Source organism: Macrobrachium nipponense, chromosome 6 (assembly GCF_015104395.2).
Source record: "Macrobrachium nipponense isolate FS-2020 chromosome 6, ASM1510439v2, whole genome shotgun sequence".
Taxonomy (NCBI): Eukaryota; Metazoa; Arthropoda; class Malacostraca; order Decapoda; family Palaemonidae; genus Macrobrachium; species Macrobrachium nipponense.
Window position 1 is genome coordinate 112,933,849 of NC_061108.1, and position 144,179 is coordinate 113,078,027.

Genomic DNA, 144,179 nt, shown 5'->3' on the forward strand with positions numbered 1-144,179 from the left:
TAAAATAAGTCAAACTTTACAGTATATATCAATCTCTTTTAAGAACTTTACAAGATTATTGACATCAACATCATCTCCTAAAATATAAGAAAGTTGTTTCCCTGAAAGACCGAATTTCCTGCGGGCAGCACCACACACTGGGCAACAAACCAGAATATGCTCAACTGTCAACAGGCAGCTACAGCGATCACAGACTGGAGCCTCACTTCCTTCAAGTATAAAGCTGTGTGTCAATCGGGAATGAATAGCCAATACGAAGTCTCGTTAAAACAATCTTGGTCCTCCTGTCTCTATGAAACGAAGACTGCTAAAAATTCAAATTAGGTCTGATTGCTTTCAGCTTCTTGTTTCTGGCAAGGAGGTTTGAGGACCATCGCTCCTGCCATTTATGGCGGATATAGCTTCGAATAGGAGACTTCATATCAATGTATGGAACTTCATGGATATCCAGAGATTTTTTATTACATACTCTTTTTGCTGCTCTATCGGCTTTTTCATTACCTTTGATCCCTACATGGGCAGGAACCCAGCAGAACGAAACAGCTTTGTGTTTGGAAGAAATTCGAAACAGCCACTCTTAAGCTTGGAGAATCAAAGGATGTGATGTATTGCAAATATTAAGACTCTCCAAAACACTTTTAGAATCCGAATATATAACAAATTTCTTCTTCTCGGTATGATGAACAATAGCTAATGCTCTATTAATGGCAGAAAGTTCTGCTGTATATACTGTAGCTGAATTTGGTAGTTTTGCAGCCTCACAAGAGTCTTCTGTAATTACGGCTAGCCCAACTCCCTCTCTTGACTTGGAACCGTCTGTATAAATCTTATACGTACCATCATGAGTTACATCATGTTCTAAGAATAAGCTCTTTGCCATTTTATCAGAAAGGTTCTTCTTGACCATAGTTTTGTTACAAACTTTTGCTTTAGGGATAAGCCATGGGGGGAATCTGGAGGCAACTAACTGAGAAACATTCTGATATTTTAGAGTATCATATCACTCTGATGTAGCCTTATCTGGAAGGGGACAGATGACCTTGGTTTAAATTTCCTGTTGTCAAGTTGGCGAATGACCTTATTGGAAGGATTTTCGGAACTGCTTTTTATGCGCATTATGTAGCGCAGACCCAGTTCCTCTCGTCGTAAGTCAAGTGGCAGTTGATGGGTATCTACATACCGACTCTCAACAAGAGATGTTCGGAATGCACCAGAGCAAATTCGTAATACCATGTTATGGACAATATTGAGGTCGTTAAGTTTGCTTTTACACGCTGAAGAATAAATCTGACACCCATAATCTAGCTTTGATCTACAAAGGGCATCATAAAGTCTTAATAAACATTTCTTGTCAGCTCCCCACTCATATCCAGAGACTACTTTCAAAAGATTAAAAGATGCTTTAATTTTACATTTAAGGTTATCAATATGTTTGGTCCAGGTGAGTTTTCAGTCAAAAGTCATTCCCAAAAATTTGACATCGGCAGCATATGGTAAAATAGATCCCTCGAGTTTTAAATTAGGTATAACCTCTTTACGCCTGCTCCTTGAAAAGCGGATAGCAACACTCTTAATGGCTGAAAATTTAAAACCATTTAGCCTGCCCCATTTGGAGACAGAATCAATAGCTTTCTGTATCGGCATGCAGATATAACATCGTAGGCAGTGCAATAAATGGCCAAATCATCCACAAACAATGAAGCTCGAACTGGGCTTGGAACTTCATCCAAGATGCTATTTATGGCGACAGCAAAGAGGGTCACACTGAAAACACTTCCTAGTGGAACACCTTCCTCTTGTTTAAAGGGGGACGACAGAAAGTTCCCTACTCTCACTTTTATTAATCTCTCGGATAGGAAGGAGTGAATGAACCGAATTAAGTTGCCCTTGATACCCATTTTCCGCCAAGTAGTGTCATAAGCTTTCTCTAAATCAAAGAAGACCCCTATTGTCTGACACTGATTGACAAAACCCAGCTGAATTTGGTTGGAGAGTCTCATAAGTGGGTCAAGGGTAGATCTATTTTTACGAAACCCAAATTGGAAAGGAGAGAGAAGCTTATTTGATTCTAAGTGCCATACCAAGCGATAATTTATAATATTTTTCCATTAACTTGCAAACACAGCTTGTTAGTGCTATAGGTCTATAACTTGAACTTTGTTGGGGATCTTGATCTGGTTTTTGAACGGGGATTATGATGAAAATTTTCCAGGATCTCGGCATAACTCCAGTCTCCCAAATCTTATTAATGATCTTAAGAAGGTAGCATTTGGCCTCTTCAGGTAGCTTCCTAAGCATTATATATAAAATAGTATCTTCACCAGGAGAAGTGTCATCTGTTGAAGAGAGTGCTTCATGTAGTTCTTGAAGAGAGAATCTTGCATTGTATGCCTCCCGGTTATCACCAGATAGATTCAGATTGACCTGACTGTTCCTGATTCTTTGGAATTCATTAGAATAGTTTTTTGGGCTAGAAACGTTGGAGAAATATTGACCCAATGATTCAGCTACATCTGAAGGTTATTTCCTACTCTCAAAGAGGGAGTTTTGGGTGGCACAAACTTCCCTGCAAGTTTTCGTACCTTTTTCCATACAAACATCGATAATGTTTTAGAGTTAATTCCATATATATAATAAATCCAAGAGTCTTTCTTGGCACGATGGAAGTATCGGCATTGTTTTGCCATGGCTCGCTGATATATTGTTTTAGAAGTGGAAGTGCCACTTGATTTGTATTTCTTGTAGCATCTTCTAGTAATTTTTCTTAAGGTGGCACACTTTTTGTCCCACCATGGAACTGTTGGTCTCCTTGGCTTTCCAGTAGTTTTTGGAATAGAGGCTTCTGCACTGGCTAATACAGTGTTTGTCCAATACTCATATGCTTCAATATGGTGGTTAAAGGATTCAAATGGTTTATCTAGATGGATATCCTTTTTATACTTCTCCCAATCAGCTTCCAATGGCTTCCATTTCTGTGGCATTTCTGTAGGGACATTTCTGGTAAACTCTAAAAGAATGGGATAGTGATCACTGCCATTTAAAAATTAATTTACTGACCAAATAAAATCTAAAGCTGTTGCAGAGGAACATATACTCAGATCAATAGCTGTGTAAGAATTAAAATATATATTATGGTAAGTCATAGTATCACCCACTGGAGGGGTGGACGTGAAGATCTCATAATTAAGTCCAGGATTGAACTTTTCTGGACCTAATTGAGTTTCCTGCAGGCAAATTACTCCAGGATTAGTTTCTCTTAGGAGGACCTTTAGATTTTCAGCACGAGAACAGTTCCATTGTAGGGTGTTGAATAAAGCCATTACAAATCCGATTTGGAAGCCTTTCTTTTTTCCTCTTGGGGTGGTCTGGAAATAGACGGTTTTTTATGACTAACCCTGTGATCTTTATTTCTCCTAGTTTTATTTTCTTTAGGAGGAGGGTGAACATCTACCGTTGTAATCTGTGCAACCTCTTTAACTTGGTGGTTGTGTTCCATTGAAATACTTGCTTCACTTGAGGAAAGCACACTATAGCTGTTAAATATCGAAGCATGCTTATTTGGAGTATAAGGGGGAGAGCCTGAAGGAGTCCTTCCTCTCTTGGGGTTCCTTAACTGTTTTGATTCCATTAGATCAGGCAGAGATTCTGCCTATGATAGATTTACTACTTTAAAAGTAGGAGATGGAAGAGATGATGGGAGAGCCTCTTCATCTGGAGGAGACTCTTTCTCAACCACAGGCAGCTTACCTGCTTTGTTGGTGTGTGCTCTTGCTTCCAGTGACTGTGCACCCAACCCAGATACCCGGGCCTCGCCTCTACCACAGGAGTTGATACACCTACTGCAGGAGAAGGTGCTCCCACAGGACCCCTTGTGGTAGTGGGTTTAGAGCTCTTGCATAGCTCTTTGATTGGCCCAATTGTTGTTTAGCATATCCTATGCTAATGTGTTCAGCATTAGCCTTATTTATTGCTGACAGTTCATCTTTGTATGCTTCACAGTTTTTATCATTAGCCTTATGGTTTAGCTGACAATTACAACAATTTGGTGTTTCAGAACAAATACTATGGTCAGGGGCAGAGCAATTTATGCAAACTTTTGCGTTCCTACATACTTTTGATGAATGACCAAACTTGAAACAGTTGAAAAATTGAATAGGTTTCAGGAGGGTCTTACTCGCACTCTTTCATTTTCAATGATTACATGGGATGGAATGTTAGGGTCTTCAAAGGTCAAAATTATCATATTAACAATGGGTGTCTTTTTTTACTTTCCACACTGTCAATGGGCTCATTTCAAGGATCTCACTTTCTGTGAACTCACATAAATCTTTGTCAAAAATGACATCTCGGCCATAACTAAAATTTAGGTGGTGTCTGATTTCTTTAATCATATCATGCCCAGAAGGATTCATTGCAGATAGCATTTGTGCTTGTGTTTTAGCATGTATTAGCACTGTACGTTTTCCAAATCTAGATATATCTCCACTATTTATTCCTCCCACCTTTTTCTGGAGATAACTGCAGAACTTATAATAATTGTAAGTTTCCTCCTTCGCTGTAGCAACTAGCCACATAGGAGGTTTGGGAGTTCAGGATGGATCCGAGGGGAGGTTTGTGGCCAAAAAAACCCTACGAATTTGATTATTTTGATCTCGAACCGTTTCTGAATTCTGTTACTTTTTGGAACAATAAGTTTCTCTAATAAATTTGGTTTGTATGGTGCTTTTACGTTGCATGGAACCAGTGGTTATTCAGCAACGGGACCAACGGCTTTACGTGACTTCCGAACCACGTCGAGAGTGAACTTCTATCACCAGAAATACACATCTCTCACTCCTCAATGGAATGGTCGAGAATCGAACCCGCGACCACGCCGCTGAGGCGCTTAAGACTAATAAAGGGCTCTGGGATTTGGCAAATTCTGTGTTAATTCTGATGTTGGGAAAACAAAATTTCCCCTTTTCATATTTGCACATCCTGTTCAATTCCTCTCTCTCTCTCATTTTCTTACATTCAACATAAAGCACTGCAAAAAAAAATTACTTACTAGCCATGGTTAATTCACAACCACCAAGTCATTCTCAAACCATTCAGATCGATAAATCAATTTGAATTGACATCATGACCAAAAAATAGTGAACCCACCGCTGTCAACAAGAGATATTTCATTTTGTCTGAGATTCACCCTCGTGAGTGATGCACTAACAACCATAATTAAACACATCACGGACTATGCTTCTATGCAACACACTCAACATTCGTTAGGTTCTCCCCGAGTCGCAAACCGAGTTTTAACCCCACGTGGATATCTGGATTAACACTTTCTCTAGTCAAGTGAGGTCAAAAGAAGAGGGGATATAATTAAGTGCTGAAAAGTGTTGTCCACTAGGCTGTCAAGTTAAAACCCTGGGGTTCTTAAAGGAGGACACGATTCTCCATTATGTTTAAAGAAAACATTTATGGCAGCCTTTACGATAAAAACCTTTTTTTCAGGGCTTTTAAAATTTAGTGAAGGGTAAAAAGCAGTGTATGTTACAAGACATATAAACCCTTTTCATCTAGATATATTTTAGCTTAAGGCTTTAGCTTTTCATTACTGCTTATCTTGGAGACGACCTGATGCAATTTTGGACACCAATTTCTTTGAAAATCTTACTATCTTCGGGTGATGGAGCTTTTACAAAACTTCATATTTAGCTCTAAAAAGGAAATTCCATCGAGAGTATAGTCTTTAAAAATAAGATTTATTTAGAAAATAACCCAGTTTTAACCTGAAAGCACAAAGATTTGATACTTTGATTATCACATTTTCTATGCTATAGCAAGTTTTTCTACGCTTTGTGGAAGAGAAGTAAAAAGCATAGTATAATATTCATTGATATGCCTTCCAAATTTACCGGAAGCCTATCCTATCATCAAGAAATTTACCACAGAAATGCAAGCTAACCTTGATTAACAGTTCAAACCTTCAACATTATCATTTTTTCATGATGACGAGGTCTTCCTGACAATTTGCCCTCCTGACTGGTTTCCCATTATTGTAACAAAACATTTTTCCTGCATTTGGCACCGCGTCGATGGTGTTTTCGAAACTGCTGTCGCGTCAACCAGCTATGAATTCCCAGGTCATTTCCTTCTTTTCCCCCGACACTGAACCCTCATTTCTTCACTCGTCTTTGATCATCGACCTCACGAAATCACCGAAGCTCTTGGCTCCCTCACCGTTGAGTTCCTCGTAACCCTCCATGGCTTGCTTGCACTTTGCAATCCAAGAGTTGATGTTGACGTAGTGTTCGACAACGAACCCGGCTGCCTGGTAGCTGGAGACGTTCGAAATCAAGACGAGATCGGCCACTGTCACGTGGTCTGTCCCGGCAGCAAATTTGACCCCCTTCAGGAAGCCATCTAACCACTCCAGAGCTTCGTGCAATTTGTCCACATGTTCTTGGCAAGGCTTTTTGGCCTTGCCCGACTTGATGGGTAGCTGTAAAAACAAAGATTCTTATACGGTCTGAAATTTCACAAGATCACCGGGGTTACTTTATCATTACTTGGATATTTCTTATCAATCATATCACATGAAAAATGGGAAGTTTCATATAAGTCAGTTTTCATATAAATCAAACAGTAAATAAGTGAATTTCTTGCTCGTTCATAATATCTGACTAAAGTGCCTCTATACAAAATAAATCTCAAAGTTATCGTCCTTGGATAAAAAATTTCTTCACAAAAAAGGAAGTACTATATAGTACAATGATGCACAATCAGCAAAATAACTAAAAAAAAACAACAAAATTAAGACATTGTTATTTGTGTACAGACTTTGATCGATCAATTTTTATTTGTCTCTTAGATGAACTTCAAGCTATAATAAGCAGCTCTCATTGAGGTTCGCGACCCCTGTCTTAAAAGCCAGGTCATTGTTAGGAATCATTAGGCTGACTGTTTCGGCCCAGGTTAGCCTGATTTTGAAAATGTCAGGATGCAATTTTAATCAACTTGTGATTTTCAGCTAATTTCCTCTGTTCATGGTTCACAGTGGCATCTTACAGATTTTATTCAAACTACACAACATTATCTGATCATTCATTTTTCCACTTCATAGCAAAAAATGAATCCTCAGTTTCGTTGAAAGTTTATATATTAATTCAGTCTTCAGTCAGTACATGGAAAACTATGGTGACCACTGAAGTGATATTATACATAGAGTGAATCGCTATTAAAATATCTACCGACTATACAGTTCAGTCTGAACCACCCAAGCCCGAATATAGGATGACGCAGAACGTAGGTCGTCTACCTACTTTGTGAAGCACCGAGCGTTACGGAAACTTGAGAATCGACCTGAATTGTCCGCTGCAAGACGCAGTGAACTTAACAAAAGCCTAATGAACAATGAATAAAATGTGAGTCTCTGATGGGGATTGACAAAACCCAGCCTGATTACAGTGAAGTCACAACCGTATCGTGTACTTACGAAAAGTTGTGCCCATCGATTGGCGAGAGTGCCAATGTCAAAATGCAGGATGGCGTCGACCTTCGCTCTGGCCTTGGGATCCTTCGGGTAGAGAGAGTCGTCTTTGCCATACTTGTTGACCAAGTAGGTGCAGATTACACGGCTATCGTAAAATGAAAAGTAAATTAGAGATTCCTTTTTGCAGATAAAAGATTAAAAAGGCACAGCGTCTGCTTTAATACTATAAGACCAGTACAAAGATGAATATTGGTGCAATACAAAATAATCTCTTATTTTGCAGATAATATAGTTAATTCTGATATACTAGTCCTTGAACAGTTGTTTCCCAATCAACGCGTCAAGGCGACTTGTGTCAGCCTTCATAGCTGGCAAGAGGTAATACTGAAAAACTCTAAATTCCCATTTTTTTTAACGAAAACCTGAAAGAATTCAGTGAGTTGTCTATGACCATACACAGTTAATGGAAATGGTCATCACTGAATTTATTTTATATGTGAAGAAATATAAGATTACATATACATAATAATAATAATAATAATTAAATAATAATAATAATAATAATAATTAAGAATAATAATAATAATAATAATAATAAGAAATATAATAATAATATAATAAATAATGAATAATAATAAAATAATAATAATAATTAACAATGTAATAAATTAATAATAATAAAATTAATAATAATAATAATACATCAAAAAGGTGTAAATAATGTTGTCACTTGTTGTTAATAAGTTCTGATGTCCTTAAAGTATTTACTACAGTATGAACTTTCCAAAAACGAGGCATAGGTAGGTCACCTTTCCCACAAAGTGAGGTCCCCATCGACCAGCGTGGGCACCGTGTGCTGAGGGTTGATGGCAACGAATTCTGGCTTGAGCTGTTCTTTATTGAACAGGTCGACCTTCTTCAGGTTGAGATCGACCCCAACTGCCCGGGCTGTAAGGAGGACCGACCGGCAGTAGGGGGAGACAGGGTGGTAGTAGAGATCGAGGGGCATCGTGGATTTCTTTTAAATCTGCGAACGAAAAATTGATGAATGCCAAACTGTTACTCGTAGATACACAAAACAATAGGTGAATGCCAAAATGTCCTCGTGGATAGACACGTAAATATAGTCATATATTTATATAGAATTTGGTACGGTACAAACATTTAAGCGTCAAAATAACTGCACATGGCATTTGGTAAAAAATCAAAAACAAAAAAAAAAAATGAAAATAATGAAAAAAACGAATCCGTGATTCATTGACAATTCCGCTGATTTGGAGTTGATTTACACTTTTGCAATGGGAGTGTGACCTAAAAATTCATGGTTTCCGCTCAAAATGTGACTATAAAGGATAATATTACGCACAAAAATCCTTCCACAAGGAATAGAACTGTTGTCAATTTCACTTAATTCTTCTTTGGCGTTTGATAAGCATAAATTAGTTATATGCCATTTTCACAGTTACTATTTAAAAATACATTATTCATTATTGTGAGGAATCCAGTGGCAATTCATTAAGGATACGCTTTTATTAAGAAAACTTCTGGGCCATTTAGAGCATTGTCAGACAACCTGCTTGCATACAAAAACTCTGGTAGCATGGTGATGACCTTGCGCCGAAATCCAGTCTGGAAGTAGATAAGATTACACTAGATTCTTAGTCAAGAAAAATGGGGTGGGTAGACTCGTTTTTCAAAGAACAATGCGCCATTTCAGGGGAGGATAGATACGATATAGCCGGACTTTCACTCAAAGTTGAATGTGGAATTATCTTGAAACAGTCATCTCTTATATTTTGCGAAACATGTCAGAAATACCAAGAGTGTATTTCCACTGTGGTAATTAATAACTAGCGCCTCAGCGGCATGGTTGGTATGGTATTAGCGTCCCACCTCGGTGGTCGCAGGTTTGATTCTCGGCCATTCCATTGATGAGAGAGAGATGTGTATATCTGGAGATAGAAGTTCACTCTCGACGTGGTTCGAAAGTCACGTAAAGCCGTTGGTCCCGTTGCTGAATAACCACTGGTTCCATGCAACGTAAAAGCACCATACAAACAAACAAACAAACAATAACTATCGTTTGGCACGAAAATCTCGAAGTCTAAGAAACCTTGGGTAGATCTTGCATGAAAATAGATAGTACACGCGCCAGATGTAATAGCATACTTAGTCTCAGAAAAGAGAGAGAGGGAGAGAGAGAAACTGACGAAATTTAAACCCTCGTATTGACACCAGGAGTAGTGTTCCTGGAACTAATAAACGGAAACCGATGAATTTGCTGTGAAATTCATTCAACGGCAAAAAAAAAAAAAAACTTGATCACTTGTGTCTGGCTTAAATATCAATATAATAGCAATGATTTATTGGAGCGTGGCAACTCGCGTATCGAAATCTCAATTATTTCCGGTCACGCGCCACGTCGTGCGTAGAGTTTACTGTCTACATCACTTCAGTTACCTTTTAAGATAAGTTATATTTTTCCATTCATATTTGATAATATGGCTCAACGTCGCAATGATACTAGATATTCCTGATACGCAAATCGTCTGCAGCTGATATTACTCTCTCTCTCTCTCTCTCTCTCTCTCTCTCTCTCTCTCTCTCTCTCTCTCTGTACGTATATGTATAATTACCAAATTTAAAGAAGAATGCAAACAGCACATTCCCTTAACTGGCAAACGGTACACCATCCGCGAGTGTAGCTACTCTCAGAACGAGCCAAGCCCAAAGCCTTGTAATTATAGGTTCCTTTCAAGATTATTTTCTGCCGTTTTCCGCGCAGACCCGGACCAACTTCACCAGACACAGGCCCTTCAAAATTCCCTCAAATCTTCTGATATTTCTTTCAGCTACCTCGTCCTAATTCAGCATGCACACTTTACCTCTTTTAGCAAGACTAAGTATCATGGTATATCATTTCAAATTTGGTCATTAAATAGGAATGCTGGTGAGGTATGTTTGAAATGGGAAAACTGATCACACGGCAATCTTGGGAGCGTTCTTACAGTAATTAGAGTCAACAAAGAGGAATGGTGATGATTCTCGTCGGAAATTTGGTAATGTGTACCGCAAGCACTTTAGGGACAGGAAGCAAAAATAACCGCAGGGTTGGCGGGGCGGAGAACGGGCAACGACCCGCATCTCAAACGACCGGAAAGATTGCACGTATGCCAAGCGTCCGTCGCTGTACGTAACAGCATTTGCATCACTGATTGCAAGGTGGATATTAAAATGCAAACAGTCACTGATGACTAGAAAAAGAAAAGCATTTAGGAATTTCTTATTCTCAAAACAGTCACGTTATAGGTTAGGTCTCAGGTCCTCGCGGTTCATAGGATATTTATCAGATCTTGAATGTGCTTAGGTCACATTAATACTCTCTCTCCATCTCAATGCTTCTTTATTTTCCTGTCATTAATTGAACCGATTTAATGTATATGATACATAAAAAAAAGCTCGCAAAATTAAATTGTGTACATCTGACGATGGCAAGGAAAAATTACCAACTCTAGACAAGCAAACAGTTTAGCGCCACGAAATCGCGGATACTGCTGAACGTGCGAGTCTTTACGTTGTCCGTTTGCTGCTGCGAATGTTAAGCAACATGACTTGGATCAGTCACCAAGCGGTGTCGATCAGAGTTCTAACTACGTGCGTTTCAGGTTTAGTGATAATGCTTAGTACACAGTGATTTTAGCCTGTACTTGAATTAATCATACTCACGTCCACAGAAATGAATACTGTACTGTACCTGTGTCGAAATACTGGAACTTATCCAGACCCACGGATGTGAATGCCTCTCTCTCTCTCTCTCTCTCTCTCTCTCTCTCTCTCTCTCTCTCTCTCTCTCTCTCTGTTTTTGCCTCTGAACCAAGTGTTCAAATCGATGGTAACACTAGTGTATAAACTAACCATAAAAAAACTTTCAATCTCAAACTTAGATTTATACTTGAATGGGGAGATGAGACTTCAAATTAAACTGCTGCATTTTAAACAGAACTTGATAAACATTTTTTAAAAACTAGAACCACCACCAAACGCTCGAATCATTAAGTCTTTCACCACCTTGAAATAAAATAAGGGCACATTAATGGCAATAACTATTATAAACCCTTTCGAGGTTCCTCTAAGTCGAAGTTCGGTTTTAGGCCTACACTGGAGGGATCTTGGTTTGGCGACTATACACTGTATTGGTCTTGGGTATTTGTAATTATTCATCTAGTTTCGGTTTTTTTAAAGACTGACAAACTTGTAAGATATGACAAACTTGTAAGATATTGTTATTTCGAAAATACACAAAACCAATTCTCAATGCAGTTCTTTAGTAAAAATACAAAAGTAAAACTTTCAGCTGGAGTTGGGAGCTGTAACTCCCATGACATGAAATGGAAAAAGGGTACAAGAATATACACAAAAGTGATTGGATCCAAAGTGGTCTAACTAAAAGAATAAGTTTTACAAGTCGTCTAACCATCCAAACTTGTATCCAAGTATGTAATCAAAACATCTGTTGGTGGAAATTTTACACACTGCGTCAACAGCAGCCCAGAATAAAAATGATTAACGTTAAAACGGACGTAAAATCAGAGCAGTTATTCCGACATTTTTTTTATACCCACGCCTTTTCGTTAACCCTACCCCGTTAATCCGTACTACTTTGGGAGACATTGGAAGCTGTATTTTAAATAACTTTTAATCATTTACCCCATAAACCACGAGAGGCAAAACGATTTAAGTACTTAGGCTGCTTATGAAATGAAAAAAACTTAAGCAACACTGATCGTATCTCCACAAAAAAAAAACAATGAAAAATTGCCGTTTAAAAAGATATAAATCATCTTCGTGAATAACATTTGGATTTAAGTTACTTATATAAAACTTACTATTGCAAGTAGCTACGACATTCATTTTGAAAATGTGAAAATGGAAACAGTATCTTAGAATAGCACTTTGTTCTGGAGTATTCCTGTGACACACACACACACACAAACATATATATATATATATTATATATATATATATATATATATCTATATATATATATATATATATATACATGCATTATGTGTATGTGAGGGTGTGTGCATGTGTAATTGTCAACAAAGTGGGAAGTGTCTCGTCTATTTTGCACAGGCTTAAAAAAACAAAAGAAACACGTTGTCTAACTACATGAAATTCAGCTATGTATTCCAAACAGAGATGAGACGGAGAAATATGGGCGTGGATACTTCCTGCGTTGGTAGATATGAAGCATGGAAGAGGACGACAACGCTGATAACCGGCATTTTAATGCCATATAGCTTTATTTAAATAGCTTTAAATTTCATCGTTTTACTTAATCTACTTTCACTTCTAATTTCGAAATTGGCTAATTTTCCCAGTTTCCGTTAAAAAGATATGTGCAAACAGTCTTTGTCTTGGTTTTAAAACGGAGCGATGTTACCCCAGCTTCTGTCATAACTTTCTTCTATGGTACTTAAGTGTCACATGATGTTTCCGGGCTGACCTTCACAGTTCATGAAAGGGAGCCATAACTACGGGTCTATTTAATTTACTTTACTCACACCAATTTACTAGATGGCATGCAACTCCCACACGCGTCCACCCACCAACCGGGGACGGAACGTCAACTTTAGCCAGACGCCCATGACATCACTACCCACAACACCACCACTACCCATGACAACACTTCCCAAAGCTACGAAACGACTTTCATCTGTTTTTTTCTTATAGCAGTTGACATGGCATTGCTTATAAACAGACATTACACGATGTAAAGCTAGTCCACGAAAATTAACAGATGTCGAGTTTTTTTCTCCGGAGCACCGAGAATAACTAATATCATACACAATCGTTTACACGTCAGTGCTTGCCAACACAATATCTACCGATAAATGTTACGTTTTTATGCAATAGTATGTTCGACATGGAAAAAAACAACACTAAAACTTCATGTGTTAAAAACAAAGGGCGGTGTTACCTTCTCGGATTCTCCCGGGGAACAACTGTCTGGTACGCCGCCTGAGTGTGAGGTGGCGTGGACCGGTTAGAATGTAATACTGAGCAAGCCGGGTGACTGAACGAAGAATTCTGGAATTTTTCTCGATTGCATGACTGCAAATACCGATTTTCTGAGTTAAGAAGAACTGTTCCTTATGAAAGTTAGATAAATGTGAATAGGTAGCATCATTCAATCGAATTATTCTCTATTTAAGATTATTATATTTATATACCCAGTTTCAGAAGTTCAAACAGTTGCAAGTTCTTTACATAGTTGCCAAACGCTTACGTCAAAACTATCGAAGTTTTCTTTGTTTTTAAGCCGTTTCCACATCGGTTAGGTTTTCTGACAACTGTCTTTTTAAAGAAAATCAAAATGGACCGTTATGTGTCATCTTTTGAAAATTATCTTCCAGTCCAGAATTACTGTAAATAAGAAATAAAATCACCACAATCTTGAGAAGCACATAGAGATAAGTGTAAGTTACCTTACAAACTACATTCAGAACTCCCTCTGGAGTTTAGAAAATTGTTTTGTCAGAACTTTAAGACACAGGCGAATGCTTTAAAATATATTTAATATAAGAGTACGGTATCCAGTAAGTACATAAGAATTCGGTTTCAGGATTTTGCGAGTAAACGGCATAGTACATGGAATATAATCACGTACTGTCATTAACCATGAACATGAAATATTTATAGCAATGTTTTTATCGTGCCCATTTCGCAGACTGCGTGAATTTCTAGGACAAATAAGAATTCTAGTCTAACCCCGTCGAGGATGGAAGAATCTGCTTTCGCATTGCTTGCTTGCCATCGATTCCATTTAACCTCTTAATGACCTTGAATCATGTCTGGTCTTTTTTTTTCTTTTACTGCCGCACCAAAGATGTCTAGTCCTTCAACCAGATCGAATATTTTGAGGGAGGAGGGGATGGATGGTTGTTTTCTGTTATATCGCTTTTTATATTAAAATAATGCACTACTGGTGGAATATGAAATAAATGAACCTTTTGGTTACTATATATATATATATATATATATATATATATATATATATATATGTATATATACATGTATATTTTATATATAATATATATATATATATATATATAATATATATATATATATATATACATACAACAGCATTTTTAAAAGCCTCCTGTATGTTGCCAAAGGGAATTTGAAATCCGTTAACATTATGGAGATACATTTACAAATAAAAATTATCATAGGTACTTTGATTAATGGAATATGAGTCTTATATCGCTATACAGCTTTATACCCCTCTCTTTATTTCATCTGTTTCTTTCTTTCTTTTTTTTTTGTATTACCAGTTGGCCTTCAACCAATTCAAGGATAAAAAGAGTTACTTGCCCACCACCCCGTCATTTGGTGGAACTTGGAATGTTGCCTCGTTCCTCAAAGACTGTCTTGTTTTCTTGTTTTTAAAATGGTACCAATTGTCAAGTACTCATTAGGTAACAGAGGCGATCTGTTTTGGTTGCAATATTCTGATGCTGCAGATCTAACTATCGGCCAAATACAGTCACTTCTAGGACTAGTTTATAAGTCTGCCTGTTTATATTCAAGTGAAACAATGGAGTATTTTTGTGTCCGAATTTAGAAACCTGCCCGTACCCAGAGTCTTTTCGTATTGGGGGCCGGGTTCCCAAAACTGGACCTTTTCTTCTTTAAGTGTCATTGCATATATAGGTATATACAAGATGAAATACTTGAAAATATGGACGTCCAGAAATTTGGGGATGACCTCCCGACGTCCCACCTCGGTACAGGTCTACCCTTGACCCCGATCTCTTCTTACGTTTATAAGGCTTTTATGAAAGTGCTTTTTTTGCTTCAAAGTGAGGTTACACGTCAGTTAACAAATACCCCGCGTAATTTCTTAAGTACTTAGGCAACAGATAACACTATTGTAGTACTTTAACAGACAGTTTTGAACGTCATGCACCCGCAAAATAAACAAATATTATAGTCATAATTATCAATGTTGCTATTTCCACTATCCCAGTTCATGACGTACCCACACATTTTTACGAGACACGTCTACTGTCTATTAACCTCCAGGCAAAATTTCAAATAGATTCTTCATGTGATAAAGGAAATGATGCGGCAAAACATTGACAAAGATATTAACAAACAAACAAATGAATATACGAATGAAACATGAGAAAATACCTTCTTAGATGTAAATGAGGCAAAATAAGAATTTCAACCAGTGACATAACAGTCGAAGGTAACATTAAAGAAAATACTGGGAAAGAGAGAGTTTTTGAGGAAAGGACTTGCTGTGAAATATGTAAGGCATGGTTCCACTACGGATGTTCAGGCATTAAGGGCAAATACACACCCATACTTCAGAGTGACAACATATTGTGCATTTGTAACAATTGCGAGAAGCTTGAACAAAACAACAGATAAAATGCGCATTAAAGATGAACTTGAAGAAATAAAAGCAAACATAGCAAGATAATAGCAAAGTTGATTCAGTATTCGGCTCAGAAGACTAGTGATGTAATGATCAACATTGATGAAATTGAAAACAGTGTTGATAAAGATGCAAAGACTATGACAAACATACACAACACTTATGGTGAGTCACTAAAGTGCTTCTGGTCAGAGACACAAACGAAGAGAGCACAGCAGCTAATGAAAGAGGCAAATTATGAGTAAAATAACGGCGCCAGTTGAACAGGTTAAAACGACAAGAGACGGACACTTATTTGTAAGTCTTCAAGACAGGAAAAAACGTAGAAAAGGCAAAGCTGGAGAATCGGGAAATCAACAATATAACAGTGAATGAAAAGGGTAAACTTTAAACCCAAAATAAAAGTAGTCTCTGTCCCGAAGGATGAGGATGACATTGTCGGTAACATTGTAATGAAAAATCCCTGAATAAGTCATTTCATTCATGAAGAGGACGACCTGAAAATTGTCAAGGAAATGAAAGCCAGAGATGACAAATAAAAGCACTATATCATCAAATACACACCACAGATACCGAAGGCTATCTATGATAGAGGTAACAAGTTGTGTACAATGTACAGCCGGTGCAGAGTAACGTATACGACTGTTACATCCCCTATCAATGCTATAAACGGGAGAGGAAATCAGTATGCCTGTTTGATTTTGTTATTTAAAATATACAGTACAGCAGAAAGCTTCCGATGACCTGCACGGTCCTCCTTGTCCAGATGTAACAAGGCAAATAACAGTTAAAGAAAATGCCAAATGGTCTAACAGTGAATTACGTGACGCTAAGAAAAAGAAAAGAAAAATGGACGCTTTATGGAAAAGATCGAAAGAATCAAGTGGTGAAAATTGGCCACAGTATAAAACAGCCAGAAATCAATACAAGGACTTGATTATAAAACCCAGAAAATGTTATTACAATAAAAAGTTTGGTGTAGAGAAAATACCCAAAATATCCATGAAAATTTAGCCGGAAGATTGGGACTCATGAAAGAAAAACCTCTACCTGATGTAACTAGTGACCACAAAAACCTAGCCGATAACTTTGGGAATTGCTAAAAAAAAAAAAAAAAAAAAAAAAAAAATCTGCCATAGTTTAGAAAGTGAGGTCCCTTCTGATCTCCCAGTGATTGAAATACGAAATAGCAAATTCAGTAAGTTTAAAGAACTGAACATTGATGACTTTGAAAAACGATGAAAGAAGTAAAACACCTACTGTGAAAATGACCCGTTTCCCATAAGTGATTTGAAAGAAGCAAAAAATTTTGATCAGTTGCGGGAGCTATATTTTGATATTGTCCAGATGAGTTTAGCTCAGGCATCCTTCCCAAGTAGTGAAAAGCTTGCTTGTATAAAGTCGGTCTACAAAGGAAAAGGTGATACTTAAAATCTAAGCTGCTATAGGCCAATATCGAACTTATCGTACTAAGAACTAACGTAGAAACACTTGAAACGGCTCAACATTATACCTGACGATCAGTCAGCTTACAGAAAAAAAAAAAAAAAAAAAAAAAAAAAAACACTCAACAGATAAACCGGCAGCCCGGACCATGGAGATACAACGATCGAGATACCGACTGTAACCCTTACTGGTATTTAGGAGTAGACTTGTAAACTGTGAAACTGACCGTCTGCCGAAAATATATGGGTGGCTTACTTAACAAGCACCAATAATTGCTTGTTAGATTTTGGGTCTAGATCAAATATATGAGATACCAGATGAAACTAATTTATGATATATCTGCAGACACCACTGATTACAGAATGACCAGTGACAGACATTTTGGAGGGTGGGTTTCACCCCTGACAGACGCACTGAAAAGGGGGGGGGGGGTGTTAATTGGATCTAGATCCAGCTTAGGAGATACCGAGTAAAATTTACACTACAATAGCACTGCACATCCTAGAATACTGTGGTGGTAATGACAGACATTTTGGTGGGTGGTGGTTACCCCCCTGACAGATCGCCCCCAAACAAACGAGTGGGGAGAGGGAGACGGGATCTGCATCCAACATTGGAGATACCAAGTAAAATTTGTACTACAATAGCACTGCACATCCTAGAGTACTGTGGTGGTAATGACAGACATTTTAGTGGGTAGTTACCCCCTGACAGACACCCCACAATGGGTGGGGGAAGGGGGAAGGGAAGGGGTTGACAGGATCTCCATCTAACATTGGAGATACCAAGTAAAATTTGTACTACAATAGCACTGCACATCTTAGAATGCTGTAATGGTAATACCAGACATTTTAGTGGGTGTTTACCCCCTCACAGACACCCCACAACGAATGGGGAGGGGGAGGGGGAGACAGGAACTGCAACCAACCTTGTATATACCAAGTAAAATTTGTACTACAGTAGCACTTCATATCCTAGAATGCTGTGATGGTAATAACAGACATTTTAGTGGGTGGTTTCCCCCTGACAGACACACCCTAACAGGTGGGCAGGGGGAAGGGCAAGCCCTGGGTAATTAATGTCTAGACTAGTATAGTAGGCTACTATTGACCCGTATTATACATTATCGTGATATATTTAATAAATATTTTTATCCTTTCTATATCCTTTGTATTTATTTAACACAAAAATTATTTATTTGTTTCATATAAAAAGTAACAGTCATCTGTAGGCCCATGATAATTCGGTCATATTATTATTTTATCAAGCAAGCAACTGAGTTCAATTATAGTACTCGCTTTAGCTTTGTTTACGAGATGAAAATTAATGTAGCAGTGGCCGGAGGACTGGCACTGTAAAGTAGCATGTAAGTTCATATCATTATTAGAGTTATTGCTGTAAAATGTCTATGTACATAACATTTGTTAAATAGAGTAATACGCACCCATTAAATAGATAGTAATACATATGTCATATATACGCTATAGTCAGGGTACAGATCATAATAATTGCCTATAGCCTACTCGGTTTGTTTTATCGAAGCAGGACTACCTTCTTTTGGTTTCAACTGACTTTCATACTAATAAAATCATGGATACATTTTTTATTATCAGTTTTATGAATAAATATTGTTACTATACTCGATTTTTTTCGGGTGGTGTAAAATTCGTCAGCTATAATACACCTGGCTGAGGAAGGACACAGAGGATCTCTGTTTTTTAAACAATCTCTTCACACACCAAGTTATTTCGAACATTTCCATTCTCTCAAGAAGATTATGAATAAATATAAGACCAAAGAAATAATCACCTTGCATTAATGTAAGAAAAATGAAAAATTAGTGCGATTGTGAATTTTTTCTATCGTTAATGTTTAATGAGTAAGTGTTTAGCGAATTGTTAGGGTTTAGCGAGTAAGCGTTTAGTGAATGTTTATGAGTAAGTGTATAATGAATGTTTAGGGTTTAGTGAATGTTTACTGAGTCTTTAGGGTTTAGTGAATGTTTTGTGAATGTTATCGAATGTTTATTATGTAAGTATTCAGTGAATGTTTTGTCTTTAGGGTTTTAGTGAATGTTAAGTGAGCGTTTAGTGAAAGTCTCGTGAATGGTAGTGTTTAGTGAATATTTCGTGTGTCAGTATACATGGAGTGTTAGGTTTGAGTTGAATATTTGCGAATGTTAAGTGAGTGAATATTTTGCGAATGTGAAGTGAACGTTTAGTGACTGTCTTGTTTAGCAAGTGTTTAGTGTGTAAGTGTTTATTGAGTTTTTAATGAGTGGATGTTCATTCACTGTTTAGTATAGGGTTTGGTAAGCATTTAGTATTTAATGAGTGCTTAGGGTTTAGTGAGTGTTTAGTGTTTAATTGATGTTTAGGATTAAGTGACTGTTTAGTGAATGTTTACCGAGTGTTTGGGGTATAATGAGTATTTAGTGAATTTAGCGTTTTAAGTGTTTAGTGACAATTTAGTGTATCGTGAGTGCCTAGTCAGAGTTGGGTATTCAGTGTTTTGAGTTATTGAGTGTGAGTGTATGTAAAGTGAGTGTGTGTGTGTGAGTGTATGTTAAGTGTGTGTGTGTGTATAGTAAATGTATGCAAGTGTGAGTGCTTACTGAGTAAGTGCATTGTGAGTGTTAGTGTTTAGTGATTGTATTACATTACTGTTTAGTTAGTGCTTCGCTACTGTATGCAAAGAAAGTCCTGTATTTACACAGGAACCATTTATGCTTGACACTGCTTAGATCCGAGAGCAGATGCTTAGGCCTTGACCACAATGGTTGGAGTGCTTAGACCTGTTTTCGTAAGGTAATTTTTCTCTGTGAAATTGGATCGAATAATAATATTAATAATAATAATAATAAAGATGAAAAAAGTAATAGTTATAAAATATAGTACTAAGAGCTGGACCGAGACCTTTCAATATGGCCTTCCGAAGTCACTCTCGGTAAGGAGATCGCTACTTCAGTGATTGACGCCCTATCCTTGTACACAGCTGACATATTTGCACATTCGGTTGTCCGATTTTTATAACTGTGTTGGAGACGCATTATAAATCATATTAGCAATGGTAAATATATTGAACAGCCGTGAGGATATAATATGATGTTAATGCCTGTCTACTGAATATAATGAGCAATTAAAGTAAAAATATCACTAGGGAGAAAATTAGTCGAATAATGGTCGTCAAAGTCAGCATCGATAGAATGTACTGAAACACATTACATAGGCTGCCTTTGGTGCGTGCCGGCGGGAAGTTAAGAGACAAACACATTCAGCTGTCTTTAAACATCAAACTGCGTAAGTATCATTTTTATACGAGTTTAAATTTTCTTCCCTGAATATAAATGGTAACTGATTCTTGGTAATAGCGTACAGATCAATATGAATGAGGCAGCCGAAAATAAGTGGACCACTAGATAATTGACATGATATTATAGGCCAACTTAATTTGGGAGTTATGAGCTCCAAGTTGCATGATCGTCAACTTCGGGAAGGGGAATAGAATGGGTGAACATTTTTTAATGTTTATAGTAAGCCTGCTTTTGAGATGAAGCTGCTGAGAAGAATACTTGGCATTAAATGGGATGATTATGTTTAGAAACGAAGACATCAGGGTGAGATTGAGGCAGGCCAGTCAGTACCAGGTTGAAGAGGGGAAGGCTGAAATGGTTTGGACATGTTGAGAGGATGGAAGATAGAGACCCCAGGAGAGCACTGAGAGCAGTACAAATAGGAAGAAAGACCGCTGGGTAGACCAAGAACGATGGGGATAGACATAATTGTCAGGGATCTTGAGGATGAAATCCAAAACTTAGAGGAAGCGAGGGAAATGGCTCGGGATAGAGACAGATTGGAGCGAAACTGTATCAGCCTTATGCCACTGGCCAGTGGCGGGAAAGATAAATCTAATCTAAATCTAATAGTAAGCCTATCCTGAACAATTCATTCACATTTCCGTTTCCAGTAATTATTTGTGTTGTGATACATCATCTCCTTGTGAATATCAATCGAACTCCCGCATCGATGAAAATTTCATTTCATCCACACGAACTCAGTAACTAGAGAACAATTAACAGTTATGGTAAGAAATTGGTCTACGAACCTCGACATGGCTGCAGTGCCTTAACTATAGGCAAGTAAAGAAAAATGACCAAAGACGCTATTAAAACGAGAATACTTATCTTGAGGAAATGAGAGTGGCACCATATGACTCGTTTAATTATTCAAAAATTGCTCAGCACACATACTGACCCCCTCCCATTCAGATAAGATACTACTTGTGTGAAGTATAACTCCACACCAAAGGATAGTGCTAACTATATATATATATATATATATATATATATATATATTATATATATATATATGTTTGTGTGTGTGAAACTATAGAAAGTAGACCAGGCCTAGTAAGTCTCATACATAGTTTTTTATATAGATGGGATGGAATTAATGAACTGAAATATTCCATATTTCAATAGGAATTTAAAAAAAACTCCGGCAGTAATTCTTATCCTGAAACATCACAATATTTCTTTAATTTTTTGCCTTTTAAATTTTTTATCAGGCTCACAATTTTCAGATAATTACCATATTTATTATGTTAATATTGCCCACGATAGATTTTGAATCATTTCAAGGTGTCCCATCTCTCCCTTCTAATAGTGGGTTATGTTTGTGAAGGGGTAACCACCCACTAAAATGTCTGTCATTACCACAGTACTCTAGGATTTGTAGTGCTATTGTAGTACAAATTTTATTTGGTATCTCCGATGTTGGATGCCGATCCTGTCTCCCCCTCTCTCTCCCCCTCCCCACTATTGTAGTGTAAATTTTACTTAGTATCTCCTAAGTTGGATCTATATCCAATTAACGCCCCTCCCCCCCCTTTTCAGTGCGTCTGTCAGGGGGAACCCACCCTCCAAAATGTCTGTCACTGGTCATTCTGTAATCAGTAGAGTCTGCAGATATATTATATATTAGTTTCATCTGGTATCCCATATATTTGATTTAGACCCAAAATCTAACAAGCAATTAGTGGTGCTTGTTAAGTAAGCCACCAATATATTTTCGGCAGACGGTCAGTTTCACAGTTTACAAGTCTACTCCTAAATACCAGTAGGGGTTACAGTCGGTATCTCGATCGTTGTATCTCCATGGTCCGGGCTGCCGGTCTAAGAGACTGCAGGAAGGTTACAGTAGTTATATCACCTGAAATCAGAAAAGAAAGGCTTAACAAGAGGAGTGCCCCAAAAGGCAGCGTCCTGGGTTCACTGCTATTTGGGATTTACACAGTTGAATTATCTAGAATTCTAAACAAGCACAAGTTTAGGTATATACTGTATGCTGGTGATACTCAGTTCTATTTTCCTGTCGAAACGGTAGAAGACCTCATAAGTAAAATTGTAGCAATAATGAAAGTTATACAAAAAATTAATGGCCGCGAAGAAATTGAAACTTACTGAACACAAAACTGATTGTATACTATTTGGATCTGACAGTGCACTACGACAATATGAACACTTCAAAAGAATAGCTATTGGTTCGTAATCAATAAACATTGTAGCAGCAGTGAGGAAGTTAGGAGTATTTATTGACATTAAATTATAGATGAAAAACTATGTATTACATATTGTAAAAAAACTGTAACTATCATATTAGAAACACTGCATTTATTAGAAAATATTTAAATGAAGATACTCTGAAAACAGCAATTTGTAATCAAATAGTACTTTCGAGGCTTGACTACTGCAACGTTATATATTACGGTCTCCCTAACTACCTACTAAGAAAATTGCAAACAGTACAAAATAGTCTCTAGGTTAATAAAAAGATTACGTTCCCGTGGCAGAATAACCCCAGCACTAATTGAGCTACATTGGCTCCCAGGAAAAGCAGGAATAGAATACAAAATACTTTTACAAACTTCTAAGCACTAAAATATGGTGAACTAACATATCTGAGAAACTGTTTAAGAATCCTTAGAACCTGAAATGAACAAAATACACACAGTTAGTGAGAAACAGAATGATGAAATATGCATACATGTGACGAAAGCTCTAAGCTATATACTGTAATGTAGAAATATGCCACTTGAAACTTACTTCCACACAGGAGGATAGGACAAAGTTAAAGTCCACAAAAATTTGAAAATAAACTTCAAATATACATCTTTGGCAGACTACCCTACGAAATGGAAAGGAAACAAAATAAAACTAAAAAAGCTGTTTGTGTATGTATTTATGTGCCATGAATGAAAGATATTTAAGAAAACTAAAATTGAAGCTTATTAATAAATGGGACCATCCAGAAGCTGCAAATATGGTTAGACAGGATAGCCTCTACGAATAAGCATGGATTCTGATGATGGTGACATCTTGGCTATAATGTTACAGGTTTCATAAAGTAATTTTCATCTTTTATACACATTTGAGTCCCGAATGATTGAATTTTATAAATTCAGCGAAGCTCTCTTCATCTTCAATTTTTATATTTTATATGTAGTACCTACTATATTGGCTGGCAAGTAATTTCAGTTCCGCCTCTCTCCATTAATCTTTTTTGTTCAGCAATTTGTAGTAATTCACAATTGCAAAAAAGATTATCCTTTCCTTTTTACCTATTGTTGAGTTATGGTTTGCCGGGGGTTGGGTGGTGTTGGTATTTGATTTCATTGTCGTTTTCCTCTTACTGCAGATCACAAACCATTGCAGAAGAGAAAGAAGAAGAACTGAACTTCGAGTGGGACGAAGTTGTTTTGGAAAATAAGCGACCGCCAAGAGCGTTTAGTCAACCGTAATCATGGCTGCTCGTGTTGCCGGTATTTTTGACGAAAATCTACGCAATTCAGTCAAATCATGCAAACTTTTGGTTGTCGGCGCCGGTGGTATTGGCTGTGAACTATTGAAGAACTTAGTTCTATCAGGATTTGAGGATATTGAGCTGGTAAGTGACAGAATTCGGCGAATGGACGCCTTTCCCGCCTTGTTTTGATTTTAACGTAACATTGAATTACTAAGGTAGTACTATAGTAGCTATTGTAAATAAACTTTAGCAGTATAAGTTGTTGTTGGTAGCCAAGACAAGGCTATCGTTGGCATCTGATAGGCAATGGTTTAGATCAGACGTGTATCAACATAGGCTTAGGCTACGTTTGTTGGGTAACACCTTAGGGTAAAAAACCGTAGGGTCCAGAGTGGACCATGTACGATCAACTTGGACAATCCCAAAAAAAAGTACATTATAACGCGTCCTGACATCGGATATGGGCATCAGTTGCGACTTGTTGTTGGTGAGAACGGAGCTAAAGACCTCTACTCTCCTTTCGAATTAAGCATTTTCTCCAAAGTTAGAAATTAAGGCCAAATTTTCAGATTTAAACAGAGGGTAGTGAAAACGGTGTCAAACGTAGTTCAAATCTCACCAAAACGTGTTCAAAAGTTTTACTCACAACTCGAAATATTTAGAAGATTGACGCCATCTCGATGTTTACGGAGTCGCTTGTATCAATAAACTAACCATTTCCTGTGATAGGGTAGATCATCACAGCAGGCCACGCAGGCCACCTACATCAATGCAAGCCACCCTCCGAAAAAGTACATTATAACGCGTCCTGACACCGAGATGGGCATCAGTCGCGACTTGTTGTTGGTGAGAAACGGAGCTAAAGACCTCTACTCTCCTTTCGAAGTAAGTATTTTCCCCAAAGTTAGAAATTAAGGCCAAATTTTAAGATTTAAACAGATTTAAAACAGAGGTACTGAAAAACGGTCTCAAACGTAGTGCAAATCTCACCAAAACGCGTTCAAACATTTTTACTTACAACTCGAGGTATTTAGAAGATTGACGCCATCTCGATGTTTACGGAGTAGCTTGTGTCAATAAACTAACCATTTCCTGTGATAAATCCGCACACCGACACTTGTACCCACAGACGCTGGAGCCACTTTTATCACAAACAATCGAAACACGATTTCTCATCAACAACAAGCCAGGCGTAAACAGCTGTTGGGGTAGAAGATGACGAGAAGCGTGCTCTTGGATAATTTTTAAATAAGTAGTAAAACATCAATATTTTACATATTTATGATGATTAATTTGAAAATATTCGTTATTGAAAAAGTAACTCGACTCTGACTCAAATTTAAGTAATTATTTTTCTGAATTTAGAACGTTCTTTTAAGTCCTGTATTATGACGTCACGACATATTGACTTTCGTACCTATTGTAAGTAATTGCTTTACTAAACTTTCTTGCAGAACAATTTACCAGTTATTCATGCAGATTATCAGCTCTTCATGTAATTGGTATAATCGTAATGCGCATATATATCTTTATTATTTACTTTTTGGATATATGAAGATGTTTTACTGCCGGATTATCGCCGTAGTGTGACGCAATCGTTTTCGGTCGATGCGCTTCTGTTTTCGCACCATAAGAAATTATGGGGCCGAATTTGCAATGACCAGAAAGTTGTTAAAAGAGGAAAGTTAGCATCGAGGGGCCCATGTTTTGATTGAGAAAAATACAAATTTATTCAATAGCTAGCTTGTAAAAAATACTTGATTGACAACTAAACAGCATACCTACTATGGGTTTCAGAGACAGAGCAAGCACGTTTTTGGGCAATACCTATTTCTGTAACGAACACTCGTATCAGAACGAGAATTTGCTATGGTGCATTACACCCAGTGCCGTAATTTATAAGGGTATCGGGAATCACTAATCTTAAAGAATAATGACACTTGTCCCTGTACCAAGAGACAAAAACTCCATTATGCAGAAATGGATACGAACCCGCAGATAAAGCTCCACCTACCCTCTTCACCCCCCCCCCCCTCCACCGCCACCCCTTTCCTTCTCATTCCTTTGCTTCCTTTCTCTCTCTCTCTCTCTCTCTCTCTCTCTCTCTCTCTCTCTCTCTCTGTTGCCATTTGGTATGTGTTGACCCTCCAAACAAACTGGGTATAAGATTACACACAAAACGTTGAAATTGGTGAAATTAGGCTATGTATTGGAAGTGTATATACATAAATGTTAAAGCAATTTTATCATTATTGCATTACTATGACAACTAGAATTCATGGAAACAGTTTATAATAATGAATCGGCGTATGTGTGAAGCCTCCACTAATGTGGCAACGATGATTTTGCCATTCTTAGCATGCAAACATTAAAGGTTACATTTATTTCTGGCATACGGTTATGTATTAAAGAAATTCAAAATACTAATATAGACTGAATTCAATGAAAAGTGCTAGCTAAAACAAAAAAGCAAAAAAAAAAAAAAAATTTATATAATCCATTTATCCCGTAGTCATTCCTCTATGGTTTTCGGCAGCCAGATGTACGAAAAGGTTAGAAACATTTGATTGTATCTACTTTAGAAATATCTGTAATTTTTCGGGGTAATTTGGTTGCAAAAAAGGGATAATATACTTGAATTAAATGAACCCCTTCGCCACCGGCCTGCTGCATTGCTGCAAATGCTTGCATACCGCATGAGACTCCCTGTCGACCGCGAGTATCAATCATTACTGGCTCCCTCTAAATTTTATGCTATTCATATTTTTCCTTTACATTCTTATGTGAAAACATTGTGTGTACGGATATCAATGAATATTTTTTACCCCATTGTCAAAAAATTACAAAAAATATAGTAAGAATATAGGAAAAAATAGGAATATTTAGTGGAAAAAGTAATTGCAGAAGTAGGAACTGTTATAGAGTAATAGAAATAGTAGTAAAGTAATAGAAATAAAGTAGCAGAAAAAGTAGTAAAATAGTAGCAGTGGTAATAGCAGTACTAGTTTTCTTACTGAAACAGTTATTCCTAGGTTTCATACAGAAACAGCGTATACATCAATGAATGTTTACGGCACTGGTAATAATAATAATAAAACAATAATAGTAATAATAATAATAATGATAATAAAAGCAACAGCATCTCGTGACCAATACGTATATACATATAGGGCAGTTTATTCGCCCCCATTATCATCAGCAAGCTATAAAAAACATATCTCATCACGAGTAACAGGCCTCCATAGAAGTCCTTTCACCTTACGCTTTCCTGTTGAATGAAAGTATAATACTCTGCCCGAGCATTCATCCATTCTCACAATTTGTCAATTACATCACCACAAAAAAGGAAAAAAAAAATGCATCACGTAAGCAGGTGAAATCTGGTGTGTAAGCAGGAATCCTATTACCACTCTCCGTGAATCAGGGGGGCTGAGTCTGGGCGCAAGTCACAAGATGGATCAGTTATGAACCGCCAGCCTTCATTGACAAGAGGTTCAATGTCTTCCAAACACTCTTTGTCACTGTCAACCTCTAAGAAATTATCACTATAATCATCTGATAGATTTGGCAGGTACTCAGACCCTGACTCTGAAACACTATCTGACATGATACTGAAGAAAAAGCATAAAATAACTGCAATCAAAAGGGAAAAAGGTTTAGAATTCAAATCTACATGGTTTACGGACAAAATCGTAATCATCCTTCCCAGATAATAGCCTGAGGCGCACTGGCATATGTTGGCCAGTACCCCTCCTAATATCCCATATGAAAATGACGTCATGACGTCTATCGGACGCTCATTGGTTAGAATGAATTGTGGGTGGAGCTTCAGCACCTCTCTCGTACACAATACTGTGTCGGGAAACCATCCAAGCTGAAGAAAACGCTTTGCTTTTCGAGGAGGGATAAAAGACGTACACGCGTACGTCCCGGTCTTTTATTACTGTACCGTAAAAGACGTACACGTGTACGTCCCAGTGCTGAGTGGGTTAAAATTTTTAAATAAAGTAAATTTGAGCTAAACGAGTAAAGTAAACAATTTGGGTAATAAAACTTTGCAGTTTCGTCGTCTGCTGTTCGTAACTGTGTTTGTGGCGTGCGCGCTTAGGAACCAGGAACAGCAACTTGTTTAAAGTGCAATGTGGAGTGAATTGAGACCAAAATGTGTATAATAACAATCAAATAAGCACTGTGGAGTTTCAGTTGTGATGGCAGTAAGGATAAAAACCACCGATTACAAGGTAAGAATGAATTCAGTTCAAACCATGACCCCGGGAATAAAAAGTTTCATACTTACAGGTAAGGAACCAAGATGTTTATCATCTACATAGATTTGTTTCCTAAAATCCTATTCTGTCTCTTCCCACCCTCCAAAGGTGGGATTCAGCTATAGTATATATATATCTGACAGGTAAGTTTCATGAACAAAATGTTATTGTTATAATACAATAAAGTTTGTTCATACTTACCTGGCAGATATATATATAGCCATATTCTCTGACGTCTGACAGAATTTCAAAACTCGCGGCACACGCAGTGGGCGGCCAGGTGGTAGTACCCATTCCCGCCGCTGGGAGGCGGATATCAGGAACCATTCCCATTTTCTATTCATATTTTTAATGCCACTGTCTCCTGAGGGGAGGTGGGTGGGCACTTCAATTATACAGTGGTCCCCCCGTATTCGCGGGGGATGCGTACCAGACCCCCCCGTGAATAGTTAGAATCCGCGAATGTTTGGAACCCCTATGAAAATGCTAAAAACAGCCTATTTTGTTAGTTAAAAGTCAAGAAAAACCCACTAAAAATTTTCATACTTGGTTTTTTTAATAGTTTTATCACAAAAAGTGCATTTTATGATGAAATTCATCAAAAAAACCAGGAATTTGTGGATATTTATCATAGAAAAATACCGCGAATGCGCGAATTTTCCGCGAATAATGCAGGGAAACGTTCCCCAGAGAAATCCGCGAATGTGTGAGTCCGCGAATCTGGAGAGCGCGAATACGGGGGGTCCACTGTATATATCTGCCAGGTAAGTATGAACAAACTTTATTGTATTATAACAATAACATTTTAGTTTCACCCGTTAAATATCAAGTGAAAAAGTGGCTCATTGGTCCGTGCAAGTGCCCACACAGCGATGCATTACCCTATACATAAATATTAGGGCAATTTTATCATTATTGCATTACTATGATATTTAGATAGCACACATTATAGTTTACATATGTTTCAGCCATACAATTATTAAAAAAAAAAAAAGTGAAAATAGTAATATAGACTTAAATAAATGAAAAGTGTAAGCAAAAAATACAAATCTTTTTTCATAAACAGTTCACTAAATTGTAATCTGCTGCTCGTGGATTCTGGCTGCCAGATATACAAGACTGAAAAATTATTCCCGCTATGGCTTTGCTGTAAACAAACTCTCACATATTTTAAGTGGAATTTGGAGTGAATTAAGAATAAAATGTCTATAATTAGGGTGAGTTGGGGTAATACCGTACCATTAGTGGGAAAATATTTGGCAAAAATCAGGTTTCAGCCAGATTGAGTAAAGTGTATTACTATGTCCAAATTAAACTTCAAGAAATGGGTCATCTATGGTATCCATGTGAATTGTTAAAAATAATGGCAAATACAGATTGTAGATTAAAAAAAAAAAAAATTTACTTCGTACAGAGTTTTCCCATGTTTGGGTAACACCGTACAGGGTAGAGGGGAACACCATATTAAGATTTTTTAACCTACCCATAATTGTATGCTAATGGTGTGAAGTGGTTTTAAATACCTAAGATTACTTTAAATGGATGTGTTAATGAAATGAAAGAAATCTAATACAAATTTACTTTTATTGTACACAAATAGATAATAAAATATATACGTACATACTTTCTACAGATTATTTACATCCTACCCTACTGCATATTGAAGAGTTCAGTGGAGGGGAGATCTTTATTAGGGTTGCCTGCCTCTGGGTGCAGCCTTTCACAATGGTTAGGATACCCTTACACTGAACAACCTTCACATTTTCAACATCTTCAACTGGTGGGAACGAGAAAGTGTCCTTGGGAAACAAAGACTTCATGTGGAGGAAGGACATCTCATATTTCCCTTCCTTAATGTTCCAGCCTGGAAAAAAAAAAAAAGTGAAAATAGTAGCCTATTGACCTAAAAATTTATAAAGAAAAGTATTTTTGGGGGAGAAATAGACTAACAATAGCCTAAATATAATTTACTTTAGTTCAATATGCTCTATGAAAAATGGAAATTCTCTTTTATCTTAGGCTGGCTATTTGAAGTCCTTCACCTTTGATTCCTTTACTGCAAAGGGATAAGGCCCATCTGCTTCCATGTCCTCCTGCTCACTGGAATATTCAGAGGAATCATCCAGCATGAGTGGCACTGCTGGGTCATCCTCCTCATCACTGTCTAGGAGTTTAGGGACAGCCCGCCTTTTCAGTTTGCCTTTCTTCCCTTTTCCCATCATCTTCTTTTCCTTTGCCGCCTTCTCTTTATCCTTGGTTTGCAGATTAGAGATGACTTATTCATTCTCGGTGAGAATGCAGGTACGGAACCTTTTTCATAAGGACGAGGAGGAGCCATAGGGTAAGGCCGGACACTTTCTGGGGTGACCTCAGAGATGTTGCCACTGCTGGAAGAGGTTGAAGGTCTTGGGGTGCTGCAGGAAGGATCACTAGTTTTGGGGATTGAGCTGGCATTGCAGGTGCACTGCCTCTGCTTGGGTGGTGGAGTTGGAGATACCTCCAAGTCCTGGGCCAAAGTTGGTAGCTCCTCTCCAACAGTGGAAGGATTCTGAGAAACTTCTACCGCAAAGTTCTGTGTGGTGGCTTCTCTGATTCCTGTGCCCCTGCAACGCCTCATCAGCTGTTTCATACTGGTGCGCACATATTTCCTTGGCATGATGGACGAGTGTTGGTGAATTCTGGAAGAGAGTAAATTCCATTAGGGTTTGCCAAATAATTGAAAAGTTAGGAAAAAATTAAAAAATAAATGTGGGGGTAACACCTTTCATCCATCTGGTGTTCCCCCAAACTATTTTTTTTTATATAAAATAAAATTAGGCTATCTCATATAATCAATTTCAAACACCATGCAAATGTCTGTTGGTTGTTGCACATTTACATGGCATATCAACAATGGTAGAGCATAAAAATACTGATAAAAATAACCCAGAACTTTACCCTTCCAAAACACACACTTTTACTTGTTTATCATTCACTGTTTCACGTGCGGCTTATCCTTATCTTATTTCAATTGTACAATCACTTTTCAACTTGTTATTCCAAGTATTTCAGTTTCACTGGCACTTGAAAAATTTGGCTGTATGGTTTTTTCCCATGCCATGCTTGATTTTCTTGATGCCACTTCATGGCAAAAATTTTAAAAGGCTGATCTTTATTTCCCTCAAGTAAGCCTAAATGTGACTATTTTCAGCATTAAATCTACTATCAAATGAATCACTCCATATTTGTGGTCATGGCACACTATACACTATATTAGAACCCCGAAAAATTACAATGAACATGCAAACATTTGATTTTCTTACCTGGTAAACAGAGATGCGGCCGGATTGGCGAAAGCAAATGGCGGAGTTGTTGTTGATGCTCTTCTTCCTCAAATGGAATGGCGTCACAATACAGCCGATAGTTTTTTGTCAGGAGCACGTGTACGTTGTTTCCCCATGAACGGTACCACCCCACCTCGCCCTACAATCAAATAAGCACTATGGAGTTTCAGTTGTGATGGCAGTAAGGATTAATCCACTAATTACAAGGTAAAAATGCATTTCAGTTCAAAACATGACCCTGGGAATAAGATGTCTCATACTTTCACTAGTATAGGCAACAAAATGTTGTTTTATTGAGCTGATTACAACTACAATCTTGAGTAGTAATATCAGTAAGCATTACATATATATATATATATATATGCAAATATTGTTCAAATGAGCACTGGGAAGGACGTGGTCCCGATTGCAGAACCGAATTGCACTCATAACCATCACATCCCATATCGTATTTAAAAACTGCTTTGAACACATATTTTATGAAGATTTTATATGCTTATTTTATTTCATGTGGGGGTTTCATACATCTTATTTCGTTGACGAAACTTCAATCTTTTGAATGGTATGCTTAAATATTGAATTGTATGTTGTTTCACCAATTAAATATTGAGTGAAAAAGTAGTCTTTTTTTCCAATCAGTGGTCGCACAGAGGTGTTTTACCGTACTTCTACTACGCTATTACGATGCCGAATGCTACCGTGCATGCGTCTTGTTATAGGGAAGCTTTTGTTTCAGACACCGACTTTTAAGTGAGCAAAATGGTGGGGGAATTTTGTTGGGGGGGGACATGTATTTAACCAAACATGTTGGTTGCTATATTAACCTCCTACATTGCGATAGGACCGAACAAAAAATTGGGGGGGATTCATACATTAAATAACATTCATTCCCTTTTTGCATTTGCTTTATAATTGTGTTGTATTATTTCAAGCTTTCATTGTATTTGTTTGATATGTGCATTGACATGTTCTTGCTTCATAATTTTTCCCTATATATCTTGCAATATTACCTTACAGTTGAGGGCAGGCCCCTGAAAAATGCCGAAGGGGTGGGACTAGTACCCGGTTTTAGGACGTTTCGTTACCTTTGTGCCAGTGATGTGAAATTGGAGGTTGCCTGGGGCTATTTCATACAAGATTTCTACATGACTTGTACACAAGTCACTCCCTTCTCTTTCCATTATTCACATATGTCTAATTTCATTTTATCATATTAGAATGCATTGCTCACCCATAACAATTTCTGTTAAAATTGTACTGTACTAGTTTTATATAATATTTATATATTCATATTATATTTCATTTTTTTTATTTACAAACATTTCAATTTGCACAAGTCACTCCTTTCTCTTTCTATTACGTATTCTTGTTTGTCTATTTTTGTTAATTTTAGAGCACATTGGTCACCCATAACAATTTCCTTGTTAAAATTTTACGGAATAATGTATTAGAACATGTACATTCATATTTCAATTTATGCATTTACAAACATTTCTGTTTTGGTAAATTATCGTCTTTATTTCCTGGCGGTCTCTGTCCTAGGTTAGGTGTGTTAGGATTAGTAAGGATTAGTATATTAACCTTTATTTTACTTTTCCTTTAAGGGCGCTCCGCCCCTGTTCAGGTAACGGGTTCTACTAGGTTAGGTTTGGTTTGTTAGGTTAGTTTGCTAACCTATATGTTAGTGTTCCTTTAGGGGGGGGTCCAGGTGGCCAGATAACATGTTGTACTAGGTTAGGTTAGGTTCCCCCCAGCCAGGTAACATGTACTAGGTTAGGTTAGGTTAACATGCTTACTTATATGTTAGTCGTCCTTTAAGGGGGGTGGAACCCTCCTGGTCAGGTAACACGTTCTGTTAGGTTAGGTTGGTTAGGCTAGTATGCTAACCTATACGTTAGTCTTCCTTTAAGGGGGGGGTCTGCCCCCTGGTCAGGTAGCATGTTCTATAAGTTGGTTAGCTTAGTATGCTAACCTATACAGTGGTATCTCGAGATATGAAATTAATCCGTTCTGAGGCGGCCTTCGTATTATGAGTTTTTCGTATCTTGGAACACATTTTACATGTAAAAGGGCTACTCCGTTCCAAGCCCTCCAAAAACACCCCAGTAAATTATATTTCCAGGCCTAAAACATGTTCTAGGGTTACAACGCCGATCCGACGGAAGAAATATGACTCCAAAAAGGCAAAATACTGTACATACTTGAGTAATATTCAACTGCATGTAATGTTCAACCCCATTTTTACTGCATATATTACGACTTTAGCATATGTCCCTCAGCAATATATTTTATATCCAATTCACAATTTTTTTTATTAAATGTATTGCATGTACTCATTTCAAATAATTATTAAGTAACCATTAACTATAATAAACAAACTAAAAAAAGCTTCCAAACGTCTGTTTACATCCAGCACTTACGAGTATCGAATGATCGACAAGCAATCACTTTACACAGTACTAAGCCATAAATTTTCATTATCTCTCTTCAACTACTGAAACTACCAAACAGTATAATAACCATTCATTTCTATTCTTTATTCTATCTTTACCTAATGTTTGTTTTTATTAAATGTATTGCATGAAAAAGTTTTTCAATTTACAGCATCCTTTTACCAATAGAATACTTAAAGCACAAGGGGTAGATGCTGACCAATAGGAGAGCAGGACCTTATGGGGTGACTAGCATCAGGAACCAATGGGAGAGCGGGAGGATGGTGGCGAGTTTACTCAGTTGGCGGCGTGGGAGTTTTAAAATTGTTCTCTGTGGTCCGGGCGAATCTCGGGACTTTACAGCAACAACCTTTTGTATCTTGAAAACTTTTTGTATGTAGAGCTGTAAAATTTTTCGCATTGGCTTTCGTATCTCAAGTTTTTCGTAAGTAGAGGCTTTCGTATCTCGAGGTACTACTGTACGTTAGTCTTCTTTAAAGGGCGTCGCCCCCTGCCAGGTAACACATTGTTCTAGGTTAGGTTACTATGCTAACGTTATGTTACTCTTCCTTTAAGGGGCTTCACCCACGGCCAGGTGAGACATACTACTAGGTTAGTTGGTTAGGTTACTATGCTAACCTTGTGTTAACTGACTTAAGGTTGTATAATAAACTTTATTTTATGGTTCCTTTTTATTTTCAAAAGCAGGTCCAATATGAAAATACTATCATTTTCAGAAATAGACAGTGATGATGAGGATAATGAATTTTCTTGAATCTTGACAACATTTCATTCCTTATTCCCTGCGATAACCTCTGACTTATAACTATTTCATCATATATACTTAAATAGTATGTCTCAATTTGTGTAATATATATAATATTTCTGGGCTCAGCCGTGTCGCTCCGTGAAATACGTTCCTTTAGCGCTATTTCTAATCCCTTTTTTATGACTACCCAACATTACTTGTAAAGTTCACATTACCCCCTCAACTGGCCTCTCTGATTTCCCATATTGTCCATCCATTACAAGACCTTGTTCATAGTTTTTTTTTTTTTACTCAGTATTGCATTTTTTTTTTTTTTTTTTTTTTCTTAAAAAACAGCGTCGTTTCCGCATACTTGTTAAATCATTCCCCTCAATAACGTCATTCACCCCCCACAATTCTTCCGACCAATCAGAGACCTCATCACCCTTGCACTGCAAATACCCTAATTGCGTCTTGATATTACTTAGCAAGAAGTACTTGAAGTGTTAGCACCCGTTGCTCCACATTCTCAAAATAATTGTATTTTCACATTGTATAATACCTCTATTAACTTACATTTCCATTTATGGTATTTCAAATTTTTTGTCTTATTCTATCGTTACGGGTTGTTGATTGAGAACATTGTGTGTTTCCAACATTCCATCCCCCTTCCTGTCCAAGGCAATGAAGACTCGTGAGTTCACTTTGTGATTTACAGTCATTGTTCAAACCTTATTGTTGGTGATTACAGAGTTTTATATTTTTATTTTGGTGAGCTTCATGCTCATTCATCAGTTGTGGCAATGAAGGGAGAAGATTTGGTAGTTTCTTATTTGCCAGAATTTAGGCCAAAAATGGAGACTGAATCCAGATCTTTTCCAAGGGAATATGTTATTCATTCATTAGCTGCATTTGTTGGTGGTCAGGAGCCAGGCAGGTATTTATGTCCAGTCAGGGCATTGAGGTACTACTTGGATAGGGTTAAATCAGGAGAGCAGAGACCTAGATCTCTATTTGTATCTTTAAATAACAATTCACGACCACTTACCAAGAATGGGATGTCCTTTTTGCTGAGAGACCAAGAATGGGATGTCCTTTTTGCTGAGAGACCAAGAATGGGATGTCCTTTTTGCTGAGAGAGGTAATATCAGAGGCTCGGTCAAATATGTAGGCAGAATGTGCTTTCTTCTTCTAGGGATTAAGGTCCACATAGTGTCTGGGGCTATTCTACTTCTATGTCATTTTGGCCAAATGCTTCAATGCCGTTGGTTTTAAATGCTGGTACATGGAGATCGAATAGTGTTTTTGCTAGGCATTACTTAAGGGATGTATGATATAATTATGATTCTGTAAAAACTTGGTCCCATTGTTGCTGCTGGCAGTGTGATAACCTAATCATTCACTCTTCCTGTTCCTTCTATCTAGAATAAGAGAGGTATGTATGATCAGGTGAGTTTGGCTCTCATGTAAGATTAGAGACATGAAGGCTATGTGAATCAGTCTCATCATACAACTTGTATGCTGGTGTAGAATGAGTAAGAAGCTGCATGATCGAGATGTCAGTGAATGGAGGTCTGATACTTGCCAGTACCTGACTGAGAGGTGAGAGGTTGTATGTCTGTGTTTGGAAGTCTGATACTTGCCAGTTCTCATGACATATCAGTCATTACCACTTACTTTAACTCAAAGACGCGGGGATTGAGCTTGCAGTCTGTGAGGTAAAGCATGAGAGGGTGGTGGTCTGACTGCGGGTAGAACTTAATAAGCAACCTTTGGCAGACGGACTGACATAATCACTAAAACTGACAAGCTGCATTTCTGAGAAATTGCAAGCCTGCATTGTCAGTTTTGGTAAGTCACTTTCAGGATACATTTGAATTTTTAGGTTATACAACAAAGCCTGTTTGAGTGCCAATAATTGCATCCTACCATCCAATTTTCAGTGCTGGGAATCATGCAAATATTAGTTCTGCAGGTTAGTAGGAAACAAATTAATTTTCAATTTAAAATTAATTTTTTAATACTTACCTGCAGAACTAGTAATAGACACCCTCCCCCCTCCCCACTTTTCTTAATAGACCAGTTGATGCACTTGCTTAAAGAAGGAAGCAGTATTTCTGGTTGACAACTCTTATTTAGTGAAAGAACATAACAGTTTCATGATTAAACAGTCTCCTTATGATGTATTGAAAATGCCGTATCTGACATATTCAAGGATTTGAAAATGGGGAATGCTATGATTCATTAAATAAGAAAACTGTTTGACAAAACATTTATCATTGATTATTACTATTGTTGTCATTTCTAAAAATATGGCAGAGTCATTAACCCTCTTACGCCGACAGGACGTATTTTACGTCGACATTTTTTGTCTCCCGTGTGCCGACTGGACGTATTTTATGTAAACTTACAAAAGTTTTTTTTAAAATTTGCGGAAAAATACTTATAGGCATACCAGCCTAAAACTTTTGAATCACGCGCCTTGGGGGATGCTGGGAGTTCACGGATCAAGGTGTTGTTTTGTTTACTATCGTTACACAGGCGCGCAAGCGCGAATTTCTTTCTTGCCACACTAAAAAGTATCTGTGACACATCTCGGAAATTATTTCGTCACTTTGACATAATTTTTGTACCATTGTAAATTAGCCGTTACATGAAGTATTATATATGAAAATGTGCACATTTTTATGTAGAATACAACAATAAAATACTCATGATTGTAGCTTTTATCAGTTTTGAGATATTTTTATATAAATAATGATAATTGCCAAAATTTCAACCTTCGGTCAACTTTGACTCTACCGAAATGGTCGAAAAACGCAATTGTAATCTAAAACGCTTACATTCTAGTAATATTCAATCATTTACCTTAATTTTTCAACTAATTGGAAGTCTCTAGCACAATATTTCGATTTATGGTGAATTTATGAAAAAACTTTTTCCTTACGTCCGCGCGGTAACTCTTCCGAAAAAAGTCATACATGCGATTGTGGTAATGTTTGCACCATTTTAAAATTAGCCGTTATATAAAGTTTTATATATGGAAATGTGCGCAATTTCATGCACAATACAACTAAAAATAACCCATGGTTGTAGCTTTTATCAGTTTTGAGATATTTTCATATAAATAACGATAATTGCCAAAATTTCAACCTTCGGTCAACTTTGACTCTACCGAAGTTGTCGAAAAACGCAATTGTAAGCTAAAAACGCTTATATTCTAGTAATATTCAAGCATTTGCCTTCATTTTGCAACAAATTGGAAGTCTCTAGCACAATATTTCGATTTATGGTGAATTTATGAAAAAAATAACATTTTCTTTACGTCCGCGTGGTAACTCTTCCGAAAAAATCATACGTGCGATTGTGGTTATGTTTGCACCATTTTAAATTAGCTGTTACATAAAGTTTTATATATGAAAATGTGCGCAATTTCATGTAAACACCGCAAAAAATAATTGAAGGTTGTAGCTTTTCTCATTTTTGAAATATTTGCATATAAATCACGATAAATAGAAAAAAACCACGTTCGGTCAACTTTGACTACCGAAATGGTCGAAAAACGCAATTGTAAGCTAAAACTCTTACAGTCTAGTAATATTCAGTCATTTATCTTCATCTTGAAACAAATTTGAAGTCTAGCAAAATATTTAGATTTATGGTGAATTTAAAAAAAAATCTTTCCTTCCCTCCGCGTGCGGATTCTCCGCCACAAATCTCCGAAATACGTACGTCACATTCTCGGAATATTTGCTCCGTTTCATATTAGGGATTTCATAGAGTTTTATATATGAAAATGTGCGCAATTTCATGTAGAATAAAACGAAAAATATTTGAAGGTTGTAGCTTTTCTTATTTCTGAAATAATTGCATATAAAAAAAATATATAAAAAAATTTGACATTCGGTCAACTTTTAACTCGTCAGATATGGTCGAAAACTGCAATTGTAAGCTAATACTCTTACAGTATAGTAATATTCAATCATTTGTCTTCATTTTGAAAGAAATTGGAAGTCTCTAGGACAATATTTAGATTTATGGTGAATTTTTGAAAAATATATTTGTTTATGTCCGCGCGCTACGAATTCATGCATTATTTTGTGATAATATTTTCTCTGTTGCTTTTATCGTTTTACAATGTGTTATATACCAAAATGATCGCAATTTAGTGTACATTACAAGGAAAAAAAAGTAACTTGTTACCTTTAACCGTTTTGCGCACAGCGCGATTTGAATACAATTATATATGAAATTTCGTTTTTGCGCTATCATATATCGCATTATTTATATATGATAATGATAATTTTTTTCATTTCTGATGGTTGCATACTAAACTTCAGGCAATGACAAAAAAGAGAGCCAAAAATGAACTCTTAATCTTGAAAACTAAGCGCGCTGTGATTTAAAAAAAAATATATTTTTTCCGCTTCTGCGCTCACTCTGAAACCCCTCCGGCACACGGGAGACAATTTTTTATTTACCGCTTCGGCGTAAGAGGGTTAAGTAAGGAAAATGTTTGACAAAACATTTGTTGTTGACTTTTCATATTGTCATTACTGAAAAGATGGACAAACTTAACAACTTGAAAAGTTGTCAATAAATATGTTGTTACTATATGTAAACATACAACATAAATACTGTATCCCATAAATATCTCTGTAACTATAACTGCAATTGATATCAAAGAAGAAAAATGTTGAAATTAGGCCTAATGTGGTAGTACCCAAAACTATAACAAAAATGTAGGTAATTATGGGTTGCATGTAAACTAATACCCTATGGCTAGGCTTTGGTTATATTGGTAATCGGTCAAGATTATTGTAATGTGGTTCCCAGGTGGTTGGAAAAATGTATGTGTAATTAGTGTATAACTTATTTAAATAAGAAATTTATTTTCATTTTAACCTCAACTACCATAGATAAGGCATATTAAAAGTATGTTTTTATTTATGGAATAAAGGAAATTACAATTTATTTATTTATTATTTTTTTTACCTATTTTGAATATGTTATTGTTAACCTCTGGTATAAAAGTATGAAAACAGCTGTGCAAAGAACATCACTTGGTCATCCAGTCAAGGATGTAGGCCCTAGTCATTCCAGTTTATCTTTAGTGGATACTCTTGTCATTAACAGCTCATCAACTGGTCAGGTGTTTTGTTGGTATTGCTTTATAAGTAATAAAGTAGACTACATTTAAAACATTCAAGATATCCTATGCTATCAGTAATTCTGTGTAATTTCTATACTAAATTAAAATTTACTCCACATACCATTTGGAGGTAATCCACTAAATGTCTTGTTATCTGAAAAGTATACTAGCAAAAACCCATCACAGTGATGTAGCTTAGATGTAATATGGTAAGTTGAGGAGTTACTTATTAAAGAAATATATTTTATTCATAAATTATCATTTAATTTGTTCTTGTTTCCATCTCCACAGATTGATTTAGATACCATTGATGTCAGCAATCTGAATCGACAGTTCTTGTTCCAAAAACAACATGTTGGGCGCAGCAAATCTGAGGTAGCACGAGAATCTGCTTTACGTTTCAACCCCCAGGCCAACATAGTTGCATATCATGACTCAATAACGAAGTAAGCAGCAAAATGTTATACACATACAGTGGTGCTCAAATCTCGTGCGACATGATTCTTTTTGTATCTTCCAGATTCTCAGACTCAACGTGATGTTGCCAAATAGTTTTATACTTTTTTCTCTAATGTCATACATGTCAAAAAGTTTGTGAATTCACAGTTAGCCCCATTTTCCTTATGGTTATATGATTCCTTTTATGCATTGGTATAATTCGTAATTTGTGTGATTTGAACTGATTTTCCCTGTTCACGCTGCTAAGTTTAAGGTGTGGTGTGATAAGGTTAGCTGTGCCATCAATGAAAGCACACTTTACATGCTCCTCAGACTGGTCAACATAACTACGTCTGCTGCATATTGACAGTAGACCTAATTAACCTCAACAGTCATAACAACATTTTCAACGTAGGCATATGAATTAAAAAGTTTTCTTTGAATGTTGAAGCTTTTGGCTGTGTTCAAGCTGCCTGTATGCTGCAAAATGTTTTATAGGCCTAAAAAAATAATCTCAGCCTTCTGAGATATAATCTGTTTTTAATTAATTTATTTGTAGAGATTATCTGTTTTTTGATGAATACAATAGGAATAGGAATTACAACCAGTTTCTTTGAATGTTGAAGTTTTAGGCTGCGTTTAAGCTGCCTATATGCAAAATGATTTATAAGCCTAAAAGAATAATCTAAGCCTTATGAGATGTAATGTTACTAATGTATTTATTTGTAGAGATTAGGCTACCTGTTCTTAGAGGAGTAAAAGATGATGATTTTGATTATATGGAGAAGGTGACTATTAATCGAAAAGTCCTTCTCCTCGCTTTTGGTGTATAATTGATACTTTCATAAAGTAACTTGAAGAACAAGAATGTGTAGATAACCTCATTTGCTTTCTGGCCAGAAATTGTTAATAGAGAGATGTGACTGTTAATTGTAAAGTAAAAATAATCTAACACCTAGGCCTAGGAACAATATCTTGGCTTTGACAAAATATATTGCATAGGCAGATATTGGCTCGTATGCCATTATTTTTTAAATATTTAAGAATTATAATAATTAATTATGTATGAAAATCCAAATATTCCTCTAACACATATAGTGTTTTCAAGATAATTTCATTGTCGCTACTCAGTTTAGACCTACTTATGTTACACCGGGTGGTTGTTGTTGCACCGACACTAATGATACGTCACACATGCTCCCCTCACACATTGATATCGGTGGGTGTATTCTACTGTTGTATATACATAATTACATTTTTTCAGCATTGAGGTGTAAAAGCAATCAAATAGGTCTATTTCAAATTTTATGTTGGCTTTGGAAGCATTATAACTGTTATGACAATTTTTTTTCCTTTTTTTTTTATTTAACATTTGAACTGTTGCTTGATGACGACTTCATTTTGGTCAAATGCTTCAGCGATGTGTGAACGAAAGTTTTGAAAATGTTTCGAAAGAGTTTTTTCTGAAATTTGCTACACGTGACATTTTCTTACAGTTTTGACATATATGACAGATTTCACTCTTATGAAACATATTATGTCTATATTGTATGCAATAATCGCATTTCCACATTGAAATAATAGATAAATATGGAGCATGCTGGGTTGCCAGTTAGCGAATTTTGAACGAAATCCTATGGAGTATGTCGCATGAGATTTGAGCATCACTGTACATACATACACAGTCCCCGGTTATCGGCAAGGGTTCCGTTCTCAGTGAGGTGCTGATAACCGAAAACCGCTATTAACCAAAACTTGGCAAGTTATGGTGTTTATGGCACCAAGTTTGGTTGAATGGCATCTCTGTTAGGTATGTTATGGTGCCATAACATAGAAACGGATCGCCATTAACCGAGACCTTCTATAACCGGCGATTGCCTATATCTATCATTACTATCATTATTCCTCGGTACAGGCAGTCCCCGGGTTACGATGGGGGGTCAGTTCTTGAGATGGGTCGCAAGCCGGAACATCGTCACAAATCCTAAGAAAACCTTACTTTAATGCTTAGGGTGCATTGAAAACTATGTAAACTGCATTCTTATTGCATTTTTCATAAAAAAAAAACTTCAAATATTGATTATTTTGCATTTTTGGTGTCATATTTTATCTGCCAGATCAGTGTTGTAGACATCATAACCCTGGAACATGCGTCATAACCTTGGAAATAATTTCTGATGAATATAATTGAAAAGCGCCTTAACCTCGGAATATCGTAAGCCGAACCCGTCATAACCCGGGGGACTGCCTGTATTTGGTATCTAGTTTAGTGGGCATCTGTGCTCGGTTTCATTTTGTGAAAATATTTGCAACTGAACAATGTTTCTTTTAAAGATACTTGATAGATTTGCATATGTACAATTCTGTATAATAATTACAGTTTAATAGGGAGGCTGCTGCTTTATTTAAGGTATGAGATGTTGCTATTGACATGTTCAGGTTGCACAGGTCTTCTATGAATAGACTTGTGTTTAACACTTAATGGATATATATTGTCATATGAGTAACAATAACAGGTTCTGAATGGTGGACGGATTACCTCTGTTATATGGTGGGATGTCTTAATGATACACCCAATAAAATAGCCCATGTTTCTGTTTCAATTGTGCTTGTATGTTGTAAAACAAATGGTAGTTTTTGTTTAGTGGGTGAAGGGTCCCTTAATTGCCTCCACGCCCCCATTTTCCAATCGGTGAATAATGATTAAAGCTGGGATAAAATAGTTTTCAAGATGTTTCAAGAGTAGCATGCATTTTTTAGAAATCTGATGAAGGCAAGAGTTTTGTATATAGCATACTGTACTGTATTTATATAGTATGCTAAGGTGGCAAGTACATTTTTATCTATACTTCACATTTTCTCTTTCCAGGCCTACTTATGGTGTCCCCTTTTACCAGAAGTTCACTCTGGTGATGAATGCTCTTGATAACAGAGCAGCAAGAAACCATGTTAATCGTATGTGCCTTGCTGCTGATGTCCCTTTAGTGGAAAGTGGAACAGCTGGATATCTTGGTCAGGTTACGGTATGTTAGTTGCTTTACTATGGTTTTTGTAAACAGGTCAGTGCAGTTGTTGAAAATGATACTTCTCTAGAAATGAAAGGCATAAATAGGGATTTGTAGGTGGTAGTTGTGCTTGTTACTAGAGTAGAAATAGTTACTCAGACGTTTTTTAGCTTTGTACTTAGGAATTGGAATTTTTTTTGCTTTCAAAATGTTTGACCTTCATGCCTTGGCATTCATATAGATTACAAATTCATCAGAGTATTTGATGCAATTTTACATGTATAAATAAGTGCCTACCTAATTGTAATGAGTTAGCTGTTGTAAAGATTGGTGTACATGTTTGTGGCATTCAGTTGTTATTGATTCTCTCACTGTCAGTGTGCTCTTCATTTCTTTTTTATTTTATTCGTTGCTCTTACTGTCATTTACAAAGTTTATGAAAGGCACCTCAGTAGAGTGATCGGTATGGTGTTGGTGTGCCACCTCGGTAGCCGTGAGTTCGATTCTCAGGCATTTCACTGATGGGTGAGAGATTATATTTCTGGTAATAAATGTTCACTCTCGACGTGGTTCAGAAGTCATGTAAATCTGTTAGTCCCATTGCTGAATAACCCCTAGCTCTATGCAATGTAAAAACTCTAAACAAACACACAAACCAAGTTTATGAAGGTCATCACTACTGAGGAAATATATCAGCTGCATTCCCTATATGTATATGGAGGATGGAGTCCGTGTAACTCAATATAATTTTAGTTGGCAGTGAAAGAAAAGCCTTGGAAATAGGTTCCTTGAAAAACTTCTCAAAACCTTTGGCTTTGTTAACTTTGTCAAATAGCTAACTTCTAAAGAAGCACTGTCAAGGAAATTTTAATATTTTCCCATTAAAAGCTGATCTTTCAGAATATCTCTGATGGAATTTATAGTTTTCATACAATCCACTTACCTGTCAGATATATACATAGCTAAGACCTCCGTCGTCCCCGACAGAAATTCAAATTTCGCGCCACTCGCTACAGGTAGGTCAGGTGATCTACCTGCCTGCCCTGGGCGGCAGGACTAGGAACCATCCCCGTTTTCTATCATATTTTCTCTGTCGCCGGTGGTATCAACATTGTTGCTATTACCTCCTGACTTAGATTCATATTTCATCCTTTGATCATCGTTTCTCGGCTTTTTGGTGACGTATCTGGATCGTGTTTTGGCATTCGCTACTGTGGACTGTTTTTGGAATAACTCTTTTGGATTTTTCTCAGTATGTCTGATTCCAATGTGAGTGTGAGAATGTGTGTGAATGTAGGCTGCAGGGTGAGGATACCGAAAGCTTCGGTTGATCCTCACACTGTATGCCGTAAATGTAGGGGGTTTCAGTGTTCTGCTAATAATACTTGTAAGGAATGCGAGGGATTAAATGCAGAAGAGTGGAAGACTTTGACTTCTTATTTGAAGAAGTTAGAGAGGGATAGGGTTAGACGTCTGAAAGGTGTGAGTTCAAGGCCTATTGAGCCTTTCACGGATAATTCTAATCCTACTGATGTAGATTCTCCCTATGTATCTCATTACTCAGAGTGCTCTTTCGGATTCGGCCTCGGAAATCGCCAATCTGAAAGCTACAATTAGAGACATGAAGTCCAAGATGGCTGACTTCCAAGGTAGGCTAGTGAAAGTGAGCATTACAGTGAAGTGAGTTCTCCCAGTGTTGTGGAGGGGGCGTTTGATCGTCCCTGCGACGCTCCCAGGCATAGACCTCTTCCAAGCTCCCATGCCCAGAGGAGAAGGAAAGTCGAAAGCCTTAAGGAGGTCGTGGGGAATCCCCAACGGTCAGACGTCCCTTCAGCTAGCTCTGCTTCGTGGCAGGCGGCTCAAGGGCGCTATAGAAAAGCGTCCTTCGTGAGTGTTTTCGTCCTCGTCCTCTCCCTCTCCCTCACCTAAACGAGGGTGGAAGGAGTCGAACTTGTCGAGACCGCTGAAGCGTCATATGAAAGAACCTGAAATAGATTCTAGCCCAGAGCGCTTCTCAGATGACGCTCCTTCTTCTGTTAAGAAAGCGAAGGTGCGTCAGCGTCACCTGACGAGTACGCAGAAGTACCCTTTCCTTCTTCTCCCCGAGTGATGACGAAAGGCGTCATGCAGTGGACGTGGGAGAAGCGTCAAGGAGGATAATTATGGCAGTTCAAGAGCAACTGTCCTCTCTAGTGGGAGTTTTAGCGCCTCGTCGGAAGGACGTGACGCTTCCAATTAAGAAGTCTCGTCCTCTCTCACCTGCTCAACGAGAAGCGTCATGCAGACGTGAAGCTGCTAAACGTCTTACAGAAGCTTCGAGTTCGAGAACGAGAACGGTGGCTTACGAAAGTTTCGTAACGCCAGAGAGACGTAAGACGTCTTTTAGACGTGAAGCGTCATTGAAATCGGATCATAGACGTGACGCTCCGACCAATATTGTTGAACGCCAAGTAGGACGCCTTTGGAGAGCGGAGCGTCTTCCAGGCGCGAAGCGTCATCAAGACGTCAGCAGACAAGTAAGCGAGAGACGTCAGCCAGGACGCTTGGCGAACGGGAAGCGTCATACAAGCGGGAAGCGTCTTCTAATTTTCAAGAGAAGCCTGAGCTTGTGGCGCCTTCCAAGACTATTAAAGCGGGAAAGAGGAAAGATTATCATTCCCTTAGCCCCTCTCCTATTAGGAGTTTTGTCTCCTCCAGAAGAGGAACGTACGGAAAGGAGAGCAGAGACTCGTGTAGATCCCGAGTTGGAAGAAAACTCGGATGATGAATATCAGGGAAGAGAAGGACTGTCTAACTATAAGGTTTTGACTACCTTGCTTCTTGAGGAGTATGGAGACGAGTTGACTCCTGCCGCTCCTCCTTCTCCGCGCTCTCTCTTTTCAAGTGCTAAGACGAAGAAGCCTTCGTCTTTTCTCAAAATGAAGCCCACCATTTCGATGAAGAGGGCCTTACAATCCTTAGACTCATGGATGAAGTCTAAGAAAGACTTAGTGAGAACAGTTCCTTCTGCATGCCTCCAGCAAGATTAGCTGGTTGAAAAAAGAGGCATTTGGTATCAGACGGGAGAGAATATGGGTATTTGTCTCCCTTTTCTACATCGGAAGCAGATTTTTCGACCTTAGTTGACGCTTCACGTCGACAAGGTCTCAATTCGGCACGAATTACGTGGGGAATTTCTGAACTGGACCATCTCCTCAAGGGACTCTCATGTATTGGAAGTCTTCAACTTCTTAGATTGGTCCCTTGGGGTGATGTCCAAGAAAGCCCATGATTCGGAAGGAATCGAACCTGAAGCCCTGTTATGCATATTGTCTTGTATTGACAAAGCGGTACAGGATGGCTCTTTTGAAATCTCATCATTATTTGGAGCAGGTCTTCTAAAGAAGAGGACTGTATATGGGGCCTTCTTAACCAAGGCAGTCTCACACGCTCAGAGGGCAGCTCTACTGTATTCGCCTCTATCTGACTTTTTGTCCCTTCTCAGTTAGTGAAGGACATTGCGCATTCTTTAACTGAGAAGGCGACTCAGGATCTTCTGACGCAGTCAGCAAGAAAGAAGAAACCTGTTTCTGCATCGGACAAGAAAGGACCTAGTACATCTGTTCAGCCCTTTCGAGGTGGTCCGACCTCCAGACCTCCCGCAAGAAGGAAGGCTCCGGAGAAGAGAGGTAGGTCTGCCTTTCGTCCCTTTAAAAAGGGAAAATGAAGATTCTCTCCTCCAAGCACCAGTAGGTGCCAGGCTCCTGGGATTTGTGGAAGCCTGGACACTGATAAACGCAGACGCGTCTTCATTGGCTATCATAAGGAAGGGATATCGTAAATCCCTTTCCTGAACACTCCTCCCCTAACGTCAATACCAAGGGACTATCAGCCAAGTACAAGGATCCTGTGCTGAGGGATACTCTTCGATCGATGGTGGAACAAATGTGGGACAAGAGAGCGATAGAACTAGTACTGGATCAAAACTCCCCGGGGTTTTACAATCGCCTTTTTCTGGTTGCGAAAGCCTCGGGAGGCTGGAGACCAGTACTGGACGTCAGCTCTCTGAACAAATTTGTTTCAGAAGGAGAAGTTCTCCATGGAGACTTCTGCTTCAGTCCTAGCGTCATTACGACAAGGAGATTGGATGGTGTCTCTAGATCTCCAGGACGCCTACTTTCACGTCCCGATCCACCCTTCATCGAAGAAGTACCTCCGTTTCATGACGGGGGGAAGGATCTTTCAGTTCAGAGCCTTGTGTTTCGGCCTGTCCACAGCTCCTCAGGTCTTCACAAGCCTGATGAAGAATGTGGCGAGGTTTCTTCACCTCAAAGGAGTAAATATCTCTCTGTATCTGGACGACTGGCTCATCAGGGCCAGATCAGAGAGACAGTGCTTGGAGGACCTAAAGTTAACGCTAGATTTGATCAAAGCGTTGGGTATTGCCTCCGTGAACCTCGAGAAGTCTCAGCTGATCCCCAGACAGGACCTAGTCTATCTGGGGATTCGGATGGATTCTCGGGGTTTTCGAGTATTTCCTTCCGCAAGAGAGAATCGCAAAAGGTTTGCGGATAGTCTCTCTCTTCTTAGGGAAGGAACATACGTCGGCGAGGGAATGGTTGAGCCTTCTAGGGACCCTTTCCTCGCTAGAACAGTTCTTCCCACTAGGAAGACTGCATTTACGTCGCTTCAATTCTTCCTCAAGAAGTCTTGGAGCTGGAAAACCGGACAGCTTTCGGACGTTTTTCCCATTCCAGTGGAGATAAAATCACACCTGGAGTGGTGGTTGCCCCCTCTGCAAGAGAACAAAGGGATCTCTCTAAAAACACAGAACCCAGACCTAGTGTTGTACTCCGACGCATCGGAGAAAGGTTGGGGAGCGACATTAGGCTCAGAAGAGGTGTCAGGCACCTGGGAACCAGCACAGGTGACTTGGCACATAAACTGCAAAGAGCTCTTCGCCGTGCATCTGGCTTTGAAGAGTCTAGAACCTCTGGTGTCGAACAAAGTAGTGCAAGTAAACGTGGACAACACCACCGCACTTGCCTACATTCGAAAACAGGGGGGGACTCACTCCTCGTTCCTTTACGAACTGACGAGAGACCTATTGCTTTGGACGTCCCACAGGAACATCTCCCTGCTGACAAGGTTCGTACAGGGAGTAAAGAATGTGAGGGCGGACAGACTCAGCAGGAGGAACCAGGTCCTTCATACAGAGTGGACCCTACACGAGGAAGTGTGTCTCGATCTCTGGTCTCTGTGGGGGACTCCTCATGTGGATCTCTTCGCAACATTCATTTCCAAAAGGCTGCCAGTCTTTTGCTCGGTCGTGGAAGATCCAAGAGCACTTATGGTAGAACGCCTTCCTGCTAAATTGGTCTCGAGTAGACGTATATGCTTTTCCCCCATTCAAAATCCTGGGATTAGTAATGAAAAAGTTTGTGGCGTCAAAGGAGACGAGGATGACGTTAATAGCCCCCTTTTGGCCTGCCCAGGATTGGTTCACGGAGGTGGTGGTAGAGTGGATCGTAGACTTCCAAGATCCCTACCAAGAAGGACAGATCTTCTCAGACAACCACACTTCAAGAGGTACCATCAAAACCTCCCCGCTCTCGCTCTGACTGCCTTTCGACTATCGAAAGACTTGTCAGAGCGAGAGGCTTTTTCTCGCGAAGTGGCAAGCGCGATCGCGAGAGCACGCAGAACCTCCACTACGAAAGTATACCAATCGAAGTGGGAGGTGTTTAGAAGGTGGTGTAGATCCAAGAAGTTGTCCTCCTCCACTACCTCTATAGCGGAAATTGCTGACTTTTCCTGCTATTCCTGAGAGAGAAATCTCATCTAGCCGTATCCACAATAAAAGGATACAGAAGTATGCTCTCGGCTGTATTCAGGAATAGAGGATTGGATCTGGCAGATAATAAAGATCTCCACGACTCATAAGGTCTTTTGAGACTTCAAAGTCGAAGGAACCAGTACCTCCGAACTGGAACCTAGACGTAGTCCTCAAGTTTTCTGTCATCGGAAAGATTCGAACCTCCTCATCTGGCATCGTTTAGAGACATCACCAGAAAATGCCTATTCCTATTATCTTTAGCTACGGCAAAGAGAATTAGTGAATTACATGCTCTGCAGGATAAAGTCGGATTCAAGGGAGACTCAGCTATTTGCTCGTTTAAGACCCTGTTTTTAGCTAAAAACGAGAATACCACGAATCCCTGGCCTAAGTCATTCGAAGTCAAAGGCATGTCCAGTCTCCGTAGGCAGAGAAGCAGAAAGGTCTCTATGCCCTGTTAGAGCTCTGAAGTTCTACCTTCAGAGAAAGCATCAGATGGGAGGCTCTAGACAAGGTCTTTGGTGCGCGGTAAAAGACCCCACAAGACTGATGTCCAAGAATGCGCTGGCATTCTTTGTGAGAAACGTCATTACAGACTGCTCATAAGGTTCTGTCCTGACGAACAGTTACAACTGTTGAGAGTTAAAGCTCATGAAGTGAGAGCTGTAGCGACGTCTCTCTCGTTTCATAAGAATATGTCGCTTAAAAACATCATAGATACGACATTTTGGAGATGCAACTCAGTATTTGCATCTCATTACTTGAAAGACGTTCGTGTGACATATGAGAAGTGTTTTTCTCTAGGTCCTTTCGTATCGGCGGATACGATTCTGGGTACGGGAGCCGACACCAATCCTTAAATGTATATACTTTTCTTCTTTTTGGATATGGTCTGGAGTCTCTTCGAACAATGGAGGACTTGGTTTAGCACGGGCGGCCGTCTATGTTGTTCAGTAAGAGAATGTTGTCATATCCAATTAGATGAGTATAATTTTTTTTTTGGAAAATTATGTATGTGTGCGTAGTGGTTTTGAGTTACGGTTGTTGTGACGAGTTCGGGGATAACTCGGAACAATCCTTAGTTCTAACATATGGTTAGGATCAGGTGGTCGGGATTGGTTGTGTGCTCCTTCATAAGGTGTATTGTCATATAAGTGGATCAGCACCCATTGACAAAGTCCTTTTAGGCTCTGCCGAGTAAGCGGATAAGACCCCATCGGCAGACCCACAAGAACTCTTGGCCATAGATCATATATCTCGCTAAAGTTTCTTGAGGTGATGCAGACTACTGGGCAAACACCCACGAAGTCTACCACCTATCAGGTAGGAACCAAGGTTTTATTTATACCTACAACATATGTTGTTTACCCGTCTATTCCATATAGTAGCTGTCTCTTACCCTCCACCGAAGGGTGCCAATCAGCTATGTATATATCTGACAGGTAAGTGGATTGTATGAAAATGATATTGTTATTATACAATAAAGTTTCATACATACTTACCTGGCAGATATATACAATTAAAGGCCCACCCAGCCTCCCCGCAGGAGACAGGTGGAAGAGAGAAAATATGATAGAAAACGGGGATGGTTCCTAGTCCTGCCGCCCAGGGCAGGCAGGTAGATCACCTGACCTACCTGTAGCGAGTGGCGCGAAATTTGAATTTCTGTCGGGGACGACGGAGTCTTAGCTATGTATATATCTGCCAGGTAAGTATGTATGAAACTTTATTGTATAATAACAATATCATTTTTGCTTTTTAGTTTCTCGTCAAAGTAATTGCAGTCTATCTGTCTAATGCTTATTTTTTCCATGTCAGTAGAATGCATAGAGAACAAGCTTGGGATGGTCTTGGTAAATTTAGAAAGGTCTCTGTCAGAACAAAGTAGATATACTGGATCCAGTTTGAGGACTATTGTGTATTTCTTGTAACAAAAAAACAGGGCAGCAGACTTTATCATTAATGCTGTTCTACGTTTAAGGTTCCAAGGTCATTTGCTTTGTTAGTTACAGCTTGACATCTCTAAACCATTCTTCTGGAAATACAGAGGTCATCATGAGACCCACACAAAAGGCAACTATACCACCTGAAAAGCATATGTTTGTCAGGTGCAGACCCTTGATTTCCCAGTCTTTGAGACACTTTGTCTTACGAGTTTACCAGAGAGCTAACCCCAATGTGACCAGGGACTCAGAAGTAGTGAGATTCTGGTATCCTTTTGGGACTTGTGGAATAATCTTTTCTCTCAAGTCCCCGCAACAGTACATGAAAAACATGAGAAATGTGGAGATTTCCTTTGCAGATTGTTGTTCTCTGTGAATTGACTGCACATTAGTATTAGTTACTCAAGGAACTTAAAGGAAAGTAAACTTTGTTGCATTCAGTCATGTGGGTTTGTTGTTGTTGATGAAGCTGGCTTTATGCCAGTATGCATGGCTGAAAAATTAGAGCTTTGAAGACCATTTTACAGCAATTGTCAGATAATTTGGTAGCACATCTTTTTATTCTCTCTATAGTCACCTGTGTACTGTAAATTTATCAAAATAAATCTAACCCCATTATTATCAGTATTTATAGTATATGTACTGCAGAACTCAGCCATACTAATAGCACTAAACATAATATCTGAATAGAGCAATTTCCACCATAATTTTCAGTGACTCACGAAGTGCTATCGATGCTATAAACAAATACAAATCCTCAAATCATCATGTACAAGAAATCCAAATAAGAATCCATCTATTCACTCAATTGGGGCTATTGATAGAAATATGTTGGATTCCAGGATGTGGGAATTGAAGGAAACAAAAAAGTAGGCACAGCTACCAGATTCTATTATTCCATCAACAATTACACATGAACCTGTATCAGACTGAATATCTATTAAGCCTTTACTATATCAAGGTTGGCAAACTGATTGGACATCAGTGCCAACTACAAATGTACTAAGAAATATGAAAATTTAAGTGCATTCATGGATTTCATCGTCTAAAAGAAAGAGCATGTATAGGCCATACTAGATTTTTAAATGGTCATTTAATGTCAAATCCACATTCAGACCCAATGAAATGTAGTACATGCCAACACCAATGACTGTCCAACACTTATTAGTTGAATGTCCAATTTGGAGCCAACAAAGAAGCATTTATTTTCGAAACCCAACATTAAAAGGCATTCTTGCTGAAGGCTTAAGATTTCTTTTTCAAACATCTAACTCACCTGGTAGTTATATATATAGCTTACGTCTCTGACGTCACAGCAGAATTTCAAAACTCGCGGCAATCGCCGATTGGGTAGTCAGATGCACCACCTGTGCGCCCTCTACCCAGGTACGTAGAACCGTTCCAACTATTCTTCAGATCTTCCCTGCCACCGCATCGGTGACATCGCTTAGCCCGTGTTTTTTGCAGTTATTTGGTGAAGTACACTTTGGCTTTGGCTTTCGCTTGATTTGGATTCTTGATTTGGACTTTTCTTGACTTTTGTTTGGATATTGTTGGTTTGACCCTTGCTTGTTTTGATCTCTCTTTTGAAAATTCCCAACATGACTGACTCTGCATCGAGTGTGAGAATGTGTGTGAGAGGTTGTAAGACTCGGTTTGCTAAAGCCTCGATCGACCCTCATTCTATTTGTAGTAAATGTAGAGGTAAAATTTGTGAGTTGGGTGATAGGTGTAATGAATGTGTGGACTTGCCTGAGACTGAATGGATTGAGTATTACCGCTATGTGCAAAAATTAGAGAAGGATAGGATAAGGAGAGCGAAGAGTACTATGTCTCGCTCCTCCAAAGATAGTCAAGGAATAGACAGTTCTCTATCCCTCAATGAACCTATTGATCCTCCTTCTGTAGTAGCAGTACCAGATCCAGCTACGGAAACAGGTAAGAGTCCAACATTAAAGGACATGATGACAGCCATTCAAGCCCTTGGTCAACGGGTAGAATCCCTTGCAGAAGATAGGGATAGATTGTGGTCTAATGCGAGAGATCTTAAAGTGGCTAGTGATACGAAAAATGCAAGTGCAGTGGAGGGAGCGGCCGCTCGGATCTGTCGTGCTCCTAGTCCTAGACCTCTTCCAAGCTCACCAACCCCTGTGAGAAGGAAAGTCGACAGACGAAGGGAAGCGAGAGGTTTTAGCTCCTGAGCGGTCGTCCCCTCGAGCGTACCTGTTGACGATCCTCAGGACACTCACCCTCGCCATTGGAAAGGCGAGGTTAAAGTGTTTTCTTCGTCTTTTGACGACGCAGTACCCAGACGGGGCTGGCGTCAGACTTCGAAATCTAGACCCCTCAAAAGACAACATCCAGTAGAGCAGGACGCCAGGCGTCAAGAACTGCCAGGATGTAGTCATTGGAGCAGCCCGGAGCGTTTCCCCTCCAGCTCCGATATTTGCTCTCCTACCAAGCTAAGATGCAAGATGTCGCACAGGCGGCCGTCGTCTTTGGTAGGAGGCAAGGAAATATCGGACGGGGGGAGGCCTTTGGTGCGTGCTGCAACTCCGGAACGCTTCTCTTTTGACTCCGATGCTTGCTCTCCTACCAAGCTAAGACGCAAGATGTCGCACAGGCGGCCGTCGTCTTTGGTAAGAGGAAAGGAAGTATCCGATGGAGGAAAGCCTTCGGTGCATGCTGCAACTCCTGAACGCTTCTCTTTCGACTCCGATGCTTGCTCTCCTACCAAGCTAAGACGCAAGGTGTTGCACAGGCGGCCGTCGTCTTTGGTAGGAGGAAAGGAAGTATCGGACGATTGGATGCTTTCGGTGCATGCTCCAGCTCCTCCTGCGGATTGTCATTCATCTTCAGGACGTTCGTCTCAAGCCGAACAGGATGAAGAGAGAGATATTGATGTTGCGGCTTCCCCAGTCTGTCCCCAGCAGCAAGAAGCTCCGCAGATTTCCTTACTGCAAGATTTGCAGCAGAAGCTCTCCTCATTAATGCAGTCTTATCAGCCTGCTACAAGCAAAGACAGCAAACGTCAAAAGCTTGGACGAAAAGCTGGACGCCAGGACGTAGAGCGTCAAGGTTCTCAACACCTAGACGACAGACGTGAACATTCTGGACACCAGGACGCCGAGCGTCAAGAGCCTGGACGCCAGGACGCCAGGCGTTGAGATTCTGGACGCCAGGACGCCAAGCGTCAACATTCTGGACGCCAGGTGTCAACATTCTGGATGCCGAGCGTCGAGAGGCTGGACGCCAGGACGCCAAGACGCCAGGCGTCAAGAAACTGAAAGCCAGGACGCCGGATCGTCAAGATTCTTGACGACAGAGCACCAAGAGTCAAGAAACTGGACGCCAGGACACCAAGCGTCAAGAGGCTGTACGCCAAGAAGCCGAACGTCAAGTATTTGAACAGCAGGATGCCAAATGTCAAGAAGTTCGACACCAGGAAGCCGAGCATCAGGATTCTCGACGCCAGGCGTCAAGAACATTTCTTTGGAAGCACCGACGAAGCATGACATCGCTACGTCGGTTATGGTTCGATCGGAAGAAGGGAATGATGATTTCCCCCCTTCTCCTTTTGGTCCGATGGAAGACTTTTCCGACGAAGAGAATCAAAGAGATCTACAGCCTTCGTCAGACTTGAAAAGACTTATGAAAGTTTTCACGGAACTTTTTCCGGAAAACTTTGTTCCAGATGCCCTTCGTTCCCCACCTTCAGAGTTCACTCTAGGGAAGGCAACTAAGAAGTCCGACTTCATAAAGATGGTGTTATCACGCTCTTCGAAGAGAGCGTTGAAAATTATGAAGGAATGGATGGACACGAAGAGAGACCAAACAAAGACAGCTTTCTCATTTCCTCCGGCCAGATTAGCGTCCAGATCTAGCATCTGGTATGATACTGGAGAAGCTCTCGGTCTGGGAGTTCCCACTTCTTCCCATGGGGGACTTCTTGAGTCTTGTGGACGCTTCTCGTCGGACAGCCATGGGAAAGACGAAGGTTTTTTGGTCTTCCTCTGAAATGGACCACCACCTCAAAGGGATTTTTACAGCCTTCGAGGTGTTTAATTTCTTAGACTGGACTCTGGGATCTTTGGGGAAGAAATTAGAAACTTTCAAGTCTGCTGATACGAAAGAACTTGTTCACCTGATGTCTTGCATTGACAAAGCTCTTCGAGACGGGTCGAACGAGCTAGCAGCTGTTTTCTCTGCGGGAATCCTGAAGAAAAGGGCCCAAATGTGTTCTTTCCTTTCAAATGGGGTCACACCCATTCAAAAAGCGGAACTGCTGTTTGCTCCCCTTTCCACACATTTTTCCCACAAGATTTAGTGAAGGAAGTCTCCTTTGCCTTAACCCAAAAGGCTACACAAGATCTAATGACAAAGGCAGCAAGGAAAGTCCTACCAACAAGTTTTGGAGCACAGAAACTCAAGGAAACTACTCCTCTGCCTCGAGTTTCTCGGCCCTTTCGAGGAAGATCCCTCAGTAGAGGGAACACAAGACTGAAGAAAAGAGGCTTCAGACAAAGGCGAAACACTTAGAGATGGTTCCAACGAGTTGGCAGCGTTTTTTCTCGGCAGGAATGCTTAAGAAAAGAGCCCAAATTTATTCTTTCCTTGCTTATGAGGTCACGCCCATTCATCGGACCTGCTTTATGCGCCTCTTTCAGCACAAGAGTTGGTGAATGAGGTCTCCTCTGCCTTAGCCCAAAAGGCTACGCAGGACTTAATATCGAGAATCCCCGATAATTGTTTTTACGATAATCGGGAACCTCGCCGAATGCTCGAATTCCTGGAATTTCTAGCGTTTACAAGAAGAACTGCTACTGAAGTAAGAATATCTCTCAGTAGATGACCAACCCTGGAATACAGAAGCGAACATCCAGTTTGGCTTGAACTTTCGTCTTCGGGTTTTCTGTTTTCACTATTGAAGCTTTCCTTAGGGGAAGACTTCTCCTTCACTCTCTTGCTCTCTTGACTAGAGAAGGAAGGGTGTAGATTTCCAATCCTTATTCTCATTCCTCGAAGGGAAAAGAATTTAGGATGGAAGTCGTTGTACAGAAACCTACAAATATACGACGTATGTTACCCTCAAAACATGATTCTGTTAAGCAGTTGAATTGTCCCGGGGGGTAGTCGCATACCGTAGTTAATTCTACGGTTTGTGACCGAGACGACTAGTATCCTAATGGAACTGCAACTCGGGACTGTCTGCATCTTCCCAGGAGTTACCAGTTTCGATTTTCAAGATACTTATGGTATGGTCACGACAACACCACCTCAGTTTTTTGTATTTACCGAAATCCGTTTCGTTTATGTATAATTGCTCGAACATAATAGAATCCTTTTTTAACGCTCGATTATTCTAGCCGAACACATTCCTTCGAGGAATGGATTACCTGGCAACTCAGGATAGCGAGTTAGCAAGAACTAACTGAGTAGGGGACTGCAGAAAGACAACCCAGTACCAGCTGGCTCTCCGAGATGCACGGTCGGTTTATGTCTCTCTCCCCTACAATGATTGACTACCGAACCTTTTCTCTGTCCAACAATATCGGACTTAGGTCTCTGATTAACGGGGATTCTCGCATGCATGAATGACATCTGCATCCCCTTGGATATTGCGAGAATTTTCAACAGAGATATATATTCTGGACTCTTTCATCTTTATATTTACCGCACGGTAACAGAAGTCTTTACTAGTTTCCCGCTGCATCGCATTGCGATAATGCGGAATGTTTTCTTCAGACATCTGAGTTTGTCTTCAAAATATCTCTTATTCGGAGGGGTGCAATTGTTCATTGTTCACCCCGAATTGACAGATATATACGGAAGACATCGCCTGCTCCCCGACCTGCTAGTTCTACTTCCAAATGATCAGCCCATGAGAAGTAGTACTTCCCTGTGTTTTTTCATTACTGGAAACCGCCCCACTTTCATTGCAACTACAACCCCTCACCTTACAGCAATGAAATAGCTGTTAGCATTTTTCAGTCCTTTGTAAGCACAGGTTCAGAACCTTGAGAATCCTTCTCTTGATTCGGCTGTGAAGATGTAGGTTGCATTCACTTTCCACCTTTGTCTTCAATGGAACATAGTGTTGTTTTCTTCTTAGCTGAGATTCAACTACTATGAGAATGTCTTGCCATTAAGGACCTCGGTCTCTAGAGGGCAATTGACTTTCGCCTATTGGGTACATGCCTTAAGAGAATCATCACCTCGTTAAAAGATTTACCACCTCGCCATCCAGCATCAGTGACAAACAAATAAACAATTTGTATGGTCTCTCGGCATAACCCTTTAAAAGGCAAAGATCACGTGACTTGCTCGGATGCTTGGACAACTTGCCTCATTACCGAACGCAGTCAGTAGGCAGCTGTCAGAGCGCCCGAGTCAGTCACGGTCTACGCTGTGGACTTAGTAGGTTGTTGCAGAACAATCATTACTTCATCGTAATAGATTGTCCCAGTACCCATACCATGGACACCCACCATGGAGTGTCGCTGTCCTATCCATTGCCGAGAAGAAGAATCTTCGCTGCAATGGGATAGGAGAATGAGAGACTCTTCGCTGCAGACTTTAAGAGAAGTCGTAACGTTTCGACCTCGACCATTAAGCGATACATAAGCATGTTCGCAGATGTCTTCAATGACAGGAACTTAGACATGTCTGAATATAAAGATCTCCAAGACCTTCTCAGATCCTTCGACACTACTAAGGAGAGACTACAGTCCCCTCCAGCATGGAATCTGGACGTAGTCCTGAAGTTTCTCATGAGTGATAGGTTCGAGCCTTTACAGGAAACATCATTTAAGGACCTCACCATGAAAAATCTTCTTAGTTAGTTAGTCTAGCGACAGCGAAAAGAGTCAGTGAAATCCATGCCTTCAGCAAAGCTGTAGGTTTCAGACAGGGCAATGCTATCTGCTCTCTACAGCTGGGATTTCTAGCGAAGAACGAACGCCCTTCTCAGCCCTGGCCCAAATCGTTCGAGATTTCAAACCTGTCGGATCTCACAGGTAAGGAAGTAGAGAAAGTTCTTTGTTCGGTAAGGGCCCTGAGGCATTACCTGGAAAGAACGAAGCAATTACGTGGCAATTCAGAGGGGCTTTGGTGTTCTGTCAGAAAGCCCTCTCTGCAAATGTCAAAGAATGCGCTATCCTTTTTTATAAGGCATTTAATCAAGGAAGCACATTCAGCATGTAATGAAGTGGATCTCAGGCTACTGAAAAGTGAAGACTCACGAGGTTAGGGCTGTAGCAACCTCTGTAGCTTTTAAACAGAATAGATCCCTTCAAAATATCCTGGACGCAACCTTTTGGAGAAGCAAATCAGTGTTTGCGTCGCACTATCTGGGGCAAAAGCAAACTCTGTATGAAGACTGTTGCACGCTGGGACCGTTCGTAGCAGCTCATCCAGTAGTGGGACAAGGGACTATCCCTGAAATCCCATAACCCAATACCCTTTTTCTTACCTTGGAACTATTGAATTTTATGGTTGTTTGTGGAGACTGGACGCAGTCTCCCACAATCATTGATCCTTAGTCAGGTGGTCAACTTGTTCCTTGGTAGCACCCGGAACAAGGGTATTGTAGGGAGTCTAGTCACATAGAGGTTTCACCGGTTGACAGTCTCCGAGAGGTCTTCAGCCCCCTGGGTGGATCGTTGGATCTCATAAGGAAAGCAGACATAATGAGGCAGGATATCATTGAAGTCAGCTTCCTTAACAGGTACGAACCCGTAAGTTGGTTTTTAATTAACACTTATGTCAATTCCAACGATAATGGCTGTCTCTGACCCACCACCAAAGGTGTCAATCAGCTATATATGTAACTACCAGGTGAGTTAGATGTTTGAAAATGTTATTTTCATGATAAAGTAAATTTTTTAACATACTCACCTGGTAGTTATATATAATTTAATTCCCACCCTCCTCCCCTCTAGAGACTATGGGCATGGAAGATCTGAGGAATAGTTAGAACAATTCTATGTACCTGGGTAGTGGGCGCACAGGTGGTGCACCTGACTACCCAATCGGCGATTGCCGCTAGTTTTGAAATTCTGCTGTGACATCAGGGACGTAAGCTATATATATAACTACCAGGTGAGTATGTTCAAAAATTTATTTTATCATGAAAATAACATATTTAATAAGGTCATCATGCTCCTAAATAAAATTGGTTTTCTTATTAAATTTTATATTATATATATATTATTATATATATAGATATATATATATATATATATATATATAATATATATATTATTATATATTTAGGATTAATTCCTGAAAACCAGCCCAAGAAGAGCCTTTATTATGCTCAGAGGTCTGGATAAACTAATCTTTTATATAATATAATAATGATAATGTGTACAGTGGATTGATGGCAGCCTGTGGTCAAAGCTGCAAAAATTACAGTATCTTATGCTGTTTCAGTACAGGGTACCTGAAGCCATAAATCTATGGATTTAGGAAATAGACAGTGGAGGAAAACATGGCTTTATAATAACGGCAAAATGTACTGTGCTCTGACTCTAGTTTGATGATTGTTTATATTATATATATATATATATAGATATATATAGATATATATATAATATATATCTATATATATATATGTGTATATATATTGTGTTATATATATATTCTATATATATATTATATATATATATATATATATATATATATATATATATATATATATATATAGTGTGTATATATATCTATATATATATATATATGTGTGTGTGTATATATATATATATATATATAATATATATATATATATATATATATATATATATATATATATATATATATATATATATATATATTTTTTTTTTTTTTTTTTTTTTTTTTTTTCATTCATTTCCATGTCTGAAAATAGCATGGATCTCAGAGAGAGAGAGAGAGAGAGAGAGAGTGAGAGAGAGAGAGAGAGACGAGAGAGAGAGAGAGGAGAGAGAATGTATATATTATATATATATATATATATATATATATATATATATATATATATATATATATATATATAATATGATCCATGCTCTTCTCAGACATGGAAATGAATGAAATTCACATTTAAGAGCCAGTCAAGATTTAAACCTGCATTACTTTGGGGGGGAAATAACATTGTTCATACTTTGGGTGCTTGGACACCCCAGTGCAAAATACTATGTCAAGCCACTTTTTCCAAATAATATTGATATATCTCTTAAAGTATACTCTTCAAATCTCATATTAACTGCCTGATTTAATTAAAGCCCATTTTGACCTGTTTATACAGTAAAAATAGGAAAATAAAAGAATACTGAATATTCATATATACGTACTGTGATATACTATTGATAAGGATGCGTGTCTAAATGCAAGAAAAATGGTTTAATTTCTAAATTGCCTCAATTTGCTGAAGTAACTTATCAAAAACACAAAAGAATTCAACTAGAATTGCAGCTACAAATATTAAAAAACCCAAAAGAATTCAACTAGAATTGCAGCTACAAATATAAGTAAATTCAGTACCATTACATATGAATATATGTAACATATTTACACTAAAGAATACAAAGAAATTAGAGAAAACAATAAATAGAACATGAAAATTATTTGAGTTTTCTCCTGAAAACACCCCTTGAGCAAGACTAGTATATTACATTAAGAACAACTCCTTTGTGTTTGCCATATCAGAGTTACCAATTAACTAAGTGGTCTGGTTCAACTATTTATTGGTAATAATAGCTGTGTACAATCAAAAGGGACTTAGCTTACAACCTACTAAAGCATACATTATTATACCAAGAAGTAAACCTACCAACGCATCCAATAGAGGCCGAGACCTTTGGCCTTCAGTTCACCTAAGTCTTACAGCTGGTATTAAATGCTCACTACCCCAGCCTGTTTTGTGCAACACGGCCAAGTTGATTTTCCATCATCATTTGGTCTGGCCCAAGCTATTTGTGCACCATCATTTGCTCTCATAGCCACTTAACCTATGAACTGCCTTTTATGATGCATCTCAAATATTACAACAGACTTTTGTACATGAACTTCCCTGCCAGATATATACTTAGCTATAGTCTCCGACGTTCCGACAGAATTTCAAATCTCGCGGCACACGCGACAGGTAGGTCAGGTGGTTCTACCTTACCCGCCGCTGGGTGGGCGGGCGTATGAACCAATCTATCTCTCCAGCCAGATTTTTTTTCTGTCGCTGAAGCGATAAAAACAACTGTTGTCGGTTCATTCCGATATATTCTTCATTTCTCGCTTGCCTGGAGATTGATTTGGACATTTTGGTGACGTATTCGCTCTATGTTGGCTTGGCATACGCTGATTGTGGACCGTTATTGACTTTGCGCTGGATTTTCTGTTAGAATGTCTGATTTTGATTTGTCCTGTTTCCAAAACTCCGGTTTTGTTAGAGTATGTGTGACCGATGGATGTAAGGTGAGGTTACCGAAAGCTGCGGTTGACCTTCACACTTTCTGTGTTAAATGTAGGGGGAATGAATGTTCGTTTAGTAACCCGTGTCAAGAGTGTGAGGTTTTGAACGAAGATGAATATAAGGCTCTTTCTTCTTATATTAGGAAACTTGAAAGGGATAGGGTACGTAAAGCTTCTTCAAGGAGTTCGAGCAGGTCGAGAATGAGTGAGAATGAAACTAACATTAATGTAGTTTTAGAACCTTCCTCCCAGGTCTCAGCTCCTGCTCCCTCACCGAAGCCGTAGATTCGTCTTCGGAGGCGGCGGCCTCAAAGCTTCCTTGTGTTCTAAGGAAGACAAGAATCTTCCGTACTGATCAAGTAGAGATGGTCAGTGATGATAAGTGCAGTGTACCCAGTGATGTGGAGGGTGCGTCTGACCGGCTCTTTAGTGCCTCCAGGCCTAGACCTCTTCCAGACTCCCAGTTCCAGTGGAGGGGATTAAAGTCGAAAGCCGCAGGAGGGCTAGGGAGAGCCCCCACCGGTCAGGCGTCCCCTCGGCAGATCCTGAAGTTCGCTCCCAGGCTGCCTTGGATCGTAAGAAGAAGAATATTCTTCGCCAGTGTTTTTCGTCATCCTCTCCTTCCGCCGCCGAAGTGGTGGTTGGCAGCTCTAAGGAGGCGTCACGCCCGTTGAAGAGGGCTGCGGAGGCTCCCTTCAGTACGTTAGCGTCCAGCCCAGAAGACTTTTCTGATGTAGCTTCCTTGCAAGCAAAGAAGCCTAGGAGATCCGGAGATCGCCCTCCTTCTCCCGCGCTCGCGCTGAGCTTGCTTCGGAAGAAGATCCTGGGGACTCTCCTTCTCGAGTGCAGCGGTGCCTACAAGCTCAGATCACAGCCTTGGCGGACTCCTTGGCATCGAGATCGCGTAGAAGGAAGGATTTGTCTCTCCCGATCAAGAGATCGAGGCGCGTTTCGTCGGAAGAGCGCTCTCCTTGTAATCGGCGTTCTCCTTCTTGAGGATTCTTCTACACATCGTAACTTTTCACGAGAGGAACACCACTCCCGCTTCGGAGGTGTCGAGACGCCATTCGACGGATAGGCGCTCCTTGGACTATGAAGATATTTCCTCAAATCGGATTCCTGCCTCGGGTAGACGCTCAGCCCCTTCTGTTTCTCCTTCTTCTAGAGTTCGTGCAAGAAGAGAGAGTCGCTCAGGTCATAGAAGACTTGGTTCGTCGTCTCCGTCTCATCTTTCTTCTCCTCGTCTTCTCAGAGAACCTAGGGAATGCCCTTCTGAAAGTAGGCGCACTTCTCCTTCCGACTACTGTAGTCGGGCGTCGGATAGCGTGACTGGTAGGCGCTCATCGCATGGAGTTCGCTCCTCCCCTGTAAGACATCAAGAGGTCTAGTAGGAGCCCTGCTCCTGGTAAGCGTCATTCGTTTAGTAGCTGTTCTCTGGAGAAAGACACCTTGATCCTCGTTTGCTTCGTTCTCACTAGTAGGCGCTCTTCGTTCTCGAGACTCCCTACTCCTGATCGGTCTCCTCTTGCTAGAAGTCAAGAACGCTCAAGCGCCCTGATTCTGTTAGGCGCTCGGAGCCTTACAGACGTTCTCCCCTTGGTAAGGACCAAGATCTCGCAGAACGCCCTGTTTCGTTTAAGCGGCTCGGAGCGTAGCAGCCGCTCTCCGCTTCGTTAGGCATCAAGAGCCTCTCAAGCGCCCTGCTCCCTGAAAGGCGCCCTATTTTTAGCAAAAACGTTTCGCCGCTTGGTAGGCGCCAGGATTCCACTAAGCGCCCTGTGACAGATAGGCTCTCGGCGCCTAGTAGCCGCTCCTCCTCAACGTTCGGCGCCAGGATCTTAGCAGGCGCTCTCCCTCTCGTAGTTTCCCTAGGGATAGACGTGGTCTTTCTAGAGAAAGGAGTCCTTCCTCTTTGGCTGTTAAGAGTTTGTCTGCATTTAGGAAGGAATGCGAGTTTAGACAAGAAGTTTTCGAATAAGCGTCCTTCTTTTACAACTCGTCGTTCTCCTGTACGCCTTTCTACTTTGGAATCTTCTCCCATCATTCAAGACGTTTGTCCCTCCTTCATCGCACTGTACCCCAGCTAGGAAATCATCTAAGGATTCTCATAAGGATCCTCATCCCCCGTTCTCCTCCTCAAGAAGACCAGGAAGCCTCTGAGGAAGAAAAAAAACTAATACTTCGGCAACAGTTTCTTCGTACAAGAAGCTCACAGAGCTTCTCCTTCAGGAGTTCGGAGAGTCTTTGAGCCCTACTGCTCCTCCTTCTCCACACTCGTTGTTCTCCACAGCGAAAGCAACGAAAGGATCTTCGTGTGTGAGAATGAAAAACCGACTCTTTCTTATGAGAAAGCGCTCAAGAGTTTCGGTTCATGGATGCGTACTAAAGAAGAAGCGGGGAAAACAATGTTTGCCTCCTTCCCTCCGTCGAAGCTTTCAGGACGGACAGGATTTTGGTATGAGACAGGAGAACCCTTGGGACTGGGCCTTCCGTCTTCAGCTGACGCAGATGAAGATTTTTCGGCACTAGTAGACGCCCACTAGAAGATCAGCTTTGAATTCGGCCCAAAACTACGTGGGCAATGAATGAAATGGATCACATTCTAAAAGGCATTTTTAGAGTCTTGGAAGTTTTTCAACTTTCTCGATTGGTCCCTCGGAGTCCTAGCCAAGAAACTCAAGGCACCGACACGTTTTCTCCGGAGGATTTGAATTGTGTCTTATCCTGTATGGATAAATCGGTGAGAGATGGGGCCAGCGAAATAGCTTCACTGTTTGGAGCAGGGGTCTTGAAGAAAAGATCAGTATTTTGCTCATTTTTAACAAAGTCGGTCTCACATGCTCAGAGATCGTCTTTGCTTTTTGCCCCTCTCTCTACACAGCTGTTTCCTAAACACCTGGTTCTAGACATTTCGAAGGCTCTCTCTGCCAAAGCTACGCAGGACCTTCTAGCGCAGTCTGCAGGAAGCCGCGCCCTACCTTCCAGACTAAGACAAAGAAAGCTAAGCCGACCTCTCAGGAACCCTTTCGAGGGGCATCTACCCTCTAGATCCTCTTCGTTCAGAGGTCGGAACCACCAAATAGAAGAGGGAGGACTTTTACGAAGTCAATCAAACCTCCCAAGTAAGACTCAAGTCCTTCAGACAACTGTAGGCAGCCAGGCTTTTACAGTTTGCAGAAGTCTGGGGGACCCAGAAAGACGCAGATTGGCCCTAGGACCCCTTGTCAATTTTGAGGAAGGGCTATCTAATCCCGTTCTCTTCGAGGCCTCCCTTGACGAATACCCGATGGGAGTTGACGGCCAGATACAGGGAACCCCATCATGAATCAAGCCCTCCGACTAGCGGTAGATCAGATGCTGGAAAAGGAGGCGATCGAACTAGTGGCAGATCATCTTTCGGCAGGCTTTTTACAACCGCCTGTTCCTAGTTCCGAAAATCCTCAGTGGATGGAGACCGGTGTTGGATGTAAGCGCCCTGAACTTCTTCGTCGAAAAGAAGAAGTTCACGATGGAGACCACTGCCTCGGTGTTAGCAGCACTCCGTCCAGGGGACTGGATGTGTCCTTGGACTTACAGGACGCTTACTTCCACGTACCAATCCATCCTTCCTCGAGGAAGTTTTCTAAGATTCATGATGGGGGAAGAATCTTCCAATTCAGGGCCCTGTGTTTTGGCCGGCTCTCCACGGCCCCCCAAGTCTTTACGGCCATCATGAGGAATGTGGCACAATGGCTTCACCTAGAAGGGGTGAGGATTTCGCTCTATCTCGACGATTGGCTTATAAGGGCCAATTCCAGAGATCGTTGTCTGAAGGACTTGAAGAAAACCCTGGATTTGACTTATTCCTTAGGACTTCTGGTCAATCTGCAGAAGTCAAGTCTGATTCCCGCTCAAGAGTGCGTTTATCTGGGATCCAGATGAACTCTCTGAGTTTTCGGGCTTTTCCGTCACAGGAGAGGATAGCCGGGGACTCGAAAAAGTAACAACCTTCTTAGGGAAAGAAGTATGCACAGTGAGGGAGTGGATGAGTCTGCTGGGGACGCTCTCCTCACTGAGCAATTTGTTTCCCTAGGAAGGTTGCACCTGAGACCGCTCCAATTCTTTCTTCATCGGAATTGGAGTCGTCCTTCTCAGGATTTGAAGTTCTCCCTGTCAATTACTCTTCAAATCAAGAAGGAGTTAGCATGGTGGGCGGATCCCGACAACGTTTTTTTTTTCTCGCAGGGACTGCCTCTTCAATCCCAGAAACCCAGCCTGGTGTTGTTCTCGATTGATGCGTCGGAAACAGGTTGGGGGGCGACTCTGGGAACCAAGGAGGTGTCAGGAACATGGATGGGGGACCAGTCTTCCTGGCACATCAACAGGAAAGAACTAATAGCCGTGTGGCTTGCTCTGAAGGAGTTCGAGTCAGATGTGACAGGAGCAGTTGTGCAAATAAACTCGGACAACACCACGGCTCTGGCATACATCAGGAAACAGGGGGGAGGGGGAACGCATTCCTTCTCTCTGTACGAAACAGCAAGAGATCTTCTTCTGTGGACGAAGAAAGGGGGATAAAACTTCTCACCAGATTCGTACAGGGAGAAAGGAATGTAAGGGCAGATCTCCTCAGCAGGAAAGATCAGGTCCTTCCCACAGAGTGGACTCTGCACCAATGATGTTTGCCAGAGCCTTTGGAAGTTGTGGGGCAGGCCTCTCTTAGACCTGTTTGCAACTTCAAAGAACAAAAGACTGGATCTGTATTGCTCTCCCATCTCGGATCCAGGAGCAATAGGGATAGACGCTCTCCTACTCGATTGGAAAGGACTCGATGTATACGCGTTTCCCCCCTTCAAGATTCGGGGTTTGACTTTAAAAAAGTTCGCAGAGTCAGATTCCGCGAGGATGACTTTGATAGCTCCCTTTGGCCAGCACAAGATTGGTTCACAGAGGTGCTGGAATGGCTAGTGGATTTTCCAAGATCGCTTCCTCTAAGGAGCGATCTACTCAGACAGCCCCACTTCGACAGGTACACACAAAACCTCCCCGCTCTCAGTCTGACTGGCTTCAGACTGTCAGAAAACTGGTCAGAGCGAAAAAAGGCTTTTCGTCAGCAGCTGCTAAGGCAATCGCTAGAGCGAGGAGGTCTTCCACATTACGAGTGTACCAATCGAAGTGGGATGTCTTTCAGAAGATGGTGCAAGAGGAATAACGTTTCCTCTTCCAGTAACCTCTGTGAATCAAATTGCAGACTTCTTTTATTCTTAAGACGAGAATGTGGCTTAGTCCGTTTCGACGATTAAAGGCTATCGTAGTATGTTTGGCGAATGTCTTCAGGCACAGGGGGCCTCAACTTATCGGAAGATAAGGACCTACAGGACCTTATTAGGTCTTTTAACACAACGAAATGCAGTATCCTAAGACACCTAGCTGGAATTTTGGAGGATGTAGTCCTCCAATTTCCTTGGGTCCTCTAGGTTTTGAACCCCTAATTCAGCCTCATTCAGAGACCTTACCAGGAAGACTGTTTTTGATGGCTCTAGCTTCCGCCAGAAGAGTGAGTGAGCTTCAGGCGATTGATGGTAATGTGGGTTTTAAGGAGGACTCTCTCATTTGCTCTTTCCTTCCTGGTTTTCTTGCAAAGAATGAGAACCCATCAAGTCCATGGCCCAAGAACTTCGAGATTCGTGTTATCTTCTTTGTAAGAGAAGAACCCGAGAGAACTCTTTGCCCAGTGAGAATGGTGAAATACTACCTTAGAAGGAAAAGAGCAACTGAAAGCCAACCGAGAGGTCCTGTGGTGTTCAGTAAAAGAGCCTACGCTCCATTGTGAAGAACGCATTGTCCTTCTTCTTGAGAAGCCTCATCAAAGAAAGTCACACGGATCCTGCAGAGAAGAACATCTAGGCTTCTTAAAGTGAAAGCACACGAAGTAAGAGCCATAGCAACTTCTCTTGCTTTCAACAAGAATATGTCCGTGCGAAATCTGATGGAGACAACATTCTGGAGATGTCAGTCAGTGTTCGCGAACCACTAACTTACGTGATGTGAGAATCACTTACGAAAAAATGTCTTCGCCTTGGGCCCGTCCGTACGTCTGCGATTCAGTGCTGGGGCAGGGAGCTGGAACTCATCCCTGTTTAGTATATAAATTTTTCCCCCTTGTATTTGTTGTTGTTGGTTGCCTTAAAGAGGATGCATGAAAGGCATCTCTTTAGGTCGTAATACTAATCTTTAGTAGTTTGGTTAGGTGGTCTGATGAGTGTGGCTCCTTGCAGTAGTAGTGGTTAGGACCTGTTAAGATAGGGACGAACTCCCTTTAACAGGATCCGACTTGGATTCTACCACACAAAGGGATCACATATCCCAGTGGTAGATCCGAGAGTCTTTTCAGCATCAGGTCACGTCCTAGCTGTAGCTCTCCAGGCAACGCAGACTCAGAGATAATATCAATGAAGTCTTCTGCCTGAACAGGTAAGAACAAGGTTATTTATATCCTACAACATCAGTTGTTTCTTATCTCTCCTTATTACTTTAGCTGTCTCTTACCCTCCACCAAGGGTGCCGAATCAGCTAAGTATATATCTGGCAGGGAAGTTCATGTACCAAAAATGATATTGTTAAACTACAATAAAGTTTTGTACATACTTACCTGGCAGATATATACGTCTAATGGCCCACCCAGCCTCCCCTCAGGAGACAGGTGAAAGAGAAAAAATCTGGCTGGAGAGATAGATTGGTTCATACGCCCGCCACCCAGCGCGGTAAGGTAGACCACCTGACCTACCTGTCGCGTGTGCCGCGATGATTTGAAATTCTGTCGGAACGTCGGAGACTATAGCTAAGTATATATCCTGCCAGGTAAAGTATGTACAAAAACTTTATTTTGTTAGTTTAACAATATCATATTTCAGTAATGCTCACTTAATGCAAAAGTATTTGCTCAATCTGGAGGTGTGGAATTAATTTCTTGGGAAAGTCTCCAATTGGCATTTGTTGGGGAGGGGGAGTTATTTCGAGATTGTGTGAGGACATAAAATGGCTCACTTTTTAGGTTAGTCTTAACTTTTTTAAACTGCCATGTTTCTCATTACAACTAGCTGTTCATCTTCTTGGCTACTGCCTTTAGCCATCTGTAATAAAGTCTGTGAAATATAGTAGTGGGTTTTTGGGCAAAGGATTATTGAAAGAACTTTTTGAAATTTCAGGTGATCAAGAAAGGTATTACAGAATGCTACGAATGCCAGCCAAAGCCAGCACAGAAAACTTTCCCCGGTTGCACTATTAGGAATACACCATCAGAGCCAATTCACTGTATTGTGTGGGCCAAGCATCTATTTAAGTAAGTTATATTTTTGTTTTATCAGACTAGCATGTTTTTAACCCTCTTACGCCGATTGGACATAATAAACGTCGAGATAAATTGTCCCCCGGGTGCCGATTGGACGTATTAAATGTCGACATAAAAAAGTTTTTTTAAAAATTCGCGGAAAAATACTTATAGGCCTACCAGCCGAAAACTTTTGAATCACGCGCCTTGGGAAATGCTGGGAGCTCACGGATCAAGGCGTTGTTTTGTTTACAATTGTTACGCAGGCGCGCAAGCACGAATTTCTTTCTTATCGCACTAAAAAGTATCAGTTACACATCTCAGAAATTATTTCGTCACTCTGACATAATTTTTGCACCATTTTAAATTAGCCGTTACATGGAGTATTATATATGAAGATGTGCGCAATTTCATGTAGAATACAACAAAAAAATACTCATGAATGTAGCTTTTATCAGTTTTGAAATATTTTCATACAAATAACGATGTGCCAAAATTTCAACCTTCGGTCAACTTTGACTCTACCGAAATGGTCGAAAAATGCAATTGTAAGTTAAAACTCATATATTCTAGTAATATTCAATCATTTACCTTCATTTTGCAACAGATTGGACGCCTCTAGCACAATATTTTGATTTATGGTTTATTTATGAAAAAACTTTTTCCTCACGTCCGCGCAGTAACTCTTCCGATAAATTTTTTTTTTGCATAAAGTTTTATATATGAAAATGTGCGTAATTTTATGCACAATACAACTAAAAACAACCCATGGTTGTAGCTTTTATCAGTTTTGAAATATTTTCATATAAATAACGATAAGTGCCAAAATTTCAACCTTCAGTCAACTTTGACTCTACAGAAATGGCCGAAAAACGCAATTGTAAGTTAAAACTCTTATATTCTAGTAATATTCAATCATTTACCTTCATTTTACAAGAAATTGGAAGTCTCTAGCACAATATTTTGTTTAATGGTGAATTTATAAAAAAAAAAAAAAAAAAAAAAAAAAAAATTCCTTACGTCCGCGCGGTAACTCTTCCGAAAAAAATCAGAAATTTTTTCGTGCAATTGTCGTAATGTTTACACCATTTTAAATTAGCTGTTACTTAAAGTTTTATATATGAAAATGTGCGGAATTTCATGTAGAATACAACTAAAAATAATTGAAGGTTGTAGCTTTTCTCATTTTTGAAATATTTGCATATAAATCACGATAAATAGAAAAAAAACCATGTTTGGTCACTTTTGACTCTACCGAAATAGTCGAAAAACGCAATTGTAAGCTAAAACTCTTACAGTCTAGTAATATTCAGTCATTTATCTTCATTTTGAAACAAATTTGAAGTCTCTAGCACAATATTTAGATTTATGGTGAATTAAAAAAAAAAAAACTCCTTCCCTCCGCGCGAGGATTCTCCGCCACAAATCTCCGAAATGCGTACGTCGCATTATCGTTATATTTGCTCCATTTCATATTAGGCGTTTCATAGAGTTTTATATATGAAAATGTGTGCAATTTTATGTAGAATACAACAAAAAAATAATTGAAGGTTGTAGATTTTCTTATTTTTGAAATATTTGCTTATAGAAAAATATATATAAAAAATTCTACATTCTGTCAATTTTAACTCGTCCGAAATGGTCGAAAACTGCAATTGTAAGCTAAAACTCTTACAGTATAGTAATATTCAATTAATTATCTTCAATTTGAAACAAATTGGAAGTCTCTAGAATAATATTTTGATTTATGGTGAATTTAAAAAAAAAAAAAATGTTTACGTCTGCACGTTATGAATTCATGCATCATTTTGTGATAATATTTTCTCTATGTTGCTTTGATTGTTTTACAATGTGTTATATACCAAAATGATTGCAATTTTGTGTACAATAGAATGAAAAAAAATTAACTCCTTTGCTTTAACTGTTTTGCTAACAGAGCGATTTGAATACAATTATATATGAAATTTTGTTTTTGCGCTATCATATATCGCATTATTTATATATGATAATGATATTTTTTTTCATTTCTGATGGTTGCATACTAAACTTCAGGCAATGACAAAAAAAAAGGGAGCCAAAAATGAACTCTTAATCTTGGAAACTGAGCGCGCTGTGATTTTTAAAATAAATATTCCCGCTTTGGCACTCACTCCGAGACCCCCTCGGCATACGGGAGACGATTTTTATTATACCCCTTCGGCGTTAAAGGGTTAATAACATAATTGGTTTGCGCTCAGTATTTAAATATGACAAAAGGAAGTGTTATTTTCCATGCTTGGTGTATATGAATACTTTCATGTATTTACGGATTGTCTTAACCCTTAAATGCCGATTGGACATATTAAACGTCGACGAAAATTGTCTGTTGGTTGCCGAATTGACGTATGAAGTGTCGATGCAAAAAAGCTTTTTTAAAAATTTGCGGAAAAATAGTTATAGGCCTACTTGGAGAAAACTTTTGTATCACGCACCTTGAGGGATGCTGGGAGTTCACGGATCAAGCTGTTGTTTTGTTTACAATTGTTACCCAGGTGCGTTCTAGCACTAAAACGCATCAGCGACACATCTCGGAAATTATTTCATCACTTTGACATAATTTTTGCACCATTTTATATTAGGCATTACATAGAGTTTTATGTATGAAAATGTGCGCAGTTTCATGTAGAATACAACAAAAAACAACCCATGGTTGTAGCTTTTATCAGTTTTGAAATATTTTCATATAAATAACGATAAGTGCCAAAATTTAAACCTTCGGTCAACTTTGACTCTACCGAAATGGTAAAAAATGCAATTATAAGCTAAAACTTATATTCTAGTAATATTCAATCATTTACTTTTATTTTACAGCAAATTGGAAGTCTCTAGCACAATATTTTGATTTATGGTGAATTTATGAAAAAAACTTTCCAATGTCTGCACGGTGACTGCCGAAAAAATCAGAAATTTTTTTCATCCGATTGTCGTAATGTTTGAATCATTTCAGATTAGCCGATACATAAAGTTTTATATATGAAAATGTGCGCAATTTAATGTAGAATACAACTAAAAACAACCTATGGTTTGTAGCTTTTATCAGTTTTTGAATATTTTCATATAAATAATGATAAGTGCCAAAATTTCAACCTTCGGTCAACTTTGACTCAACCGAAATGGTAAATAAACGCAATTGTAAGCTAAAACTCTTACATTCTAGTAATATTCAATCATTTACCTTTATTTTGCAACAAATTGGAAGTCTAGCACAATATTTTGATTTATGGTGAATTTATGAAAAAAAAAAAAAAATTTTCGTCCGATTGTCGTAATGTTTGCACTGTTTTATATTACCCGTTACATAAAGTTTTATACAGGCAGTCCCCGGGTTACGACGGGGGTTCCGTTCTTAAGATGTGTCGTAACCCGAAAATCGTCGTAAGCCGGAACGATGTTCTTGAAAACATGTCCACAGGGAAAATTTCACTAATTTGCAATTTTTCTTAGGGCCGTATCTCTAAAATTATCACTAATTTACTTTTTTCATGTGCAACACTGTGTATTCACAAATTACTGTATATTTTCATTAAATATAAAGAGAGAGAGAGAGAGAGAGAGAGAGAGAGAGATTGATTGCATAAAACCATTAAATTCGTTGACCATTGTATGGCATTGTTAAGCTCCGAGTGTCACTGGAGTTATGAGGTAGGGAAATTGATACAGAAAAAGAGGAAGGGAAGAATTTTCTTTTGAAATTAGTTATCGTATTATTACTACTTCTATTATTATTATTATTATTTGCAAATATAATAAACATGTGCATCTACCATAAAAATTCTCTCATCTCAGTAAGAAAGAGGAATTATCCTTACAAGTGAAATGGAAAGGTCATTTTCATCTCTTTAAAATACGACCATTATGAATTTTGTAATTAAAGTTTTATTATATTATTATTATTATTATTATTATTATTATTATTATTATTATTATTATTATTATATTAAATAACTGAAATTATCAATTAACATTTTACATACTAGTACCATAAAAATTCTTTCATCTCGGTAAAGAGAGAGAGAGAGAGAGAGAGAGCCTTACCTTACCTTACAGACCTTACATCTTGTTCGGGTTGCCCCAGTCCCTCATGTGAGGCACCTCTAATGTCTACCAGAGAGTTGCTAGTACTCTTCCGGTATATTTTTGCATCTTCCAATCTTGGATGGTCTGGGATGCAGTTTTAGATATTTGTCGAGCTTATTCTTAAACACATCTACGCTCACTCCTGATATATTCCTCAGATGAGCTGGCAACGCATTGAATAGACGCTGCATTATCGATGCTGGTGCGTAGTGGATTAATGTCCTGTGTGCTTTCCTTATTTTTCCTGGTATAGTTTTGGCACTATTATCTACCTCTGCTTGCTCTTTCTGATATTTTTAGTTCCATTGATATTTTCTGCTATTCCTTCTATCTGTTTTCCATGCTGAATTATCATGTATCGTTCTCTTCTCCTTTCTAGACTATATAATTTTAAGAATTGTAGTCTTTCCCAGTAGTCTAGGTCCTTAACTTCTCTATTCTAGCTGTAAAGGACCTTTGTACACTCTCTATTTGTGCAATATCCTTTTGATAGTGTGGGTACCCATATCATATTGCAATATTCAAGTGGACTACGAACATATGTTTTATAAAGCATAATCATGTGTTCAGCTTTTTCTTGTTTTGAAGTGCCGTAACAACATTCCCATTTTTGCTTTACATTTTGCCAACAGAGTTGCTATTTGATCATTGCATAACATGTTCCTATTCATCATCACACCAAGGTCTTTAACTGCTTCCTTATTTGTGATGGTCCTCATTATTAGGTCCCTTATATGCATATAGCTTTCTTTCTCTGCCCTCCATAATTTATTGATTCAAATTTATCAGAGTTAAATACCATCCTATTTACCTCTGCCCAATCATAACTTTGTTAAGGTCTCTTTGTAGAGCGTTCCTATCTTCATCACAAGTAATTTCTCTACTTATTCTTGTGTCATCTGCGAAACTACTCACTACCGAATCCTTCACATTATTGTCTATGTCTTCAATCATAATAACAAACAGTATTGCAGCTAACCACCGTACCTTGCGGCACACCGGATATTTCCTTGACTTCATAACGATTTCTCGTCGTTTGCAATAACTATCTGTTTTCTGTTGTGTAAAAATTCTTTTAACCATCTCCTACTTTTATCCACGATATTGTGTTTTCTAATTTTCTTCGCTAATATATTATGGTCTACTTTATCAAAAGCTTTTGCAAAGTCTAAATAAACCACAATCTGTTTCATTTCCGCTTTTCATATTTTTGAATATGTTCTCACGGTGGACTAACAGTTGGGTTTTGTGTACTTTTTCCGGGTACGAAACCATGTTGTCCTTTATTAAACAAATTATTTTTTATTAAATGTTTCATAATATTTTTCTTCATTAACCTTTCATACACTTTCATAATATGTGATGTTAGACTCACAGCCTAATAATTACTTGCCTCTAGTCTTGATCCACTTTTTTGAAAGTAGGGGTAATATAATGCTAATTTTGTGCTCATCATAAATCTTGCCTGTATCTACACTTTGTCTTAATAATATTGCAAGTGGCTTTGCGATAGAATGAACTACTTTCTTTAACAAAATAGCAGGAATTCCATCAGGCCCTGCAGCAGCTCCATTTTTAATTTCATTAATAGCCTGCACAATATCAGCTTCATTAATATCTATGTCAGCTAAATATTCACTATTTTCATCCCTTACTTCTATATCATTATCTTCATTATCTATTCTAGGGGTGAATTCTCTATATCGTTCTGCCAGTATGTTGCAATTTCCTTTTTTTTTCATTCGTTAATCTCCCTTCAATTCTCAGCCGGGCCTATTTCTATTCTTCTTTTATTCATCTTCTTCGCATATGATATAATAGTTTGGGGTTTTGCTTGATATTTAATAGGGTTTTTCTTCCAAGTCCCGTTTTTCATTTTCTTTTGATTGTATAACTCTTTTGTTCTGTCCTTTTCTATCTTACTTTTTAGTTCTATAACTTTCCATGCATTTTTTTCTTTTGCAAGACCTTTTTTCCACTTTCTGATTTTCTGGAACAAGATCCTTCTGTCTCTTGGTATGCATGAATGATGTTTACTTTTCTTCTTCGGATATATTTTTCCACTATTTTCTCCAATATTTTATATAATATCTCCGTATTTACCCTTATGTCATCACTTACGAAAATGTTTATCCCAATCTTTGTTTAATTCTTCATTAATTTCTGACCATTTTATATTTTTACTGTAGAAGTTGTATTTTCCATATCCTTCCCACTTTTTTCATTTCTTGCTTATCTCTATTTTCACTTGCTTTGGAATGACTGTTAATTCTATGACATTATGGTCTGAAATATTCGCATTATAAACTATTATTTCTTTAACATAATTCATCTCGTTCACAAATACTAGGTCTTAAAGTATTTTCCTTTCTTGTTGGCAGGTGATTTATTTGTTGAATGTTTGTATTCTAGTAGCATATCTAATAGCTTTTCAAATTGCCTCTTATCTTCTGCACTACTATTACTCTCTTTTTTTATATGTATAAGTACACAATCTCCTATTCGTTCTTCCATTCTACGAAAGGAAAGTTGAAGTCACCAGATAGGAGAATAGTCCAGTCCTTGTGATTTCTACATATATCATCCCAAATTTTTCAATTATTAAGTCAAACTCTTTAGTATTAGAGGTCTATATATTACTATGTTCATCAATTTTTCAGATTCAAATTCTACCGCTATTAGTTCACATTCTGAGTTACTATATTTCTCATATATTTTTCCTTGTTTTTTGTCTTTCCCATATATTGCGGTTCCCCCTTGATTCCTATTTTTTCTATCTGATCTATAAGTTTGGAACCCTTTTATTTGATCATCATTCCCAGTCTCTTGGGAATACCAGGTTTCACTTATATTCATTATATCTATTTTCTTTTCATTTTGGGTTAGTTCTTCTAAGTACAGGCAGTCCCCGGGTTACGACGGGGGTTCCGTTCTTGAGACGCGTCGTAAGCCGAAAATCGTCGTAAGCCGGAACGACGCTTGGAAATATGTCTTAAAACTAATAAAAAGTTATAAAAACCTTACTTGTAATCCTTGGTTACACTACTGTTGTTTCCTGTAGTTTTATGTACAACCTGGAGTTATTTTCATAAAAGAATGCTGGTTCTTGAAGGTAAAAACTATTGTAATCCTCTGGTGACACTACATTCTTGAAGTTTTATGTACAACCTGGAGTGATTTTGCAAAATCTTGAGGGCTACAAGAACAGCTGATTACTATTTACTTATCATATAGACTAATTAAAGTAAATGTATCTTTAAATAGGCTTATATATTAGTATCAACAAAACATTTCCTGCCATGAGTCAGAGGCCGTTTAATGAAACGAACACTTCTCTGTCCTATCTGTTCAGAAAATAAACGTTACGTCAATCCCCGAGACCATTGTTGCCAAAGCGTCTCTCTCTCTCTCTCTCTCTCTCTCTCTCTCTCTCTCTCTCTCCTCTCTCTCTCTCTCTCTCTCTCTCTCTGATCAATTACATTGGAAACTTGACATACGATTGCCCTAATATACGAATGTTTTGAGATATAACAGAAATTTGCGAAAATACAAGCTTTGATATACAAACGAAATATTTGAGATAGATTTTGCGATGAGTTGTTTAGTTTTTGTATAGGCGACCGATAAATGGCGTTCAGTCTGTTGTTTGTTGGTGCTGCATGTTAACACGTCGTTGTTTTAGTTCGTTGTATTTGCGCCTATTTTTTCGTGTTATTTTGTCTATTTTATTATTAACCATTGGGTCTCAAGCTAAAGACAAAGCAGGTGATAAGAAAAAAACCCAAAAGAAAATGATTTCGATGGAAGCAAAACATGAAATTATAGCAAAGCATGAACGTGGCGTTCGTATCGTCGATTTGTCAAACGAGTATGGTCGAAATCCTTCTACAATATCCACGATCATCAAGCAGAAGGAAGCTATAAAAACCCCCGAGACCATTGTTGCCAAAGCGCTCTCTCTCTCTCTCTCTCTCTCTCTCTCTCTCTCTCTCTCTCTCTCTCTCTCTCTCTCTCTCTCATCTCTCTCTCTCTCTCTCTCTCTCTCTGATCAAATTACGTACTGGATAATGTCTCTCTTTGGATACTTCGATTTTGCCAAATATTGAGGGCTACAAGAACAGTTGATTACTATTTACGTATCATATAGACTAATTAAAGTTAAACGTATCTTTAAATAGGCTTATATTATTAGTATCAACAAAACATTTACTGGCATGAGTCAGAGGCCGTTAAACGAAACGAACACTACTCTGTCCTTAACTCGGAGCGTCGGAAGAACGCCTCTCTCTCCTCTCTCTCTCTCTCTCTCTCTCTCTCTCTCTGATCAAATTACTGGATAATGTCTCTCTTGGATACTTGGAATTTGCGTTGTAATCAATAACCAGAAACTTCGTTTTGTTATTATACTGGAAACAAGCAATGATTTTTTCATTATTTGCGCTTTTGGACTGTTATATGTAAACTAGTATGTATTCATTCGCTCGGAAACTAGTTCCGCATATGAGGCGTCACTAAAAAACATAGAAAAATACAACATAAAAAGTGTCGAAAATCATCATAATCTCAAATTTTTGTTGTAATCTACCAGAAACTTATTTTTATTAATATACTGTGCTAAACTATAAAGGATTTTTATCATAGTATGCGTTTTTAAAAGCGTCGTTAACTCGGAGTGTCGGAAGCGTCAGCGTCGTAACCTCGGAACAAGCGTCGTAACCCAGGACGGATTTTTCCATTGAATATTTAAGAAAAAGCGTCGTAACCTCGGAACGTCGTAAGCCGGAACCGTCGTAACCCGGGGACCGCCTGTACTCTATTTTTCTTTTTGAGTTACTCGTAACTAAACCCTGCGCATTCATCACTATGATGGTTTGCGTGTTTTCTCCTTCATTTAATACTGGTAGTAATAAGGATTTTCCCATGTCTCTTTCCTGTTCTGGTATGTTGTTTCTTTTTTTCATTTCCAGAAATTCTGACATTAAAAAATCCAACTTTTCCATAATATTTGATCTTCCTTCATCATAATTATTCATTTTGTGTCTGAATCTGCAATTTTCTCCGTTTCTGCATATCCTCTTGCATAATAAATACAGTTATTTATCTCTTGAGTATAATTTCGGAGCTGATGCTTTGAAATTTTTTTGCTGACACCTCTGCATATCTCTTGGTGGTTTGCTTTTCTCTTTTACCTGATATTCTTGATTTCTCTCTTTATTTGTTTCTTTCTTATTTTGGATTTTATTACTTGGTTGGTTATTTATTTGATTATGATTCATGGCTACAGGGTGCTATATTTGCATTTTTTGTCGAACTTACATCCTTTTCCTTCTTTTAGGTTTTTACATATTTTTGGTTATGCAGATCTCTGCAATCATCCCATATCCATCTAAGTGGCACATTTACCATATATTTCATAGTTTTGACATATCTTAGGATGTTTGTAGTAACATCTTTCTCCAATCTGCAATTCCCTCTTTTCAAAAGGTTGCAGATTTTGTCTTTCTTGTCTATTTTTTCCTCTTTCCCGTCATTGTATAGATCTGGGTAGAGCCTCTTCGGATTTGCTTTTCTGTTGTCATATCGTAATTTATTTTCTTCGTAGGTATGCTGCTTTATTGCCTCATATGTAGTATCAATGAGTATCTCTGCATCCATACTTTTATCTTGTCTTTGTTTTCCTTATTTTTTCTGTCATTTCATTTTTGTTTACTTCTCTTCCGTTTTCCTCTTCTTCTTTTTCTTCTTCTTCTTCCTCTTCCTCTTCTTCTTCATCCTCAACTATTTGTACATTCAATCTTGATTTAATAACATTGTCTATCCATGATAGACATGTTGAACAAAAAATTCTTGTATCTTTTCTCAAATCTTGTATTACCTCAGCACACTGTGGATGGGTCGGAATGTTGCATGCAGCACATTTTCTGATTAGGTTTTGTGGATTGACTATGCTATACCAAACCTTACACAGTTTGCATGCTTTTGGCATTCTTTTTCCTAATGCATCAATTAGGATATTCACAAGATTCACCTTATTCATTTCTTTGTCGGAATATGTTGGTTTATGTATATTTTCTTTATGAGTCTCTTGACCACTTGGATTTTGATTTGGAACTTCTTCAATTATTTTCAAGATGTTTTTCATTAGATTTGTTCCAGTTTGAAGGATTATATCCTTCTAATATATCTATGAATGCTTTTGTATCTTTTGGTTAGGACTGTTGCTGATTTCATAGATGAGAAATGCCAGTTCCCTTCCTGCTACCTCATCGTATTGCGAATCTGCTAAACACGCCAAATTACGCCCCCCTCTTCCCGCAGTTGGAACTTACTGGCCATCTTTTCTGTTCTGATTTATCGTATTACCGCTTGGATAAACTAACTTAGAAGACGCTTTATCCTACTATTTTCACACTAATCTTATCACCGATAGTTCACGAACACTTCTAGATATTTCTCAAATTCTAGTCGTATGTTAAACTTGTGATATCTGTTGATTAATCTGACTTCAGTTCGCGGGTACGTCTCACCAAGCAAGAGAGAGGAGAGAGAGAGAGAGATAGCGAGAGAGAGAGAGAGAGAGAGAGAGAGAGAGAGAGAGAGCGAGAGAGAGAGAGATTAAACCTTAATTAAAAGTGACATGAATAGATTAGTACGTATTGTATTTCTTTAAAATACTATTACATATGAATTTTGTAATTACAGTTATTATTATTATTATTATTATTATTATTATTATTATTATTATTATTATTATTACGTATTATTATTTGAAAGTATTCAAACAAATAGTACAAGTACATAAAAAATCTCTAGTCTCAGTAAATGAGAGAGAGAGAGAGAGAGAGAGAGAGAGAGAGAGGAGACGAGAGAGAGAGAGAGAGAGGGGGGGGGGGGGAGGGGGGAAGGGGGGGGGAAGGGGAAAAAATTTCATGAACACTAGATTGCAACACTGCAGCTCTTCCCCCCCCTCCTGGCTGTCACAGAACTTGATATATCTGACAGTTTTAGTACCTGGATCTCGAGAAAAGGTTACTGAAAGAAGACTGGGATCACCTTCATTCTTCCATAATTTTTAAAATATAAGCTAAAATCTTACTAATTCACTATGGTATTTTCTTTAATGAATTGATATTATTGCTGTATAAATTAATATTAATATTTGAAAATAGTAAATCATTTGTTTATACAAAAAACATACATCTTTGTAGTAGAGAGAGAGAGAGAGAGAGAGAGAGAGAGAGAGAGAGAGAGAGAGAGAGAGAGAGAGAGAGAGAGAGAGAGAGAGAATTATTATTTTTTATTATGTGATATCATTTTCAACTTATTAACTTACTAATAGAGTATTAATCCAAAATTAATATTTGAAAATAGTAAATCATTTTTGTATTATAAGAAATGTATTTAGTCATGAAAATAAACATCAAAATACTCTAATTAGTGATTATTTGCGTCGGAAAATACAAAGAGAGAGAGAGAGAGAGAGAGAGAGAGAGAGAGAGAGAGAGAGAGAGAGAGAGAGAGAGAGAGAGAGAAACTGTGCTAAACTATAAAGGATTCTTATCATAGTTTGCGTTTTTAAAAGTGTCGTTAACTCGGAGCGTCGGAAGCGTCAGCGTCGTAACCTCGGAACAAGCGTCGTAACCCAGGGCGGATTTTTCAATGAATATTTAAGAAAAAGCGTCGTAACCTCGGAACGTCGTAAGCCGGACCCGTCGTAACCCGGGGACCGCCTGTATTTGAAAATGTGCGCAATTTCATGTAGAATACAACTAAAAACAACCCATGGTTGTAGCTTTATCAGTTTTGAAATATTTTCATATAAATAACGGTGTGCCAAAATTTCAACCTTCGGTCAACTTTGACTCGACCAAAATGGTAGAAAAACGCAATTGTAAGCTAAAACTATTACATTCTAGTAATATTCAATTACTATTTAACTTGGTTTTGCAACAAATTGGAAGTCTCTATCACAATATTTCGATATATGGCTAATTTATGAAAAAAAACTTTTTCCTTACGTCCGCGCAGTAACACTTCCGAAAAAATCAGGAATTTTTTCGTACAATTGTCGTAATGTTTGCACCATTTTATACTAGCCGTTACATAAAGTTTTATATATGAAAATGTGCGCAATTTTATGTAAAATACAACTAAAACAACCCATGGTTGTAGCTTTTATCAGTTTTGAAATATTTTCATATAAATAATGATAGAGAAATTCTACCTTCGGTCAACTTTAACTCGACTGAAATGGTAAAAAACTGCAATTGTAAGCTACAATACTTACATTTTTGTAATATTCAATTAATTATCTTTATTTTGCAACAAACTGGAAGTCTAGGACAATATTTCGATTTAAGGTGAAGTTTTGGAAACAATTTTTTACGTCTGCGCGTTACGAATACATGGATCATATTGTGCTAATATTTTCTCTGTGTTGCTTTGATTTGTTTTACAATTTGTTATATACCGAAATCATTACAATTTAGTGTACAATACAACAAAAAAATAATTAACTCATTTGCTTTAACTGTTTTGCTCACAGCACAATTTGTATATACAATTATATATGAAATTTTTTTTCACGCTGTCATATATTCCAATATTTATATATATTTTTTTCATTTCTGATGGTTCCATACTAAACTTCAGGCAATGACAAAAAAAAGAGCCAAAATTGAACTCTTAATCTTGAAAATTATGCGTGCGGTGATATATATATATATATATATATATATATATATATATATATATATATATATATATATATATAATATATATATTATATAAAAAAAAAAAAAACTTTCCGCTTCGGCGCTCACTCTCGAATGCCGCTGGCTTACGGGAGACACTTTCGGAAATACTGGCTCGGCGTTTAAGGGTTAATAGGTTTCTGCATCTAGAAATAATATCTTTTTGGGATGATCTGTGGTGACCATATTGTTTTATTCAGTGAAAAAATTATTCATCATTAAGGTCACTGGGTACCATTCATCCCTCAGTTGATTCTTAGGTTGAAGCTTCATGTGCACAAATTTTTTACATCTTATACTGTTGATTTATGATGTCCTCTAAATTTTAAGTCCTTATTTGGATTGAAATAGGCATTTATTGTCTCTATTATAATAATTTGCTATCAGACATTGAGAAAATTGCCATTATTTAAAAAACTTGATTGTAGACTTCATCCATATGAAGAAGTACTAGATTTCTGAATATTATGGATGAGAGGAGGTTTAAATGTTATTCTTCTTTTCAGCCAGCTATTTGGTGAAGCTGATCCAGATGAAGATGTATCTCCAGATGCGGCTGATCCTGAGCAAGTTGGTGATGCAGGACAGTCAGCCATGGAATCAGAAGCCAATGATAAAGGCAATGTTAGTAGAGTTTCAACTAGAGGCTGGGCTGAATCTCAAAAGTATGACCCAAAGGTGAGTATTATCACAGACTATTCTGTACAGGTCTTATTTAATAATTCTCTTGTATTCCTTAAGTCTTAGCACATATGATACACTCCATTTGAAAATAACAATAAGGTAGCTGATTGGCAGGGGAGGATGCAGGACCTGTTCATGCAGGGAAGACCCCTCACTGTTTGTATGTCTTAACCTTTGTGTCAGGAAGCCTTTTCTTTGACAATCATACCTGATTTTTAGCCATATTTCTTTCTTCGTTTTTCAAGAAATATTTTACTGTTTTTTTCATGTATGTATGTCTCAATTGTAAATTAATTTCATTAGTAGCAAGTGTTTTCAAAATTTTTTATCTGGTTCAGGCCCTTGTATTAACGGCAATCAGTGTTTCGCTAGAAAGTACTGCCTTGGCAATTCGGTTGTCATTGTTTGACAGTACTACGGACCTTGAGTTAATGTTGAGAATTTATTTGCTACATAAAAAGGCTTGGTATACAGTTGTGACAGAGTGAGTGTGTGTGACTGGCCTCCTCCCTCTCTTTTATTTTCCTCCTCTCCCCGTGGATAGAAGATTGGTTGGTGACTCAACATGCGCTGAAATGGGTGTAGATGCAGCCAAGTTAGATTTCCAAGCACCCTTTCTATTATCTAATATATTTTAGTATTGTAGTAGCGTATCGTACTATATACCAAGGGGAGGGAGGGAGTGTTTGAAAATAAACAAACCTGTTGGTTATCTTTAGCTTTATTGTCTTCGACATTAAAAGTTCATCCAGACCTTTTTCAAATTAGCGATGCTTTTCAAACCCATTAATTTGAAAGGCCCAGAAGTCTGGCAGTTGAACAATCATATGTTCATCAGATCAGAGGCATGGGACTCCTTTCTTTGCTCTACACGATTAGGAAGAGAGGCTCAGGTAAGGTGGACCACCAGTCAGTTTAGAAGCTTACTCAGTATCCTCCCACCAATAACTAAGTCATCCGTGTGTAAGGACCGAGGCTTTGTATTCATGTAGGAACAAATGGCAAATTTTATAGTAATTTGATTAAATTGTATTTTTCGTAAAATACAAAGCTAAGGTCTTTACATTTACTGCCCACCTCAAGCCACCCTTCATTCTGATATCTGGGAGAGAAGGTAAGTGAATGAATTGTTGGATGGAAGGGTGGGACCTTATGCAATTCTCAACCTTGTTGAGAATTGAATGGCCTGTTTGCAACTTTGCTGAGGGTATTTCCTTATTTTAAAATTTCAGGTTTGTATGTTAGGAAAAATACAAATTACTTAAAAAAATTTGCCATATTTTACCTATTCTTCACTGACTAACAGTATTTTAATAACTTTTTTGCCTAATACTTCTCCAGGTTTACAAGTTGGTAATGTTAGATACTCGTCTACAGTTGTTTGATTACCAGTATATGTTGGTTGGCAAGATGATAGGTAATGATTCATAAAATGACAGGTAATGACTCATAATGAAAGACCACACATTTCAAAATTACATAATTTTCAGTGCTTTACATCAGAAATAAGAAATAGAAATACCATAGCTGAATTGCCTAGGTTTTGGGCATGAATATGCAGTAATAAAAGAAAAAAGACTGCCATTTTTCCCATCCATATTAAGTGACGACCAGTTTTACTATCATTTTCTACCAGTCAGAGGTTCTTGTGTGCAATTGTTCCTTTATTATATATACTTATGTATATTTGTAGCTATTTGTATGCCATCTTGTTCAACTTTATAATTTATTATTTTCATTGTTATTTTGCCAGCCTTCTATAAGGCTTGTCTTTTGATATTATTGCTGTCTTTCTGGTAAACCTTTGCATACAGTAACTCAAAATGTAACAAGCAGTTATTATTGATGATGTTACAGCTGCCTTTCCCTTCTTACAAGGGAAGTCATAACTTTTCTCATCATCCAAATGTATCTTACACACCTTTGTATGGTATTTAGTTGCTTGGGTCATCAAATAATCCTGGAAAGGACACCAAGGGGCTAATCTGTTGAGAACATTTTTTGGTATTTATTTTAAAAAATTTTCTCATTTTGAATATTTTTTTTATTGCAGAAATTATTTGGAAAACTTTTTAATGATGACATACAATACCTCCTGTCAATGGACAAGTTGTGGGAGAAAAGAAGGAAGCCAACACCTTTGCAGTGGGATAAAATACCTGATTCAGGTAAGGTTCTATTTGTTGTGGAGATATTAGAAGTTATGAAGTTATCATCATCATTAACATTTTTATGTCAGTATCTTCCTTCATTGGATTAGATGTCCAATGAATTTTATTTACTCCTTACTGCATATACCTTCATCTGATCTAGTTCTTCATCTTTACTTCTTTATTGTGATTTCATATGCTTTGCTTTCTTTTTGTGGGCTATTTTCATTTTCCAGTAGTCTAGCACACCATTTTTTATCATCCAGGTTGCAAATGCAGTTGTTTATAGTGACATTTCAAATCCTGCTGCAAGAGAGGACTTCTCCATTCCATCTTTTCTCCATGTAGTATTCACTCTAGGTATATTTCGTAATGTCACATTTGGTACATTTTATGAAGTTCAGTTCACCCCACAACATCCACATAGTCACTTTCTATGGTTTCCCTATGTTTCCCTATGCCCTTTTCAAAGACTGGTAATAGTCATGTTGAGGAAACCTGCCAGTCTTCTTTTGCCCGGTGTGTTTCTTCGGTTTTCTGTGATAGACCTAGAGTTTTCCTTTTTTTTTATGGGTTCAGCAGATAATTGCTTGAAGTCTATGCGAGTCACAGATGTTACAGGCATCACAGGAACAGTCAGCAGTGCCACTGACTTTTCTTTTCCCCTTTTTGGACGTTAGCCATCACTAACGTAAGTTTTCTTTTTTTATCATGGGCGAATTTGAATTAATTTTTTTTTCTCTCAGAACAGTTTGTGTGGATTTTTAATATCTCAGTTCGTGACTTGGAATCATTGTTTGGGAATGTGTTTATAATTTCAGCCATTTGATGTTGCAGAGAGATTTAAGGGAGAATTTTTGCATTTTTTGAATGTGTACATAATGGCACTTTATATATATTTTGTTCTGGATATTTGTGTTCTGGAAATTGTTGGCCTCTTGCACAATACCCTTGTTGTGTTTGTGGCAAATTTACCAGAGATAGGAAACTTAATTAAGTTTCTGGTGGCCTGTGCCGAGGTGAATATGGGGAAGTCTTTGCTTAGACACTTCGGATTTGTGGTTTTATTGTAATGAGTTATGGCACACTGATTTTTTCTTGAATTTCCTGGGGAATTTTATTTGCCAAGTTTTTGCCTTTTTCAGCAGTTGTGCTAAACCGAGTTTTTATTATTTTTGACTATAACATTGAGCTCCTTAGAGAGGCTTTTCGAGGTTATTTTACTGGAGAATTGGAGATATAATGTTTTGGCCATTTGATATTTTATTTTGTTGGAGATGCTCCAGACTTTAGGCCTATGGTTGCAAGAGCTATGTTTAGTTCAGTTATTTTTGCAGCCATTTTTGGTGCAAATGGAAACCTTTGTGAGGGAAGATATGTGGCAATATTTTCGAGTGTATCAGCTAGATGCTTTGAGTGCATTTTTTGGGACCGAGTTTTTTTTTTTTTTTTTTTTATTACCCTGCTTGGAGATATAACGATTTTGTTGGATACTTTTTATTCTACGTGGTTATTGGTGAAATAGAAGGGAATATGGTGATATGTGGTTATTAGTGAAATGGAGGGGAATATTTTTATTGCCTGGGTGGTATTATTATTAATATGGTGATAGGTGGGTGGCATTAATCTTTGGTGGTGAATTTTTTTGGTGGTTATAATCTTTGGTGGTGATATTGGGTTTTTACAAGCCAAAAAAGGGGTTATTGATGTGCCTGCTCAATTCATATTAGTTAATATTCTTGTTTCAATGTAATTGTGTAATAGTGTGCTATATAAGTGTTCTGGTGTTCAGTAGTGCATTTTCGTATTTATGTTAATGGCCATTTTATATTGGTTGGATACACTCATCTTCTATTCCTTAAATGAATGATGAATATGAGTATCTTAGAGTACTGTACAAAAATTTAATTTTTCAAATGCAAAAAGAACACTTATTAACTAAATCATCATTATAATCATAAAAAGATAATTTTGATTGCATAGTCGTCATAACTGAAAGGTCAGTTTACTAAAACATCCTATCTGAAAGAGTCATCTTCATTGTAATCAAGCATCAAGTCGTATTTGTGATTTAGATATTTATTTTTTCATTCTCAGGGGTTTTATGTGCCTTCCTAAGGGTTTATGTCCAGCTGCTTATTCTTACTGACTTATTCTTTGTCTCCTCGTTAAATGGTCAAACCATCTTGATCTTTGAGAGTTTGATGTGTTTTCGAGACTGGACACTGCAAGACCCCTTAATCTAGTCAATTGTAATAACCTCTCAATACATCTTACCCACATGAATCTTGGCATAACATTTTGTTGTCATACCTTTTTCCAAAATTATGTAGGCCTCTTACACTTGTAAATTTTTAAAATGTACCTTTTTATTGTGTAGTGTTGACTACCATGCCAGAGATATGCTATGTTTCAGGAAGTCATCAGTGTATTAGGGCAACTTTTATATGTCGTCTCTTGGTGTTGATTACCCCAGGTTACCAAGGGAGGCAGGGTTTCTGTTTTTTTTCAGGACTGGACACTAGCAGCCTACAGATAAAAAGTTCTGTCACAATCCCACAAGCTGCAGATGACTGCATGGGATGGTCTGTGGCTCTGGTGAGCTCAAGGTGGGCTCTCACAGTAGTGCCATTTTCAATGCTGAAAGAGAAGCTACTAATTGATTCTGCTGACACCAGTGGTCAAGGTAAAAGTCCCACATTAAGGGGGTTTCCCAACTCTGATACCTCTATAAATGACATGGTTAGGATTCTGTTGTTTTTGAAGCATGATAAAACGTCTTGGTAGTAGCTTTAAGGCTTTAGGGACATGTTGGCTTCATCTATTAGGCTTGTCTTTGGATAAAAACACCTACAGTAGATGTGTTTCGAGGTGTTAAAGTGGAGTTCCCCAGGTCCATGGTTCGTACTTTATTTTGGAATCTGTATGCGTTACTTTAGTTCATTGTGTTGTTACTCTTTGAATTATTTAGAGCAAGCTCCTTGTAAAACAGGTTTCTATGGAAACTATACAGTAGCTAAAGAGTGAGAGCGCTGCAAGCTTTGTCGGTTAAGGTAGGCTTGGCTAAAGACAAGGCAATTATTTTTGCCTTGTTTGGGGCTACGTATGGTTTTCGGCTAGGCACTTACCTACACCAGTGTCTTTACCTAGCTTAGAGTCACTTCAGCATGAGGAACTTGACATCTTGGGGTCAAGCAATTTTAAGAATTGTTTGAATTGGACAAAAGGATATAACCTGATGTAAAGTTTCTGTGTATAGTGATTCAGAAGCCAGAGTTTCTGAAGAGTAGGAATGTAATGTCCTTGTCATTAGGTCTTTGGTTAAGGACTCTCTTGTTAATTTCTATCCTTAATGGGAGGTAAACCACTTGACATGTGAGCAGTGGCTACAATTTTTAAATTTGGAAAGAACTTATCCTTGGATAAGTTATTGAAGTCACTTGGTGGCATGATAATCTTGTATTTGTTAAGGTCTATATTCATGGTGTGGAAATTAAATAACAATTATTGCAGAGTGTTAACCCTCCCTGTTATGTGCAGTGGATGGTTGTGGTTTTTGGAAAGCTTGGAGGTACTCATTGTTTAATATTGAAAGTACCTTTTTTATTTTGGTACCTGTTCATTATCCATCGTTGACTCTGCAAGGTTTTGGCACAGTAACCTTATCCCTCCTTTTGCTGTAGGGGGTCACCCTCCAAAGAGACCTCTGGTATTTTTGTGATAAGGATCTCGTACCTGAGTGATAGCGCTCCTAAGGCATCAGTAATTGTCGATGGATTGAATTCACAGGGTAAAGAAACACTTGTTTTGTACTAAATATTTTATTGCTAATTAGCCTTTAAAGGTTGGCTGGTTTCCACCTCCCAACTTTTTTCAATTGTAGGAATTGGCTATGTATTGGAGAGGTAAAGTTTATTTTGAAAACATGAATATTTAATTTAAGATTTTTTTTTTTTTTTTAAACACCAATCCATTTTATAAGTTGCCCTCTGTACCTCCCCACTGTACCTCCCCACTGTACCTCCCCACATTCAAAGTGGACAGAAGTAGACTGACTGGTTACAAGAGTTTGTACCTATCGGTCCCCTGGTGGGGTATGGGGAAGTAGATGGATGGAAGGATGGTATTCGTAGAAAACCGAGTATGTACTATATTCTTTCTCTTCCCCACTCCTCCCCCTCCCCCGCCCCCCCCGTTTTTTTTTTTTTTTTTTTTTTTCAAACTGTCGAACTGCCACTGGTGCAGAAGTAAAAGCTATATAATGGAGGGGTGTTTATTTTAAAAATAAATCTCAAGTATTTAGATTTTTTTTATGTTTACTACAGTAAATTTGTCTTCATCGAGTGTACAGTTGCTTAGAAATTAAAGTAATCAAACCCACATATAAAATGGGAAAATTATGTTTGTGATATCAAGCCTTCAAACTTGGGACTGTATGTGCTAGTTCCAGTTATTGCGCCACTGCATGACATACTTGGAGGTGGCTATATTGAACGCTATGTGCTTAAGAAATTGATAGAGGAGAATGAAGTTTTGTTTTTTGAGCGACTAAAGCATCTGGGACATTTCATGATCACTAAATGGGCCAAGTATAAATAGTTGGCTTGTATTTTTGTAATTTTTTTGTTTTTGTTTTTTTTGTTTATTCACCTACTCGCATTGCTTCACTGTCACAAGTGTCCTTATTAGCAATAGAAGTGTTTTACCCCTGTTAAGGTGAATAAACCCTTTTCATTCACAACTTTGCAAGTCCTACCTGTTCAGAGAAGAGCATTGATAAGTTATATATCACTTTGTTCATTTTGAACTTGTGCACTAACCTGTGGTATTTATTGGCATGTCATTTTGAAGCAGCAAACTTTGCTTTGCTACGGTATACACTTTATAAATAAAGTGAAAGGTCAGACTGATCAATTGAAAATGGCTAAAACTGACAGGTTGGACTCTTAATGATTCATTAGTGTAATGATACTATTAGTTAACTTTATTCATATTACTGATATTAGACCTTAAATGTATCTTTTATAGATATTATAGTTGATGGTGAGGGATTGATCCAAGACCAGCGACCATGGACAATTTCTCAGTGTCGTGACATTTTTGCAAAAGCTGTTGAGAATCTTCATAAACGAAAGCAGGTGAGACATGAATGGATATTCCCTCTTCAGCAGAACTTTTTAAAAGCAAGAGACACAAGTTCCATATGTTTAAAAATCTTGTAATTCATTACCATTTAATGTTGGTCATAGCAACTTTTAACCTAAACCCCTGTTATAGCTGAAGAATATTGGTCTCTTTGACAGAGTCAACCAGAAGGTGAAGATTTAGTTTGGGACAAAGATGACAAGGACAGCATGGACTTTGTAACTGCTTGTGCTAATGTACGAGCTAATATTTTTGGCATTCCTGAAAAAACTCGATTTGATGTCAAGTGTAAGTATTGATCTTAATTTTTTTTCCGTTTCACACAGTACTTTTGTTAGTAGTTGTGGCCGAAACTTAACTTTTTCCATTTTTTTTACATGGAATATGAGAAACATCAAAATGCTTCATGCTAAGGAAATTTACTAATACTTTTAAATGGGTTTATTTTAATGAATATGTTAAACTTAAACTCACTACTCCCAAAGAGAACTGTGACAGTGTTTTCCCACCAATGTCAAGTTGTATATGAGCTGCTTACATTTTCTTCCCTCTCTTATTAACCCTTAAACGCCGACTGGACGTATTATACATCGACTAAAATTGTCTGTTGGGTGCTAAGTGGACGTACGGTATGTCGACTACAAAAAGTTTTTCTAAATATTCGCGGAAAAACAGTTATACGCCTAGTTTGCAAAAAATTTTAAATCACACGCCTTGAGGGATGCTGGGAGTTCACAGATCACGCTGTTGTTTTGTTTACAAGCATTACCCAGGCGCGCATGCGCGAATTGCTTTCTTCTTGCACTAGAAAGCATCAGCGACGCATCTCAGAAATTCATTCATCACTTTGTTGTAATTTATGCACCGTTTTATATTGGCCGTTACATAGAGTTTTATATATGAAAATGTGAGCAATTTTATGTAAAATACAACAAAAAATAATCCATGGTTGTAGCTTTTGTAAGTTTTGAAATATTTTCATATAAATCACGATAAGTGCCAAAATTTCAACCTTCGGTCAAATTTTACTCGATCGAAATGATCGAAAAACGCAATTGTAAGCTAAACTTCTTGCATTCTAGTAATATTTAATCATTTACCTTCGTTTTGCAACAAATTGGAAGTCTAGCACAATATTTCGATTTATGGTGAATTTTTGAAAAAAACTTTCCTTACATCTGCGCGGTAACTCGGCCGAAAATCTCAGAAATTCTTTTGTCACTGTCGTAATTTTTGCACCGTGTTATATTAGCTGGTACATAAAGTTTTATATATGAAAATGTGTGCAATTTCATGTAAAATACAACAAAAACAACCCAAGGTTGTAGCTTTTATCAGTTTTGAAATATTTTCATATAAATAACAATAAGTGCCAAAATTTCAACCTTTGGTCAACTTTGACTCGACCAAAATGGTAGAAAAATGCAATTGTAAGCTAAAACTCTTACATTCTAGTAATATTCAATCATTTACCTTCATTTGCAACAAATTGGAAGTCTCTAGTGCAATATTTTGATTTATGGTGAATTTTTGAAAAACACTTTTTCCTTACGTCTGCGTGCGGTAAATCTGCAAAAATCTCGGAAATTCTTTAGTCACTTTGTCGTAATGTTTGCACCGTTTTATGTAAGCCGTTACATAAAGTTGTATATATGAAAATGTGTGCAATTTTATGTAGAATGCATCAAAAAATAACTCACGGTTATAGCTTTTATCAGTTTTGAAATATTTTCATATAAATCATGATTTACCAAAATTTCAACTTTCGGTCAACCTTGACTTGACCGAAATGGTAAAAAAAACACAATTGTAAGCTAAAACTCTTAAATTCTAGTAACATTAAATCATTTACCTTCATTTTGCAACAAACGGGAAGTCTCTAGCACAATATTTCAATTTATGGCGAATTTTGGAAAAAAAAAAAAAAAAATTCCTTACGTCTACGCTCAGTAACTGCTAAAAATCTCAGAATTTCTTTAGTCACCTTGTTGTAATTTTCACAACGTTTTCTATTAGGCATTACTTACAGTGTTATGCATGAAAATGTGCGCAATTTCATGTAGAATACAAAAAAAACAAAAAAACTCATGGTTGTAGCTCTTATCAGTTTTGAAATATTTTCATATAAATCATGATGTGCCAAAATTTAAACATACGGTCAACATTGACTTGACCGAAATGGTAAAAAAACACAATTGTAAGCCAAAACTCTTACATTCTAGTAACATTAAATCATTTACCTTCATTTTGCAACAAACGGAAAGTGTCTAGCACAATATTTCAATTTCTGGTGAATTTTTGAAAAAAAAACTTTTTCCTTACCTCCGCGTGGTAACACAGCTGAAAATCTCAGAATTTCTTAGTCACCTTGTTGTAATTTTCGCACCGTTTTCTATAAGGCACTACATAAAGTGTTTTACAGGAAAATGTGCGCAATTTTATGTAGAATACAACAAAAAATAACTCATGGTTGTAGCTTTTATGTTTTGAAATATTTTCATATAAATCACGATAAATAGAAAAAAATTCGACCTTTGGTCAACTTTAACTCTATCAAAATGGTTGAAAACTGCTATTGCAAGCTAAAAAACTTAGTCTAGTAATATTCAATCAATTACCTTCATTTGCAACAAACGGGTAGTATCTAGCACAATATTTTGATTTATGGTGAATTTTTGAAAAAAATTTGTTTTATGTCTGCGTGTTACGAATTCATGCATCATTTTGTGATAATATTTTCTCTGTGTTGCTTTGATCGTTTTACAATTTGTTATATATCAAAATCATCGCAATTTAGTGTACAGTACAACGGAAAAAAATTAACTCATTAGCTTTAACCGTTTTGCTCACAGCACAATTTGTATACAATTATATAATATGATATTTTTTTTTCATTTCTGATGGTTGCATACTAAACTCCAGGCAATGACAAAAAAAAGAGCCAAAAATGATATCTTATCTTAAAAACTTAGCGTGCTGTGATTTTTTGAAAAAAAAAAATTGCGCTTCGTCGCTAACTCCCAAACGCCGCTTGCATACGACAGACACTTTGGTAAATAGAGGCTCGGCGTTTAAGGGTTAGAGGACGACAGAAAATTGTGATGTTTTCGTATGGAAGATAAGTCTATTTTCTATAGTGCAGTGAATGGTCTGCAAGTTATTGTTAGGGTTATTTTAGTATTGTTTTCAACTGTGTAAATGTGTAGCTGAACTCATGCAGGGTTGGTATAATCTGGACACACACTTGAAAACCTGAGCCTTTAGTGGGTCTTGAAAACACATGTAATCATTAAGTTTTGTATTAAATGTTTAGTTTTACATCCTATATATAGATCAAGTCTAGATACATAAATAGTAATAATGAAACCCAATACATATTCTTAAAACCACCTTTACTCTTACATGGGTTTTCTTTTAGTGTTTAGTAGTACAGTAGTTCTTGATCACCCACAGACATCTCTTGCATGCTAACACAAAGAAACCCATTGAATTTATTAGTTTAAAAATTTTAATTCTTGAATTAAAGACAAAATGTGAGACCTTTTCTTTATTCTTGCCAAACCAATCAAGTGTACATTGGGCTGCCAAACTGTTACAAGGAATACATAAATGAGATTACTAATTTTCTTCTCACAAACCAGTTGAAGCATACATTGGACAGGTCACACAATGTAGCTCTTTTGTAGAATCAAGTTCCATTATGTGGTGGTTTATATTATAGAAAAACTTTGTCAATATGACTGTAGAGTTTTGTATGAATTTTTTTGTGGCTAGTTCATTGTCACTAAGAATTGTAATGGATTTCTGCTTAGTATTGTATATGTTGAGTAATGCCCTTTTTTAACAGTCATTACTGATAGAAAATTATCTCTTCCACAGCTATGGCAGGCAATATCATTCCTGCCATTGCCACCACAAATGCTATTATTGCTGGGTTAATTGTACTGGAATCTATGAAAATCTTACAAGGACGTCTAAATGAATGCAAAACGGTAAGTAAATAACGTACATTGTGCTGGGGTATTTTCGGTTTTCAATCTCTTGTCTTGTAGCTTTCTCAGATTTGTTCATTCTCAAGATATTACTGTTATACATTAAATATTTGTCTCATAGGAGTGTACCCCATTGTATATTGTGTATTCATGGTTATTAAAACTTTTTAGGGTTATCACATAGTGTGCTCCAGGCAGATTATTTTAGGTGGTTCTAAATGTTCTTTGCAATGCCCCTTAAGCCCTAGCTATTAAATTTTCTTGCTTCTATTTTTTTATGTTTATTTTTGTCTTCTTACCATGCTGTTCACTAAACTTCAATTTCTTTTTTTTTATTTTTATTTTTTTCCAAGAGTAAATTATGTAGTTAAGTCATACAAGACAAAAAATGTAATGAGTTTTCTCCATAAAGTAATATATAATAATATTACTCAGACCTGTTACTTTGGTATTTAGAAGACAGGCAGAGGCTAGAAGAATTTATGCAGGCAACATTCTTGCCTCAAGAAAGGTTTAAATAGCCCATTATTACTCAGCCATTCACAGCATTATGGTTTAGTCAGTAACTGAAAATAATGTAATTGTGGATTATTTTACTGTATTTTACAGTACCTCAAACCTACTTCATGTTTAGTGTACTAACATTAACTCAAGAAAAGCAGATACATGAACCTTGTCAATAGGTTTCCAGTACTGTATTTTGGAGAAAAGTGGAGCTGTCATGTTTTATTAACATAATGGATGAAGAATATTGAACCAAAAATGAGAAACATCCTAATGCTACCACTCAAAGTGTGAAATTATAAGGCTCTAATCTTGATGCTCTGGAACTGAAAAGTATACATTGCATGTATAAGTGAAACCTAAACCTCATCATTAATAAAGACAAATCCTCTAAATAAACTCAGTGGTCTGGTTAAACTACTTGTTAGTACAGTAGAGACCTGGACCTCGATCATATTAGAACTTGAAAAATCTGATTTCAGTGGAAAATTTTGAGTAAATGTTGCATCTGAGCTTAACCAAAAATCCGGAAACCGACCCAAGGAATCATTTGATTTTTGTAAACAAAAGTGGTTCGGTTAGTCGCAACTAACAGGCGTTGTTCCCATGCTCATTGGGAAAACAGTGAGAACCACAATTGAACTTGAGATTATTGAAAATTATAATGTAAAATGCATTCTGTGACAACCTTAAAATGCTGTGAGATTTTTAATATAGGCTAACCCTTGAAGTGTTGATAGTTGTATCAATAGTTGGCTACAGTCACAACTGTCGACAAACTATTGACACTGTAAACAAAACACATGTTACCTAATAGTAATGGTAAAATCCCTTAGATTATTCAAGTTAATCACTAGTGATACAACTTTTGATACTGTAAACAAGACAACTAATTACAGCAATTACTGTGGATAATTACCATAATTAGACATTGGATGAGCAAGTTCTCACTTTGTTACAAGAGTAGGATTTCAGACAGTGCTTTTCCCTGCCAAAACTTTTTACAGTCTGCTCATGATTCGTAATTCCCAGATGTGCTTGGCTTACGAAATTACGATGCTCAAAATTCATAGTTCCCAGTCGTGCAGGACTTCAAGCCTTGTTTACTAAGGGGCAATATTTTCTTGGTAGTATTTTATAATAAAATTACGTGAAGGCTTTTGTGATATCGGTAGCTCCCCAGTTATCCTCAATATCGGGATTCTTTCCAATTTAAAAGAATACATTTATAAGGATCTACTTCCAATAGGTATTAGTCCGCCGATAATGGTGTTAAATTATAAAGCACAAAGCGCCTATGAAAAGTGCTCCTAATTTACAAGTATATTATATGAGAAAAAAATGTAGTATCATAACACGTACTGAAAGATATTTTAAAGTTATTTTGTATACAGTATTCCAGTACACTGTCTGATTTTGTTTATGGCTGCTGACGGCCACTAGCTAGCGACTTAACTAAGGGAATTTTTCTGAAGTTCATGATAACAGACATAATTTGGCTTATTTTTCATATTTTATTAATTTCCTGTAAGAATTAGACTTGATTTTCAATGTTTTCTTATTGGCAACAATAATTATGCCTACCCCTTACAGTATGTACATCCTTCGTACCTAGCCTAGCTATGGCGCTCAGTCAGCCATCGTATTATGGCCGAATTGGGAGTACGTAGGGCAGTTGTTTTACTACAGTATATATTTAAAAATGAAAAAAGAGCATTGAATGTTATGTTATTCAACGCTGAACTTATTTAATTGTAATTTATGGGTAATGTTTTGTATAAAAAGGCAAGGTTAGGATAATAACTGGTGGTCAAGAACTGATTAATCCATTTTCAGTTATTTCTTATGGGAAAAATTCATTCAGATCTTGACAAAATTGCATCTCGTCGCTTCTTCTGGAATGAATTAACATCAAAGTCTGGGGCTCTACTGTAATTTATTATTATTAATATGATGTAAAAAAATGCCTTGTTTAGATATGGATTTTTCAGAAAATCATTAATTTGCAGAATGTAGAGTTCAGTCTCCATTACCTCAGAAAAAAAAAAATAACCCTACCAAAATCTACTCTTGCAAATATAAAAAAAAGATTGACGCGTCACAGATTCATAAAATGCCTTACTTCTGTATGTTATGACTCAGCCATTGAAACTTATCCTGAACATGAAGGAAAAGAGCACTGCATATACTTGGACCTCTTGCAAGAGGCTCTTCTGTGCAATTGGCAATGTTGTCATTGTCTGTGTTGCTCTCCCAGCATTTAACATTTGGATTTATTGTTCTTTGTACCATAAATGTCTTGTTTTAATTCATCATTTGTTTATTAAAGAGCAATATATTGGTTTGTAGTGAATTTTGTTTTACATCATATTTCTCAGATTTTATCAGGGAGAACTGGTGGCATCATTTATTGCTGATATGTACCGTATGCCCTTCCATCATTTTATTTTATTTAAGGTCAAAGTTAGGTATGGATTGTGCTTTCTGGAGGTGTGGGTTGCACCCGCACTGTACTCCATCTGGGAAGCAACTTGGGTACTAATAATTGAAGCTGGTTGTTTTATACAGTATTATATGGTGTACAGAAAAGTGGCATGTGCAGAAGAAACCAGCACATTTGTACTTGTTTACTTATGTCATTGAATTTTTTAGTAAGTTCCCTGAATTTCAGTGAAGTCAAGGATTTTTATGTTTTGTTTTCATTGTGCTGAGTTTTGTCACTAGTATATCAAATTCATGTAAATGTAATTTAGGATTTTCTGTTGCTGAGTGAATAGGCCTATTAGTGTAACTTGTAACCATTGCCTCATTGTTATTGGGGTTGAATCTTGGCTGTTCGCTCGGTTCTGGCCAAGCTAGTTGTGTTGTATTCATAATTTAGTTTGGCATTAATTATGTTCATCATTTTGTCCCAGCATACTTGTGTGGGCAAGGATGGCAAGTCCTTTAGTATTCTTTTTGTTTTGGATAAGATATCCCGGGCCGGCAATGTTTGCTTGATCTAACTTGCAAGGCATATAAGGCCTCTTCTGGTTTTCAATGAAGTAGTTATTGCATCCACTAATTTCTGCCTTTCTCAAAGGTCTCCCTTCTCTCTGCTGTATGTTCCTTTCCTGTCACATGGTGCACTTGCTGCATCTTTTTGTCGTCATTCAAACCTCTCCTTTCTCCCTTCCCCAGCTTCCTGCCTAGGCTCAGCATTATCCTTGTTGCCAGTTCACTTTCCTGGTGATGATTTTTTAGTCAAGACCATGAAAAAGGTGCACCTGTGTTCGGGACTAGTTCTTCGCATTTAACTAAACTGTACAGGAGTAAGTTGTTGCTTCACATGTTGATACAGGTGGCTGGTTCTATAGAATCCTGGACTGCTCTTCACAGGCTTTCTATAACAACTATCACCAGGAAGCCCCTGTCTCCTTGGACCTTTCTTTGCAAGATGTACAGCCTTGGAAATGGACAGAGCACTTCTGTAAGGATAGCCTCACCCTCATGAACTGGCGGGATTGGCTACTCTGTTTTCTGTTGTCAACCAACTCCCCTTGTGCTGATAAGTGCCAAGGCTCAACTGGTCTTCTCCAATCCTTGCTGCCTTGTTGATTGCATGTTTTGTCATGACATGGTCTCATGCAACTTCTCTGGTCTTTTGTGTACTACGAGCTTTGCTTGGTTTGTCATGGATCTTGTGGCTCCTGATCTTTTAGGAGGCTGTGGTGCATATATTCAGGGAGGAGAAAAACTTCCAACTTTCCAAGCAGCCAACAGTAACCCTCTTGCGCACAGGCCGAAAATATAGGGGTGTAAGATACAAGTAATTTCTCTCTCTCTCTCTCTCTCCCCAGGCCAAAAAGAACGCACATGGAAAAGTTTTTTTTGTAAAATCCGGTACGTCCAAACTATAACTGATATACACTTCTGGTTAGTGTTATTATGTCGGCTAATGATTGAATTATTTCCTAAAGCAATCAAAACATCTTTACAAGGCTTAGGAATAATAAAAACGATGTGATGAATGTGAAATTTTTAAGAAAAATCAGATATTTTTTGGTAATAATCATGAAAAATATAATAATTAGGTTTAGGGAGTTTGTTTTATATCTAAATTGTGTAGAAATGTTTGATCTTTCACGTGGAAGCAGTGATTTTGCTATAAATGTGTTTGCTAATGAGCTGTAATTGATTAAAAAATGCTAATTGTTTTATGGAGTGCAATTTTCAGATTTTCCAACCTACTTACGTTGACGTTTTGTATCATAGCAAAGTAAGCCAGCGGCGTCGGGTTTGCGTTTTTTTCATGATTTTACATCTGTCGACCCAGTGGGGTTAATTACGTTTTCTATGATTGACGCACTTTTTTTTGTGAATTTTTCCCAAAAATAACTTACATATGACATGAACAGCGTGTCATCTGTGCACTTACGAAAAAAATGTATTGTTAGTGATCTTCATAAATCTTGTACCAAAGGTCTACAATTGCTGACAACTGAGTTTTTGTTACCCAGAGGTCACAACCTAATTCTCCTTGTCAGTCTTGTAGCTTCAGATCACTTCTTTGTCCTGAAAACTGTTGGAAGTCCAACTTCAAGTAGTCCCCCATGCCCTCTCCCTTTGCTTATATTTGGGTCGGATGCCATTCTGATTCTTTGTCTGCAAACCTTGTTGTTGCAATATTTTCAAGTGTCTCCGATTAAGGTTTGGCTAATGCTATGTCTTCCCTACTGCTACTTGCTCCTTGGGCAAGAGGCATAAATCTTTAGACTAACATTCCTCAGGTGTTCATTCCTGAGGAGCCGAGGAGGATTTCCTTTGTCTCTCTCCCCTTTAGACTTCATCCTTCCCACTAGACTTAAGATGATAAGTACTTGATGGTATTTCTTTTGAATATAAATCAGCCAGTAAGCTATAATAATTATAAGTGTCCATAAAGTGATGACAACTTTTTTTTTCATAATTTTTTTCCCTGTAGTTTAAATACTAATGGCTTCTTTATTTTAGCCAAGTGTATTTTGAATAATTTTTTGTCTTTGTCTACTACTAACAGGTGTACTTGAACAGACGTCCAAATCCAAGAAAACGCCTTTTGGTTCCCTGTGTCCTAGATAAGCCAAATAAAAAATGTTATGTATGCTCAGAGAAGCCAGAAGTTTGTGTTAGATTGAATGTTGAAAAGACAACAGTGAAGACACTGGAAGAGAGAATACTTAAAGCAGCATTAAATATGGTTGCTCCAGATGTTGAGATATCCGATGGCAAAGGCACCATATTAATTTCTTCAGAAGAAGGCGAGACAGAAGAGAATAATGATAAGCTTTTGAAGGTAATTTGGTACCTGTTTAAAGTGTGAAACCACAGTTATATTATTTCTTAACCCCGTATTGATGGGTAACATAAATATATGTTTACATATAGCTTTGTGGTGAAGTCTGAGTAGGATATATATTCTTTCAAGATTTGGTGCCTTGCAGTTTGAACAAATTTTGCATGAAAAATGTTCCTAGTTCCATTTATCATCATTGGCAACTCTATAGATCGCTGTATTCGAGTCAGAGTTAGCTGAGAGAGATTCAGTCGTGCTTAAGGTGGCAATGGGGAATGTTTTTACAACTTCCACCCAAGGATGCATCATAAATATTTTACAATAATGAATTATGTGTATACTTGGAATTTTTTTCCTGATTTTAGTTCTTATATGTTATGATATTGTCTGAGCTATAATTATAATTTTACAAAATAAAATTTAAAATATGAGAAAGAGAGAAAGAACACTTACAACTTTATAAAATTAGCATATTTTATGACTGTCTTAGAGAAAAAAGTGGCCTGCAAGGTACAAAAATTAAAAAAAAAAAAAAAAAAAAAAAAAAAATTCTCTTATATACCTTGAGCACACAACTTCCTCTTACCATTAATTTTTTTTCTTTAATTTACCATCTTTAAATTTAGCATGACCATGGATGGTATGCATTAGTGTACGTAATATTAGCCTGGACTGTCTATAAATAAAACATGAACTGTGGTAAATGAATATAAGGAGTAGTTTATAGTCAAGAGCTCAAAAACTGTTAAAAGTTCTTAGGCTCCATTCACACGGGCGAGTTTTGCTCGACGAACTTTGCTCAATGTGACGTCAGAAGCACAGATACATTGGGAAAAGTCCTGACTTTCCCTGCTTCTGACGTAACATTGAACACAGTTCGTTGAGCAAAGCTTGACCATGTGAATGGGGCTTTATCCAAATGTAATTAAATCTTCAGATTTAGGTGTCACTTGTTTTCAGGACTTTGGTATAATGGATGGAACTCGCTTGAATTGTGATGACTTTTTGCAAAATTATACTCTTACAATCAACATTGTTCATAGGTAAGTAACACAAGTGCTTCATATGCATGTACAGTGTAGTGGTATTTTCACTCTGCATTTACTGGACTAATTTTTAGTATTAAAATAAGATGTACAATAGTTGTACAATACATATATTACTACTTTATGGTAAATTTTTTCCCACTAAGTACTAATAACTGCTGAAGCTTTTCAATTTGGTAAGATTGTAATTCTTACCCCCCCCCCATCTCTCTCTCTCTCTCTCAAAATTTGATATGAAATTACAATTTCTTAAAAAGAAATGATAAAAATTCAAAACATGAAATGACAGTTTCTTGAAAGTTTTACATCGAACGATATTCTCTCTCTCTCTCAAACACATCTGCTTCTCTGTTAATTAATTTTACTTGTCATTTTCATCAGAACCTATTTCAACAATAGAAAAAATTAAATGATGAAATCTGCATGATGCAGATGATCAAAATACACTTTGCAGACCTGAATAATACATATGGCGATGATCATTCATACACACTGCGCTATGACGTCACAAATGCGTGAGGCAGAGCCGCCTTCTTAGCTAATGGCTGAGCAGGAAATCCCTCTTGCATTCCCCCTTGGAGGAATAATAGTTTTTTTCCTCCAAACATTCCCCCCCATCCCTTCTCTCAGATACCAGCCAAACCCCCCCCCCCCCCCACACACACACACACACACACACCACACACACACACACACACACACCCACACCCACACACCCACACACCCACCCACCCCTAAAATACTTGAAAAGACGATAGATTTGATACTTTTTGCAGCGGTGACTCGCAGAATTTGAGCGGCTTAGGAGATACAGAAAATCTATTTTTGAGAATAGTGACCGCATATATTAGTCTAGCCTTGTAGTGTATGATGTCATCCTTCAGCTGAAGAAATGCTCAGGTCTTTGTGGACAATGCTAAAAGTTTGACACTAAACAACAGATACTTTTTTAAATAATGTCACAGTCTCAAGCAATTGCTTAATTTTTAACTAGTCTTCAATTTCACCTTGCATAGCCATTCATAATTGGGCAAAAGCACTGAATCCAATGTTTGGCTTTATATCCTAACTTTGCAAAGGCCACATCATGCATGCAACTACATATTGGTAAATATAAGATTTCACTCCCAAAAAAACTTAGTGACTGAAGGCAATCAAGTGTGCAGATTTCAGTTGACTCACACCAGCGTACTTAACAAGTACTCATCTCCCAAATTCCTTCGTCGACGCACACCAGCGTACTTAACAAGTACTCATCTCCCAAATTCCTTCGTCAGCATACTACACTACATCAAGTAACTGGCCAAGGAGAGAGATTATTAAAAAAGAATTCTTGCTCCCATTCCAGAGCATGCAGTGGTTGAACTAGTGTGTAATCTTAGCACATTATATACTGTTTTCTGTGTGGCTATTGTGGCTGTTGAATATGTGTGACCTTTCACATATACATAAGTACTGAGAGTAGTGTGGACCAGTAGAGCTTAGGAGGATTACTGCAATCCTGCAGATTTTAACTTGTACCCTGTGAAGCAAATATTTAGGTTCATATAAACAAATGGTTTTCATGTACAAGATTTCAAGGTTAGGTAGTCAAATGTATTCAAAGCACAGCTAATAGGTACTAATTTTTTTTTTTTTTTTTTTTTTTTTGTACGAAAGTGAAAAATTAGAAGAAGGAGCAGAGTTTGAAGTGCTTGGCAACCCAGATGAACTGAAGAAGGCACAAGAGGAACAAGCAAAGAAAGATGCAGAAGAAGCAGCTAAAATTTCAAATGATGCAGGTATGGGCATCATTGTATTAAGTCAGAGTTCATATTTAGTAATGACAAATTATAGCTGTCTACAGTTTTGATTTGTTTAATAATTATTTTAGTCAGGCCATGTTTTACTAGAAATTTGTTTTTGGTGCAAGAAGAGAATTTGTTTTATTAGCCCCCCCCCAAAAAAAAAAAAAATAAATAAATAAATAAAAATAAATAAATAAATAAAAGTCCTTTGTGAGGTTCAGCTAAAAATAAAATGTGGGCATTCATGAAATTTAATAATTTGTTTTGATGCATAAATATCCAGTTTATTAATAAAGCAATATAGAGTTTTACAATCCAATTTGTGTGTAAGTTACTATTTACCATGCCTGCTCTTTTAGTATGTTATTCCTGATTAATAACTTCTCAATGTTCAGCCACTGTCTAAAATAAAATTATTTTGTCTGTGCACATTTAACAATATGTAATTCACTTGAAGTGAGGTATTATTTTCTTAAATTTTAGTTTTGGTCGTGTGTCTCACTGACAAACTCAGTGCCATGGTCGGTACGGTCTTGGCCTGCCACCTCTGTGGCAGTGAGTTTGATTCTTGGGCATTCCATTGAGGAATTAGAGATGTGTACTTCTGGTGTTATTAATTCATTCTCGACGTGGTTTGGAAGTCACGTTAGCCTATTGGTCCTGTTGCTGAATAACCACTGGTACCATGCAACGTAAAAACACCATACAAACAAACAAACCTGACAGTCAACCCTGTATGTCATAAAGATGCCAGTATTGGAATATAAAATGGTTATTGAAATACAAAATGGTTAATCGGTAGATAGAACCTCCATCCCAAAGAATAAGCATGAATACTGTCATATAGTTTTCATATATCAAATTGTCTTAATACTGTTAAATAATAAAATAAAATACTGAAGTTAATGGGAACTTAAGTTTTTTTAATTTTTACACATTTTTTCTTAATGGGAACTGGTTTTTTTTTCTTAACATTTGTAAATCATTGGATTAAATAAGAGCAAATTTAAAATCCTTGCCTACATTATTCATGAAAAATTGCAAATCTTTTAGGAGCTGGAGCCTCTACGATGGTCATGGACGATGAAAATGATTTGGTATGTCTTGATGATGATGAACCCAAGAAAAGAAGAGCAGATGATGAAGGAACACAACCTATCAAGAAAATGCGAGTGGATCCAACGGATGATGTTGTAGTGCTTTAAAAATAGAACTGTTTGGTGTTGTGGACACTTAATTTCTCTGTAGTGTACCGTTACGTGCACTGCATTGCATTACTTCCCTTGTGTATCCCTACAGTACAAAGAAATTTCTGAGGTTTTATTTATGTTACTACTGAGTTCTCTTAGTAACCTATTGTGTCAAGGAAAAAGTGCATTGTAAGTTTAGTGCTGAAACAAGGCTGCAACTTTTCTCTTTTATAAAGTTAAGAATCCAGTATGGTCTTATTTTTGTATAGCATTAAAATTAAATATTTTTAAGACTTTAATTTCATGCTTGCAAAATTTCTAATAGAAACCATTTTCTAATATGTAGAATACATTCTATGTTAATATTTATGAATTTTTTCAAAATTCTAGGGTGGTTGAAAAGTAACGATTTTAAATTCTTGTAAAAATTAAGAAATCTTAAAATTATAAGAAATAAATATGGAAAAAAGCATATAACAAATTAAAATTTAATATGGGCACCAGCATTCATCAGTTTTTGCCATTTAAGTTCTAATAACTCCTTATTTTAAATTCTTATAATTTCAAGATTTCTTTACTTGATTTTTACAAGAAATTAATGTGGGAAAAAGCATGGAGTTTAATTTAAAATGGGCACCAGGATTCATCAGTTTTTGCCATTGAAGTACTAATAAAGTCGAAATTTGGTACAGTAGAATTGATCCTTTAACCAACCACAAAGAAAGTCGCAGGGAGGAGCAGCACCATCTTGCATGAAAATCAAATCTTCAATATTCTCCTCTAGTAGCTGATTACTGGCCAGATTTCATCTTGGAGCATGGCAAGGTATCTTCCAGCATCGCGAAGGATTAAGGGGGACACAGTAGTCTGAATTCATTCCACACAGCAATATCTTGGGCCAAGTCTGCACTTTTTTCAGAGGTAGTAGTACAAGGATTTTCTCCCATGCAGTAGCGGCAATTGTGACGGTTCACAAACCCACCTTTCCAGAGGCTATTTCTAGAGAGATCGGATCAGTCTTCATACCAAGCCAACATCATCTCCCTAACCTCAATACAAATGTTGCTTGACAGTAGCGCAGCTTCCAAGCGTGCCATTCAAGCTCCTTTTGGAGGACAGTTCATACACAGCGAAAGGAGCGCCCACTTTCCATTGCTGTTTGTCAAAATTGATATTTTGGGCTATGAGTAAACATTTCTTGAACAACTTGTACTAGCTCTGGGTCACTGCATCAACTTAAGCAGGTCTTTAGTTGGTCCTCCACCATCTTTGCACTTTAACAACAGCTCTCCAAACTTTGCAACATGCCACTAACTGGGCACGCTCTTGCGGGGTAAGACATCCATGTTTGTAGGGCTTCCAAATTTTAAACAAAATAAATAAAAAAAATTCCTATAAAGGTAGGAACACAAATTTGAGACAAAAATCCTATGACAATAAGTATTATATGTAAATAAATTACGTAGGCAGTCCTGGGTTATCAGTGGATTGTGTTAACCCTTTCGCTGCGAAGAACGACTATAGTCGCCATAGATGCCTGCATCTTCGCTCTGGAGAACGACTTTACTCCGCGTCACGTGATCAATTTTTTGCTAAGCGCCTCTTTCAGACAACATATTTAGCTTCTAGATGCTGCCATCTGTTGCCGAATTTACGAACTATTCACTGGCTCGGACGCTCTTCAATCTTCTCTCAAGTAGTCTCTGAATTTGGTAAGTTTTTATTATTTTTACGCTATGTTATCATGAAATCATGATATATACCCATATTTTACGATAGCAGCATATGTATTTTGCTATATAAATCAATATTATTCATGGATTTATCGTCATATAATGCTAGCCAAAGTTCCCTTACCGAAAGCGAAAGTTTTACATTAGGATCTTAATGGTTACCATGACAATTATATATATTTCATTGTGAATGAAGTAAAAAATGTGACAGATAATGGTGTTTCCAGTTACTGATATACATATTTACTTAAGTAAATGAATAATATTCAAAAGACAAGCACATTTAGAATAAAGAAGCTTTGTTTTCGTAAACCAGAGGTTTTGTTTACATATGTCAGCTGTCTTGTAGGCTAGCTGCTTTGGGTGTAGCCTAATTATTTTTTCCTTCTTGTAAGTTATCTTTGGAAGAAATGATGACATCTTATTTGGCTCTGATTCAGAATTTGGGTCAGATATAGACAATCCTACACCAAATGATCATACTACTGATGATGATGATACCACTGATGAAGATATGGATGAAGAAGTTTCAGCAACATGCTCATCAACCACAAATTCATTGCATTGGAATAAAATTTATAATAACCCCATTCAATTATGTAATGTTTTTGATTACACAGCTTCCCAAAAGGTAATTGGTTTTGAAATCTTAAATCCTTATCTGTGTTTCACAAGATTTTTTCCAGATAGTTTCTTTTGCAATATGTTCATAAATTTTAAGTATTTTAAATCCATGATAGCTACAAAACATCCTTTGCCAAGATCAAGATACCACCAATGGTCAGATGTAACTTCTGAGGATATAAAAGCTGTTGTTGCTATTGAAATAGCAATGGGTATGTACTACTACATAACCCCACAATTGAAAGTTACTTTGGTGAAAGTAGCTTTTTATTTGATACTCCTGGCTTCAGAGAAGTTTTTTCAAGGGATAAGTATCAGTTGATTAGATCAGCTATTCATTTTAATGATAATGATAAGAAAGATGGGAGTGATAGACTATCTAAGATCAGGCCAATATTAGAAATGGTAAGAAATCAGTATTGATGAAAGAATGATAAAATTTAAAGGTAGGCTATTTTTCAAACAATATTTACCATCAAAGCCTTCAACTAAATGGGGAATAAAAGTATGGTCAATGACAGATGCACATACAGGTTACCTGCTTAAATTTAATGTATATACTGGGAAGGATTCTGCATGTCACCATCAGAAGGGTTGGGTACTCATGTTGTTTTATCTTTGTTAGAGGGTTATGAAAACAAAGGTCATATTATTTACATGGACAGTTTTTTATAACAGTGTGGATCTTTATGACAAAGTACTTGAGAAAAAACTTTCAGAGAAATTGATAAGCCCTGCATTCATGTAGAATATAAGTATATGGGGGGAGTTGATAAGTTTGATCAACTTTGTTCAACGTACCATTAAAATAGAAAGAGCCAGAAATGGTACCAACCCATCTGGCACTTTATAGTCGAGGCAGCATTAGTAAACTCAAATATAAGTTAAAATATTCAGAATCCCACTGCCAAGCTTGATAAAAAAAAATTTAGGGAAAAAATTATTAACACTGTTAGAAGAGTATAAGGGTAGCAAAACTCAAAGAAGGGGTAGGTATTCAAATCCTATGGAATCTAGACTAACTGAAAGGCATTTTCCAGCAAATTATGTTGACAAAAACCACAATCCCCAATGTATTGTATGCTCTATCTTGCCAAAGAATTGCTTGGAGAATGTAAGAAAAAGCAAACAACCTATTTTTGTGATCAGTGTGTAGAAAAACCACCTCTTTGTATCATTCCATGTTTTGAGACATATCGTACCTTAAAAGTGTACAAAAAACGTTGCCAATGTGGAAAATAAAAGTGTGAGACATTGATGAATTTGCTAGAGGATTATTGGTGAAATTAATAAAGTCATCTAATTTTTACCCTTTTATCAAATAATTTAAGTCAGAAAATGATAAATCCAAGGAAAAATATCGTGAAATACTGAAAATACAATGGTTCTAGAACACAAAAATTGGTTTCAGTAAATTTTATGCATTCTCAATTTTTCATTGTGCACAAAGCTGTGAAACGTACGTATTTTTAATCCGCAGCGAAAGGGTTAATGGCGATTGTCAAGCTCCATAAAATTGGCGATTTATGGCACCAAAAAAGGCCAAGTTTCGATTATTGGTGCCATAACATACCTAACATAGGTGCCATTAACCCAAACTTTGCACCACAAGTGCCATACATCACCGAGTTTAGGTTAAAGGTAGTTTTTGTTTATCAGCACCTTGCCGAGAATGAAATCCTCGCCAACAATCGGGAACTTCCACTACATTTAAGTATTTATAAATCACCCTGTACCTTAACTTTGAGAAATGGGCAAAAAAATATTCAAAACAGGAAAACCATCATCAAACTTCAGTGGGTCTGTCAGTTGCCCTGGGTCCTTCAGACTTTTCTCCATTAAATTAGACTGGATAGGTATTAAAGTCAAGATAGTGTCTAGATGCCTAAGGAATGCAAGTAGCAGTCTTCAGTGAATTAATGAAGTCAAGGTAATGAAAAAATTAAGAGAATTATGTGATGCTTGAATAATCTCCACATGCAAAAATACCCAAGGCATTTTTGAAGTAGGAAAAGCTTGACTGGGTTGCTGACCAATAATGAGTAGCAGGGGCCTGAACTTGTGCTCTTCAATTTATAGGTTTTCCAAGTTAATGAATTATTGTGCAACAAGATTTATATTGAGAGATGCTAGTACATCCATGATACCATGGATGTACCTTTCAAGATATGGCAAAAGAAAATTTTTTTAAGACTTTGTATTTTTCATAGCTACAAACCCTCACTCTTGACAATAGGATCATTTCTAGCGCCTAGCTGGATCCGGTTAAAAAGCAGATGAAAGCAAGGAATCTTGTGATATCTGGCAACGCATGCATAGATTGGGGGAAGAGTAGTCAAATGTCGATCATCTACGACAGTTTTCTTAACCGCCTGGACAAGAGTTGGGTTTTTTCCTCTCTTGGTCTTTTCCCGGTTCTTTGCCCGTTTCGTTTCCTTTAATGTGTGTGTTTTTACCTGGTATTATGGCTGCTTCTGCTCCTTCTCGACATCAGCGTATGTGCCCCAGAGTTCCTGGGTTCCCATGTTCTCGTTTTTTGGCTTCGTCAGAGACAGATCCTCACATTACATGCAGTAGGTGTCGTTCAAATTTTTGTACGATTACGAATCCGTATGGAATGCTGGGCATGGCCTATGGAGCAGTGGATGAAGTTTTATGGTAAGAGGGAACATCGGAGAGTCTCCACTCTTCCTACTTGGGGGGGCTTTGCTCCTATTCTCGATGTTTTGTCTTCCGCAGTAGTCAACCCCTTAGTAGCGTTGTCCCTGCATCTCCTTCCTTTTCTTCCATTGATTCGTCGATGGAAGTATTGGGAGGTCCGCCAGGGTACTTTTTATAATGGAGCCCCCTCTTCCTCGGGAGCTATTTTGGTTCCCAAGAAGGGTGAGGTTTTTTCATCATTCTCTTCTCTTCCAGAGTCGGAGGCATCCAATATGGTTTGGTGGCGATTTGGAAGACGCTTGAGCTAGGGGGTACCACGTCCTTGTGTGTGTGTGTGGGGGGGGGTTGCTAGCGCATTTTGTGGAGGCTCGAACCCCCCCCCCCCCTTCCCAGTCCAGCCAGGCCATCCCCACTCCCCCCGGCCTCGTCTCTGTGGGTGGGAGTAGTCGGCTATCTTGTATTACTACGCCGGTGTCTGCCGTCGCTTTGTATCGGAGTGGCGCTGCGGCGTCAGCCCCGTTGATGACGTCACGGGGTCCATCTTTGTGTATTCCTCCGCCAGTGGCATCTCTTTCCCCCCTCGCACAGAAAGGGAGTCGTGACGTCACTCTCATCGATGACGTATCTCCCAGTCGCCTCCTCCGATCCACCTCACTTAGCTGCAACGTCATCACCGCCGCCCAGTTCGCAACATCTCCCTTCCTTGTCTTCGCAGCCTTCTCTGGCACATCAGTCCGAGGTTATATGCCAGGCAGTGCTTCAGAGGCTGGACTCTGCATTGGATGTGAAGTTGGCTGCCTTATCGGTTGGGAGGACTGGTAGGAAACGCGTTGCTTCGTCCTCGCCTTCCGAGAAGAGTGCGCATAAGAAGCAGGTGCTGTCTTCCTCTCCCTCTTCCCCCGCTACGCCTCGTCGGCATATTAAGCGTTGGAAGGCTAAGGAATTTGCCCTTCCTTCGCCGTCGAGGGAGGAACAGCCCGGACGTGTTCCCGAGAGTGCTGTGGTTTCGGGCAGTGTTATTGATTTGTGTTCTGCAGGGGTTGCTTCGCCACCGAATCTTGTACATGCAACCACCCCACCCCCCTTCGGTCCTTGCATATCGCGAGCGCGTTGCAACCTCCCCTGTCCGTGCACGTGATGGTAGTGATCCTTCTTCTCCAAGGCCTATTCATCGCCGTAAAGTTCTGAAGGTGCCTGTCAAGAGGTCGAAGGTAGTGAGCACGGAGATGGTGCAGCCGAAGTGTTTGCCTGCCTCTCTAACTGGTGCTTCCAAGACTTCCACTATAAGGGATTCTCCGTAAATCTCGAGTGCTCGAGTTTCCTCCCCATCTCACGTATGTACAGCCGCCACGCCCGTGTCTGTTCATAGACGTCTGGAGTCACCTGTTGAGGCAAGTGATGTGCCTAGTGTTACAGTGGGTCTGTCTCGGAGGCTGACGCTTGGACCCAGCCCAGATAGGTTAGTAGGGGTTTCAGACTGTTTGGCTCCTAACCCTTCTGTAGAAGAGCCTACACATCCTTCTCGTCATCAGTCGCCGGTGCCAGAGCAGGAGGAGGGGGACACGCAGGAGTTTCCGTCTTCCTTTTCGGAAGTTGTTGATCTCATTCGTGGGTTCAACAATTTGGAAAGTAGGACTCAGGCTCGGTCGTCTTACACTCCTTCTAGCTTGGAAGCCTTGGTGGGAGCTACTCACGACCCCAAATCATCTCTTCAGCTGCTGTTGTCAGGGCACGTTCAGTCGGTCTTGCTGAAGGTTAACGCCTCTGTTTCTGACCAGGATGGTTCACTTCGCTCTAGAGGCTCTACCAAACTACTACCCCCACCTCTCACAAGACATAGGAAGTACTATGCTACGAGGTATGGGTTTTTGTTGTCACGCCACCTTAACCCAGATGTCATTCGCCTGAAGCTGGGTTTGACTTTGGAACAGGTGAGGTCAGTGGCTACGTCCTTGTCTCTGCAAGACGCCTTAGCTTTGAAATCTACAGCAGCCTCCATGTTGTAGACGGTTTCTTGGCTGGACCTCTGGTCTGTGGTGATTGCCAAAATAGCTTCTGACAGGTCCCCTGAAGGGTTGGTGAGTGCCGCCTTGCTTGCCAGTCTTTTGCAGTCCGGGGGCAAGGCGTTTTCTTATTTGGCTCGCCTCGGTGCCAATTTATGGGCTAATCTTCTGGTTAGGAGGGACACGGCTTTGTCTAGGATGGAGAGGTCGCTCGACACCGAGTCTTTGCTGGCCTTGAGGAACGGTGATGTTGGAGTCGCAATTCTTGTTTCCACAGACAACCCAAAAATGCGATAGACCGACGCCGGGCTGACACCAAGTACCGACTGGTGCACCAAGCCGTGTCTAAATCAGAGTTCCGCCCTCGAAGACGTCCGGCCCCTCTTCCTCCCCGGTCCAGCAGCAGCCGAAGAGATCGTCGCCTGGTAGGCCATCGAGAACCTCAAGTTTGGCAGGGCCTTCCTGTCAGACACAGCCCAAGTCTCAGGATCAATGCCCCTTTCGCTCTCATTCCTTTAAACCAAGAAGAGGCCCCAGGGCAGAGGTCAAGGGGTCCGACGGTAGGTTGGGCGCCTCTCCCTCTCCTGCGTCACGGCTGGGGAGGTACCTGGCTGGCCATTGGGCCAATTGGCAGTGTTACAAGGCGGAGAAGTGGGTGGTAGATTTGGGATACCTGTTGCCATTCGACTTCTCTCCTCCTCTGTCGGACAAGCCGCAGCTCAGGAAGACGTATCCCCCAGATTCTCTGAAGTTCTTGGCTCTTCGGGAGAAAGTGCAGAAAATGCTGGACAAGGATGCGATAGCGGAAGTAGTGTCCCCATCCCCGGGGTTTTACAGTCACATCTTGGTGCCCAAGGCGTCAGGAGGATGGAGGCCTGTGATCAAATTATCCACCTTGAATCAGGGAGACACGGTTCAAGATGGAGACCCCACGCTCTGTGTTGGCAGCCGTGAGGGAAGGCGACTTTATGCTGTTAATAGACTTGAAGGACGCATACTTCCAAATCCCTGTTCATCCCACGTCCAGGAAGTTTCTTCGCTTCTCTCTGGCGGACAAGATCTTCGAGTTCAAAGTCTTGTGCTTCGGGTTGACCACAGCCCCTCAAGTGTTCACAAGGGTCTTCTCTCTCGTGTCAAGTTGGGGCCATGCTCAGGGGATCCATTTACTGAGGTACCTCTACGATTGGTTGGTCTTGGCAGTTTCCAGGGAGAAGCTGCTGCAAGACGAATCATCATCTTCGGTTCTGTCTGGACCTGGCCATATTAGTCAACCAGGAAAAGTCGAACCTCTTACCCACTCAAAGGATTCTCTACCTGGATGGATGGATGTATGAGTTTTAGGGCAAAAGCCAAGGCACTGGGGCCAAAGAAGCCATTCAGCACCATAATGGAAAGTAAATAAATTACATTATAAATGAGTTAATAAGTGTATGAAGAAAATGGTTTATATAAATTACCATATGAGAAATGGATGGATGGCATGAGTTTTAGGGCAAAAGCCCAGGCACTGAGGCCAAAGAAGCCATTCAGCACCGTAATGGAAAGTAAATATAAATTACATTATAAATGAGTTAATAAGTGTATGAAGAAAATGGTTCATATATAAATTACCATATGAGAAATGAATGAATTAATGAAGAAATGAATGAAGAAAATGCTTAATAAATAAATATATATATCTATGATGTGATAGATAAAGAATAATTAAATGTTATTAAAAATGTTTAGAGACTTTAAAAAGGAGATGAGAGCAGAAATATCTGCTTCATCTCCCAAAATATCACAAAGGGATTTACCCCTAAGATATATCTCTGGTTAAAATATCTGGGGCAAGATTCTCTACCTGGGCATGGTCATCTATACAACATTGGCAATAGTTTTTCCCGTCAGATCAGAGATTGGAGAAGTAGCAGGCTGTGGCGCACAACTTCCTATCAGTCGCATCAGTCAGCTCATCACTGGCAGGTTCTTCTGGGAGTGCTATTTTCCCTGGAGAAGCTGGTCCCTCATGGGCGTCTTCATCTTCGGTCTCTACAATGGAGACTGGGGGAATTCTGGTCTCCGGTGGGGGACTCTCCCGTTTATGGTTCCACTGTCTTTGGAAGTGAGAGAAGACCTTCGTTGGTGGTTGGACAACCAGAATCTATTGAAGGGCGCCCCTCTGCATTCTTTCCCTCCGGACTTCCTTCTGTTCTCGGACGCCTCCCTCGCAGGTTGGGGCGCGCACTTAGGTGGCCTCATCGCTTCAGGCGTTTGGGGTTTGGAGGACAAGCAGCAGCATATCAACGTCTTGGAGTTGAAGACGGCTTTCCTGGGTCTGAAGGAGTTTTGGGGGACGGTAGAGGGTCACTCTGTCGTTCTCATGTCGAACAACACCTCGGTAGTAGCCTACGTGAACAAACAGGGAGGCCTGGTTTCTCAGCAACTTCATGCCTTGACCGTCGAGCTTCACCAGTGGGCAATCAGCAATTCGGTAGAGCTTTCAGCCAGGTATATCCCAGGGAAACGGAACATGGTCGCAGACAAACTCAGTCGCCGGGATTAGATCCTAGGTACAGAGTGGTCCCTTCAACAAGTGGTGGCAACATGCTTTTTCCAGATTTGGGGGAGACCCAGGCTGGACCTTTTCGCAACACGCTACAACAGGAAGCTGGAGGTGTTCAGTTCAGTGGTCCTAAATCCCTTAGCATTGGCAGAAGACGCATTCCAACATCCCTGGGACAACCTGGAGGTGTATGCCTTCCCTCCGTTTTGTTTGATCCGTCAGGTTCTGAACAGGTTGATGGGTTCACAGGGTCTCGGAATGACTTTGGTAACCCCTCTGTGGCCTCATGCAGAATGGTTTCCAGATCTGCTGTCATTGTTGTCGGAGAGTCCGAAGGAGATTCCCCCTTGGCGGCATCTCCTGTGTCAGCCCCATGCAGAAAGGTTCCACCAGTCAGTAGAATCCCTCTCTTCATGGTTGGAGGCTATCACCTATCTCCTCCAAGAGAGGGGCTTTTCCAGGTACTTATCTGCTAATTGCGCGTGAAATTCAACTTTTGTCTATTGTCCCATATGTTTAAAGCAAGTTGGAGGCCTCCTGGAGGAGCCCAAAAGAAATTCTTTGACCAGGTAACATTTTTAGTAAACAGCATTAGTCTACATAACATTCAGGAGAGAACTTTGTCAACCACCTGTAGAGATGTCTGGCTTCAAACAGTTTTGCAAGTAATGGTTATATACCAGACAAAAGAATTGGAAAAATGACAAATTTTCTAAGATAATTTGTATTTTTCATAGCTACAAGCCTTCGGTCTTAACAATAGAATAATTTTCTAGCGCCTAGCTGGATCTGGTTATACTTCGGAGATGAAAAAGCAAGGAATCTTGTCAGATCTGGCAAACGTGTGCATTATCAAATGAAAACTGGTCAAAGACTGTGCACCCATGCAGTAGCAGATGTCCTTTGGGTAGGGTATCTACTAACCGTTCGACTTCCCCTCCCCGCCCTCGGACAGACCTCTGCTCAGGCAAGTGTATCCCCCCAGATTCTCTGATGTTCTCAGCTCTCTGGCAGAAGCTCAGAAAATGCTGGACAAAGGTGCTGTAAAGGAAGTGGTGTGTGTGTCTCCGGGGTTTTACAGTCACATCATCTTGGTGCCCAAGGCGTTGGGGGGATGGAGACCTGTGATCGACCTATCCACCTTGAATCATTTTGTCAGGAAGACGAGGTTCAAGATGGAGACCCCGCGACCAGTGTTGGCAGCTGCGAGGGAAAACGACTTCATGCTATCAATAGATCTAAAGGACACGTACTTCCAGATCCCTATTCATCCGTCATCCAGGAAGTTCCTTCGCTTCCCTCTCAACGACAGTCTTAAGAGTTCAAAGTCCTGTGCTTCGGGTTGACCATGGTCCCTCAGATGTTCACAAGTCTTCTCTCTCGTCAACTAGGGCTCATGCTCAAATGACCCGTTTGCTGCGGTACCTCGACGACTGTTTGGTCTTAGTAGGTACCAGAGAGAAGCTGCTGCAGGACAGAGATCGCCTGCTTCGGTTTTGTCTGGCACTCGGCATCTTGGTGAACCTAGAGAAGCCAAATCTCGTACCAAGTCAAAGGATTCACTATCTAGGCATGGTCATCGATACAGCAGTCTCGAGGGTTTTCCCATCAGATCATATGTTGGAGAAGGTACGAGTAGTGGGCGCAAGTCTTCCTGTCGCAACCGGATCAGTCAGCTCATCAGTGGCAGATTCATCTGGGGATTTTGTCTTCTCTGGAGAAGCTGGTCCCTCACGGGAGACTTCATGTTCGGTCTTTGCAATGGAGACCGAGGGACTTCTGGTCTCCAGTGGGGGATTCACCCCTGTTAAGGGTACCTCTGTCTTTATTGGTGGTTGGATGATCAGAATCTCTTGGTGTTCCTCTGCATTCTCTTCTGCCGTACTTCCTTGTTTTCAGATGCCTCCCTTGCAGGTTGCGGCGCTCATTTTGGCAGCCTCATTACTTAGGGTGTTTGGAGGTCAGACAGCAGCATATCAATGTCAAAGAGTTAAAGGCAGCCTTTCTGGGTCTGAAGGAATTTCGGAAGAAAGTAGATGGTAGCTGGACATTGTTGTTCTCATGGCGGATAACACCATGGCATTTGCTTATGTCAACAAGCAGGGTGGGGACTGGTTTCACAACTTCACGCATTGACAGTTGAGGTTCACCAGTGGGTGGTCAGCAATTCGGTGGACCTCTCAGCTACGTATATCCCTGGCAAAAGGAATGTGGTCGTGGACAAGCTCAGTCGTCGGGATCAGATCCTAGGCACAGGACCGTCTCCAGCCCGTGGTAGACAGGCTCTTCTAGGTTTGGGGGAGATCTATGCAAGACCTCTTTGCGACCCAGTTCATCAGGAAACTAGAGGTATTATGTTCGGGGTTTCTGGACCCTCTGGCATTAGCAGAGGACGCGGTAGTTGCTTCCTAGTCTACATACTAATACAGATATAGGGGCACAGAAAGGATGAAAGAACCTCCAAAGGTATATTATATATCCCTTAAGGTAAGAGTTAACTTATTTGAGAGAAATTGACACCTCCAGAACAGCTAAGTCAATTCTAATAATTTAAAAAACATTTACAAATACCACACCTTGCAGTAACAATTCAGGTTAAAACACCCTGAGGAAATCAACGTAGGAATTTGTTTACTTCCACTTGATTGGATGAAGCAAAATTAATTGTGTGAGCTAACATGCAAGCCCTAGCAAACAAAGTCGTGTGTTTTGTGTGTAACATAAAGAGGATTGTAGCACAAACATCCTGTACATCTGGGCATAATAAAGCCTATATACACTGACTAGAGGGAGTGTGATAGCTACCCAATCTCTTGGGAAAAACATCGGCTAATAAAAACACCACTTGCCAGTGGCAGAAGCCACTATATTGTGTAAATGACTATCTTGCATGAGGAGCAATCTCTCGGCACTTGATTACTGCAAAGGTCTGTTGTACGCACTAACAACAGGTGGCAGCATTAGCTCAACTACAACTGCCAAGAAAAACAACTACACCTGCCATGAAAAACAAGGGATATAGTCAAGGCACATGCAATAGGTTCGTCACTAAACTCTCCCTACACTTTAGAATTGGTAAAATGTGTCAACATCCTTAGACCTTCACCTAATCCATAGTAGCAGGGTGTTCTTCCAAGCAAAGTGTGTTCACACGAGTTTCCCACTTTCTCGCTTGTTCCTCATCTCATGCTGAATCAGATGTACCTCTCATTTGGAAAGGTGTAAGGGATCCAGCAGTTTTGCAGTCTTAATAGAGTTCAGACTTTGAAACTGCTACCATCTGCTCTTATACTTGCACTGAAGGTGAAAGAGATCAAAGTACTAGTGCTCCCTGAGCGCGTGCTGATTGTAACCACTCTAGAAAGCTGCTTGTTAAGTGAGGTGGTGTTGGTTACCTTCTATGTCCCACCCTCCAGAAGGAAAGCATGGCAAATAACCTGTAATGTTGCTTGATTGTGCATTGTCTGGAGACCATGCATACACAACATGAATTAATTGTGCAAGTCCACCCTGTTGCAATGTATGAGAGATGCAAGGATGAGTCTACCTGGAGCTTATTGCACACACCTGGTTGACAGACTCTGTAAGGGAAGAGCAAGGATGCACAGATTCATTCTAGAGTTCAAAGGCACACCAGGGGATGAGTAGGGAGCAGTCTTTTTAAGTGGACATGCATGAAAACAAAACAACTTCCACTCACTTGCAACAAGTAGAGAAGCCCCTCAGCGGCGTGGTTGGTATGGTATTAGCGTCCCACCTCGGTGGTCACGGGTTCGATTCTAGGCCATTCCACAGAGGAGTGAGAGTGTATTTCTTGTGATAGAAGTTCACTCTCGACGTGGTTCGGAAGTCACGTAAAGCCATTGGTCCCGTTGCTGAATAACCACTGGTTCCATGCAACGTAAAAGCACCATACAAACAAACAAGCAACAAAGTAGAGTGGAAGAGAGAACTTGGAAACTTCTTTATACAGAGGGTCTAGACTTCCCCTTGCCTCCTCTTTTCTCTGGGCAAAAGTAATGAATTAGAGAGTGAGGATAACAAAGACAATCTTACAGATGACAACAATGACAAAGGTGGTGGTGAAGATGAAGGTTTCTACCTTTCTCTTGGACACCATGTTTGTCTTCCACACTGAAGTAATAGTAGTTTGGCACAAGCAATGTGGAAACATCTGCCAGAAGTTCAGTTACTGGAAGAGCTACTGCAACAGAATTACTTTCCCCAAGGCTAAGGCCCCAACGAATCCGTCACGTGTGTCCAACACTGCCAAAGCAGCCTCGTCTGTCTATAAGCGTGTCCGTCTTCAGCACGTGTGGCCCAACCAGACAAACGAGTGGTGGTTACAAGACGGACAGTTTAAACTTCAGCAGCACTTCTTATCATGAAGGGAGCGCGTGAGGATTTGCTCTATGACTTTTTGCCGTCAACCAAATTAGAGGCGCTGAACAGGAGGAATACCTGGACTTACAACATAACTTTAGAACGAGGAAATAGTGGAGAATATGCAACACACTTTCATAAGTTATGACAGCATCCAGACAAGTTTTAATATTGTTGGATGTCACTGAAAACCTTTTGAATTAATTCAAAAGGGCATTATATCTCTAATATAAAAATTTGATACCAATAACAGAAGATCAATATCAACGGGAGACAGACTTTTAGTAACGCTGAGGGAAAGATTACCAAACTCAAAATTTGTAAAGTTGCACTTTATTTTATTCAATAAAAACATTCAGATGCATAGGTTGTGTGTGAACTGAACACTAGATGCAGTAACTTCTGAAACAAAGGTATTTACATAAATTTATCCATTAGAACGATAAAAAAACTAATCCTTTCTTTAATCCTTTATCATGACCACAAATCATCACATTTGATTATAACTCAAAGTTGGGCAGGTGGTTCAAATGCAGGTTGTTGTAGGTCTATCACAAATTCTTCCTTCATGCGTACCTCAGCTCGGAGACATACATCCAACTGCAGCTACAAACAAAACGTTTGGTTCCTTGCACCTCCAGTCCGGTAATGCACATGACACCACCCACGCTCATGCGCCGTGTGGGGCCACTCGTATTTGAATTATGGTAGTTGATAGAGAAGCACGAAATAGTTAGTAGTGTTGGACGCATGCGACAGATTTGGTGGGGCCTTGAGGCCTGTCCACACGATCGGGCCTGATCGGCGGACTTCACCTCTAACGGGCACACTTGACGGGCAAACCATCAAATTGCCCGATGGGTCTTGTAGCAAAATCACCATGGTGGTGCCCGATGGCTTGAGCTATGTCCCTGGCAGACGTACGTTAACCATATAAATTTCTTTTACCGAGCCATTCTTTGCACCATATTCTCTTCTTTTTCACCATACACAAAGCAATTATCATGCTACACTATCTTCTTCTTTGCGGTAGGCACCATGTTTATCGTACCGCACTCAACACACTACTGGCATCGTCGGGCACGCCCACCTCTCCATCGCCTCACCCGTGTGGACAACATTCACGGATAAGTCCGCCAGAATTTGCCCGTCAACCCCAGAGCATGCCGATCAGGCCCGGTCGTGTGGACAGGCCTTTAGCCTTAGGCAGGCTAACGGGACAAGAGCCAGGGGTCATTTATTTTTGGGAAATGACCTAGTGTTTGAGTTGTATCTCTTGAAAGCTTATACTTTGGACTATTAGAGAAGACAACTCTCAAGCTAATCGCACGGTGGGCAAGGTCAAAGGTCAAATACTAGAAAGTTTTTTACCTCAATTATTGTACACAAATGAATAATGAACATGTAACATCCCTCTTACCTTTATGGAAGGCTGAGAGAAGGGGATACAACATCTTGTTGGGATGATAATTCTCCACAAAATCTTTTAAATCAGTCCACATTGCAAACATGTCCATGACCACTGAAGTACACACATTATGTATGCTCATTCTCTTTCTGAATATTGCAAACTAGCCTCTGCTGCCCTTAAATCACTAACAGCAGCAGCACTTTAAGGCATTTTCTTACTGTGATCAGCATGAAACACCCTCCACCACTTTGCTAAGAGTTCTTTCTTGAATTCTGTCTCTCTTGCCATTTTTACAGAAGGGCTGGCACTTTGAACTTTCTTTGGCACCCAAAAAAGGCACAAAAAACAACGAACACAAAAGCAAAATGGGTCATGAGAGACCACAAGATGCTTTGTTTGGGTGCTCAGTACGGGACTAGTCAAGTGGTGTGCCCTGAAAGGAGCGTTTCAGAGTGTGTAAAACCCTAAACAAAACTTTGGAAAAAGTCTATGAAAACCAGGGCGTACAGAAAGAGGTTCCACTGTACTTAAATCAAAATTACTCTTGAGGTACCAGCAGTCTTCTGCTTACGACATTCCGAGGTTACGACGTTTTTCAATTATATTTATAAGAAATTATTTCCAGGTTTAAGACTCATGTTCCAGGGTTACAACGCTTAAAGACACCGATCTGGTGGAAGAAATAGGACTCCAAATATGCAAAATATCCCAATATTTGGTTTTTTGATGAAAAATGCAATAAAAACTACAGTTTACAGAGTTTATAATACATCTAAAGCATCAAAAGTAAGTTTTCTTAGGATTTTTTACGATTTTCCGGCTTACGATGCTGATCTCTGTAAGGAAATGCTAACAAAAGCTGCTGTTAAAGAATTTGAAGCCAGCAGACGTTGCTTTGAAAAAATTAAAAAGGCGAACGGGCTAACAATGTACCTACTTCAGTGACTAAGGACATGTTTGCAAAGTGGAGTGATGTAAAAAAATTTGTGGAGAATTATCATCCCAACAAAGATGATGTAATCTGTCTCAAACATGTTTCATAGCAATACCTAGTTTCACTTTAAGCAAAGTTTTAGAGATGCCAGCAACAAAGGTCTCTGGACAGTTCTGTTGTGCGACAGGGTCCAGTGACACTCAAGCTGGTCCTAGTGCCAGTAAAAAACCTAAGATGGGCAGTAACCACAGATAGTGCCAGTAAAAAACAAAGTGAAGTAACCTCGCCCTAGATAGGTCCACGATACCTGTCCTTCCAAAGAGATTCCCCTTCCAAACAATAACCTCTCCTCCCTCTCTTCCATACACTAAAGTCCTATAAAGGTAAGTGTGGTGTTGAATATTTACTTATCCGTTATTTCATTAGTCATTTAGATTTATTTCTTTTTCTGTAGGTAAAACTATTTTTTATAAAAATTATTTTTTCTTGTTAATATTACGTATAGTGTTTGAAGTGCATTAATTGGATTTACATTATTCCTTATGGAAATTGTTTTCAGATTTCTCATGTTTCGGACTTCGTGAGACTTTCTGGAATGGATTATGTACAAAAGCAGAGGTTCTCCTGTTTTTGCCAACTGAAATTATAATTATTCTTACTAATTACTCCTTAAACGCCGACTGGACGTATTGTACGTCGACTAAAATTGTCTGTCGGGTGCCAAGTGGACATACGGTACGTCTACTACAAAAAGTTTTCAAATATTCGTGGAAAAATAGTTAAAGGCCTAGTTTGCGAAAGATTTTAAATCATGCGCCTTGAGGGATGCTGGGAGTTCACGGATTACGCTGTTTTTTTTTTGTTTACAAGCATTACCCAGCCATGCATGCGCGAATTTCTTTCTTCTCGCACTACAAAGCATCAGTGACACATCATTGGAGAGCGATTTCTCGACGCATTTGTGTTTTGCAGAACTTCTGCGAGTGACTCTGCTGAAACCCTTACATTCTAGTAACATTCAATCATTTACCTTCATTTTGCAACAAATGGGAAGTCTCAAGCACATTATTTTGATTTATGGTGAATTTAAAAAAAAAAAAAAACTTTTTCCTTCCCTCCGAGCACTGTAACTGCTGAAAACCTCAGGATTTCTTTAGTCACCTTGTCGTAATATTTGCAGAGTTTATATTAGGCCTTACAGTGTTATACATGAAAATGTGTGCAATATCATGTAGAATACAAAAAAAATAACTCATGGCTATAGCTTTTATCAATTTTGAAATATTTTCACATAAATCACAATAGAAAAAATTTGACCTGTCAACTTTGACTCAACCGAAATGGTAGAAAAATTTAATTGTAAGCTAAAACACTTATAGTCTAGTAATATTCAAACAATTACCTTCATTTTGCAACAAACAGGAAGTCTCTAGCACAATATTTCAATTTATGGTGAATTTTTGAATTTTTTTTTTTTTTTTATGTCTGCACGTTACAAATTCATGCATCATTTTGTGATAATATTTTCTGTGTTGCTTTGATAGTTTTACAATTTGTTATATATAACAAAGTCATCGCAATTTAGTGTACAATACAACGAAAAAAAAAAAAAAAAAAAAAAAAAAAAAAACTCATTAGCTTTAACCATTTTGCTAACAGCGTGATTTGTATACAATTATATATAAAAAAATTTTCCACACTGTCATATATTCTAATACCATATTTATATATATGATGATATTTTTTCATTTCTGATGGTTGCATACTAATCTTCAGGCAATGACAAAAAAATGAGCCAAAAATGAACTCAATCTTGAAAACTAAGCATGCTGTGATTTTTGAAAAAACATTTTTTCCACTTTGGCGCTAACTCCCAAATGCCGCCGTCATACGACAAGACACTTTTGTAAATAGAGGCTCGGCGTTTAAGGGTTAATTACTGTAATTTGTGACTAGGAAACCTAAGTATTCTTTTCAGATGTGCTGAGTGTTTAGTTAAGTGTTTTTTTGCAAGTTTTGTTGAACAAGAGGATAATACACTAAAATTTTAAGTCTTCAAAGTTAAACTCCACAATCTTATATAAAACCAAACTCTCAGTTTGTCCAGACTAAGAACGTGATCTAAAACAATACGTCAAATTGGCAAGAATATGCTGCAAGATATTAGTTTACAGTTGCCAACTTGCACTGTCAAGCCTTGGAGGGCCCTATGAAGTTCATCGCTACCACCATCCTCCAAGTATCCCAAGGCATGAGCAATCCTGGCCTTCCAGTATTTCCTACCACTTGTCATTTCCATAACTTCTGAATGGAATTATTTTTAACAGCATCAGTAATTCAAAATCTTAAACAAAAAACCTTAGAAGTAGAGGGCCAAATTTAAAAACTGGTATAAAATGGTTCCAACAGCTTAAGAATGAAGGTCATTACAGTATACATCAATAGTTACTAAGGCCTCCCTGTCAGTGGTGCATTTACCCAACACAAGATCTCTACTTTATGATGCCATAGCCACTTTTTTTAGCTTCTTCAGTGTACATGTTTGCATTTGTATCCAATGCAGTCGACACATCCCAAGCCTAATGAGAGAGCTATCAGACATGTAAAAATATGTTCCAACTAAACACAGGAGCTGTGAAACACTGAACATTATTACAGTTTATTGAGACTATAAAAATATTTTCAAAACTTTTTAAAAGTGCATTTTCAAACTAAAAAGAACCATAAGGCTTCAGAACATTTAAATTAAAATATTTAAAAATGTTAAAACTTTCTCTAGATAAAAAAAATATGACAGCACAATAGAACTTCAAATACCAGTGAAGTGTTATAGCTAAAACAACTGTTCCTTTACATTTTGGAAGATAAAGAGACTCATGAAATACACCAGATTCCTAAAATCCCACATCACTGATTTTAGGTGAATATCTTTGCAGTATTATGCACTTTCTTCCTTAGAGTTTGAGTTAGGAGAATTTTTCTTATCTTTTACCCGAGAAGATGGTTTCTCTTTCTGAGAAGGCGGTTTCTCTTTCTGAGGTGGTGGTTTCTCTTTCTGAGAAGGTGGTTTCTCTTTCTTACTTGTGTTTTTTTTTGTACCTGGTTGTTTTTCTTTATCTGTAGTTTTTTTTGCCTTTGATGAACCTTCACCTTTAGATTCACCTAGCCCTTTAGTTTTATTTTTTTCTCCCTTGGCACTCACTTTAATTTTTTCTCCCTTGGCAACTTTTCCTTTCTCACTTTTGGTTTTTTTCACTTTTCCTACAAGTTCTGTAGTCTTCTTTTGTCCTGTAGAGACTTTACTTCCTGTAGCTTTACCTTCAGTTTTGGCTTTACTAGGTGGTGGCTTGGCCTCAAAATCTTTATTTAACTATGGGGAGAAAGTGTCAGGGTTAAAATTTAGATTAAAGCCCACAAATATATAAACAATCTCTTCTCACATTTAAATCTATAAACTAAAATAGCCAAACCCAAAGCAGTACTTAAATCATATAAATTTAAAAGAAAACTTACTCATAAAACTCACAACACAAAGATGAAAGTGAAAAAGTTTTCCAACCTTAAAACAACTTCCAGCAAATAGTTATTAAAAAATCTATGCTTACAGCTTTTCTCTTAACTGTAAATGGACCAAATACCAAAGGTAGTAAGTATTAAATCTCACTTATATGCTACAAAAAAAATTTTTCCTGTACAATACAGTTTCTTCATAATGCTCAGTAAGTTTTCTACATTCATGGCAAAACATACTATCAACACACAGCTCACATTTTATCAACAATAATACTACAACTAAAAAAAATTAAGTACATTAGGAAGCAGTATGTATACCAGTATGTATTCTTAAAAACAAACTTCTGGATATTTTGATGTAGCTTTTGACAGATCTATAGCCCCATTCTATATCAATTGCACATTTTAAGGGCCACTTGCAAGTTCTTGCTACTTTTAATGAAAGAAATAGTTTTGAATGAGTGAAAGAAAGGACTGTAACAAGAGGCCCTGTGTTCCATGGCATTGGTAGCAATGGCAAAGATTTTATCATACACTTTGCTATAGTAATTTTATGTTAATTTGATGGGTATAGCAATTGTTAGTTGTAATATACAAAGGCGATAATACTTGTACTGAAAAATTTATAAATGCAGGCATGGTGAAAGAATACAGTTGACTTGTAGTTGAAAGCACAAGTTGTGGTTGCAAATGGCAGAGAAAGCTTAATCCATAAAAGGCTTTTAACCCATTACAAAGTCCTAATTCCAGATCTCCTTGCATGAACATATGCTTTTAACATGCCTAACTACTGCTGCATATTCTGACACTCCAGCATTATTTCCTATTGTAGGGAACTCCTCAGCTCTGATGGCGAACAATGTCACCCCAAAATTAAATTGTTTATAGGTACAGTCTAGCATGTAGCATGTTTCACATATTGCGTATGTTTTGTACAGGGGCCACCGACGATCAAGTTTCCAAGAAATTTGGTGTTCTTAAAAAAAAAAAAAGCCAACAGGAAATACAGAAAGAAGAGAGCAGTTATTAGGAAGAAAATAAATTTGAAAAGATGAAATAAATTGATAAAAATGTGAGTAAATTACTAAATACAAAGAATTACTCTGGGGTAATAAATAATGCATTGCAACTTTGCTTTAACATTTGAGGTTCCAATTGCACATCATCCTCAGGTTGACTTGTTCCACAGTCCAACAGTGTAAGGAATCAAGGACACCTGAATTTGTTAAGGCAGTGAGGCACATTTACTGTATATTCTGTATATTGGTGCAGCTGTTCAGCAAGTATGGCTGCTCCTAGCAGGAATAAAGGATCAGGGATCACTAGTGAATGTTAAAAATACAACTTGTGAAAATTTGACAGATAAGAGATCATCCGTAAATGGTCCAAGTCGTGACTGCTAATGTTAAGAAATTGACACGTATCAGGGCAAACCATATGGTCTAAATTAGAGAGAAATCTCTGACAGAGGCTGACATCTACACTGGAGAACAATATTCGAGTCAGTGTGCCATTTGCAAAAAAACATTACAAAAGGTTTTTGTGTGTAGAGTAATTCATATAATTTAGGGGCAGCTTTTCATTTAGTAAATTACATACGTATAAGGCACTTTATACACCTGTAATATATAAAGCTCAAAATTGGAGTGTGGATAGGTTTTAGGATTGCTTCAAGATTTTCTTACAGGAAGGCAGAAGTGAGGTGCTGTTGATAATGGTATCTTGAGTGAACCAAGACTGTGTCTGGAGTTCCACAGGGTGGTATTCTTGGTCCACTGCTATTATAAGTGTAAACAAGTTGTTGGCCTGGAAAACTAGCTTGTTCAGTATGCCAATGATGCAACACTTGTGGGTGTAGTCAAGTCTCCACTTATGAGAAACAACGCTACCCTTAGTCTCAATTGTGAGTGGATTAGTGAATGGTGTAGTCATTGGGGGTATGAGGCTAAATTACAGTAAAATGAAAATATGAATTAGAAAATATGGGTTAGATCATCCCATACTGATTTTCCACTCCATCTTCCCATTCAAGTGGATGGGACTCTGCTAAATGCTTCTGAATCTCTTAACTATATTTGGTTAAAGTTTTTACTCTCATCTTACTTTTGAGAAAAGTTAAATACAAGCAGTTCCTGGTTTACAACATGGGTTCCATTCTTGAGACACATTGTAAACAGAGACATCATCGCAAAATGTCAAAAACCCTAAGAAAAACTTTTTAATGCTTTGGGTGAATTGAATCAAAAGTATGCTAACTGCATTTTTATACTGTTTCGCATAAAAAACCCTTCAAATATTGATTATGTTGCCTTTTTGTAGTCACATTTCTTCCGTCGGATTGCCGTCGTAACCCTAGAACGAGTCTTAAACATGGAAATAATTTCTGACGAATATAACTGACAAGTGTCGTAACCTCGGAACGCTGTAAGCCAAAACAGTCTTAAACCGGGGACTGCCTGTAAAAGTTTCAGCAAATGCCACTGGGAAGTTAAGGTATTGTACATATGTTCTTGTATATACTAATCAGTGCACATGGCTTAGGTAATTTTTCCTTTACTGACTAGAATACTGTCTACCTCTGTCAGAGATTTCTCTCAAATTTAGACAGTGTGGTTCGCGGTGATAGGTGCCAGTTTCTTAACATTAGCAGTCATGATTTCAACCATTTGCGGACAATCTCTTATCTGTCAAATTTTCACAAGTTGTATTTTTAACATTCACAAGTGATCCCTGACCTTTCTTCCCTGCCAAGAGCAGCCATACTTGCTGAACAGCTGAACCAATATACAGTAAATGTGCCTCACTGTCAAACTTCTCAGTTCCAAAAGTCATTGATTCCTTACACCATTGGACTGTGGAACAAGTCAACCTGAGGATGATGTGCAATTGGAACTTCATATGTTCAGGCAGGGTTGCAATGCATTATTACCCCAAAAGCAATTCTTTGTATTTTGTAATTTATTTATTTTATCAATTTAATTTACTATATATTTTAAAATTTAATTCTTTTTCTAACAAATCTCTTCTTTCTGTATTTCCTGTTAGCTGCTTTTACTTCAAATGAACACCAAATTCCTTGAAAACTAGGTTCAACGTTGGCCCCTGTGGGCTTGTTCTATATGAGCAGTACAAAAAAAAAACCTAATACGTGAAACATGCTAGACTGTACCTATAAACAATTTAATTTTGAGGGGATCTTAGTGACACTGTTCACCATCAGATCTGAGGAATTCCCTACAATAGGAAATAATGCTAGAGGGTCAGAATATCCAGCAGTAATCAGACATGTCTAAAACAAATGCTTATGCAAGATATGGAATTAGGACTTTGTAATGGCTTAAAAGCCTTTTACGAAATATTAAGCCTTCTCTGTCATTCGCAACCGCAACTTGCGCTTTCAACTACAGTTACTATTGATTTTATTCCAAGATTAGTTTTATTTCTAGTTTATTGATTTTATTCCAAGATTAATTTTATTTCTAGTTTATTGATTTTATATCAAGAATATTGATAACATTTCAAGAATATCGAATTTATTTCAAGATTATTGGTTTTATTTTAAGGTTTTTGTCTTTTTGTTTCAAAAATCATCATAAAAATGCTAAAAACAAAATTACACTGGAAAAAGCTTTAAAAAGTTGGACCTGCCCACATTTCTAAACCCACTTCCTACTATATATCAAAGTTTCTTTAAAATTTATTAATTCCTGACTTTGTAGATGACAGCCCCATGTGCAAGTCTTAAAATGTTAAGAGGTAATTCATACATACCAGTAGTATATCTTTCCATACCCTTTGGGAATTAATTATATCAACTGCATGTCTCTTTTCTCCTGTGGACTATATTGACATCTTCATGTTCAGATTATATTTATATCAGTTGCATGATGAAAAGAAAAGGATACGGAAAATAGAAGACCCTATATAATCCAATCGCTAATGAAACAAATGCTTTCAGTAACACTGGCTTATAGAGGAACTCCAGGGTTCCAAACTGTTGTCAATCTCAGTGGTATATGTAAAAAGTTTGGAAAGTTATTTCAAGGTTAGCCAGATAACACCAAAAATTCAGTTTTATTTCAAGGTTAACCCTGATAACACGACAAATTTAGTTTTATTTCAGGGTTATGCCTGATAACACCAAAACAGTTTTTAATCTTGGTTAAGTCTGATAACACCAAAAGTGTAGTTTTTAAAACTTAAAACAAACATGTTAATGCCTTAATTAACCTTGATATTATTCAAGAATATTACTGCTGCAATGCTGTGCATCTCCTTGAAAGTCTACCAAGATTTTTATTTGTTCAGTGCTCCCTCTTTCAATCAAGGCTGATGAACTACTTTATTAAGTGCGAACAGACTAGCACTAAAATATCCAGTGGTAGGCTTACCTTGTTTGTCGAACGTTCTCATGTTGAACTTTACGTTTATAGCACAAAATCTGAGAACATTTTGTCGAACAAATGCTCGTACTTCGAATTGATCGATTGTCTTGTTTATGTGTATACTTTTATTTAACAGCCTACTGGGTCCTACAAGTAAAAACTGTACTAACAGGTTTTTTTCATATACAACATGTATATAGTTTAAAGATACCCATAAAGCATTTCAATATAAAATTTAGCATAAAAGATGTACAAAATTGCATGTCATATGCACAGCTGACTTGGGACTGAATAGGGAGCGTAGATATGTTGAGGAGAGAAGAGTTAAAATATTACTTTATGTATGCAAAAGCAATAACAATTCACATAGGGAATTGAAAAGTCTTAATTGCGCCGGTGTTTAGTGCACCAAACACCAAGTAACGCAGTATAGTTTAATATTAAAAATATAAATAACTGAAAGCTTTTCACAAAATTTAACATGGACAATTAACAAAATTAATCATTACTGTGATGCACATCTAACTTGAGATAGAGGGAGCTGTGTTTATATTTTTGAGGAGAAGAAGAGAGAGCAAAAATTTTACTATAATAGTATACATGATTCCCTTTATTTCTCATGGGAATATTTATTTAATATTTCAAAAAAATATTTTAAACAACCTTCTGGAATGGATTAAGTTTGAAGTCTGAGGTACTACTATACTCATCAGAACCCACAAACTATTTCTATCAATTTCATACTAAAAGCTATTTGGTCATCTAGTTTTAGCCTCATGCAGTACACTTGCAACTTCTTATGTCATGCAGCAATGATTACAGAGTAGCCACCACAAGCAGACTTTTTTTTCTCCAGTACCATAGCATACACTTACACTTGTATCCCTAACACCTACTCTGTTTTGATGTATCCACCTAATCAGTCTTCCACTTGAACCTACAACTTTATAACTATATACTACAATGTTTATCTCCCCATTTCCTTTTGCAACTTATCCCAAATTTGTACTACTGTTTATCTCCCAATTTCCTTTTGTCTGCCCTAACTCTTTCCTTGGTTTCCCTGTGTGTGTACATAACTGTTCAGAGTTTCTAAGCTCCATTTCCTTATCTTTAATTCTTCCATTACTATGATGAAAGTCTACAACTCTTTTACTAAAATGCAGCCTGCATATTTCATCATCTGTTCTACTGAAGATTACCAATACAGTTGATACTTTTTCCTTCCCAAGCTAATAAGGGTTATGTACTTTTAGATTACATAATCTGAAGGTTGGAACACAAAGCATTTACTGATCACAACCATTATGACAATTACTTAAGGCTAATAAGAAAAAATACAATTTCTTACATAAAGGACCCCAATGTCTACACAGCACTGAGTTAACATTTGGAAAAAATCCATTGAAACTTACTTTGAATCTTCCAGCAAGTCCAACAGCTCCTTCACTTTGTTTGGGTCTCAAAATCACACCCAACAGCAACCCCTTTTCAAGCGCTTTTCTAATAAAAGGCTTACATCTTGTCCATTCTTTTTCTGGGTAATTCTCTGCAAATAAAATAATTTCTTTCAAGCAAGCTCATTATTGCTTCTCACTAAGTAAACAAAGAAAAAATGTATGGCATTCTGCCATCCCAGTAGTTAGATTTGAATGTTTTCTATAGTTTAGGATAATTTTGTTCATAAAAATTATCTGAGACTGTCAAACCATTGAAAAAACTACCAGGATGGCAGAAATCCTTCCATGTCTCCGAACGACATCCAAAACCAACTACATAACAGGAAGGTAAATACCTTAACTCTTTTCCTGTTTTTATACAGTAGTATGAAAAATTATTAGTGACAACTACACCATATCCAGAGCATTTTATTTAATGACGTTTCACTACATGTATCAGATGTCATTAGATCCCGAAATGGACAAAAGTGCTAAACATCTTCAGGCAATGGGAAAAACTGGAAAAGTTTAGAAAAACTGCAACAATGTCACCCATAAAATCCTGTTTTAAACTGTACAACTAGTACATGTAATTCTATAAAGAAAAGCAACAGGAATTACCATGGAAAGAAATAACTGCAAAAGAAGAATCAAATATAACAAGCTGAACATGTTTAGACTTTGGACTGTCTGTTGAGAATGTTTCATTTTTACATTTCATTATCTACTGCATTTTTTTGAGAAACCCAAAAGGAGAGAGAGTAATGGACTTTGCTGTGTCATTCAACATGACAATAGTAAACACATTCTTTAAGAAAAGGGAACACCTAATAACATATAGGAGTGGGGGAAGATGCTCCCAGATAGACTACTTCTTGTATATAAGGATAAAGCTGGTGGAGGTCAAGAACTGCAGTTATTCCAGGCGACCATGTAGCCCCCCAACACAGACTGCTATATATGGATTTCAAGTTAAAAAGGGAAAGAAAAACCAAAGCTAAAGGGATAAGGAAAATTAAATGGTACAAATTAGAGAAGGAAGGGGATCAGGAGAGTGAGTTCAAGAGGATGGTTTTGGAGGATATTGATATAGGGATTGAAGATGTTCAAGAATGGTGGGCATGAAATGCAGCAGTAATAAGAGGGCATGGAAAGGAACTGCTAGGAGAGACATCTGGTATCATATGGGAAGAAAAGGACAGTTGGTGGTGGGATGAAGACATTGCCTACTCCTTATCTTTTACTATTTTCTCAAAGAAAAGATGGTAAGAGTCACAGTCAGTGGAAGACAGAGATAGGTTCAGAGAGAAAAACAAGGTGGTGAAAAAGGTGGTAGCCCAAGCTAAAGCAAAGTCGTATGATGATGTGTATAATGAGCTGGGAACAAAAGAAGGATTAAAGATGATCAAGCTATCAAGGGCTAGATATAAGAGCACCAAAGATATTACACATATCAAACAAATAAAAGATCAAGATGGTGTTGTACTTAGAAAGGAGGAAGACATTGTGAAGAGATGGAAAGAATAGTTCGAACAGTTGTTAAATGAAGAAAATAATAGACTAATAAGAGAATATGGGCAAGTGAACATTGGCATGGTACTGAGGTTTTCTAGGCAAGAGGTACTAAATGCACTGAAGATGATGAAGAATGGGAAGGCAACCAGATCAGACATGATCCCTGTGGAGGCATGGAAAGCATTAGATGGAGTGGATATACTGTACGATCTTATGATAAAGATCCTTGAAAAGGAAGATACCAAATGATTGGTGCGGAAGTATACTGATCCCAATTTTTAAAGGGAAAGGCGATGTCCAAGAGTGTGGTAATTATAGGGGCATTAAATTAATGTCCCACACTTCGAAGATACTGGAAAGGATGATAGATGCTAGACTGAGAGAGGAAGTACAAATTAGGTAAATAGCAGATGGGATTTATGAAGGGAAGGGGAACAACAGATGGTATATTTTGTCTGAGGCAACTAATGGAGAAATTCGGGGAAAGGCAAAGGGACCTACATATGGTATTCATTGACCTTGAAAAGGCTTATGACAGTCCCGAGACAAGAGGTATGGAGGAGTCTGAGGGAGAAGATGGTGCCAGAGAAGTACATGCGATTGATACAAGAGATGTACCGGAATGTATTTACTAGAGTGAGGAGCAGTGTTGGGGAGACAAGAGGGTTTTGAGGTAAGAGTAGGGTTACATCAGGGGTACCCCTGGCCCTGAGCCCATTTATCTTTAACATAAGTGATGGATGTTATAATAGAGGAAGTAAGGGAGGCAGTACCATGGAAAATATTGTATGCTGATGATATTGTTCTGTGTGCAGAAAGCAGGGAAGATCTGGAAATGAAATTGGAAAGATGGAGAAAAGTACTGGAGGACAGAGGAAAGAGAACAAGTAGATCTAAGACAGAATATATGTGTACCACCACTGAGGGGGATGATAAGAGAAAGTATTCAGCTTGGTGGAGAACAAATAAAGAAAGTTGATAAGTTTAAGTATTTGGCATCTTTTGTTAACGCTGGAGGAAGTATGGAAGAAGTAAAACATCAGGTACAGGCAGGCTGGAACAACTGGAGAGCGGCCTCTGGAGTTTTTTGTGACAAAAGAGTAGTACCGCTTTGGTTAAAAGGAAAATTTCATAAGATGGTGGTAAGAACTGCAATGCTGTATGGTACGGAAACAGCAAGCATGAGAAAAACAGAGCAGAAGATGATGGATGTGGCAGAAATGAGAATGCTTAGGTGGATGTCTGGGGTGACGAGCAAGGATAGGATCAGAAATGACTACATAAGGGGGTCGACTAAGGTGGTGGAAGTATCAAAGAAAGTGCTGGAGGGGAGGTCGAGATGGTATGGACACCTGTTGAGGAGAGATGAGGACCATGCTGGGAGACATACTATGGGGATGGAGGTTCAAAGAAGAGGGAGACCAAGAATGAGATGGAAGGACTCTATGAGAGGAGACTTACATGAGAAGGGAATTGATGAGATGGAAGCACAGGATTGAAATAGATGGAAACTGCTCATCTGAAACGGTGACCCCATATAAAATGGGAACCAGCTGGGAAGAAGAAGAATTATCTACTGCATTTTTGGGATAGGATTATCTACAACTTTGTCAAGGATGTGAAATTAACAGGCAAATAAACTTTTCAGACTAGAAGACTCCTACCATGTACCATCTAGACCCAGATATGGTAAACTTTGTTTGACGGCTCATAGAGAGGAGTCATTTGGGACTATGGCTTGGAACACAACTAGTAACTTTATTAACGAAAGCCTTTTCAGGGATGCCACTACATTTACTCATGTCATTTCAATATCCTCTACTACTAACAATGCTAAGTAATGATAAAATAAACAGGTTTTCTGGGCTCAGCTCGTGTCGGCCTATGAAAGGATCCTTAATATCATTCTTTCTAGGTAAAATTTATCTAAAATTACCAGAGAAAAACAAAATTAAGAAAATGTCAGTAAAACTGACTCGCTCACTCTTAAAAAGAAGTGTCGGTATGGCAATAGGGGCGAGTGGGAACACTACCACGAGACGTTCACCAATTTGTACCTTCCAATCAGAATCCCCACAAGAGAGAGCTGATACCAACGGGCGATGCGGCCCGCTACTACTACTACTAGAGGACGCCACGGACAGCAGCGCCCCTAGCGGTCATCCTTAATTATTAGCGCCAGCGTTCGTACGCATTTTCTTGCTTTTGCTCTTTTCTCGGGATTTATCTCATCTTCCGTCATGGAACGTGCTGCCATCGCAACGGCTAAGTTAAGTGCCTCATAAGTAGTGTTTTACTGTATTTTAGTCTTCCAGGAACCAGTATTTTCCTTCTAATAGGTCATATACGGTTTCCCGGTTGACTCGTGGCGGCGCCATGCTGCCTCGTTAAGAATTCCCGGTCTTCCATACTGGGACTTCTTATACTTATGGGCTTACTATATCACGTTCATCGTTTTTTACATAGAGTTTTAGCTAGGTTAGCCCTTTTACCATTTCTCTTAGTTTGGTATTTAGGGCTATTCTGTGTTCCAGCCCAGCATCCCGGCTCTTGCTCTTCATCGGCTATCGCTGGCTCCGAGTAGGCTTCTGTTCCTCGGAAACAGTTTGCCTCCTCCTGGGCTTCTTTTTCTTACTACTAAAGTGTCTTTTCCATCTTTACGATGTAAATTTAGTTCTATTTAGGGTGTTAGGCTAGCCTAGGTGCATGTCCCATGTATTGGTACAGCCTGGTTCACGTGGCCCTTCCACGGTTGTGTTGCTATCGCGGCTTAGGCCACTTGCGATCACGTGTTCCATCGCACCTTCACCCTTCCGCCCTTCCCCTCCTCCCTTACCAGGTATAGGGAGGCGTCTGGGGGACCCCTTGGTTGCCATGACAACCTCAGTTGCCTTCCTCCCTCCCTCTCTGAGGAGGCCAGGGGTTCTCCCCAGCGGGGGGTATAGGGCGACCACTCATAGGGTACCGGGTCACCGAGCGGGTAGTTGTTGGGACGGGGAGGAGTAGGCCCCCCCCCCTCTCTCTCTCTCCCGCCGTGTTACGCCGAGACCCTCCCCCCCTTCCCCAGTTGCTCAGCCACCTTCCCTCTCTGTAACGAACGGAGCCTTCCGCCGCAGCCGGGCACCTTTGGTTATAGATTACTGGCTCCGCCGCCAGCGGGCGGGGTGGTCACTACTAGTGGTCGGTTGCTTGCCTACTATATCCTTGCATCTCTCCCCCCGCTACCCGGAAGGGAGCTTGCTTCTTACCCGGGCACTCTTCTAGTAGACGGGTGGGGAAAGGTTTGGTAATTATTGTTATTTTTAAGGATATACCCTAGTTTTACGATGATTTCTATAATTTTATTATTTTATATGTATACCATCTCGCCGTTATCCGTCGTTTGGTTTTCATTTCACCACCACACCTGGTTGGATTCTATCTCTTGTCTCCGGCGTAGCCTAGGACAACCAACCATATTACTACCACACGTATTATGGCGGGGCTCTGGTTTAATCTAACTTTCTCGCTCCGGCACCAGCGGAGCAACTGTTAGGCTGTAAGTGTTCTCCTGATACTTATGTATCTTTCCACTTACAGGCTACCAACTGTCAGGTCCTTGGATGCAACGCGACGTTGTACGACCCCTGCGCCCGATGAGTGCAGGTCTCACGCTCCGTGTCCATACAACGTATGACTCTCCACCCGGAAGCCTGCATCTGTTAAGACCTGGCCAGTCACAGGTGGAGGGGGAAGTCGTTAGACTTTTTTATCGTTTTACTAACAACTCTTAGACATAAGTTTGTTAACCCCGTCCCGCCATTAGAAGCTCATTTCGCCTTTTCTTTCAGGCTGCTGGTGTGAGGGAGGTCGCTCTTGCAACCCTGAAAGCGTGGGTGGGCGGCTTCGGGAAGAACGCCGCCAAAGGCCAGCCTTACATTTTAGACAAGAAGCTGGCCGTTCAGATCTTCCCCGGGGGCAAGTCAACAGGGTATGTTGACCCCATATCCGCAGCCCCTCTCATAGCCTCCATCCAGCAGGAGATGCAGCAGTCTTTCGGGGTCGTGGCCACACAAGAGTCGGTCCCGGACGTCGCTACCTTGGACCTTAACATTGAGCCTATGGCGGTAGGTGCTGAGGATTTGTTGGTTGAGGTAGGTGTGTCGGGTGCCCAAGGTCTTTCCTTGGGCGCTCCTGGATCTTCTCCTGTTCCTTCTTCAAGTGCTTCTTTCCAAGGCTTTGTGGGATCTGAGATCCCTACCCGCTCTCCCGCTCTCTCTGTACCCCCAAAGGTGAAGGGACAGAGAGAACCGAAGACCCTAGTTAAGACGACTTCTAAAAAGTCGTCTTCGTCTTCTTCAGCTAAGAAGTCTTCGACTTCCTATGCTGACGCGGTGAAGGCCAAGCCGAGCTCTTCATACTCAAAGAGCTCTAGAAGCAAGTCTTCTAAGGAGAAGGCTCGCGCTCCCGCCGAGCCAATGCCTTCTCCGGCCTCCACCGCATCCACTCCGGTAACGCCGGTTGGAGTAGCGGGACCCAGCACCTTTGATCCCACTGCTTTCTCAGCAGTGGTGATGCAACAGGTGGGCGAGATGGTTGGCTCTCAAGTCTCCGCCCTAGGAACAAAGTTCGAGCAGATGTTCGCACAACTGTCGAGCACTCTGTCTCAGTCGGGCCAGTCCATCCAAGATCTCTCTAACAGAGTTAGAGAGAATGAGGACCGAGTAGCTGGGCTCACTCTCAGGTCCCTCTTCCAGTCTCCCCAGTAACAAGTGCTGGTATTTTCCAGCTTCCACCATATGAGTCACTACCAGCTTTCTCCATGGAGAACCCATGGAGAGTGGCCGCTTACGCTCCGTTTAAGGATGGTATGATCTCTATCCCGGAGTGTGGAACTCGAAGGATTGAGGACTTCGAGTTTTATCCTCCGGAATTGACGCAGCCTTTCATTGGCTATGCTAGGCTGACCGTAGCGGCGCTTACTAGGGAGGACAAGATCTCCAGGGAGAACGTTCTCTACAGTAGAGATCATGCTCAACGCGAATGGGTTCACTGCCTTGAGGACTGGGAGTGTACAAACACCAAGCTCCAGGCTTACAAGAGTCCTTTCACTATTTTTGCGACGGAGGAGGAGGCTTCTCTTCCGTTCGCTACAAAAATAGTAGAAACGACTCTTCAGGCAGTCCTCAAGGATGAGCCCATGCCACAGCTAAGGGAGGCAGAGTCTACTTCTCCGCTCTTCCCAGCTTTTGGAGAATTGTGGGAGAACTTGCCAGCCACGTTCACGCTTGGTAAGCTCAAACCGGACTGCGCCATGGACCAGTTCGGCGAAAAGCTCCCAAGGCTGCCTGATTCCTTGATTCAGGCGGAGTTCGACGCTCGAACTAGGTTTGGCAGGTCCCTCAATTCGCTGATATTAACAGAGATGGCTGCTCTCTCGTATGGCACGGAACCTTTGTTTTAAAATTTTGGCCAAGTCCCAGCTTCAGACGGTTCAGACGGATGCTTCGACTTCTTCCAAGACTAGGAGGAATTGCCGAAAGCACGTTCTGCAGGAGTGCACTATTAGGCACGAGCCTAATAGACTCCTGGCTTCTAGCATGTGGGGAGCGGATCTCTTCCCAGAGTCCGCTGTAAATGAGGTACACCACGAGGCTGCTAGGCTCAACCAGAGCCTTAGAGCTAGGTGGGGTATTTCATCTAAGAGGAAGCAAGAATCCGTCCCCACTGCTGGTAAGAAACCAAAGAAGTCTGGTAAAAGGTTCCAGCCTTACCAGAAACACCAGCAACAGCAGCAATTCGTTCAGGCCGTCCCGGTTACCCAACAGGGACAACCTTCTACATCAAAGCAGAACCAGCCCATCCTCCTGCTGTCTCCTCAGTCACAACCTTCGACCTCCTACGCACTCTCGCCGGCCTTCAACCCTATGTATGAAGGTCAGGCCTACCCTCCCTTTAATAGACAATCGAGAGGTAGGGCGAGAGGCTACTTTCGCCAGCGTGGCGCAGGGAGGGCGACAAGGAGTAAGCAGTTCAGAGGAGGGCGTGGTGGTCAACCCGCCCATCAACAATGAGGCTCCCCAGGTAGGAGGGAGGCTGTTCCTCTTCCGTCACAGGTGGGGGTTCAGCTATTGGGCACAGAGCATAGTGTCCAAAGGATTGGGTTGGAGTTGGATCAAAGATCCCCCTCCAATCAAATCATTCCGCCAAATACCATCAAAGGAATTGACAGATTATGCGGAGGAACTCCTTCAGAAAGGAGCTATTGCGAGAGTCAAGCATCTAAAATTTCAAGGTCGCTTATTCAGCGTGCCAAAGAAAGGCTCAACAAAAAGAAGGGTAATCTTAGACTTGTCAAAGCTAAACTCTTTCATTCGTTGCGACAAGTTCAAGATGCTTACCCTCTCGCAAGTAAGGACCTTACTTCCTCGTGGAGCCGTCACATGCCTCCATCGATCTTACAGACGCATACTATCATATCCCTATAGCCAGACACTTCCGCCCATTCCTAGGATTCAGGCTAGGAAATCAGACATTCTCATTCAAAGTGATGCCCTTCGGTCTGAATGTAGCCCCCAGGGTATTCACGAAAATAGCAGAAGTGGTTGTGCAGCAATTGAGAGCTCAGGAATAATGATAGCAGCATACCTCGACGATTGGTTGATCTGGGCACCAACAGTCGAGGAATGCCTCAAAGCCACCAAAAAGGTAGTTCACTTTCTGGAACATCTGGGTTCCAGTATAAACAAAACGAAATCCAGACTTACCCCGGAGTCTCGTTTTCAGTGGCTAGGAATCCAATGGGATTTGTCTTCCCACAATCTGTCAATTCCAGTGGCCAAACGGAAGGAAATAGCAAAATCTGTCAGACATTTTCTCAAATGCAAGCAAACATCAAGGAGAAGCCAGGAAAGAATCCTAGGGTCCCTTCAGTTTGCTTCAGTGACAGATATCCTCCTGAAAGCAAGGCTAAAAGATATAAATCGAGTTTGGCGATCGAGAAGCAAAACGCCAAATCTCGAGACAAGTTGTCAGTAATTCCACAGATCCTTCGCAATCAACTCCGTCCATGGTCAAAAGTAAAGAACTTAGCCAAGCGGGTACCCCTTCAATATCCCCTTCCAGTGTTAACCATTCACACGGATGCCTCCCTGTCCGGGTGGGGGGGATATTCTCAGTTCAAACAGGTTCCAGGGACTTGGTCAGTTCAATTACGCCAGCTCCACAAACGTTCTGGAAGCAATGGCAGTATTTCTTACCTTGAAGAGACTGCTTCCCCCGAAAAACGTCTCATCTAAGACTAGTTTTGGACAGTGCAGTGGTAGTTCATTGCATCAACAGAGGGGGGGGGTCCAAATCCAAGCATGTGAACCATGTCATGATAGCCATCTTTGCTCTAGCAAACAAACACAAATGGCATCTGTCCGCCACTCACCTGGCGGGGGTAAGAAATGTGATAGCAGACGCTTTGTCCCGGTCAGTCCCTCTGGAATCAGAATGGTCCCTAGACGACGGGTCATTCCGGTGGATATGCCGGAGAGTCCCAGGTCTCCAAGTAGATCTCTTCGCCTCACAAGCGAACCACAAGCTCCCTTGCTATGTGGCCCCCAACCTGGACCCTCTGGCTTATGCCACGGACGCCCTGTCGTTAGATTGGGATCAGTGGAGAAAAATTTATGCTTTTCCTCCAGTGAATCTCCTCTTGAAAGTCTTGAGCAAGCTGAGGACTTTCAAGGGAATAGTAGCTCTGATTGCACCGGACTGGCCCAAGAGCAACTGGTATCCTCTACTTCTGGAATTGGGTCTCCGACCTCAACGGATTCCCAATCCCAAGCTGTCACAATCAGTACAAATGAGGACTGTGTTCGCTTCCTCAGGAATTCTTCAGACCCTAACTTTATGGACTTCATGAAGTTTGCGGCTAATAAAGATGCTAATCTCAAGTTGAATCCACATTGTTTTTTACAAAACAAAATATCCTCTTTCCTAGAATCAGATAAGAGAGAGTCAACTATTAGACAATATGACTCAGCTGTTAAAAAATTAGCATCCTTCCTGAAAGAATCAAACACTACAACCATGACAGTTAATTTAGCTATATCCTTTTTCAGATCCTTGTTTGAAAAAGGTTTAGCAGCTAGCACTATTACTACTCATAAATCGGCTTTGAAGAAGATCTTTCAGTTAGGTTTCCAGATAGATCTGACTGAATCTTATTTCACGTCTATTCCTAAAGCCTGTGCTAGACTTAGACCTTCTCAAAGGCCTACTGCAGTTTCATGGTTCTTAAATGATGTCCTCAAACTAGCTTCAGATACTGACAACTCGTCTTGTACATTCATAATGCTTCTTAGAAAGACATTATTCTTATTAAGCCTAGCTTCAGGAGCTAGAATTTCAGAACTGTCGGCTCTATCCAGAGATGCGGGTCATGTGGAATTCCTCCCCTCAGGAGAAGTTCTGCTTGCTCCGGATCGTAGTTTTTTGGCTAAAAATGAGGATCCTCTTGCAATGGTGGGCCCCCTTGGAAAGTTCCATCCCACTTCCGCAAGACCCTTCTCTCTGCCCAGTATCAACTTTAAGAGCCTTTCTATCTCGTACATCCTCAAGATCCTCAGGTTCTCTCTTCATGAGAGAAAAAGGTGGTACTTTGTCAGTAAAAGGTATTAGACAACAAATCCTTTACTTCATTAAACAAGCCAATCCTGATTCATTCCCAAAAGCACATGACATCAGGGGAGTAGCCACCTCAAATTAATTACCTTTCAACATATGAACTTTGATTGATTTCTTAAAAAAGTATACTGGATGGAAATCTCCGACAGTCTTTAAAAGTCATTATCTAAAGTCCTTGGAATCTTTAAAATTTTCAGCAGTAGCAGCGGGAAACATTGTTTCTCCTGATACTGTATAGTAGTCATAGTACAGATCCAGGTCTCCTTTCTACCTACCTCATCCAACATGCCTCACCCTATCGCCATGCTACTCGGATATCCTAGCCTTAGCCGCTGAGATCATATTAGTGGATTGTCCCTTATTTTTTTGCTAGGGACATCCACACTATGTACTGATAATGTACTTCAGTGTACCTACCCTTATTTTTATGCTAGGGTAGGACACAATGTGTTTGTATATTTTGTAAATAAGTTATCTAAGTAAATCTATTTTGTTAAAATTACACTGCATTATTGTAATTTACTATGTTTACTGTAATTTTAAGTACTTTACATTACTAACTTTCTTTTATGTCACTGTTTAGAATAAGTTAGCCTTAAGTACTTAGTTTATATGCTGTAATAATTGATTTACTTATATTATATCCCTCATTTTACAACTGATTTTCATTTGTCCTTTTTTCCCATCTTGTCTGTTTCTCTGGTACTCTTTCATAGGCCGACACGAGCTGAGCCCAGAAAAGGGATTTTGACGAAGGAAAAATCTATTTCTGGGTGATTGGCTCGTGTCGCCCTATGAAACCCACCCTGTATTGTTTGCCCCCCCTGCAGGACAAGATGTTTTTAGATTAAGGATGACCGCTATGGGCGCTGCTGTCCGTGGCGTCCTCTAGTAGTAGTAGTAGCGGCCGCATCGCCCGTTGGTATCAGCTCTCTCTTGTGGGGATTCTGATTGGAAGGTCTAATTGGTGAATGTCTCGTGGTAGTGTTCCCACTCGCCCCTATTGCCATACCGACACTTCTTTTTAAGAGTGAGCGAGTCAGTTTTACTGACATTTTCTTAATTTTGTTTTTCTCTGGTAATTTTAGATTAATTTTAATTAGAAAGAATGATATTAAGGATCCTTTCATAGGGCGACACGAGCCAATCACCCAGAAATAGATTTTTCCTTCGTCAAAATCCCTTTTTGAAGAAACTTAAATATGGGAATTTTATCACTGAAAAGGAATTACATAAAAATTTTTTTTATATTACTGGACCTCAACCTGGTATTTTATATGGACTCCTATAACCTATTTCACCCTATTTAGTATTCCATCAATACATAATCCTAATACCAAAATTTCTTATACCTGAAATTGACCACTATCTTGAAACTAGTGGACACTGGAAAATTCTTAAAAATTTTATTAAACCATCAAAAAGTTACATCTGCCAAGTGCTGCTGTTAAGACTAGATTTGATATAGAATCACTGTATACTAACATAGCAATAAAAGAAACTGTTGGAATTGAGAATAAAATAGCCATAAAAGAAACTGTTGAAATTATGAATAAAATCTGACAAATTTTAGGAAATATCAAGATCTATTTTTTTAAATCAATCATTAAATTTAACGGATGATAATTTTATTTTCAACAAACAGTTTTATAAACAAATAAAAGGACATGGGAAATCCTATAGTGCTACCAGCTACTTTTGCAAACATTTTTATGGCAGAAAATAAGAGTTGGCTGGAAAAATTCCCTTCAAATTTTAAACCTTTAATACAGTGGGGCTTCAGTAATTGCAGGGGATGAGGCCACAACCACCCTGTTAAGCAGATATCTGCGTTATCACACCCTTCAAAACACCCTAGGCTACACCCACCTTAACTGCCTACTGCAATATTTAAAACACCAAAGATGTCCAACCTATTAAAATTCTTATAGGCTAACTGCCTATTTTAATACTAACTCAAAACACCTAATACAGGCAGCCGCCGGTTACAGCCAGTATCGGTCAGCAGCATTTTGGATTTACAGCGCTAGTTAACCCTTAAACGCCGAGCTGGTATTTCCAAAAGTGTCTCCCGTATGCCGGCGGCGTTCGGAGTGAGCGCTGAAGCAGAAAAAGGGTTTTTTTTTTTTTTCAAAAAATCACAGCACGCTTAGTTTTGAAGATTAAGAGTTCATTTTTGGCTCCTTTTTTGGTCATTGCCTTTAGTTTATTTAGTATGCAACCATCAAAAATGGAAAACAATATTATTATATATAAATATTGGAATATATGACAGTGCAAAAGAAAATTTCATAAATAATTTTATATAAATTGCACTGTGAGCAAAACGAAGCTAAAGAGTTAATTTTTTTCGTTGTATTGTACACTAAATTGCGATGATTTTGGTATATAACAAATTGTAAAATTATCAAAGCAACACAGAAAATATTATCACAATACGATGCATGAATTCGTAACACGCGGATGTGTATATAAAAAAATAAAATAAAATAAAAAAAATAAATAAAAAAATAAAAAAAAGTTTTTAAAAATTCACAAATCGAAATATTGTGCTAGACTCTTCCCGTTTGTTGCAAAATGAAGGTAATTGATTGAATACTACTAGAGTAAGTGTTGTAGCTTACAATTGCAGTTTTTGACCATTTCGGTCGAGTTAAAGTTGACCAAAGATCAAATTTTTTCTATCGTTATTTATATGAAAATATTTCAAAAATAAAAGCTACAACCATGAGTTATTTTTTTTTTTGTATTCTACATGAAATAGTACACATTTTCATATATAAAACTTTATGTAACGGCTAATATAAAACGGTGCAAACATTACGACAATCTGACGAAAGTATTTCTTATTTTTTCGGTAGAGTTACAGACAGGATGTAAGGAAAGTTTTTTTCAAAATTTCACCATAAATTGAAAAATTGTGCTAGAGACTTCCAATTTGTTGCAAAATGAAAGTAAATGATTGAATATTACTAGAATGTAAGAGTTTTAGCTTGCAATTGCATTTCTCAACCATTTCGATCGAGTCAAAAGTTGTCCGAAGGTTGAAATTTTGGCACCTATCGTGATTTATACGAAAATATTTCAAAACTGATACAGTTACAAAAAAGGTTTTTTTATTTTACATGAAATTGCACACATTATCATATATAAAATGATATTGTTATTGTACAATAAAGTTTTGTACATACTTACCTGGCAGATATATACTTAGCTATAGACCCCGTCGTCCCCGACAGAAATTCGAATTTCGCGGCACACGCTACAGGTAGGTCAGGTGATCTACCGCCCTGCCGCTGGGTGGCAGGAATAGGAACCATTCCCGTTTTCTAATCAGATTTTCTCTTCCACCTGTCTCCTGAGGGGAGGCTGGGTGGGCCATTTAATTGTATATATCTGCCAGGTAAGTATGTACAAAACTTTATTGTACAATAACTATCATTTTTGTACATTCAACTTTCCTGTCTTATATATAATTAGCTGATTGGCACCTTTGGCGGAGGGTAAGAGACAGCAAAATTACTGAATAGACAGGTGAACAACATACAGTGTAGGTAATATATAAAAAACCTTGGTTCCTACCTGTTTAGGCGGAAGACTTCATAGCTACTGCTTAGGAGTCTGCTTCGCCTCAAGAGCCTCAGCGAGGATGTGACCTATGGCTAAGAGTTCTTGTGGGTCTGTCGATAGGGTCTTATCCACTTACTCAACAGAGCCTGATGGCCTTTGTCAATGGGGTCTTATCCACTTACATGACAATACACCTATGCCTAATGGCATAATCAAGGAGTACAACACCGATCCCTATCACCCGATCCTAACACGTGGATTAGTAATAAGATTGAAAGGAGTTATCCCCAACCACCTTTCAAACAACCCTAAAACTAACACCAAATTTTCTCAGCATGGTATCCGCTGATACATACATAAGGACCCAGAGAGAAGCATTTCTCGTATGTCACTCTCATCTTTTAAGTAATGGGAGGCAAACTCCGAGTTGCATCTCCAGTACGTCACTGCTAAGATATTCTTCATAGACATATTTTTGTTGAAAGATTGCGATGTTGCAACTGCACGTACCTCATGCGCTTTCACCCTTAGCGTTGCAAAGGATTCACCTTGGCATTTCATGTGTGCTTCAGTAATCACATTCCTGACAAAAAACGCTAGTGCGTTTTTTGACATAGGTCTCTTAGGGTCCTTCACCGCACACCAGAGACTTTGATTGCAACCCTGCAGTTGTTTCTTCTTCTGAAGATAAAATTTTAAAGTTCTAACCGAACAGAGAGACCTTTCCAGTTCCCTCCCCACAAGCTGAGAAAGTCCTTTAACCTCAAAACTTCTGGGCCAAGGTCTAGAAGGGTTCTCGTTTTTGGCTAAAAATAGAGGTCGGAAAGAGACAACTGCAGAGTCTCCTTTAAAACCCACACGTGAGTCTAATGCTTGTAGCTCACCGACTCTCTTGGCAGTTGCAAGAGCCAAGAGAAAGATGCATTTTCTCGTGATGTCCCTGAACGATGCTTGATGAGGAGGCTCGAACTTCTCAGATGAGAGGAATTTCAAAACCACTTCTAGATTCCAGCTAGGAGGAAGAGAAGATTTGGTCTTGGAGGTCTCAAAAGACCGTATAAGGTCATGAAGATCTTTGT

At 38.8% G+C, this 144,179-nt stretch overlaps 3 protein-coding genes across 6 annotated transcripts in view; 1 reads left to right on the forward strand and 2 right to left on the reverse strand.

Annotated features, from left to right (window-relative positions):
• Positions 1-5,725: 5,725 nt before the first annotated feature.
• Positions 5,726-13,611, reverse strand: LOC135216903 (glutathione S-transferase 1-1-like). Of its 2 annotated transcripts, none has more exons than XM_064252441.1 (4): positions 13,458-13,611; positions 8,284-8,501; positions 7,478-7,619; positions 5,726-6,484 (listed from the first exon to the last, which is right to left on the reverse strand). In XM_064252441.1, the coding sequence occupies exons 2-4, from the start codon at positions 8,481-8,483 to the stop codon at positions 6,167-6,169; spliced, it is 660 nt and encodes a 219-aa protein (XP_064108511.1). In that variant the 5' UTR covers positions 8,484-8,501; positions 13,458-13,611; the 3' UTR covers positions 5,726-6,166. The 2 variants fall into 2 exon arrangements, with proteins under 2 accessions (XP_064108511.1, XP_064108512.1); XM_064252442.1 differs by lacking the exon at positions 13,458-13,611 and adding an exon at positions 13,042-13,066.
• A 10,489-nt stretch (positions 13,612-24,100) lies between these two features.
• LOC135216904 (SUMO-activating enzyme subunit 2-like) lies at positions 24,101-104,016 on the forward strand. Of its 2 annotated transcripts, none has more exons than XM_064252443.1 (13): positions 24,101-24,316; positions 40,390-40,544; positions 43,406-43,559; positions 68,927-69,060; positions 82,424-82,595; positions 84,655-84,769; positions 89,780-89,889; positions 90,055-90,184; positions 93,776-93,888; positions 99,431-99,706; positions 100,667-100,749; positions 102,412-102,533; positions 103,593-104,016. In XM_064252443.1, exons 1-13 carry the CDS (start codon positions 24,173-24,175, stop codon positions 103,742-103,744), a joined length of 1,860 nt encoding a protein of 619 aa, XP_064108513.1. In that variant the 5' UTR covers positions 24,101-24,172; the 3' UTR covers positions 103,745-104,016. The 2 variants fall into 2 exon arrangements, with proteins under 2 accessions (XP_064108513.1, XP_064108514.1); XM_064252444.1 differs by lacking the exon at positions 24,101-24,316 and adding an exon at positions 31,955-31,973.
• An 18,654-nt stretch (positions 104,017-122,670) lies between these two features.
• The window catches only part of LOC135216908 (protein B4-like), a 160,268-nt gene continuing 138,759 nt past the window's right edge, over positions 122,671-144,179 (reverse strand). For both annotated transcript variants that reach the window (XM_064252452.1, XM_064252453.1), the window contains exons 4-5: positions 129,337-129,470; positions 122,671-123,393 (exon numbers count right to left, since the gene is read on the reverse strand). In XM_064252452.1, coding sequence (XP_064108522.1) covers positions 122,962-123,393; positions 129,337-129,470 — 566 coding nt within the window. In that variant the 3' untranslated portion in view covers positions 122,671-122,961. The remainder of the gene's footprint in view (positions 123,394-129,336; positions 129,471-144,179) is intronic.

Coding starts and splice junctions, on each gene's coding strand:
- LOC135216903 (XM_064252441.1), bottom strand. CDS start 8,483: ATGCCCCTCGATCTCTACTACCACCCTGTCTCCCCCTACTGCCGGTCG. Junction 7,620..8,283: donor GACCTCACTTTGTGGGAAAG/GTGACCTACCTA, acceptor ATTTTACGATAG/CCGTGTAATCTGCACCTACT. Junction 6,485..7,477: donor ATCGATGGGCACAACTTTTC/GTAAGTACACGA, acceptor TTGTTTTTACAG/CTACCCATCAAGTCGGGCAA.
- LOC135216904 (XM_064252443.1), top strand. CDS start 24,173: ATGGCTGCTCGTGTTGCCGGTATTTTTGACGAAAATCTACGCAATTCA. Junction 90,185..93,775: donor AACTCGATTTGATGTCAAGT/GTAAGTATTGAT, acceptor TCTCTTCCACAG/CTATGGCAGGCAATATCATT. Junction 93,889..99,430: donor GTCTAAATGAATGCAAAACG/GTAAGTAAATAA, acceptor TACTACTAACAG/GTGTACTTGAACAGACGTCC.